The sequence below is a fragment of the Balearica regulorum genome, chromosome 2 (genome assembly GCF_011004875.1).
Source record: "Balearica regulorum gibbericeps isolate bBalReg1 chromosome 2, bBalReg1.pri, whole genome shotgun sequence".
NCBI classification, from domain to species: domain Eukaryota; kingdom Metazoa; phylum Chordata; class Aves; order Gruiformes; family Gruidae; genus Balearica; species Balearica regulorum.
In genome coordinates, this window is record NC_046185.1 from 13,413,239 (window position 1) to 13,557,417 (window position 144,179).

Consider the following 144,179-nt stretch of genomic DNA (forward strand, 5'->3'; position numbering starts at 1 on the left):
ACAGTTTCTTTCTTTCTTCTCTTCATTCATTCAGGTTGCAATTGCAACCCAAATAAAGGTGCCCCCCCCAATCCTCACTCCCAGGCGCTATCTGAACCCCTCATGCGGGAAAGAGCTGCGTAAAACTGGGGAAATAAACATCAGTAGTTCACCCAGTTCACTTTAATCTGGTTAGCGTTTGCCAAGCCGATTACTGCAAAACCAGCTAAAACTCTAATTGCAGCTCTAAAGATGCTGAGCTCTTGCGCACCAAGGAGAGCTGGTGGGGGCCGAGTGTGGGTTTTAAATGGAAATAAATAAATGAGACAAGAAAAAGGTTACCAAAATGTTTAGCCTTTGTTTTATTGAGTTACAACAAATGAGCAACAAGTTAGAAAAGTTGGATTTATTCAAACTCCCAAGCATCGTATTTGTGCAGCATACGGAAAGGTGGATAAGTTTTCCGAACCCAGCTCGCCAGAGGAACGCACTGGACGGCTCTCGCACCCACTCGACTGCGCACCCACACTCCTGCTCTCCCCCCTCCTCCTCCTCACACGTGCAGGGCCAGACACCCCCACAAAAATCCAAATTAGCAGTATTTGAAAAAAGTGCACTCGGGAACCTAAGAATCTAAAAATTTAGTGGCAAGGATTAGTCAGAAATTTCTGTTGTGCGCTACAACATCTAAAGCTGGAAGGCAGACTGTTGGTTACAGTGTCCATCGTTGTACCAGCTGAAGAAACACAAACGAGTTTGGATTATGAAGCATCTTAATTTCCTTGCTCCAACCCCTCTGGGGGTTGTACTGCATGTTTAAACAAAAAGTGCTAAAAAAAAACCAAAAACCAAGCAACAAAAAAAGGCATTCTAGCCAAATCTTCAAATACCCACAGCTGGGGCTGGCTTGTGAAAAGTGAAGTACAAGAGCAGAGAAGACTTGCCTTGTAGGAGCACGGAAAAGCAGAGATTTAAATATTTCAACCGGTAGCAGGTGGCCATAAAACAAAACAAAAAAGTCAAAACAACAAGAAAAAAACCAAACCCCAGCCACTCCAGAACAACCCTCCCCAGCCCCGTAACGCATTTAAGTGGGCTGAAATGTAAACCAAGGTGGGGAGCTGGGCTCAGATGTTGATCTGCAAAAGATTGCAACTGTCTTAAAATGCTCCAGGGAAAAAAAAAAATCTCCTCTTCCTCGCCCACGAAAGACACTGCCCTCCCCCAAATTTTGCAATGGCATTATATGCAAGAATAACTTGCACCTATTAAAAAGTTAACAAAATTTCCACGTTGTACAAATCTGTTCCACTAGAGGAAGAGGCTGGGCAGGTAAGTGGGTGGGAGAGAAGCTAAGGAGAAACCTATGTACAAGGACCCTTCTTTCTTTCTTTCTTTTCTTTTTTAATGCAGTAGTAGGACTTTGGCACTATAAACGATTCCATGATGATGCTCCATGAGAGTATTTCTCACTGTGCCTCCGCAAGCGCGGTTTGAGACTTGGAGTCGCAACACGCTATCTCACCCCAGGCAGGAAAATAGAGTTTTCTTCTATTTTCAGGCAGCATTTCCCCTTCAATGTCAGGACAGTGCAGCTGAGGAGTACCCCTGCAAAAATTATAAAAGCAGCGTATTATTTTTGAAGGTGCTATGAACAACAATTTGTCAACTAACACAGAGTCCAGTTTACAACCCTGCACATGCAGTAATGCTGTATTTTGTATTAAGTGTACCCTGAAGCCTACCCCTATCACAGCCTGATGCTGCACTAGGGTACCACATTTTGTTATATATAACACCCAGCTAATAACCCCCTATAGATTTCTAACAGGGACATACAGCCCAGCCTCGACTCACTACTATACACCTCGGGCAGATCCTCACACCGGCTCAAAGACGATGTGCACATGGGTTGGGGCAGCTACTTTGTGACCACAGGACAGATGGTGCTAAAGGCAAGACTTCAGGTCTGTCTTCCCCTGCAAATCCTCTCATTACTTTTTGGTTTTTTTTGGTGATTTTAGGAAATAATTATACAAACTGCAAGACAATGGAAAAAATTGCATGTGCCTGTGCTCTGCAGAGCAGCTCCTTGGCTCCGCTATGACTCCTCCACCTACGTAAAGGCTGCACCACGGACCAGAGATTAAAAAATAACGCAAAAAAACCCCCAACCTTCAAAAGCTCACCCGCCTACACGTATCCCCAGTTCCCAGCACAGAGCAAGGGCTTTACAACATGGATTATGTTCAGCATGTTTTTCCCCATTCGGTGTAAATGTGCAAGAAGTGCAAGCACCCACTCAGGCTGGAACCGCATGCAGCAGCACGAGGCAGGTTTCCTGCACCATCCTCCTCACCCATCCTGCAGCAGGGCTTACCAAAACCTGAACTTAACCCGTTATTTCATACCCTTTGTGAACATTGCTACCAGGCCTGTTACTTCCCACAAAAGCGATGAGCTCTGTCTGGCATTTGCAACGCAGAAAGCAATGCAGTTGAGCCCAGGCAAAGGACACAGGTTTGCACCAACGCCAAAGGCAAAAGTCCTTCCCGTCCTTGTGACCTTTTCTCAAACAGCTCCCTGCTCCTCCTAACTCATTGGAAAATTTTAATTGCTGCACTGGGTTTTGTCTCCCGCTCTGAAGTCCTTCACTGCATTACAGCTTGGGTCTCTGACACGCCTCACTGCTTTCAGGGGAAATGGCAAGTCCTCTGGCCTTCAGCCTCACTCCCTGAAATGCTTTAGGAGGACCCAAGTTCTGCAAAAACCACACCGACTTCAGGATGGCACCCAACACCAGTAACGGGCACTATAGCTAGCTTTATGGATGAAACCCCAAACCACAAGAAAAATAAGAACTTGAACAGAAAGGGAGGGAAACCTCAGCACTGTACACTTTTACCAGTTTCGGACACGTTCGAGGAATGCACTGAGTCACCAGCAAACAAGTGATCTCAGCTCCCAGAGTGTTGCAAAAGAGGTTGGAGACACCAAGAGGACCCAGACCACCTCTGATGCCCAGTACAATGCATACAGCACAAGCAAGGGGTAATAACTTCCTTCAGACTTTTTTTTTTTTTTTCTCTGATGTGCAACTCCCAGACACGGTTTCCTTTCGGCACATCTCCACAGAGCAGTGGTCACAGCCATCAAGAGCCAGGGCATGCATCTTCCGGGGTGCCCACCTACCTTGATCCCACCGTGAGCCATGGACTTTGGTGCCTACAACTTGCAGGGTTTGGGCTTAAAATGGAGGTCATGAGACAACTCTAAAAAAGAAAGTTTACAGCAGAGTTGGTGGTGGCAGGGAAAAACTGTATGTTTCTGAGAAAAAAATAAAAGCTCTGGGCTGAGGAAATACTGATCTTGGGAAAACCCTGCAGGGAGACAACGCTGTGAAGAAAGCCAGCGGTAGCTGCCAACCACTCTGGCATGCTCTGGTCCCACTCTCATGCCTGAGCTGCAATTTGCTGTATTTAATTTAGGATCAGTTTCCGTTTGTCAGGCTTGCGCAAATGGGGACAACAGACCTAATTTTGCCCCGTGCTGTTGGGAAGCAGGAATATCTCTATTGATGGAAAGGGAGCTAAAGTGCCCTTGATAGAGCAGTTGGGCCTCATTACAAGAGGCTTCATTACGCAGCATCTGGAGCATTTTTAGTGCACCCTACAGCAGCCACTCAACATCTTGAAGGCCCCGGTACCCTACAGGGACAGGTCTCCCAGACTGATTGCTCAGGAAACCTGACTGCTCTGGGGAATAAATCCAATTTTGCCAAAAGCTTCAGATATGGACTTAGTAACAGAGCCTTTTCTTAGTCCGTGAATAATATTTCTGTGAATCCTGCTTTTGCAAAGGCCAGGTGCCCGTGCAACTCCCACTAGCTACAGCGGCAGCAGAATCCGGCAAACACGGATCAGTTTTGAAAACCTCAATTTTCTAAGGCATAAGGTCTGTCTGGGCTGTAACACAAATACTCCCTAATACTTTCAGAAACTCCTAAAGCTGCACACCAGAGCAGAGAGTGACTGAGATGATCTGGAAGAGCTCAGGTTTTATGGAAGCCACACACAAATTCAGCCAACAACATGAGTATGGAAATCGATCACTGAGAAACATTCACTTTAAACTACATACATCGAGCTGAGAAAACAGCAACACCTTGAATATCAAAGGAGCATGTTTCTGCTCAATGTAGGGTTCAGCAGTGGAAGTCAAGAGGAGAAGTCCCTTATCAGCTCTTCAGTCCATCTCTTATGTGCGGCTAGGGCAGTGACACACCCCTGGCTAAGGTACTGAGCAGTATGATGTCAGGAAAAAATCAGACTTTTATATGACAACAGGCAGAAACAAGCTCTCCATCAGGTCTTATGCAGTCTTTGCTTTTCAGTCATACCCTGGATGTCACCTAAGATAACGCCTTGTTAATTTAACACCAAAGATTTAGTTAAAAATTAAGATAGGCTTACACAAAGGTAAAAGTGAAAGCTTATCCTGAAGGAAAAAGGAGTCAGTAGCTGGGATTTTTCCACAGGTCCAATCAGTGTGGGGTAAAGTTTCCAGCTTTAGTGTCACAATGCCTGTGACAATGCCTTCATGCAGGCACTGGAGAGCAGACACTTGTGTTTCTGGGCTGAAACTTACAGAAAGAGAACAAAGGAAAATGAAAGAGAGAAAGACTTCGGGCTTTTGTGAAGTCCCCAGGCCAGCATGCTGAGAAGCAGGCAAACAACAGAGGACAAAATGGTTCTCTGATCTTCCTGCAGCAGAAGCCCTGCTCTAGTGCATCTCTTCTCAGTAGGTGTGTTTTACAGCCAGCCACCGGAAAGCTCCTCATCAAAAGGATAACCCAGCAAAAGTTTAACTGAGATCAAAGTTCTTATTAAAATTCTCCTCTGATAACACTTGAGTACCTCCGCAGCCCTAGAGCTTTACAGCCAGCACCTGGCCCAGGGCACCAAGGCAGGAGGTTCACCCCAACGTACCCTACACTGCTCACGTACAAAAATGCAAGCACCGAGCCTATGCTGCTGGAAGAGGGCTGCTGCAGAACTTGGTTTCATACTACAAGAGGTCTGTAAGAAATAACAGTTCCAGGCAACACCCCCTTCTCCTGCACTCCTCCCCATTCCCTCTCCTAGTCCCTGGTCTGCTCCCTCCCCTCAGTATGAACATTTATAGCTGGAAGGGAGAAATGATCTGGAATAACAACTGCAACACCCGCCCCCCCCCCCCCAAATCCCACAATGCATTTATTCATCACACATTTGATTTTAAAAGGCAGATCAGATCCCGGCTCTGCTTTCTTATGTGGCTGTACAATAGTGGCACCCCAGTGTGCCTCTGGCTGATGTTCCCATGTCCTTCCTCCTTTAGTCTCTGCCTTTTCCACAGAGGTAACACAACCTGCTCCTCACACCCCTAATTACCAACTTCTGCAAGCATACTGCAGGACAGTGCCTTGCATCGCAGTCTGGAGCTTTAAGATACTTTGTCATACAGATGCTGTGGTAACACTTCTGAAAAATAGCTGATACAATTTGTAGTTCAAAATAAAACCACTATAGGGTTTCTCTTTTCAACTCCGAGAAAACGTCCAAGAGACTTTTGGACAAGTGTTGCACAAAGAGAAGGTGGAGGGCTCTAGGCTAACCAGCAGGGCCTGCTAAGGAAAACTGCACCTCTGCACAACACACAGTGGTTCAAGTACTGCCATCTGCAATAGTAAAAGTCTCAGTGCAAGTGTAGAAGGACTTCTATTAGTCCTGGCTTTTGTATTTTATTTTTTAATATTTAAAAAAGAAATGCTGAAACATATTATCCCTGTTAGACACCAGAAAACTACTAACTCTTCCTAAAATAGGTGTTCTCTCACTGCAGTTGTTACTGCAGGGTGCTGAGCTTTCTGTGGGATAAATTATAGCTTAAGGAGACTCCAGTTTGGGAGAGACAGACTCGGTTATACTGAGCATGAAATGTTACAGGCTCCAGTGAACTCAATTCAACATGCAAGTCAAGAAATGCTGATGGTGCTTGCTCCAGATTTATACCTGTGCAACTGCGATCAAAACCAGGCTTCAGGTCTCCAAATAACACGTCCTTTCACATTGTGAAAGATTGTATAAAACCCCCTTAAAGAAAGGCCCTGCAGCTTGCTTTTAAGTTCAAGATCCTGTGAAGAAGAGCTGCTAAAACACCCACACAGCTTAGTCTGGGGCATTTCCTAAGCCTCTAGAGTGAGCAAGCAGAACAAAGCAAGGTTGGAGATAGTTCTCACTTGCAAGAGGAAGAGCACACATTTGCATGAAACACTTGAGTCCCCACAACTTTTTCTTTTTTTTTTTTTTTTTTTTTTTTTGCTTGCTGTTGTAAAAAAGAAGCATCTCTGTCCTGGGCCCTTCCCCCAGTAACCTTTTATTCTGAGCAGGGCAGGATGCTGCGAAGGAAGGTGCAAAAACAGGCACAGCCTCTATTCAGGGGAGATCAATGATCTGTTAGCAAGGGGGATATTAGCAACTAGTGGTGTTTACTATTTCTTTGCTTGGCTCAGCTAGTATGTTTTACATCAAGCATTGCAGAGGTTACACAGGTCGCTTAAAGGCAGAAACAGAAACTTTAAGGTTTAATTCACTTAATGCAAAAAAAAAAAAAGAAATAAAAATTAAAAAAAAAATCACCCTTATCCACGACTTGACCCACCAGGAGACAAGAAACAAGACAAACGGCACTAACCCTCCCCCACCATGCAGTTGCTTTAATTTACAAGCAGGATGGGTCTCCCTTTTGTTCAGACATCCAGCAGGCACAAGGATCCAGCAGGGATGGGCTCCAGGGATTTATACTGAAGATGGACTACAGGATGCTGGAAGCACACCCAGACAGAGGCAGGCTCAGAGAAACAGGGCACCATCAGCATTACCTGTCTATACGTGGGAATTGTCTCCAGATACACTTTCAGAGTCAAAGTCCGCCAGCTCTGCCTGGCCTTCGGGTGCCGTATGGCTCCAACTGTCCGTACAGTCTGATGCAGCGTCATCCTCGCCCACCGTCACCTCCACCCAGTTGACCTCGGCTGGCTCTTCGTTCTCCTCGCTGCCGTGGCCGTCATGGCTGTTGCACTCCAACCTGTCCGTACGCTCCGCTTGATTCCCCAACAAAGAGTCTTTCAGTGGTTCACAGTCTCTTTTTGCTCTCACCACTAGTTTCCCCCCATTTTCTTCATTCAGTTTTTTATGCTCCTGGTAATGCTGCCGAGACACCTCATTACCATTCTTTGGACTCTCAGTGTGTTTTGATCCCTTTTTCTGGCTTTGCTCATTATGACCATCAACAGCGTACTGCTGCTGGTACTGGTCAATCCATTTAAGCGACCCTGTTCTTAGTGAAGACCGGTTTTCTTTGAACCAGCGAACTATTTCAGTTCTTGTGAGCCCAGTCTGAGATGCTAACTGGTCATACTCCTGGGGTGATGGCCACTGGGTCCTTGCAAATGTGCTTTTCAGTAGATGAATCTGCTCTTGTGTTTTCTTAAATGTGGTGGAGGACCCAGATAAAGCACCAGGGAGCTGAGAGCTACTCAGCAGTTCTGCCTGGCTTATTGCACCATTGGGAGTTCCTTGTTCTTTAACTTTTCTGTATGATCCCATTGAGTCCAAGACAGCTTGCTCCATGCTGTCCCTTATCTTTCTCCGCTCAGAGAACCATGAATCTATCTCCCTCCTACTCAGCTTAGTCTCCACTCGAAGCCTGTCCAATTCTCCTTGAGTAGGAAAAGAGCATCTGAGGAAACTTTCTTCAAGGGCCCTAAGCTGCTCTTGGGTTTTCTCTTTGAATCTCTGGGGAGTAAAATCTGCGTATGGGTGAAATGAACGGCCATGTCGACCAGCTGAAGGTGCCATTTGATCTTTCCCTAAAGCATCACCAGGGATGTGCACAACACCCCTTTGACTTCTGTACCTGTGGTCACTGAACCACTTCTTGATCTCGCTCCTAGAGAGACCCGTTGCCTCTATCAGCCGGTAGACTTCTGCATCGTCGGGAAACTGGCTTGCCATGAAACTGGCCTTCAGCTCTGCTATCTGCTCCTTTGTCTTTTTTCGCTCACTGGCTGGCGTCAGTGGTACAGCAGTCATCTTGGCAGGAATCTCAGGCACCTGAACTACATGAGGACGCTTGGCCTCTGGGGCACTTGATAAGTTCTGTACCGTCCTCTTTTGCCCCTGGTTTGGGGCAACAGCAAGCGTAATTGGTGAGCAGGAAACAGTTGAACCATTTGACACAGGAGTCAAAACCAGACCGGTCTGGCCCAGTATCTGACAAGGCAAAGCTGTTTGGATGATGGGCTGTGGCATTTTTGCAGTCGTCAAAGGAGCTGGCAGGACAGTGATGGTCTGGGGAACTGCCTGGATAGTACCATTGAACATCTTCTTTCTTGCCTCCTCTACTTCTTCAGGAGACCAACTTATACCGTGCTTCAAACGTTGCGTAGCAAACCAGATTCGGATTTGTTCTTCTGGATGTTTTGATGCAGCTGTCAACCATGACAACTCTGCTTGCGTTGGGTAAGGAAACTTATTAAAGGAGTTGATCATGGTGGCATTAGTGTCCAGTGCAGAGTTGTATTTGGTACTGTTCAGAGGTACCGGGACTTTGGGGACAAGGTTAATATTTGGTGGCAGCTGTACAGAGGGCATAACATGGGCTAACACATCATGGAGAAGGTCTCCATTTATACAAGCAATAGCTTCAGTGGCTTCAGTTATGATGCGGGGAAGAGCGCCATCCACGTGATTTTCCGTAACTCCCTCTTCTGGCTTTTTGGGACCCTTCTTGGTTTCCCCTTTAGGCTTTCCCAGTTTCATCGCTGGCATTTTACTTGCACTAATTCCCCCATGAAGTGAATCATCACACTCCGCATTTTCTAGCCTACCGCTTGCAACAGTGACATCATTAACAGTGGTTTCAATGGACTGTTCTAGAACAGTCTGATTATTGCGTTTAATTAATTTCAGTTTAAAGTTAGTCTCTCCTGGGTGGTATTTTGTGTTGTGGTCAGATAAAGAATCATATTTTTTGGTTGTGAAGTTGCATTCAGCACAGACGTACAGGGGGTTCAGAATGACGTTTGGATGCTGAGTGTCAACATGCTCTGTAAATTCATTTAAGTTTTGTGTTGAGTAAGGGCAGTATTTACACTCATAACCACCCTGGGGTTTCTTAGACTGATTTTCAGCTGGGGGCTTTGCCTCAACCACTTCACAGTCTTTGACTGAGCTTTCTGAAGGCCAACTTTTTTGAGAGTCCTGCTGTGGTGTGCCAGCCCCCTTCTCTTTAGGGGCCTCTGTGCCCTCGGCGCCTTCCTGCTCCATGACTTCAGAAGTTCGGACCATACAGGGAGTCGTTGACTTTCTTTTGCTAGCCATGGCAGCTGCTGGCAGTGGCCTGTCGTCCCAAATGATGACTTTTTTTGACAGGGTGAGCAGTCAACTCACTAGATCTCACAAACAGCTCTAACCTTTCTTGATTATTTTACTCTGTTTTGTTTAATGAAGAATCTCCACGCTGGCTGTGACCATCAGCTCCACCAGTAGACCTGTCAGCTGCATGACACCTGTGAAAAAGCACACATCGTTAGGCACTGATCTATAAAACACAGATTTAGCAGAAGAGCCACAGCTCAAGATATGTGCATTTACAAGGCCATTTTGGACAACACTGAACTCTTCCTCCCACCATCATCAACCAAGAGTCAAAAATCTCCCCACAAAGAATAAAAGCAGTGGGTAATTCACAATGAAGTGTGCCACAGGAAAAAAATGGCTTTGAAACAAATAAGATGAACAGACAGGGGATTTTAATCTCCACTAGACTCAATGTGTTTAGCTGGAAAAGAAAGAAGATCCTACTATAAATACTGCACCTTTTTATAGAAGCTGCAGTTTCTAATAATTATTATTTTGAAGTCTGCAGATTTGAAATTGAGTGTGATTTATATTAAACTTAATTACTTCCCACTGTCACTTACCTTGTAAATATGTCTACTAAATGATTGTGGTTACTAATGATGGGTAATTTCTAAATAAAGCTATAGGGCCTGCCTTGGTTGTAAAAGTAAAGGCAGAAAGAAGAGTTAATGCAAATCAACACTTTCAAAGTGGGTGGGTTCAAAGAAACTGCAGCAGATCTATGGAGGCCTATAAAGTCTTTTCTGGAACAAAAATTTCCTTAAAACACCACTTTTTACTCAATATTGACAGACGTAGCTAGCAAAGGTCACAGAAGCCCTTTAGATACCTTTTAAACAGGTTCCCTTCCTGTGACCCTGTTCATATTCTCATCAAGCCCTGATTTGTGCACTTCACTCCCTACAGAATTAAAAAAATAAATAAATCCATTTTTAAGCATGATTCTTATGTCAAAGTGATTTTGAAAGCTCCCAAATGCAAGAATTGTGTAAAACATATTTTTAAAAGGATCTGATGTCAACATCAGTCAGAACAACCACAAAGAAAAACTACACCAGCTGCTTTAGTATCTACCTGTGCTCATCAGGAGTGAGTGGAAGGAAGGAGGGGAATTTAGTTGTCAAAACAGTTTCATTAATTGAAAGGAAAAAAAAAAGTCACACTTTCCTATTTGACAAGATGCTTTTTCTCACTAATTCTTGACTCCAATTTGCTATTCTTCCTGATCAGATGGGCTCTGCACTCATAGCACTTCCAGTCCTGACTGAAAACTCATCTTTTATAATCGAGGAGTCCTTGGGATGGGGTGGTGGAGGCACTGGGGTTTGCAAACCAGAGCAGGATGGAAAGTAGAGATTTGCAGAGTGGGTGAGACCTGCATTGATTTTTGTAGAAGTGTATTAAATGGGGAACTTAAAGATGTGCCGGCCCATGCCAGGGGGGATGGACTGGATGATCCCACACATTTGCTCCTATTTGGTGAAGCACTAGAGCATCTGGCTGAATTTCAAGGGTGCCTTTAAGCTCCCAGTGCATCCCTGGGAAATAGAGCATCGCTGCTCAGCTCTGTGAAAGAGGAACAGGGCTGCCCACAGGCTTACGTCTCTGCCTCGGTCAGGATGACACAGTGCCATTTCCCTCTAACCTGTGATCACCAACATTGTCATCACCATTCCGCAAAGCATTACCACCTCAGAGCCAATATTGCCTCTTCTGCTTCTTTTTTTCCTTCTCCCTTTTAATAATAAACAAGCAGATGAGCAGTGGAAGAAATGATGCCTGGTTTTCTACAGATTTGTGCTGACTAGCCTTTAAACTGGATTACACCGAATATTTTCTATTATTTCCACATATTCCTTCAAAATTCCCTTCTACTTCCCCTCAGAATCATCCTCCTGCAGAGTACTTTGGCTATGATTGGTGGCTTGCTACATCCCACTGCAGATAGGATCAGAAGTTAGAGTCAAACACGCCACTGTCCAAATGCCCATCTTCCTAGCCACTCATTTTTAATGATACTTACAGAATTACCTTTGAATCACAGAACCATAGAACGGTAGGGTAGGAAGTGACCTCTACAGATCATCTAGGCCAACACCCCTGCTTTAGCAGGATCAGCTAGAGCAGGTTGCACAGGATCATGTCCAGGTGGGTTTTGGGTATCTCCAGAGGACACTCCACAACCTCTCTGGCAAGCCTATTCCAGCACTCTGTCATCCTCAAAGTGAAGAAGTTGTTCCTCATGTTCAGATGGAAGCCCCTTCCCTTGTACCCAATTTGGCTGAAACAGGTCAAAAGGTGAGAGAAGGGATCAGAATGGGCTCTGTAAGCCTGGCTGCTGCTGGAAACAGGGTGAAGCTGATTGGGTCACCTCACTCTGCCCTGCAGATCCCACTGTGCTCATGACATTGACTTTCATAGACGAGAAAAGGGAGGCAGCAAGGCAGTGCCCTGGGACAGGGTGGTGGAGATGAGGATGGAGCCATGGCTCCTGGGATGCTCCTCCACGGCTTGCTCTCCCTCCCAGGCCACACAGCTGCACTTAACAGTCTGCTCCTTTTCTGATGTATGACCTTCTGCAAAATTCATGCAGCAACATCAGCAAAAGGAAGAAAAATCAAAAGACATCAAAGACAGAGCAAGGCTTATCTATATTTCACTGAATATCCCCCCCCCAAAAAAAGGGAGAAAGAGCTAAGAACAAAAAAAATAAAGGAATAGGATAGAAGAAAAAAGTGGATAACAAGAAACATCTAGGTTACAACTTTGAATCAATCAAAGGTTTCTTAGAAGTCAGACTAAACATTTTGAATTCCTCAGTCTCTGGAAGCTCAGTGAGCTCTCTGCTGCATTGAGTTGCTGCACTGAGCTCCCACCTCTCATGAGGACATGAGGATCAGGCACAACCGAAGATGCTCCAATAGGGAGGACGGGCCAAGGTCCCCCTGCTACAGTTTTACAAGAAAATTGTACAGATTGTTGCTTCTTTTCCATCTTCTATTCCACAGAGTGGTTTTCTGCATGTCTAATTACTGGTTTGCTAACTCTACACTTCAAATAGTTTTTCTGCCACATGAGAATCACTACCCACCACAGAAATCAAGCCCAAGTCAAATGCTTCTTTTTGGAGGTCAGTAACAAAACCAAAGGAGTTGCAATCCAAACTGCAGTTTGGGGGGCTCATGACCAGCCAGGGACCCTCTTTGTCCCTTCAACCTGCATCCTGAAAGAGGGGGATCAAATGAGGCCCAACACCTGCATGAGCAAGGAGAGTTTACTGGGACCTCCAAGCCATGGCCCATCCAGGATCTCATTAAGGATGTCATTTGGGATAAATCAATACACAGCTGCTAAGGAGGATGGATGCCCCCGTGGCACATCTTCAGGAGCTACATCACATGTGTTTGCAGGGCCTGCCATGTCTCATCCGAGGACGTCAGAGAGAGCACCAGGAACATCTCAGAGCTTTCAAACATGAGCTGCTTGCCGGAACAAAGCCCCAGCAGACAGCTTTAAATACATGGTGTTGCTCCTGACAAAGCTGCTAAATGATGCTGCTTCAGCTCCTCCAATTTGGGAGCAAGGTGGCTGTCCTGGGCCATTGCCCTGCTGGAGCTCAGCGGGCAGGGGAAAATGCAAGCCTGACCCCACAAACCTCTGGATTTCACCTGCAGATGGCTGTTCCTCCAGATAGCGACACCTACCAAAATTGGAGGTTCCTAGAATGTGTTGATGATCACTTCCTTTTCCAAGTGGTAGAGGAGCCAACAAGGAGAGGTACCATGCTGGACCTTGTTCTCTCCAACAAGGAGGGGTTGGTAGGGGATGTGAAGCTCAAGGGCAGCCTTGACTGCAGTGACCATGAAATGGTGGAGTTCAAGATCTTGAGGGCAGCGAGGAGGGGGCACAGCAAGCTCACTACCCTGGACTTCAGGAGAGCAGACTTTGGCCTCTTCAGGGACCTGCTAGGTAGAGTACCATGGGACAAAGCCTTGGAGGGAAGATGTGCCCAAGACAGCTGCTTAGTATTCCAGGATCACCTCCTCCAAGCTGAGGAGTGATGCATCCCAACAAAGAGGAAATCAGGCAAAAACGCCAGGAGGCCTGCATGGATGAACAAGGAGATCCTGGGCAAACTCCAACACAAAAAGGGAGCCTACAGATGATGGAAGCAAGGGCAGGTAGCCTGGGAAGAATATAGAGAAACTGTCTGAGCAGCCAGGGAGCAGGTTAGGAAAGCCAAAGCCCTGATAGAATTAAATCTGGCCAGGGATGTCAAGGGCAACAAGAAAAGCTTCTGTAGGTATGTCAGTCATAAAAGGAAGACTAGAGAAAATATGGGCACTTGACACTGTCCCACACGACAACCTTGTTTCTAGATTGGAGAGACATGGATCTGACAGATGGACCACTCGGTGGATAAGGAATTGGCTGGATGGTCACACTCAAAGACTTGCAGTCAATGGCTCAATGTCCAAGTGGAGAACAGTGGTGAGTGGCATTCCTCAGGGGTCAGTATTGGGGCTGGCACTGTTCAATATTTTTGTCAGCAACAGGGACAGCGGGATAGAGTGCACCCTCGGCAAGTTTGCTGACTTGCACCAAGCTGTGGGGTGTGGTTGACACTCTAGAGGGAAGGGATGTCATCCTGAGGGACCTCGACAGGTTTGAGAGGTGGGTCCATGTGAACCTCATGAAGTTCAACAAGGTCCAGTGCAAGGTCCTGCACACGGGTCAGGGCAGAAAATGGATTGAGAGCAGCCCTGAAGAGAAAGACTTGAGGGTGTTGGTTAATGAAAAGCTCAACATGACCCAGCAGTGTGTGCTTGCAGCCCAGAAAGCCAACCATATCCTGGGCTGCATCAAAAGAAGTGTGACCAGCAGGTTGAGGGAGGTGATTCTGCCCCTCTACTCCGCTCTCACGAGACCTCACCTGCAGTACTGCATCCAGCTATGGGGTCCCCAGCACAAGACAGACATGGACCTGTTGGAGCAAGTCCAGAGAAGAGTCATGAAGATTATCAGAAAGATAGGGCACCTCTCCTGTGAACACAGGCTGAGAGAGTTGAGGTTGTTCAGCCTGGAGAAGAGAAGGCTCTGGGGAGACCTTAGAGCAGCCTTCCAGTACCTAAAGGGAGCCTGCAAGAAAGCTGGAGAGGGACTGTTTAAAAGGGCATGGAGTGATAGGACAAGGTGTGATGGCCTTACGCTGTAAGAGAGCAAATTTAGATCAGATATTAGGAAGAAATTCTTTGCTACGATGGTGGTGAGGTGCTGGAACAGGTTTCCCAGAGAAGCTGTGGATGCCCCATCCCTGGCAGTGTTGAAGGCCAGGCTGGATAGGGCTTTGGGCAACATGGTCTAGTGGAGGATGTCCCTACCCATGGCAGGAGGGTTGGAGCTAGATGATCTTTAAGGTCCCTTCCAACCCAAAACATTCTAGGATTCTATGAATTTATGATTAACCAGTGCATCATGATGGAAACCCAAGCAACACTTCATCAACCAAACTATGTCCACAGCACGTACATCTCTTCAAGGAAGAAAATTCACATCCAGTGCCCGATGAACAGGGGTGCACCAGGGACAGGACAACCTCTGTCCCTAAAGCCCACCTGATTCACACTTTGTGTTTCAGTGCAGATGGGACCCCGAATAACTGACCTCCCTATCAGGCTGCTGCCATGGTGAGGTGAGCATAGGAAGCGAGGTGCAGGGCTGCTGCTGGCAGCTGCCTCGTGAGCAGTCCCTGGACACATGGAGGGAAAGCAACCCTCACCCCTTCAGCTCACTTGCTACATTCCCTGCTTGTCTTGCCATGCTGCAGGAGGTAGGAAAAAAAAAAATAATCAAAACCCAAAACCACCTAATGCTTAATATTTTTTTTTTTTAAATGAGCAAACGCAAAGCTGCAAAAGGCAACCAGGTGAAAAACAAAAGCACTTGGCTCTGAGCAGACAGCTGCCATCACAAACAAGGTCCAAACCACAGAGAACTTTTGTGCAGAAACAAGAGTTTTCGATTTGCTTGCTTTGATGGGAACATACAGGTCAGAAGCAACACGTTCTTTTAAACCTGTCTCCCCAAAAGTGCATCACAGCAGCTATGAGTGAGGCCCTTGTCTGGTTTTATTTTCTGAAATTTGTTTAATTAATGAAATAATCCAGCCACAGCCTCTGATCTTTCAAACCCCTGTTAAAATGGTTTCAAAACATCCGATGTGAAAACAAAGTGGGACCTAATTTGGCAGCTCTGTGCATGACTGAGGAAGTGCTACATTTCCTACCTGGTCACCTGGCTCCAGACGGGGGAAACTGCAGGGAAGTGTACAGGGAAAGTAAACCATGCTTTTAGGCCTGGCTGACACTGGAAAACGTTTGCCTGTGTAGCAATGCCACCTTCCAGCAGCAAAAGATAACTGTACAGTTCAAGCAAAGGGCTGGAAAAAATAAAAAAAGCTTTCTCTTGCTGAACATTGAAATCTTTTCACTCTTTCATCTTTCTCTTGTGCACGCAGCTAGTATTATACCCACCCCCCCAAAAAAAGCAGGTATTTGGGTACAGACTGAACTCTTTTTCTGCAGTGCTGTTTCCACACATCTCCTCCAAGGTGGTGGCAGCGTGGGAATTTTCCATAGCAGCTGGGACACAGTCTGATCGCACAAAGCATTGGCCAAAACCCCACAAGCCATGGCTGGGGAAGCAGAAGGGCAGTGGAGAGACAGGGCAAGATGCTGCCTTCTCTTGTACACCAAAACACAAGTGAGTCTGAAATAGGTTGTTCAAATACATCCAAAGACCACCAGATTTGAAGGGATGTCAAATCAAGAAGTAGGGAAAACTCTTAACTCTGTCAGAAAGAGAAAAGCAGGCCAGAATTATCACTACTTGGTGCTGCATCTTGCTTCCAGCCAAGGGCTGGAAGAAAGTAATGCAACAGAGACTGAAACAGATTGAACCCCCCCACCCAATGCAAATGGATCCTTACTTTGTACACATATATCCTGCTTTTTCTTTTTTTTTCTTTTTAAATAAAAACACTTTAGTAACACTTACGTGATTTACCAATAAAATTTTTCTTATTTTTCATCTCCCTGAATCATTTTTTCTGCCCTGTGCCAGCACCTGGCCTCATCTGAACATGCACAGTCGGGAAAACCACCACCACAAGGATACCCATAAATCAGTACAGAAACACAGGGAATTTCATTTGCAAAGGCCAGTTGACTTTTGAAGAGGGTAGAAGCATCTTCTTGCTTTCCTGCTCAGGAGCTCAGTCTCCATGAACAGCATCCTCTCTGCTACACAGGACAAGCAGCAGCAAATTACGCCCTTATAATAAAAAACCCAAAACCAACCCACCCCAAACAAAACCCTCTCCCATGTCTGAAGATGATTAATATCACAAATGTACAAACTCTTCCTCATAGCTTTCCCATGCCCCTTCCCCACCCTGGGGGATGCAGCATGAGTAACAGAGGAGGTGCACAGCACTCACCGGAGCTTGCTAGAAAGGACTTGTCAGCCGCAAGTCTTTCAGTCCCTGGGTTTTGGGAAATACTATGCCACTTCACCACATAGCAAGTGGATCTCAGCAAACTTCAATGCTGATGCCACACTCTGCCCTCAGATGCCAGCCAGGCCCTGCTGCCCACTGTCTTGCAATCACTGCAAGATGCTTTTAAAGCAGACACACCACCTGTACCAAATTTTCCCCGACTTGAATTTGCCACCCCTTCCAGGACATGCTACCAACCACGCCACAATTCTGCATCTCTTCTGCACCTCAGCAGTGATGATCCTCTCCCTCTTGCAACCTTCAAAGTTGGTAGGTCCCTGGCTCCCCCAGGACTCAAAAGCATGTGTTCCTGTGAGCATCTCTGCTTTTAACACTGCATGACTGCCCAGAAGTGATGCCCATAGAGTTTAGAGCAGAGCAGAAGTTATTTACTATTAGTTGGCAGCACCATAACCCCCCTACTCTTCACTCACAAAGGTTGCAGTGACGCAAACACACGCAGCACAGAGCATAGCTATCATCCTGCTCCATAACAGAGAGGCTGAACTCACATTCATCAATGTTGCGGTAATATTCTCCTACAGATCCAAGGATGAGAGGTGAGATAGATACACATTTCATGGTGCAAAAGAGGAACATGCCTAGGGTGATGTTCTTCCTTCCTTACAACTGTTTTTAGCACGCAGCTGCTACAGTAATATCAAAATGCACATCAGCTAGCACAGCAAAAAAACACTGTTGCTCTCCACTGTGAGAAAACACTTAAAAACATTGCATAGTTTTATGCAGGAGAATAAGCAGAAGCAAACCAGGGCAAATAATTCCTGCATGATGGATCAGGACTGTAGTGACTTAAAAAAGAAAACCACAGAAAGAAAGGTAGGTTTTGTGAACTAGAGCAGAGCTGCTAAAACAGCATTTAAGGTCAGAGCAGCCTACAGCTCCGACACTTCTGCAGCTCTTTGTAAGCTGAATAAAACACAATTAATGGGGAGGTATACAGATCGTTACAGTAATAATTTTTGCAGACATGTGAAAAATTAAATTTGAAAGTGCTATACATTTTCAATTCACATACGTCAGCGTAGACATTTCTAATTAGAAAAAACCCCTACACAGACGTTTGTAGCAAGGTGCTGCGGCCATGAATTTTTGTCTACAGAGAAGCAGCAATTGATAATTTTTCTTTCTTTCAAGGACCAGAGGCTCACACCTTTCAAAGGCGATCAACAAACCACGCTGCCTCCAGAACTCCTGACTCCCCCAGCAACGTGTCCTGTGAAACTGGATGTCAACACATCTGTGAATGGGGGCAGAAACAAACCCAGCAGACATCCCACCTCTGCCTTGCACCCTGACAGCACGGTCACTGAGAAACTCTGTAAAAATACATGGATAAAACAAAAGTGAGGGTTGTTGGTGGAGATGGGCTGAGGGTAGGATGAAACAGGGTTTCAAAAGTCACCAACAGTAGTAGAAAACCCTGGAGAACTGCATGTCTAAAAACCAACCCATGTGAAAGCTGCCTCTTTACATTAACAGCTTAGCTGCTATGTGACCACTGTGGGGAGATAAAGAAACTTATTCTGGAAAACACAGGTATTCTGGAAAAAATCCCTCTGTAGGCTTTACCAGAATATGTTGTGTCAGGCAGTACCGTGCAATAGGCATATTTCAGAGCACACTGCTCACAAGCTATTCTTTTGAACTAAAATGTTCTCATTCATGCTACTGCAAAGCCAAAGACATGGGAAAAATGGTGGGGTTTCTGTGCTGCATGTTGTACGAACACAAGTGGCCAACCCCTTCCCAGAAAAGGGGAAGATGAACATAGTGTGCTGTGGATTTTTTATTTTAAGTACTCATCTGCAATTGCTAGGTTGTATTTTTTATTTTTTTCCCCTTTTTTAAAAGCATGCTTTAGTTGCTAAAATCCAGATTAGTCCTGATTTTACCTTTCATTCCTCTCTAGAAAATAATAATCTACCCAGGATGAAAAACATTACCTCATAGACTGGTTCACACCCCGAACTAGTATTTGTATGTAGAACTGGTCACTCGTCCCACCCAAGACAGCAGCCTTAATCTCAGGTCTACCTGGAGATGGTCCCTCTCCAGGAGGGCACGCACCCAAGTGGACAGGGCAAGCAACGAGGAAGACTGAGAGCATCAGTGCAATGAGACAGGAACAAAATCCAGGTTTCCTTGCTTCCCAGACACTGCTTTCTCCTCCAGAAAAAAGGGCTAGCAACCCACAGCTTGCAGGCTAAATAGGGTGCTTGGGCAACCGTGATCAGTATGCAAGGGCTGCAGTTCCCACTGGTTTCTGAAGTTGGCACAGTTTGGGAAAAGCTTTTTTCCGTATAGCGTGGGCTGCTGCCAGAGGCACCTGCTTTGGTGTCCTGCTGAACACATGGCTTAGCTGGTGCCCTCCACTGGAGGCGCAGAAACTTAGGGACAGAAAGGGATCCAAAGTCCCAGTTGCACCAATAACTGCTCACGCCCAAAACCCAAAGGTGTTGGTGGGTGCGATCCTGGAACCTCGCTCTCTCTGGGAAGGAAAAATATAAACTGACCTGTTCCAAGTAAGATGATGTATGAACCACCCATGCAAGATATAGCCAGATACATCAGCAGATGTTCTCAACACCTGTGGAGAGGCTGAACCTCCATCCAACGCCCTCCATCAATGGCTTCCAGGGGCAGCAAGCTCCAAAAAGATCAGTCACGTACCATGTCAAAATTACCTCCTTTAATCAGTGGTGTGTTTACTCCAAGGGTGGGTACTTACATGTTCATAAGAGAGAAATAAAGACCAACAGATTTCTTAAGAGAGAAATAGCAACACTATAAAAACATTCATTCTAATTAGTTTAATTACTTGTCTGTGCAGCTCACTGAATCCTCATCATAGGACTGGATTAAAGTCACTGGATTTAAGTAATTCTTCATATTGAGTTTTTATCCAGTGCCATGTGGTGGGAGGACAAGAGACACTCACAGACACAAACCAAAAATTATCTGTAGACACTATCTTCAGCTACATGGATAAAACCTGGATATATCCACCTTTGATTTTATGCAGGAAAAAATAGTTTATTCTGCTTGAATAAACTATTCAAAATTCAGCTTCATTTCTTTTCAGGTATGCTTTTGAAGAGTGAAGTAATCATTTCCCATTTGTGAAGATTAAACATCTTAACTGCAATGTCTGGTCCCCTTTCTCCTTCATGTCATCACTCCATGATTCTGTCACCTAGACAAGGTACAGCTGTATACATTTTATTTACTACTATGCATTTTATGTATTGTTATATATTCTCTCTCTTCAGATTTATTGTTATTATAGGGACACTATCACAGCTAAATGCCTCCAAAGCAGGAAGAAGATGGGTTATGACAGTATCAAGACATTTCATATCTTTACTCCATGTGCTTAAAAAACTTAAGCAACAGTACAGAAGTTTTCCTGCTTTAGTACTTCTCACACTGCTTGTCTCCCTTGGCAAATTTTTCTGCTCTGGGAACCACAGCACCCTGCCTTTAGATAGCCAAGCGTAAATTTTTTCAAGTAAAATTATCAAGACACTCACAAACACTTTTGCAGGTGAACTGCAAAGGGGAAAACAAAATAAAAATCACATGCACATTCTCAGCATCCCTCTTGCACGGCTGCAGGGTAGAAATAAGCTCTAAATTTCTCAAACCCCCCCCCCCCCGAACTTCTCAAGAAGTAGCCTCTAAAGCCCTGCATCTCTTGGCTCAGGCAGCACACATGACAGCACAAAAGAGAGAGAAAAGTGCCCAGAGGACCTGATAGAGGGGAAGGAGCAAGGGCTGAGATCAGAAGACAATTTGGTGACCCCTTACTTGGAAGGGTTTGGATTCAATGGAAAGGGAAAGGAAGTCCATGTCACCAGGATGTCAGATCTGAACGAGACGGGCAATACACGGAGACTTACGGAATGTCTGTCCAACTCTATTTGCGCAACACAAGTAGCACCCCTTGCATCAGCCTCAGCCAACACAACAGCACTGAAGGAGTCTAAGGAGTTCCCAAAAGGGAGGAAGGAGCTCAATAATTAACACAAAACATCAGTAACCTGCATGTGTCTATAACGGCACACCTCCCCCTTTGACTCATTCACGATGTGTTAGAAAAATGCAGATGGTTTGTGATTTGTAATACTGATGAGTCACTGTACCTCTTTCCTTTCCCCGCCAAGGGCTTCTCTGTGTATCTTCACATTCCTTGATGAGGAGTACAGATGAGAGGATAATAAAACACCACAAGCAGACTAGTATAACATCTCCCTCCCACAGGATGGTTTTCATCGTGCTCCCCAAACACTGCTATTCTTCTCTCCTGCCCCCAGTTCCCTCTCCGCTTGTCTACGCTCCAGTGAACTCAATGGCTATTGCTTCAAGTCATCCCGATTGACACTGCTTATCCAGTCTGAACCTTTGCACCACAGGGAAGAGCTTCAGTACACAATAATTTCCCCTTTTAAAACATTAGGTCTGACTTATAATTATAAAACCTAAAAATATTCACTTCCTGAATGGAAAGTCTTGAGCCACGGTGCCAGACGCTGTTGAAGAAAGCCCAAAAGCAGGGTCTGGGGTACAAAAAAAAGCATCTTGGAGCCCCCTACACTGAATACTTGCAGAGCAATGCAACGGAAACATTCTCTATATTTCCAGAAGCAAGAATTTCAACACACCTCCTTCGAGACCAAACCACCCCTGGATACTGCCAGACCTGAATACCCAGTGTCCTCCAAACTCAGCCAGAGGTTATCAAACAAATCTGATGTCAAAGGCGCTTCAGGACAGCTCCAATTTTAAGCACATGAACAGTCAGCCACTGGCCTAACTCACATGGTTCAATATCCTGATGAACCAAGGAGGCAAACCTCAGGCGTCCCATATCAAAATGCCACGTTTCTGTATGGGGGTGCAAACAGACCCCAATGGACATATTGCTGCCAGCTCAGGGAGCACGATGCAGATCCCCACACTGTCTGTGCCCATGGCCAGGCTGGGTCCCACACTTGCTGGCCAAATTCAGATGGACCCTAAGCTGCTGCCAGATGATGCATGTGTGGTTCCCAATCTGGATCTCTATTTAGGAGACTCCTGTGATACAGATGAACCCTTGTATTGTGGGGAAAATACATCTCCTTCCTCAAGCCTGACACTACTTCTTCCCAACCAGAGGTGGTGCCCACTCTCCCAACCAAGACAGAGACAAAAAACCCCAGGTGTATAAGGTCAGCAGGCCACATTTCTGCTGTCCCAGCACACAGGAAAGGTGGCTGCTGCTGGTTAAGAGGAATAAGATGCTCAGAAGAGTACTGGTCTATGCAACACTTTGCAGTCTGTCCTCCTCAGCTCCCTCTGGCCCTGGTGACAAGCAGATTTGGTTCTGTTGAGGGGCTTTGCAAGTATCTTGGTGTAAGTAACATCCACTCTCATCTTGTCACATTTCACATTAAATTTCATTGTGCTCTACTTGCTTAAAGGAAAGATTGTTTCAAAAGTGGCCTTGTATCAGACCATGAAAAACATAGTTCAACATTTGGAGGCTTTTCGTCTCTAAAAGCAATGACAGGACTTCCACCAACTATGTAAACCAGGTATCTTTTCTGGGTCCTTTCCTCTCATGTAGGAGTCTGCCTTAGATAGTTAATGACCTATGGTGATCAGAGGATCCACTGGCCCAGTATTTGGAGGCTTTACAGCTGTTAAGACACCTATAGTCACAGCAGGCCTGTGAATTAAGGCACTGCTATCATCCCCATTGCTCAGATGGGCAATTAAAGCACAAAGAGTGTTGCTGAGGCTTTCTTAAAAGGCCAAGCCAATTTACAGCTTGCTGCCACCAAAAGGGATGGGGTAGCAACAGTGCAAAAATCATGCCTTACTCAAGGCCTTCAGCAGGGCTGGAAACCGCATCCAGGTTTTCTGTGCTACAGGGTACTGCTCCATTCTCCAGTAAATTCAGGTTATCCTCCCAGCTCGTGAGTTGAAAATATTTAACAGCTTCTGAAAAAGGAGCTGGTACCCTTAGATTAGGTCCCAGCAAACAAGCATCAAAGTCACAAAACCACCACCGCTCTCACTCAACCAGCAGGCTCATGGGAGGAAGCAAAAGTCTGAAGATCAAAGGTCTGAACTACCTGCCTTCCCTCCGAAATCACTCATCAGGCCAGGTGCACGTACACAGCAGAGAAGCCTGTCTGCTTCTGATGATACCAAACATCCCTTGGCCCTTATACAAACTAAAATTTACCCTCCACTGGAGTAAAAACATGTTGCTAGCAAAGCCACACCAATTCCTGGTCCTCCTTTGCTTCGATGCAGTTCAATACAGTTCAAGAACTCTTCCCTTTCCATCTTTTCGGCCTAAATTATAGAAAAAAAAAAAAAAGAATCTAGTATTGTAAGGAGCATTTTCACGTTATGAAGACCTTCTCACAACAACCTCATTTCATCCAAAGGCTGTAGGCACCAGCAATATACTTGTTCTCTTCTTTCTCTCTGGCTCTGAAGGCACTGGAAGAGTTGACCCACACCTCTCAGGTAAGGGCCTGTTTTTTCCTGCTGTTGGTAATACAGCCTGAGTGTTCCTAGCATGCATCCCATTATCCCTTCATCAGTTCCTCAGTCAGCTCTGAGGTCAAATTCTGGAAGAGTGACCCTCTGAAAGATGCTTAGCTACTCTGTTTTCCATCATCCTAATCATATGCTGTGGCTGCTGACATTGTTTTATTACATCTGCTGTACTTCATCTCCTGCAATTCCCACTTAGATCACCTCTTCACATCATTTTCCTCTTACTGGCTTCAAATTTTATCTCAGCACTTTGTTTTCAAAGTGTATTTAATTATCTCTCCTTCTCTTAGTAAGCACCCAGACGTCATACCCATTCAAAACACTTTGCTTTAGTATAATCCTATAAACTGTGTGACAGAGGACCTACTACATGTTCAGCAGAAGAGGCAAAGAGACAATAATAGCAACACCCTTTGAAACATCTGCACGCATCCATCCCCTTTGCTGCAGGTCACAAAACACTTCCCCCAGCTTACTGGGCATTTAAAGCATCTATTACAAGACCAAAACCTACCAACTATTGTCCATCATCAGAAACCAACTGAAGCATTACTGATGTTCCAGATGCCTACACCATCTGAAGCTCAAAAGTTGTAGTTGGTGAAAAACTTCAGCTCCAAACAAGTAACATGTTCCTACTCTGTACCACTGCTCTAATTTCTTCTGTCATCCAACAAACATGCTCCGAATCAAATATTTCTCTTCCTTAGGATAATCACAGATCATATACATATAATTTTTTTTATTTTTTTTTTTTTAAGAAACACACAGAGTTGGGAAGCCTTTCAAAACTGTGCTTGTTTATAGGGAAAAGGTCTGCCTTGCCATCCGGTACGCTGAGATTTTAGGTGGGTGCGCATAGTTTACTAAGTGTCCTACAGGCACCTATTAGGTGGAATGGTAAACAAATGCATTTTGCCCCTGAGGATCCCGGGACCAAATGAGCTTCCTCTTCCTCCCCGCAGCACGTGTCGCTGCTGCCATTTGTCACAGGGCAAAGCCACTACCCTCTGTGCACAGTAACAGTTTTGTTGCTGGGAGAATTTGGCACGGCCACAAAGGACCTTTGTTCGTGCCAGAAGTTGGGCACACAATGCAATCCTTCCCCCTTGTCACACAGAGTTGGATTTCCATAGCCGGGTTAGAAACACTCCTCATCAACTACAACACACAAACCCAAACAACATCTCCCTCCCCAACACAAGATCCTTCTTCTCATACCAAGTACCGAGGGACAGAGGAGACGAAGAGGAGCAGTTGTCGCTTTCTGGGGCATGAACTCCTGCAAACTCTAACCTGACTTGCAGCAAAGATGAGTCTGAGGGATTGCTGGAGCTCTGCCCTCAGTCTCTTTGCAGGACTTTTGCTACCTGGATACTACAAGACCACCTGAATATAAGGTGCTCTGACTTCCAGGTATATTCTTGCCCTTAAGAGGCCAGAAACCTGGCAGATAGATCTAACAAGATGCTATTACTTTGTGCCACATTTCCCCATCTGTGTTTAATCTGTCAGCCTGTGTGTGTGCGTGTGTATATATATATATATACACACGCACACACACACACATATTCCTGTGCAGCAGCTTTGGGGCACTGCTCTGAATGCAGCCTGTCCCACCTTTCCCTCAACTGACCCTTGCAACAAGGGTCCCCAGGCCAGGATACGAGCTGCCAGCACCCAGGAACTCTGGGAAAGGATACAGATATGGGGGGGCAGGGGACAGAGGGTGAGCATACCCTGACACAATGCTGCTGGAAAAGAGTGGGATTTAGTGGGATGCAAATGTCTCTCCATTTTCAATTCACCCAGGAAATAGAAAGAGGAGATGATTACTGGATCATTCACAAAATTATTTAATATCCCAGTTCAAAAGCAGCAGTGCTTCGTTAGGAAATATGCAGTGGAAGAGCGTAAAAAGGATCTTTGACGGTAAATTAATAAATAATCAGGTCTGATGAAACTTAAAAAATAATAATAGACACTCATAAATACAATCAGACTAGCACAAGGCATGCCTTCCCAGACTTTTGCCACAGAGCGTGCCACAAAGGACACATTTTGTTTCTTCCATTTCTCATTTTAAACATCAACGGATGTTTAAACCATCCGGTTAAAGGATGTTTAAACCAGTTCCCACTTCCAGAACTGAGTTTGATCCAGACCATCCAAAGCTTGGATGCTTTGGTGTCTACCTGGAACACCCCTTACGCTCCCAAATCACAAAGGGACCATGTTTCACCCAGACAGATTATTACTATGCTGAAGAACAAGCTGCCAAGGAAAACAAACAAACAAACAAAGAATTGGCAAACCCTCCCATTCATTTATTTCTTACCAGCAGAAGCATTTGCCATTAGAACACCTTAAAGCGTGACAAAGTACACTTGGCAGTTGCCTCCTCCCATCTCCTCCCATGCATTTTAATCCCAGCCTACTCACTATTCCCTGTGCAGGCCAGAGTCACGGCAGGCATTGGCCCCTGTCTCCCTGGTGCCTGGATTCCCCCCAGGCTACTTCATAGCGTGTCCAGATGAACAAACTGCAACAATGATGCTTGAGCAATACTTGAGAAATACAGAAGAGAAGGAGAACTGCTCCTTAAAACAGCTGCTCACTGAAGGGTATTTGTCAAAAAAATTTTTTTTTTTTTTTTAAACTGGGTTTCTTCTCCCATTTCTGGTGAGTAGGAGGGATCTCACTTGAAAAAAGCAAAGGCTGGTTTACACACATGAAAAACACCTCCCTAGGGGAACACGTCTTCACTGCCTCTCATGAGGTCAATCAATTATTTCATCTTGCCTTTTGGTATGTCAGAAATCTATCATTGAGCAATTTTGCTCCATTAAAAAGTATCTGAAGATACTGTTTTTGAAGGATTTCTTACACATAACTGATTCCCCCACAAAAGCAAAAAATGGAATAGCTACTCTCCAAAAAGATTACATCCGAACGAGTAGAACACAACCCCATAAAAGAAGCCATAGGAAGGCAGAAGCACAAAACCAGGAGTCAACTCAGAAGACGGCCACTCTCACTGCTATCTAGGTCAATAGAAGGTAAGCAAGACCCAGCTTAAGTCTGTAACATCCTATAAGCCTCATTAGTCCAGTTTTTCTCTTATTTCATATGATTCATGTTCCCTTACCAATCCACCTCCCCCTCCTCCTTTAACCTCCAGAGCTCTGCTGGTCTCGTGGATGATCTTGTTGCTAAATTATTTCCAAAAAGGCCAAAGGGAAGGTGGAAAGAAAGCGTTAACCTCTTTCTACCCATACCTGCAACCTGTGCAGGCCATGGTCCCGTTCATTTGCCCAGCAAGGTCTGCAGACGGAAGGTGGTACAGAAGTGTTAAGTCTCACTGTTTCCAAAAAAATCCCGTCATTTGGGCAGCCTGCACTGTTTCTCCAGCCAAACTGAGCTGGAAATCCTGCAAAGCCCTGAGCATAACCACCAGAGAGAGCATTCAGGAACAGCTCGTGAAATATTAGTGCCAGGAGAGTCCCAAAATTTGGGATTGATCATGTGGCACGGGCAGAGAAATCACCTCCGCTCAGCCCATGCACAGTAAGAGAACTTTTACAAGAAATTAAAAGGCCCATCTCCTCCAACACAGTACATTAATAACCTGTAACACTCCATGCCAGGGCTGTGATAGGCACAGAAACAGCAGTGACCAGGTCTGCAGCAACGCGCCCAGGGTGTACACCTGCTCCAGCAAACCCTCCTCCTCCCCCCTCTTTCCTCTACCCTGCAAAACAGGCTCCAGCCAACCAGACGTCAAAATCCAGTGTGACACTAATACTCAGTATTTGTTTGCCAGAACACACGTGCACTCCTTACAAGGGAAGGAAAAAAAATAAAATCCACAATGACATAATTTCAAGAGTCACTGATTTTGTGACCGGTTTGCGTTCATTTAGTTTGTCTCCCAGTTTTATAAGGTTCATGAAAATTTCTCTCTCTCAAAAAGAAACAACCACCAAACACCCCACTATGAACTCAGTGCGATGTGGCAGCTCTTTCCATGGCAACCCACCAGCACCGAGCCTGCTTTGCCGCACAGACTTTGCTGCGCAGCGATGGAGGGCAGGGAAAAGAACCTGCTGAAAAGCTCTCGCTGTCGACTCCAGCCTGGCAATCCTGCCACCCCGGGGAACCGAACACAGTGGAGAAAGGCAGGACTTCTACAGCCTCACTGCTGAAACGTGTCTTAGCTCCAACTGTTAACCAGCTGCTCAGTCATTCGCAGGTTGGTTGGTTTGCTTGCTTTGTAAAGCATAGTCAACGTATTTTGTTTTTTAAACAGCATGGAAAATTATCTTTGCAGTCTCAAAATCGTTCTCCGCACCAGAAGGGAGTGGAATTAAGGCAACTGGGCTGTGCTCTCGGATGGTCTCCACATGCAACAGCAGGATGATCACTGGGGGATACCTCTCTTTGGAGGACAGGCAGAAGCTGTGTTGCTCCTTGCGGTGACAGGACAATCACACTGGGCTCACCACTGCCACAGGCAGCTGGGCTGGTGTGGAAGGCAGGCCGGGTGCTCATGAGCTCCCTCGCTGTCTCCAATAGCCATCACTGGATGTTGTGCCTGAAGTTCTGCTACCACCAACCTGCTGTAGCACCAATTAAACATGGGTCATGCTCTCAAGCTTGTCTCTGCAACCACACATTTCCCTCCAAAACACCCCCCCCAGCTCTTTGATGAATATTTTGGAAATGCAGCATCCCCAGGCGTGTGGGAGCTAAGACCTCCAGGCACATCTCGTCTTTGGCTATTCTTCAACCTAGCCGTGCAGCCAAACCCTTTGTGTAACTACTTGGGATCCAAAGCTGACACACAAGCCAGCTCCCAATGATCCCCCCCCTCCCTGCTTCCCAGCAGCATTCCCTCCCTGGCTTATCACCTGCAACACTCTGCCTTAAGCACTATGACTACCCAGATCGAAGCAGTCCAGGGTTATTTCTCCTGAAGCTTTACGTGAAAGTTTAGTTGCACAAAATTTCTGAGGTTTAGGAAAAAAACACGTTTCACAGCAAGAGTTGGTGCTATTATTTGAAGTCACCCAACCCCAAAATCCAAATACGAAGCAGGGAATGGGAGAGACAATAGTCCCATGGATAAGGCTGGGGATGGCAGAGACCTGAAACTACATAGAATCATAGACTCATTTAGGTTGGAAAAGACCCATAAGATCATTGAGTCCAACCATTAACCTAGCACTGCCAAGTCCACCACTAAACCACGTCCTTAAGCACCACCTCCAGGGATGGTGACTCAATCACTTCCCTGGGCAGCCTGTTCCAGTGCTTGACAACCCTTTCAGTGAAGAAGTTTTTCCTAATATCCAATCTAAACCTCCCCTGGCACAACTTCAGGCCATTTCCTCTTGTCCTACATCATCTCAGAGGATTATTCATCTCTCTCAAATCCAGCCTGGGCTTCAGGGCTCTTTCCTGACAAAAGCACTGGCAAAACACACATTTATATGAAGAGCTTCAGTTCCAGCAGATCAGCTGCCTTCCGACAGGGAAATGCTTGCTCATGAACATTTCCTGAAGTAACTCCTGTCTCAAGACTTTTGCAATATTCAGGGAACTAAATCAAGACTTACTGCATGCTCCTCACTTGAAAGAGGAACCCAAGAAGAAAAACTGAATTCCTAAATTACTTGTGTCTTTTCTCCCCAAAGTTCCTCTTCTCTTGGTGATTTGTCTTATAGAAGTGATCTGCTACTCCTCCGATACCTCTGCCTTCTCCATCCCCAGAAAAACGTTGAGGGGGTGAAGGACGCTCAGGCAGAAGAAACCAGACAAACTATTCACATAGCTCCTGATTTGTGTGGCCTTCAGAAATACTCCTGATAGAGGCAGCCTCCGCAGAGGAGGGCTGTTTCTGGCTTGGGGAGGAATTGTGCCCGATATGACCCAATGTACTCAATTCCCCTGGTATCTCTTGTGGCCTCAATAGAGTAAATTAAAGGGTAAAAATCAGAGGGGGGAGAGAGGAACAAACAGGAAACCCTTAAAATCCCTTCCTGCTCACGTAGGCCATGGGCCTCAGCTCCCCTTTTGAAAAAATTCATTTCTAAAGCGAAGTTATCCTGTGTGCGGTACCGCAGGAGAACGAAAGACAGCCGGGGAGCGTGAAAAGGCTGCAGAGCCTGTAATGGAAAATCCTCACTCAGTCACTGAGCAGTCCTCTCGTAACACTTATTAAAATAAAGTGAATATGATGAAACACAGCCCAATTGCATACAACGCTGCTGAGAAATTGGACCCGGCTGCTGAAATCAGCTTCCAAACCCCTCCTCTCCAAATACTGGTGGTTCACATGAGTTAACTGCATCCAAACCACTCCCGGGCAAGAAAGGACGGGTGAGACGAGACAGGAGGGGTCACCCTGTATTCAATTCATCTTCAGAGTGGGGCTGGCGTCTAAATCTTCACTGGTCTCTTTTGTCACTTGCCAAAGTTCAAATACAGCATCTCTAGCTGTTTCCTAATGATGAAAGGTGGCACTGAATAAGAGAGTTCCAGGGCAATGTCCATGGGATTCGGTCTTAGCTGTTGTGTGAGCGAGTGAGAAAAAGAGCCTTAATATTAGGTCTAGGAAAGCAAGTTAAAAAGGCCTCTGTTTTCTCCTCATTGTTTGTTTTTAATTCTAGATCTTATTCTTTCAAAACTGAATTCAGATAAGAATAGACAGATTTTACTCCTTGGAATAAATCAGCCTAACTGCTGAGGTTAACATCTTCAGACCAATGCATAAAAGCAGAAGACCCGGCTGAGGAAATTCAGCACTGGCTAATTCATCCTTTAGAAAGGACAAAAAACAGCCATTCCATCCCAGCACACCAAGTTTGTTCCTTTGAAGGCGAAACAATTTCATGTTGGTATCAGATGGCAGGAACTGGGAAAAAAAAAAAAAACAAAACCCAAACCAAAAACCCAAACCCTTTCCAGACTGCCCTGAGGTATCTTTTCAGGGCTTCAAATGCTGAACAACAGGATAGCCCCCATGGTCCATCAAGCTTGCAGCAAACTGATGTGAAAGGCATCCTTCCCTGTTCACTACTTGGCATGGTGGCTCAGCACCACTGCTCACCCCATGTCTCCTGCCCCAGATGTGCAGAGGGATACTGGGGCAGCAAAGTGGGAAGAGAACTACAAGTTATTTAACCCATCAAAAGGATCCATGCTTCACATTTCAGAGGAACTAAAGCACTGCCTGAGGCTTGCATAAACAAAAATATTATCGCCACCCCCAAAATTCACACAGCGAAACCCCACCAAAAGGCATAGTACGAGAGAAAGAGTGGGGAAAAAAGTGCAATGAGATTTCATTCAGATCTGAAGAAAGAAATCAAGAGGGTGTTAGTGAGGGAAAAAAGTCTTTCCTCCTTGGACAACCACATTTCAACATGCAGGCGCATACACACAAGATGTATATCAAGCCATACAAAACCAGCACATGACATCGCTGTTTCCTTAGGGTGTAAATAGCACCAGGAAAGGAACACCTTTGAACCCAGCCCTCTGTTTGCTTCCAGTCCCAAGTGACTCAAAAGAAGGGCTGTCTGAAGATGCTCAGTAGCAGGTCAATCTTTCCCAGCAGGTAGGAGAGCTATAAATCAATCACTTTAAAATAAAAAAACAACAAAAAACCCTGAGGCTGACTGGGAAGAAGTAAAATTGGGTGGAAAAAAAGGGTAAAGATGAAAAGCACCTGTAATCTCTTTAATGCAGCACTGAAGTTCTTATGAAGAGAAAGCACAGAAGTGATAAGAAAAGGAGAAAAAGGAAAAGAAGAAAGCAGCCCATTGACACCAGCTACAGATATTTTTTTTAATGGGTATTAGGTCAGTAGGGCATTTTCCACCTGCCCTGCTTAAACCAGAGCTTTGATGATGTTACATGTGTGATTTCAATACAGCATTTATCCTGGTTGGGCCGTAAGTTTATTTTGTGCATGTGCATGGATGATAGCACAGGGTTTTCCTGAGGGGAAGAAGGGAAGGAGGGTGATTTGTAGGCAGATGATGAAAACAGCAGGTGATGGGTTGCACCTCAAGTGGTTTTTGGGTTGCTGCAAGGGGAAAGGGGGAGAAAGAATAGGCAGGAGCAAAGGGCTACAAGGACTTGGAGAGAAGGGAAGAGAAGAACAGTAAGAAACAGCTTTGCCCTCAGCCTCCTGAATTCAGGTCAAATGGCCAAAAGGCCAACCTTGCTGCTGCCAAATTCCACCTCACAGGGGCATCTTCCTTCTACCAGCGGAGCTCTGGTCAGGGGCTCCAGGCTTTCCTCTCCCATGCTGAATGCACAGGAGCTGCAACGCCCCCTCACTCCTGCCCAATTTTTAGCACAACCTACAGGCATGCCCATCTCAACTCTGAAGGCTCAGCATGTTGGCCAAGGCAGCAATGATAAAACACATTCTTTGCTATACTTTCGCTAGCAATTTGTATCTACAGATAGATGAAGACACCCCAGGCTTCCTCTGTCAAAAAGACTACAGAATAGGAAAGATCACAAATCCACATTCTGCTTTTCATTTGAATTCCACAGTGCTCTTCCAATCTAATTCAATAAGGACTGTGTAAACAGACTGGAGCCCATAAAAGTTCCCACTGATTTAGCCACTTGACTAACACAGTGGAAGTTAAAGAACTTTAGTTAGAAGCTGAAGTCAACATTTAAAACAAAGGCTAGGGATAGACTGAGCTGATTTGGAAACTGGCTTTCAGAAAACCCTACCCTACAATCTTAACAATCTCTTAAGTTTAATTACCACAGCTTTAGGATAGGTTACCATAGTTAGACTAGACCATACTTTTTCTTAAGCTGCAAAAGATCCCTGGAGAACACCACCTTTTGTGCCAGCACTGATCTGCTATACATTAACTGCATGCAATACACTTAACTGCATGCGATGGCTTTTAGTTGAATATATCCTATAAACCCAAAACAAGCCCAGAGAATCTTTTTCTGTCCATCACAACACACGCAGCAGCATTACCCAAAACGGTCACTGTTTCAGGAGACCCAAAGACTTGAAGAACTGCTAGGAGACATGAAGAACAAAGACATCCATATCTCTACGGACAATCTCCACCACATGCAGCACAGGTGTAGTGATGCTACAGATGGATGGTGCACGGATTCACTTTGCCCTTGGGTAGGTGAAGTTGGGGTAGGAAAAAGGCACTCAAGACCCAACAAGAAGCTTAACATTCACAAGTTGCTGTAAGAACAACCAAGGGGTTAATTTCCAGTGGTTTTACTTTACAAGGGGCAAGATAGAAATGGGGATACATTTTCAAATTTAATTTTACATTCCCCAAGGATTATATTCCAGGAAATTACTCTGTTATGTGCATATTGTTACTGCATGACATTTTGGTCCCATTATCTCAGACTCTTTTTGGCATGTATGTCAGATGTGATTCACCATATGTTTAATGACATGCAACACACTGGTTCAAATATATCCTACTAATGCAACAAGCCATGAGAACCTTTATTTTCTTATGCTTCAAGTTACAACTTAACTCAGAAATGCCTCCGTTAGTCACACAGTCCTCATCCAATTTTAGGATCTCCCATGTAGATTTTATGGAACTTTAAACAACAAAAGAAAACCTCCCGAGACAGATAAAACTGCTTTTCATAAATTTGAAAAAAAGACAGGATACAGTTTAACTGTTAGCACTAGAAATGTCCTAATACCTTCTGCAGCATTTTTGAGCTATTCATGTAAAGTGGTTTCTCTGTATGATTATTAGGCAGGATTTTTATAGCAAGAATGTTTTCCCAGATCAATAGCTTTTTCCCCAGTCGCTTCAGTGCTACAAAACCAAACAAGCCCCAATGCCTGTCCCAAAAAGTTCATACACTATTTCCTTGCTCAAAGGGGAGTTAGAAGGATTATCAGCTGTAAATTGCTTTGAAGGTAAAAAAAACCCAAAACAAAAACCATAAGTGCTAAATATTGCTGTCTCCATGAGTCAACGCATACTCTTCAAAACTCTCTACTAACCATTTATACTATGATAAAAATAGCAATTTTCAGAAATAAGCTAGATGCTCTACAATCGGTGGCTCAGGAACAAGAGGCAACACCAAGCGTTACTGTCTCTGACAATAGCCCCTTGCAGGCAAATGTGTTTTAAGGTTAAACCGAACAAATTTCAACTCATAGAATCAGACAAGTTTTGTTCAATCCCTTTGATCCAACAAAGGCAAAGAGCCGAGCGTGCTTCTACCCTGCAGAGGGCAAAGAGCAAGTGGTGTCCACCAGAATGACATCAACCTTCGCGAAGAGGGGACCACCACCTGGACTCCCTACGAAACACATCTCACCTTGAGTTAACTGCTGCTGTGCTGATGGTGCACAAAGCAATCTGGCACCCAGCCTCTGCCGAAGAGGGTCTCGGATAAGTAGCAGAAGAGGAATACCAGTCACCTCCAGTAACGCACACAGGAAAGGATGCACAGCCAGCAGTGTGCGTGGATCTAGCCATGTTACCAGTCATCCTTTTGACCAAGTAAGAAAAAAATCCACCAAATTCACTCACAGGAATAAAAGCCCCCCCTGCCCCGAGCTTCCAATTGCCTGGAATAAAATCCAGCCTTTGTAAAGCAGCCACAGACTAATTTTCAGATGTGTCCAGTACCCAAATCTCCAAGCAATTTAATGGGACCCTCAGTTGTTCAATGTCCAGGGAAGAGGACAGTCCTTCGCGCGGTTCACATAGGTGTCTGACACAGCACTGGCAGGTAAACCCCAGCAAATATGCCAGCTATGATGTTATCTGGGTCTGTGCTGACATTCCAGCCAAGGCTTCCACTGGCGGGAAGAGCAAAGGGAAACACAAGGACACTCACCAAGGTCTTTACGCAACACCACGGCTACTCTTGCCAAAGGAAAAGGGTTGACTGGCTCCTTCACTCAAATAGGTAAGGTGCTGTCTAAAACAGAGCACAGCTAATTACTTGAAGTTTTTGAATGTCACTGCCTCCTGGGAGGTGACACCAGGGATTGTCCCTCCTTGTGAGGCTCTCAGGACTGAGTGTTGAAGGAAGAGCAGAGTGGCACTGGACAGTGCCAGCAAGACTCATCCTGCTAGAGCCTCCTGAAAAGCAAGAGTGAGACAATTGCTAGTAGCTGATGAGGCTGCACAAAAAAAAAAAAAAAAAAAAAAAAAGAAAAGGGTAGTTTCTCCCCCAGAACAGGCCTGGCACCGAACAGTGGCAGTGATGACACAAAACGTGAGCATGCTGTAATGCTCAATGCGCCCCAGGAGCCTCTGCCTCAGCGGACACTACACCAGGCTCAGAGGCGACCACAGACATGCATTGCAGGGGGCAAGAACTGATGCATTTTGAAATCATCATTTATTGCAACATTTTGCACAAAAGCAGCATGTTTTAAGGGAGGCTTTCGCTAGCCAGTGGGTGGTTGGTGTGGTGTCACCTTGGCACTCAGGGTGTTCGGAAGGGGTCTTGGAAAGGGACTCTGCAATTTTCCAGCAGCTGTTGCGCTATCAATGCCGTACATCGCTCAGAGCTCATTGCGTTGATGTTACCGCCGCTAAATTTACAGGCACATGTTTCAGTCCAGACGAGGACACGACACCTGAGCCCAGTGCTCTGTCCCACTGACACATCCCAGAGCACAGTAAATTGAAACTGTTGCTTCTCATCTTAAAAACCTCAGTCAACACATATCTATGACTGGCCACAGATCTGATGGGGCACAGCAATGTATTTGCTGGGAGACAAGTGACACATTGTAGAAGCCAGGTGTCAGCAGCAGGGACTGTGATTTGCAGGGGTAATTCACCAACTAAACCTACTAGTTTGTTCGGGGTTTTTGGGTTGGCGGTTTGATTTTTTTTTTTTTTTTAGAGTTTGCTAAGCGAGTGGCACTTTTTTTTTTTTTTAATATTGTCCAGTAGCACAGTAAGCCCCCTCCTGCAGACCCAGCACCTCTGAGCGAGGAAAACACGGACAGATAAGCAGAGAGAGGTGCTGGGCAGGTATGGAGCTGAGCCTCCATGAGCCTGAAGCAAACCAACACACTGAAATGATCACACAGCTCCGTTGCCTGTAACTGCTGCGTTACACAGCACTCCTAACCTGGGGATGCTGCTTGGAGCTGCAGCCTAGAAACTGTCCACCCTTATAAATGAGATTTTTTCATGTTTATTCCTTTTGCAACTAGCTTACGAGGCTCTCAAAATACCTTTGAGAGCTATTTGCTATTCAAATGCTCTTTTGGAGTCACCTACTGCTCTACCAAAAACCAAGAGCAGCTAAAACACTATTTACTTCCCCGCTGCCACAACAGCGGCTGTTTGGAGGTCACCATCTCCCTCCTCTCCATTTATCGTGTCCCTGAGCACGCAACCGTGCATGGACCACATACGCCGCAACTGCAGAGCGGTGTTGGGGCCATCTCGGGGGCTGAGCAAAGAATTTTTTTCACCTGGTTGGCCTCAGGCTTAAGGACACATTGGAGCTGTTCTCTGCTGGGAAGGGAGATGTGCATCGTCATCCCCTCGTGCATGCCCATGCCACCACCGTGGGCACACACTACGTGCCAGGGGACGCAAACCCGACCCCCAGCCTGCACTGTCTGCTTCCTATGCTCAAAACCCCTCTCCAGGATCCCCGAAGGTGATGTATGTTGTGGCAGGTGCTGACAGCTTTATACTACTTCTAACATACAGGGCTTACCTCCGATTTCACTGCCACCTCCAGCAGTCAAGGCTAGTGCAATGCTAACGTATGCAGTCAGGAGTCCATCCAAATGACACAACTACTCAGCCAAACTAGATTGGAAAGAGATGCTCAGAGATCCTCGTGACACAGACAAAATGCACCCTTAAGGTTTTCACAGACAGCAAAGTAAGATGCTTGGATCTTCTCTTACAAAAAAAATGGCACAATTTCTATAGTAACAGACCAAAAAAACTTATTGCTGCAACAGGCAGCACTACATATTATGTGACTGCTGCAGAAGTTTCTTTCCTTTCGATAACACACAACAAAAGGAGCATATTTGTAATGAAGCAATCCCTATTAAGGGTGCACTCTCCTCCTCCCTGCAGGCACACACAAAAGGGCTGCTTCTCACCTACTCACAGGTGCTTTCTCCAAGCGCCTTGGGAGTTATTTTTACAGGGGCTGATCCTGGCTCATTGAAGTCCTCCAAAATTTTTCTACCAACTCCAGCAGAAGCAAGATCAAAGAAGAAAGCTGCTCCTTCTCTGCACTCCTCCAGTATCAGAGAGATAGCCTGTCCATGGCCACTCAGTGGGCTCTTTTACCTAAGGGAAAACCATCAGAGAGCAAGGTCACATCAAGATGGGGATCCACTGAATGCTTTACAACAGAGCTAAAAAAACCCCAGCTGCTCCTCTTTGTATTTACATAGTATATAATAATTAATATATAATAGATACAATTATATAAATATTTATTATACATAACATAAAATGTATTTATATATAACTACAATAAATGCAAGACCATTCTTCATCCTGCTGCTCCTCCTGTAGCAGATCCTGAGCACTACACGCTCCCTTCCTACACACACACTCATGGCAGCATCTGAAACCCAGCCGCCCCAAGCCGTTTGATTCATCCATAGCAAGCCTGGCTGAATTTCACAGCGCAGCAAATGCAGTTACAGTCTGGTTTGAGGCGTGCAAGCAGAAGACCGTGCTCGGAGAAGTGCAGACAGGAAACATGCCAGATTGTTTATACCTGAGTCATGACTAACGTTGACAGTGAAAAACGAGACAATTCAGAGACCACTACTGTGCTCAGTGCGGATGTGATGCTCTCCCCTACCTCCACCAACAGCAAAGTTGGGACTAAGCACACTTTACTTGTGCAAATTTCACAGTTGCAGCACATGAAATTATTTGCTATGCAAAGCACGTGATACTCACCCCCCATTGCATTTGCTGGGTTAGGAGACAGGAGCGTGTTTTCCAATACACGAGCAGACTCACAGGTTTAAGTGCTCCTGCTTTTAGGGTATCAAGCTCCCTGATTTCCAACAGACACCCTAGCCAAGTGAGCAGCCAGAGGACAACACTACCAAAAACAACTGGTGGCAGCAGAAGACAAAGGAAAGGTCTGGGGCAGGCAGAGATGGAAAGCTCCAGGAAATTTCATTGTGATTTCTGACATTTCCCATCTCCCTCCTTTCAATTCACCCAACTCACTATTCCATTCCTTGATGTCCTTGCTTACCAGGCAGACATGGATGTAGCAGCACGTGTTTTAAATCAACTGAGACCAGTTAAGAGGAAAGCTAGGAAAGCCTGGGTTAGCTTTAAGCACAAAGGAGTGAGGGTTTGGGCAAGGGGAAGAGACCCCATGCTCTGTTACATGAGGACTTGGAACAGATCACTGACTTGCAATACAAAGTGCGTGCATGGATCCTAAACCACCATAAAAGAAGGGCCCTCGGGCTTAATTTTGGGTAGTTCTTGTTACTGCAATATCTCTGAGCACTCTTCAGGAGAGATGTGCCCTTTGCTCCCACGCAGGGCTTTTTGCCAGCTTGGATCCACCCCTATCCTCAGGGGTGGGAAAGTCAGACCTGCCAGAGTGCATGCTGTGCCTCTCCAGAGGACATGCCAGTCCCAACTTACTGTACACTGAAAGCCTACATAGTGCATTGGATCTCCGTACACCCTTACAAGGAAGCTGAGCTAGGGACCCAGCAATTAAACTCTTTTACACCAGTCTATGTTTGCAGTGGAGCCTTTATTTCCTCTTACAAGTCACATTTCAGCTTTTCCAGTACAACTTTAGTGCACACCGACCCAAACAAGAATATAGGCTCTCATCTCTACTTCTCCCTCCTGAAGAACCTGATTTTTCCCGCTTGGGAGCCATTTTCCAGGGTAAATCCGACAAGCCTGACCTGCCAGCCACCACGGCACTAGGGAGCCACGCACATCAGGGATTCCCCAAATCGCTCACCACCGGGTCTGCCCCACCGCACAGGCTCCTGGCACGGCCATCCCTCTCCAACAGCCCACTGCTCACCTCTGTGCCACCTCCGCTCAGGGATGGCGGTGCTCCTGACCTTCCCTTTTCTCCCATCTGCTCTACTGTCTGTATTTTAGCGATTGGCGATCTCTCTCACCCATAAACCAGGGGCATTTCTCCTACACCCCAGCAGGATCACTATCCTGCAGCATTTTTCTCTGTATCCTTCTCAAAATTTGGGCGCAAAATGAAAATTTCAGGTAGAAACGTTACTTCTCTGCCTTCTCACCACAATTCCCATTTCAGCTACCTCACCCTCCACCCCGTAATAGCCAAAAGCATTGCTCCTCAGACCCCCACTCGTGTAAATCGCCATCACCAAACCCTTTCCACCTCCTTCCAGAGAGCAGCTCCGCACCTCCCCTTGGTCAGGGCGTTCAGTTCAAACCTCTCAGCCCCCCTCACCCCTCTGAGGTGGCCTGATCACATGTGTTAACGTAGCGGCGCTCGCCTCCTCCGCTCCACCGGCAATGCCAGTTTCATCATCTGCTTGTCAGCTTCCCCCACAACAGTGACTGCTGGTCCCTCCACGCTGCCCCTTCGGTACAGCAGGACCTCCTGCCATCCGACTGCAAAACCCATCCTGGCTGCTGCCTTGCAAGCCTCATGGGCACCCATGTTTGCTATGAAACCAGTCAAATTTTGTCAGTACTTTTCCACTCCTAACTGGTAGGAAATAAAAGGATTCTTTCCCAGACCTCTTTGGAACCAGCTGCTGACCTGGTGGCCCCGAGCACACACTGCCCTACTACCTCCTGCGCTTATCACTGTCCCCCCAGAGACCCTGCTCCCATCACAGCTCCCACTGCATCCCAAGATCGCCTTTGGACTCCTTGAGGTTGCCATCAGCTAGCAGAGGGGTTTAAACAGAGCCCAAAACACTTAGCATATCAAGAGGCATGGGATGCAACTCAGAAGGATGCTTTAAAAAACCACCTAACACACCCATACCATCTGCAATACAGCAATATTATTATTGCTGCAGTAATAATTTGGTTGCAACAGCACACCTTCAGCATAAATAGGAAGGAAAGCCTTAGTGCTCTTCCTGGCCTGCTAGAAGAGTTTAGGCAAACCTTTTGCACCTTAGTTTACATGCCTGAAGACTGGGTTTGCATCTCCCCCTGAGCTGTTTAACCCTGGATGCCCATCAGTGAGCAATGCGAGGCAGAAATTAGCTGAGCTGCTTTGGAAGGGGGACCCGACACTGCATGACCAGGGCAGTGTAACGATTGAGGACATCCTCCAGACTGGGACACCATTATGGATCACCTATAGAAATGGATACAGAAGATCTTTGATGCAGGATGGCACTTCTCTTGCCTAATTTTTCCTATCTAACTTATGGCTCAGTGTGACTGGGGAGGGACCAGTAACTAAGGGTTACTGCATCCTGTCTCAAACATCTGTCCTAAAACAGGCTGAAACATCTCTGCAAATGGTGCAGTCTCTCAACTGCTCTGAGAAGTGGCAAGACAGCTACCACAGAATAAAACTGCTTAACTGCTAGGCAGCCAGGGCGACACACATCCTAGTCCATCTCTACTGGTCTACCTTCCTCTGTTTATGAGATGGGATAACATCTCTCCCATGTGGGAGAGCAAGAGACTCAGCGCATCAATCCCAGGGACCTGGCGAGACACCACGGTGACACGTGATGGAGGTTCATACAGTCTCAGACTCCTCTGCGTAAGTCAAAACACTCAACAGCCTTCCCATCCCTTCAGGAAATAAAGGTGTTACCTCCCAAATAAGGTTTCAGTACAATATTAAGGAATGCAATGTGAATAGAGACAAAGTGCAATACTGAAGTGAATCACAGAAAATAGGGGCTGGAAGGGAATCCCATGAGAGCGACACATTTATTTCATTATTATATCACAGATGACATTAAGTATCCACCAAGTCCCTCAAGGCAGAATTTTTGCATAAAAAGCATCCCCATTTACCAAGCATGATAGAACCTGCAACTGTTCTATAAATAAAGGGTATTTACAAAGAGAGCTGTTAAATATTTATTTTTCTCTGGAGACCGAGTTCTCTGTTCATTTGTCTCTGTTGTAGAATCATTCAGTATCAGGGAGCAGAGAAGCTCACCTAAAAAAAGACTAGGAACCAGTCCAGAGCCTGATCTGGACACAGCACCAGCCTCCTCTACAAGCTGGTGAGGAAAAAGCATCCAACCTGACACAGAGGGAACATGAAGCAAACAAAATGGGAATGATCTCATCCGGCAAGCAAAGGTAGAAGAAGGAACGCCAGCGACAAAGCAGCGATTAATAAATGCTATCATACCACTCTGTCCTTATAGAGCTGGCTTGGCGTTATACATTAAAGAAGTGACAACCTTCAATTGTTAAGAGTAACTGCAGATTTATATTACACTTGCTTTGTGTCAAGGGAACAAGTATACATTTTCCTCAACTAAAAAATTAGTGATTTTTTTTTTCCCCCCTTTTTTTTTTGGAAGCTGACAGTTCTGGGAAGGGGGCGGGGGAGAAGGAAAAAGCAACCAGAAAAAACGTGGCTCTGAAATACACTTCACTGCTCACCCTTTGTAGTAGCAATTGTAATAGTTCTTACTCCAGCTTGCCAAAAGCTGAGTTTTAATTAAATATTAAAAAGCTATTTGTTAAAATAATGTTGCCATAGCAACTAGAGAAAGCTAAAATACCCTGGCATTTCTGACTCACAGCATATTAATCAACCACCAGCTATTATATAATGAGCACCCCCCTGCAAGTGCCCGCGGGAGCCGCGGCACCGAATGCCTGAACCCGCAGCCCCCGAGCCGGGCAGCGCTCACTGCTGGATCCTGCCCTCTGCGTGCTCGCTGCCTGCCCCCAGCTCAGCCAGGCCTGGGTAGCTACCCAGACTCAGCCCGGTAATCACGTGCCCAAATATTTTGCAGAAGCCACGCCAGAGCGCTCGGGGTTGGTACGTCCCCATGGGGGCACGAGGATGGCAGCTCCCTGTGTGCTCGCAGCAGTGAAGGGGCTCGGGCGGCTCCTTCCCAGTGAGCCCTGACTGCTCGCCTCCAGCGCTCGTCTCGCAAATGCAGTGCTCGCACCAGACCTGTTTCTGTAATATATTTCTTTTAAAATTATTGGAAATATTTCTTGCAGCAGGTGCCTTCCTACCATCAGGCCAACCATGCAAAACTCTGAAGGAGTGGAAATTAAACCTTGCAAAGGCAAACCAGGTCTGCCACTCACCCAGAATAGCTTATCTTACAGATTTAAAAAGCAAACAAAAAAAAGGCAAAAAGACACTCCCAAAACCCCCAACAAAACTTCCCCCAGCACATCTCATCCGCGACCAAACTGAAAAAACCCTTTGACACTCTCCATCCATGCACTGTGAGGATGGCAACAACCTCAGCCATCCAGCAATCAAACCAGCCTCTTCCATGGCTGACCCATGGCTGCTGCTGGCACCTGCTGCTGGCACTTGCTGCTGGACCTTGGAAGGCTTTTCCCCCGGGGACACAACTTGTGTTAGAGGCGGTGGGACTTCTTCCATCGCCTTTATCCATGCTGTGGCATCATCACGTGGTCTGCAATGATGGGAACAGCTGCAGGAGGGAGCTGAGGTCCAAAGCAATGTTGGCTTGGAGGAAGACAACTGGGAGGGAGAAGTGCAGCTGCATTGCTCAGATGGAGTCGGGGACAACCTTCCTCCCCCTCAACAACTCAAGTTTGTCCTTCTAAACCCTCCCACTCCTCTTTTTTTTCAAATGGAAAATAAATACCTAACCATGCAGTTATTAACCAAAAGGAATGTGATGAATATTACAGCATTTGTATGCCAGCTTTGGTTTCCTGCTGCTTTGTTTGGGTGTCACAGGCTGTGACTATGACAACCACAAGCAGTTATTGGACTGATGTCATTTGTGACATCATGCTTAATGGAAAAGAAAAGGAAGAAGAGACACTACCAAAAATAAGTATGGAACAAAACCTGCTTTGCCTCTTTAAGCACCATCAATTTCTGTCCATGGGGTAAGGTCCCGAAGGACCTGGAGAGCCAGGCAGCAGCAACCCTGTCCTTCCTGAAGTCCAGGCAGTGCCGAGTGCTGGGGAAAACCTGCCCTCTTGCCTAATGTCAACTGCGGAATGAACTGCCAGCTTGCCATCACACTGAGAAAATCTCCTCACCATTTTCCAGCTGGGAACCACCAGCATGATCCAAAGTCTAAGCCTAGCTTCCAGGTCCGAGACAAAGGTGGCAATTGAGACTTTTGGCTAAGCCTCATCTCTCCTGGCTAAGTTTCTCCTGCTCTCCAACCAGCTTCTCCTCCCCATCTCTATTCTTCAGTTATTTTCCCCTTTTTAAAAATAAAATGCAGTCTGCCCAACATTTCCAGACAGTTACCTGACTGAGCACGGGGGAAACCTGCATTGATTTTGTGAGGAGTGCACTGTTTGGAGAGGTGGCTTTTCTGGTGACAAGTACAAGTGATCATTTCAGCCTTTAGGGGCTGCCCCACCTGGAGCCCAATCTCTTGCCCCACATAAGAGCAAGGACGCAGCATCGTTCCTGCATTTCACAAAGCCGTTACCGTACGCAGCGCTAGCACTCAGGACACACTGCTGTCAGAGCCCTTCTTTGCTTTGACAGAAAACATTTGCAAATTCACTGCTTGAGCTCCAAGTAATAAAAAAACCACAAAACCACAACCAAACCCAACACCCAAACCCTGAAGCCCCCAAACCCATCTAAATCATATCTGGTAGAGAACAGTCCACTGCAACAAGTATCTTCTTTATAGTTACACATCCAGAAGCCTTGACATAAACCAGTTATTTTTCCAAGTTACATTTCCTCAAGTTTTTCCAACACATAAAAAGTGCTTCTCAGACCTCCATGCTCTCCTGCCAGACCTGCTGTGCCTCTGCAGCCCAATGCTGCAGCCTGCCCTGGGCACCGCTGAGGCCCCCACTTGATCTGCAGCCAACCCATCCTCACCCCCAGTGTCCTGGGGTGGGAGAACAGCCACACCACCATGCTACAGCTGAAGATGCTTCTCCTCGACTGCATACAACCTGAAGGAAATCCTCATTCTGCATCCTCCCAGGGCTTGGTTCCCCACAAAGAGAGAGCTCTGCCTTGCACTGCCCAAAGAACAAAACTCCATCAGGGGGATCTTGCCCATAGACAAAGAGGGTATTGCTGTTAAACGGCAGAAGAGAGATACTGCCTTGCAAAGGGGAGGTGGATCAAAGCTCAACAGGTGAAGCAACTGCTGCTTGCAGCTCCCTCTTTGCTTGTCAACGTCCACAAGTGCACTGGAAGTGGCAGGAGCTCCCCAAACCAGCATCATCTCTGACCACTCTTAACACAGTGCATCAGCAGTTGGCCTAGTTTCCCTCTGTGTGTGCATCAGCTGGAACCACCCAAATCTCTCTGCACCTCTAGGAGCAGTCACAGGCAAGTTTCACCCTCTGGGTGCTGGGGGGCAAACAGAAAAAGGGTAATGGCAAAGAAGCCTCCTTTCCCCTCTCTCCATCAAATCTCTTCACGCTGAATGCCTGGTCCCGAAACGTTTTACAGGACAATATGGAAGGGGATGCAGAGAACGAACGTATAGGAATTGACCTCTTCCAGCCCTGGTTTCTCCCCGAGCTTCTTAGCAGGATGTAGTTTCTCGTTCAGCATCGCCCTACTGCGGCAATCTCACGCTCCCCAGTTCCTCACTCAGGCTTCTACCACACAGGTATACATACACCACAGCGGTAGGAGACAGATAAATGGGAATATACAGTCTCCTTTCACTGCTGAGCAACAACTGCATCTCACTACAATAATTTCAGAGCCATGCGAGACCATAAACAAGCTACCTGAGTGGCATCCAAGCAGCCTGCTCTTGTTTCTCTCTCACCCTCAACTCAGCTATAATATAACAGGTTTCCCAGAGAAGTTGTGGATGCCACCTCCCTGGAAGTGTCCAAGGCCAGGCTGGATGGGGCTTTGGGCAACCTGGTCTAGTGGAGGATGTCCCTGCCCATGGCAGGGGGGGTGGAACTGGATGGTCTTTGAGGTCCCTTCCAACCAAAACCATTCTATGATCTATCAGAGGCACCCATAGACTGCATGCTGCCCTTAGCATCGCTGCTTTGCTTTGAGTTCAGAACACAACATCTACCTGGGACTAGCAGTCCACCTTCAAAGAGCAGGAGCACATCCCTTTGCTTATTTGCAGTAGCAAAAGTAGCAAAAGTGCAGTAGGATACAGATTCATTAGGACCTCAGTACAGAGGCCAAATGTCAACACTGCCTACTTAACAGAAAAATAAAAAAAACAAGCAAACTTTGCTTTGAGACGAGCAAACAGCATTTCCAGTCTACGGATCTACTTTGAGATACACAGTACGTACAAGTGGCATCACTCTGCTGAATTTATTTGCCTAAACCAGTATGCGCTCTTCCCATCACTCCAGAGCCAACACACTGCATCCTGTGTGATGCTCTGTAAACGATGGACAAAAAATAAACCCCACAGCAAAATTAGCAGGTCTTGGGTGGCAGTTTAAACACCAAGGAGTTAGGAGAAAACATTTCTGATTCAAAGGGAGAATATGAACTATAGACCTTACTGAGGGAGGAACAATACAAAACACCATCATAATTTCACATTCCATTTCTCCCAGTAACCACACTCACTGCCAGTATCCTTCACCAGTTTCTGAAGGTTTGTTAGGTATTTATTAAGGACTTTTTACCACATCTTTACCAAACACTGATGGTCTCAGTTTCCCTCTTGTTAACAAAAACATAACCCTTTCTTTTTCCCAGGCTGAGTTCAATTTGGGGCTCTGTTCTGCTCTAGCCCAAATAGATTTGTGTTGCTGTAACAGAAAACAGGCTGTAAGCCACTGAAATAAAAATGGAAACAAAATTCTACTAACTTCCAAGTAACTACAGATTTCTATCACTACAGAACAGGGTAAAAATGGGATGAAAGTTGGGCTGATTTTAAAAACCTCAGAAACCCCCTCCCTATCCAACCCCTCTGTTAAGAATATTTACTTACAGAAAAGCAGTGAAGCCCAAAGCAACAGCATCCAAACTCCCAATCCAAATTTTAGTGCTGTGATCCCCACTAGCACCAGTACAGAGGAGCTGCCCCAGAAGTCGATACTGTGCCAGCCATGCAGCCAGAAGCTCCAGCCGGAGCTCATGGATGCTGATCTTGTGCAGCCCCAGCTCTTCCACCTGGAGAGCTGCAAACCAGCCACAGCTGCTGGGAAATCACAGCCCAGGTCCTTTACAACACAGGGGAAAAGGCCATAGTGTAGCTGCTCCTTAAGTGTATATATATATGTGTAATATATATTTTATATATTTTGTATATATTATATATGTGTATCATATATATGTATATATATTATATATTTTGTATATATTATATATGTACTTTTATATACATACAAAAAAGCTCCTGGTCAAGCTGCTTTGGAACATGGGAGGGAGCCAAACATACAGGTGTTCCCCCATGGTGTAAAAGATCCTCCAAAGTTATTTTACCAGATGAGGGAAGAGCTAAATATTGGATAGTTTTCTGTTTTGATGATCGGGCTGGGTGCTGTGCACACACAGAAAAAAACCTCATGGCAAATCTGTGCTCTTCTCCCCTTTCAAAAGACACAAGCTTTCTTCGTGAGGAATGCCTTGCCTCAACTCTCCAGCAAGATTTTCAATGGCTGGTGGAGCTTGGAAACAACAAACAAGCTTCAGATGGTGTTAATGGTCTATTCTGTTGACCATATTCTCAGTTAAATGCATTCATGTGGTTCGTATCTGCAGCGAGATAATTATTCAGCCTATGTGGTAATACAATGCTGACTTTATTTTCTGGGTTGCAAAAAGGTGCCAAAGGCATACAACTGGTTTCAAAAGACTGGATTTACTTGCTGTAAACATTTCTTAAAGTATCTTTTTTAAAAAAAAACTAAAAACCTTCCTCCTGTTTGAGTAGGCTTGGGTTTCTCATTTAAAGGAAAATAGAAAAAAAAAAGCTACTCACAGCACTGTACTTCTTACATCCTGGGAATCTCAGTACTTACACCTCTCTGAAGGTGAGCACAACTTCTGATACCTACAAAAGAGGGAAAAGCAATGTAAGTCAGAGAAAAAAAAAAAGGAGAAAATAGCAGCCATCCCTTCCACTCTCTGACTGGCAATTTAGTTTTTTCACCAGCACGCGGGAATGCTGACTGACAGGAATTGCAGCAATTCCCTTTTCCACTGACCGCCACGGACAGAAGCAGAATTTGAAAGATTTGGTGCTCCAGCTCTGTTACAGTAACGTGATGAACCTTGGGGGCCTCTTGGGGAAAAAAAAAAATCTACATTTCTTAGGCCAAGCAGACAGTGGAAAGCACTCACACACTGATGTCCAAAGATATCGCCACTGCGGTTCAGACTGGAAATACCCACAAAACATCTGCTGTAGCAGACACGTAGCAGAACAAGCTTTGTTTGGTTACTGGGAACTTCAACAAAATGCCATCAAAATTGCCTTTCTCCTCCTTAAAGGGACTCACCTGCTGTGTCCCAAAGCTACAGTTGGCTTTCCTCATTTTTGTCTTTTTTTTTTCCTACCAAGAAGGAGAGGAAGATTTAGCTTCAGCAACTATAAGAGCAGAACTGATATAAAAAATTTCCCCGTTTTGCCGCAGCTGTATACACACTTGAAAAACACCACACCTGTAGGTCTGCAAAGAATAGGTAAAGGGAAAATAAACGGCCATGGGACCACCCTGAATAGAAGAAATACATGCAGCAAAACACCCTGCTACTCTCTCAAGAAAAGAGGCAGAAGCTTATCGATTGCTTCAGCAGCACCAAGAGCACAACTTGCATTTTCAGCTCAAGCTGAAGAATTTGAGTTTGAAACTTCATGCTCTTGTTATCTGGCCAGAAGAAGGTCAGCCGGCAAACCCGAAAGAAATCACTCAAGAGTCTTTTGCTCCTTCCCAGCAGGTTAGGAAGATTTTTGTTGGCTCTTTTCAAAGGAAGATACGACTTGATTTCCTGAAAGAGCATCATGACTATGGAGGAGCTGGGAGGCCAGGAGCTGTTACACAAGCAAAACCATTTTTTAAGAGCTTACAACAGAAAAAGCTGGATGTTTATTCACAGATAAAAGGGAAGTTACTTCCCGCTTTGCTGTCTTGGAGTAAGGCAAAAAATGGTTGTCTCACTGAATTGTAAAAGAAAAATAAACACACAGGATACCCGCAGATTTTGTGCTATTTACACCTCCACCTCTTTTTGGACTCAGCAGGCTGCCTTCTGCTGCCCTTCCTCCCTCTTTTGGGTCAAATCCTCCATTCTCCCATCATAGGCTGCAAGCTCAGGGCTGAGCAGTTTCTGTATTTAATGGGCTCAGTCCAGTTATCTTACACCAAATCCACTATCTGAAATCCTGTCTTCTCAGTACTGTGTCTATCATGCAAAAGTGACCCTACATCTTGCCAATAAGGATCAGAACCACCTCTACGAATAAAACACTTTTAAAGAACAACAAAATTGCCTATAGTGCAACACAGCCCTGTCTTTCCCCTTATCTCTAACTTCTGCTTAGAAAGTCAATTAAAATAAATATGTACGTATGGTGCTGTCGATTCTTATGACCGTATAATGAGCCTCACCATTTTTGGTGCTTTTCCTAAAGATCCAGCTGGTGAAATTTCTGTGAGGATCCCCACTTTAGGAAACATAAAGCAGGAAGAAATCTCCAGGGTTATTAAATGCAGTCCCTTGGTGTTGTGCTCGCACTGCACAATCCTCTTCAGAAAGTATGCAAAAAGTTTCTACCCCTTGTGGCTACGAGAATATGATTTGAGTTTAATGTAACAGCTCAGAAACAAGTTGGCTATATATATATACACATGCATATACATACATATTTCAGATCTTTTAAACAATTTCATGGTTCTGGGAGATCTGCTACCGCTTTTGAAAGCCTGGACTTAGGCAATAGTGAAACGAAGGAGTCACAACCACGGTTCATACAGAAACGTCAAATTTTTTGCAACAGGTAGGTAATTACTAATGAAAAGAAAACTCTTGCCTGGGTTTGTTCATCCTGAGCATCCCTGTGTGGGCAGCTCTTGAGTAGCCTCCTGTGGGGGCACGCTTACTCCAAGCCAGCTCAAGGCAGGGGAAGCAGCTCTCCTTGTACGATAGCATCACTTCCCTGAAATGCATCACAACTCCAGGATCAGGCAAATTCAGACCAGACCTCTCCACTCCACAGGAGAGCATTCATGTCCTCACCCACACGAGCCATGCCACGTAAACACCCGCAGAGTCATGGACAGGAACTGGTGAGATCTGTATCAGCTGGGTCCTGTGCAATGTCCTGGTGCGTACACGTACAAAACAGCCGACAGGTGATTTGTGAGTTACCACACACCACCTGGTTTACAGAAATTGCCTCTGTGTGTGTACGTAGCCTGCAGCAGGCAGAGGATAACTCCAGCTACTCCAGCCCTCCTTCATTCTCTGCACACCAAGCAGGAGACTCAGCCACCAGTCTGAGCCCTGCTTTGATATTCTAGACTATTTAAAAAAAAAGTTATGTCCCATGGCAAAACAAACCAAAATAAACAAAAATATTTTTGAAATACTTTTTTAAAGTATGAAACTTGATAAACACCAACACTCCTCCTGGTTTCTGCAACCCAAACACTCCAGCACTAACTGCCTGAAAATGGGATTATTTTGCTTTGTTCACCATGAAATTTCTCCTGAAGTACAGATCGTCAAGATATCTTTAGTGAGCTAAAATGTAAATCTGGAGCTCCTGTTAGGGCGGGGAAGAGAAATAACAGTACTTTTTAGCTGCTTGACAGAAAAGTTCCTTTGAGACTCTCTCAACGTACAGAAATGATCAATTTTGCAAAAGAACATTTTACAGAGAGAAATGGAGTTAGGAGCCCTGAAAGCACTTGTTTTCCCTAGCTGTGCTTGAGACGAAGAAAAATAACCCCCAAACTCCTCCTGACCTCTTTTCACAGAATCACAGAATCACGGAATGATAGGATCGGAAGGAACCTCTGGAGATCATCAAGTCCAACCTCCCTGCTAAAGCAGGATCACCTAGAGCAGGTTGCACAGGATCGTGTCCAGGTGGGTTTTGAATATCTCCAGAGAAGGAGACTCCACAACCTCTCTGGGCAGCCTGTTCCAGTGCTCGGTCACCCTCAGAATGAAGAAGTTTTTCCTCATGTTCAAGTGGAACTTCCTGTGTTTCAGTTTGTGCCCATTGCCCCTTGTCCTGTTGTCAGGCACCACTGAAAAGAGTCCGGTGCCTTCCTCTTGACACCCGCCCTTTAGATATTACAAGTGTAAGAGAGATCCCCTCTCGGTCTTCTCTTCTCCAGGCTAAACAGACCCAGCTCTCTCGGCCTTTCCTCATACGAGAGATGCTCCAGTCCCCACATCATCTTTGTAGCCCTCCGCTGGACTCTCTCGAGTAATTCCCTTTCTTGAACTGGGGAGCCCAGAACTGGACACAGGAGTCCAGATGTGCCCTCACCAGGGCAGAGTAGAGGGGGAGGATAATCTCCCTCTACCTGCTGGCCATGCTCTTCTGAATACACCCCAGGATACCATTGGCTGCCTTGGCCACGAGGGGACATTGCTGGCTCATGGAGAGCTTCCTGTCCACCAGGACTCCCAGGTCCTTCTCTGCAGTGCTGCTTCCCAGCAGGACAACACCTAACCTGTACTGGTGTCTGGGGTTATTTCTCCCAAGGTGCAGGACCTTACACTTGTCTTTGTTGAATTTAATTTGTCTCCTCTCCGCCCAACTCTCCAGCCTGTCCAGATCTCACTGAATGGCAGCGCAGCCTTCTGGTGTATCAGCCACTCCTCCCAGTTTTGTATCGCCAGCAAACTCTGTCCCTTTGTCCAGGCCGTTGATGAATATGTTGAACAAGACCAGACCCAGTACTGACCCCTGGGGCACACCACTAGCTACAGGCCTCCAACTTGACTCTGCACCACTGGTCACAACCCTCTGAGCCCTGACATTCAGCCAGTTCTCAATCCACCTCACCATCCACTCATCCAACCCACACTTCCTAAGCTTACCCATGAGGATGTTATGGGAGATGGTGTCAAAAGCCTTGCTGAAGTCAAGGCAGACAACACTCACTGCCCTCCCCTCATCTACCCAGCCAGTCATGCCATCATTCCCCTTGGTGAATACATGCTGATCACTCCTGATAACCTTCTTTTCCTCCACATGCTTAGAGATGACATCCAGAATGAATGATTCCTGAAAGATGCCCACTTGGTGGCTTAAACCCTGCTGCTGGTCAGCTGAAAGCATCGCCATGGAGCAGGTTGTGCCCCTAGTGCCAACGCTCCACAGCCCCACAAGGCTTTAGTGCTTCCCACCAGCACTGCCGGTGACCCATCCCCATCGCCTGCCTGCCCCAATGCCCAAAATTTGGTGGGACAAGGAATAGGTCAGGCCAAACTTTCTTCATCAAGCTAACAAACCCTGGGATGCTACTTTCCTCCACTGCTGGCTCAGCGAGGCAGGAATATGGCAAGGCTGGGGTGCAGGCTGATGCACTGGCAGCCGCCTGCCATATCCCCCCTCCTCACCCCCCAGCATTTGTATGGTACTAGGCATTTATTAACTTTTCAGTCTAGCTTATACCTAGATTTCCCTAAAAACTACCATGATCAAAATTACCACCTTAGTGATCTGAATTACTTCTAACACTAGACTAGAAATGCCTTCTATTGAATTAAATATGCACAGCTGTGTCGGAAATGGGGGGTTTGCAGCCTGCAGATTGCAGACTGTTATTACAGCATGATTAGCAGATACAAGCATTCCTGAAAGTCGTCTGTATCCACACACTGAAAATCCCAGTTATCCCAGCAGATCACGAGCGCCCCAAAGGCTCCCAGCTGCCGGTCCGATCCTCGTTAAACATTCACCAAACCTGGCTGACTTCAGCGCAAGGGAGTAACATGCTCATGAGCATCCTTCACTTCAACACCTTTTTATAAAGCTAATAAAATTATCCCATCCCTACCCCCATCCCTAAGACAAATGCATAAAACACAAATCCAGAGTTTCCATTTAATACCTAAATATGTGGTGAAAAAGCCAATAAAAAACCCAGAAGTGCTCTGAGGTCTCTGTGTTAGCACACACCCCCCCTGTGTGGATGGTGATGCTCGGAGTGGCCCAGGGATATCCCCTGTACCTCTCCATCCCCAGCAGTCTTACGCGCAGCCCACTCAGTGCCCAGCCACCTTTCTTAACCTTTCGAACAAAGCTGAAACGGAGATGGGTATTTCCACCCCACAGCAGCTGATGATGGCAGCCCCGACGTTCCCCAGGAAAGCCACCAGTGCCAACCTGGAAAACAGAGAGTAGGAGGCTCCTGCCAAGGGTTGTCTTCTGCACCTTAGCAGTGTGACAACCACTTGCATGAGGTCTTAATCCACACTGAATCATTTGCACATATCCATGAGTGGAGGCTGACCTACAGAGTCACACCCGAGGCCACGGCACACTGCAGCTCTGCAGCCTTTACTTCCCCCACAAAAACTTCTATTAACTACAGGAATGAACCAAGCTCCTCTTTGCAACGCCTTCTTAATGCTACCAGTTGCTTTTGGAGATATTCAGAGTCATGAAAATAAGCAAAGACCAAATAAAAGCAAAAAGCTAATAAGCTATCTGGAAAAAAATAAAGGAAGACGTTTCCTAGGTTTAGGCAGATTTTCACTGTTACTGCAGCACTGTAACAGAAACTATTCCCCCTCTCTTAGAGCTTTAGAAGATTTCAGAAAACATGCTCTCTATCAGGATGAAATTAATCTTCTTACATCCCACCAGGCAGAAGCACGAGAGCGATGCTCTTGGGCAGTGGACATCTGAGCCAGGCAGACCGGGCAGCAGCCACTGAGGACACCTTCACCCGACTGCCACTCCCAGAGGACTGCTCCGACCTCTTGTCTGCAGGCTGCTGTGGATGGAGGGGCTGAGATGTGTCCATCCATAGATCTACTTGAAGCAGGTACCCTCCTGTAAGAAGATGTGGTTTGGCTGCTGGCAGCAGCTGCGGTTGGCCTCGGCTGCAAGGCAGGGCAGGAGCTGGCGAGAGTCCTGGCCTGGCTTCCCTGGCACTGGATGGACAGATGGACTGTGACTCTGCTGCTTCTCACCTCAGTGCTTTCTTAAAAAATATGCAACCAAACAACAACATTAACCCCCACGACCCCAGCGCAGGGGGATGTATCTATCTCCCGCATCTCCGCTCAGGTCGTGCAGCCTTTCTGCACCTCACTTTCCGTCGTTAACTCTAGTTCTTTGGGAAACAGAGAACGGAACCAAAATGAAAGAGAATGACAGAGCATTGCTCAAAGCAGATTATAATTACTTTTCAACACATCCCCCAGCTGCAGATGTCAGCACAGGAGAAAGGTATATTACTTTCTTTCCTATCTCCTTAACTGTTCTGAGTTTCCTTCAACAAATCAAAGTGTTTTCTTGAAGGGTGAGAAATCTCAGTCTCATATACTATTGGCAGGAAGGGCTTTAAAGCAAGGAGAAGAATGTTTGATGGCACAAGAAAATTCAACCAGAGAGAGCGCAATGTCCGATAGCATTCTGGCCAACAGAAAGTTCATCATTAATTGATTTGGCTTTTAATAGAGTTAAACTATTTCACATTATTCCTCTTAAACCTTGCATTTCAGACTGTCACCCTCTGGTTAGTTACCTACAAGACAAGGCACCAAAGGTTCGTCCATAGTAATAAACGTGTTGGAAAACAACTGTCAGACCCTTCTCTGCCAGAACCATGATTGATAACTGTTTTCCAACACAGCAGTTGCTACAGTAGCACTGTTGTAGGATGCTTTTGCTGCTCAGCATCTTTACAGCAGTAACTTTTATTTTATTTTTAAACAACTGAGCTGCAGACTGTTCATGCACTAATTAATTTTCAACACCATGGTATGTCCAGTCCCCGTGTTCAGATCCATCTAGGTGTCATTGTACGAGTCTGCTCAAGAGACATGGCGTACATTGCATACAGCGGACTCAGCCAAGAATCACATGCTCCTACCTCTCCCCCTAAATACCCAAGCTCCTAACGACAGCAGTGCTAGAGAGGAAAAGACCAATAGAGAGAGAGAACTGTAGTGAACACAACGCAAAAGCACACTAAGCCATGTCAGTCCCCACAGTCTAAATGCATGTGCCAATTTGGAAAGGATGGGGGTCATCATTCAAGACAACCTACAAGAGGTATCACGCAGGCACGTATAGCAAATGATGCAAGCAGCAGCCCATCAGCATCCCTTCATGTGTGCACAATGCTATTTAACCTAGACTGCAGCCAGAAACATCACTAGCTATTTTCACCGCTTAGATCCGCTGTCAGAGTGACACAATTTAAAGCCTCCCAGTACCGCTGTTAGGTTTGGCCCGGTCTCTCCAGTTTCAGCCTGATTTCCTCACCACATGACACAGCCCAACAGCAGATACTCTCTTCTCCTGCTCTTAATTCATTCCCTCTTTTGTTTCCCTGAACCCCCATGCTGAAAAGAAAAAAAAACATCACAACTCAAAAGGAAAAAAAAAAAAAGACGGATCAAGGCCAGCCAGCGACTACATTTTGCCGTTATAAAAATAAATACAAGAGGAAGGGGTTTCCCTCTTCTGGCTGTTTAGACCATTCCTACTTTTGGCTGTAAGCACCGACGTCTTTGTAAATTCCTGCCAAACACAGCAGCCGTCAGTGCAAAAGTGGTACAAGAAACGAAATGAGCACAGGGTGTAAATATAAAGCAAGAAATCACTTCATTCAAATAATGGTGTTAGTGCTCCATTCACTCTTGCAGACCAGTGCCGTTATATATTATCGAGTCTCTTATTTTCAGTAAGAGTATCCATGTGTCTATATCTGGAAAGTTAGGTGAGATGCACATGGGTCAGCAGCCCCTACATTTGTGCCAGGCGATCTACTTTCAGCTACAAGTAATCAAGAAGCCACAAAGAGACTGCAGGAAAGGTTGCCTGGAGTTCCCTACACATTGCTATATGCTCCTGCTTGGTGCTGAGCTTCATCTGCTCTCCTTACTGCAATTTCCCGGAGCAACCCGGTTGAGGTGAGCATATCCTGGGGCATGTGCCTGCCCACTGCACTTGCTCCCTGGCTGCACAGCCCCAGTGCCTGGCACTTCAGTGCCCCCCACACTCCAGCAAATGCAGCAGAAAGTCTGCATACACCGAGCACTGAAAAACAATGTCTGACCCCGACGAGTGGAAAAGCTTGTGGAAATCCCCATGAAGCAGTTGCTTTGCTGGCCTTTCCTCCCTATCCTGGGGATAGCCAGCACAGCCTGGGCACTGTGTCTGCTTATTCTGTTAAGAATCAGTAACTTTGGGCCCATCCTTCCCCTCTAGCTAGCTTTTAACTTTTTTTTTTTTTTTTCTTTTTTAAGGCAGAGAATACAAACGGATGGAACAGAACTTTCTCCTCACGGCCTGCCAGTCTCACAGTCCAACAAATCTGTCCTATCAATTTGTTACCTTCACTGTGGTGATGCTTGCATTGAACGCCAATTCGTTACGCCTTTGGGTCCACAGCCCTAAACAGCCTGGGATGTTTTTGGAAGCCAAAGCAAAACAGGTTCACACACTAAATGTCTGATTCCTGCAGACCTAAGTGCTGTATTTAAATCAAATTAAGATTTGGATCCTACTTAGACTGGAATACATCTGTAGCAGCAGATGCTTTTTACAGCTTTCTACCTGATTCAGGATCCAGGGCATAATTACATTTCTGAGAGCGAATCCTGCTACTATTTGGATACACCTTTGCCACTCGCTCCAGTAGAAGCAGGTTTGAACCAAGGAAGATAAAGTGCAATTCACATCCTACTGCGAAAAGCTGTTCAGCAGAAATGCACTTTCACCCTTTAAAATCAGACAAAACCAGATTTCATACAAAATTTATCCTATCCTTCCACATAACCAGCAACATGACATTAATTTCTTCCATCTCACGATATATTTAATGAGGGGGAAAAAAAAAGGTACATGTGCACACCCCTTTCTCCAGTGCTCCTTGTTATTCTTCCAGAACAATTCTTCAAAGCTGCTGAGATCACTGTATGTTACCTCCTTTTTGAAGGATCACATACATTGCATCAAAAAGCATGCAGGAAAAGTTCTAGGGCATGAAACCAATTTTTGCACACTTTTATCTGGGTCAGCTTTTCTATTGATTCTGCAAATACCATATCATTTTTCTAAAGCTAAGGTTTTTTTTAGTTTAAAAAGAAGAAAAAGAGAACATCAGAACTTAAGTCAAACATGCATCTGAGCCAAGGATTAGTTTTGTTGGGTGACTCCAAATCAAAAAGGTAGATTTTTTTAATAATAAAGTCTAACTAACAGTGAAATAGCATCTGGATTGATTTCTAAATTCAGTAAATGCCCTCTTCCCACACTGCTTCTGTTTTTATTAAATACTATTTAACTTCTTTGCTGTTAGGTGTACAAAACTTAAGACAGCTGACAACATCTAGGAAAGCTAACGTGAGACAAACACAATAAAAACACTCATACACACATTTTACCATTAATTCATCCCTCCCTTTTTCTGCCCCTCTGCCAAGTTTTCCTCCATGGTTATGAACTATTTGGCACAGCCTCCAGCTTTGCTTTATGTCGTTTCATCAACCTCGATGTGTGTCTTGAGGCCCCCTGAAATAGAAATAATAAATAAGAACTGGCCTCGGGTGACAAAAGGCTGGATCCTGCTCTAGGTGACTTGTTGCAGACATCCTGAAGGTCTCATAGCAACTTATCTGTACACACGTGCGCTTCCGAGTCAGAGCTCAAGAGGGATCTAAGCCGAGCATTTCTTTCCTGGCTCTGGGACGCCCGTCTGGCACGCATGAGATCCAGAGGATCGTCAGGATGGATCTCTCAGCCTTTTTATATTCTGTTTTCCCAGTCTAGAGAGCTGGGATGGAAAGATGAGTTATCATTTCCACCATACCAGCTGTGTAATGCAAAGAAAACCCCCAGCTTAACAATTTCTGATAGGCAAATGATTAAACCTCAACATTTTCTCACCACGATTTTACTCAATTAAGCCCTGTCTTCATTAGGGATACCATGCCAGTCCCACACTAGGCTGCTGGATGCCTCCTCCAGCACTGCACATCTACAACTGAAGAGCCACAGGCAACCGAGCTGCCCTTGCTGCAGCAGGGCCGGAGGTCCCCTCACCCAAGAGGGTGACCCTCCTTCCCGACCAGCCAACCTCCTGCACCCCACCACGCTGTGCTCCATCCACAGCTGAAGCACAGTTCTTAATATACTTCTAATTTCAAGAATTATTGCTATATCACACCCCGACTTCTCTCTTCTGCCATGCTCAGAGCTTTGCAGCCTTTTGAAGAAAACACCCCAAAAAATAAGACTGGAGAGGCTCACGTTTAATAGGGAAATGAAAATGTGTTGCTAGCTACCCTGAAAAACTAGGCCAGGCTTCTCTCGACCAAATCTCCAGGTATCTCTGAGGCAGTAACGGTTGGCATGATTCTTAAAATACGCACAGGCTGATTAAAGGCTGGTTTTTAGTGTTTGGTACACTTAAAGTGTTAGCGGTGAATTTTAAAATCAGACAGACACAATGATTTTTGAAAGAAACCTTCTCCAAATGCAGGGCTGCTCCTGACCCCCATTCCTGGCTTTGCTCTCCCACCTCAAAACACGCCGAGAGGTCACCTTGGGAAAGGCCGAGGTACCGAACATGGTACTAACAGAGGTACCAAACACGTGGTGCTGGTCCAAATCCAAACCCGTGGCTGTTTCGACACTGAAGCGGAGTTGCCAACCCCAACTTTCTGGGGCTTCTTGCCCCCCAGCCGCCCGCCGCTCCTTCCCCGGGGGCTGGGGCTGCGGCACAGATGGCAGAGGGGAAAGGGGGGGCTGAGCAGGGACAAATGGCCGATGGACCCCCCCGACCCTGAGGCAACTACAGAGCAGATTTTAACACAAAGTTAAAAACCTCCCAAACACATATCCCAGCCTAACAGGACACTTTCCCTGGAGGAATTTTTTTTTTCCCTGTGCGCCATACCCCAGACCCTCTCCTTCATCTGCTCCCCTCGCGTTGAAGAACCTTCATTAGTGGAGAGGAGCCGAGCTCTGCCCACCCTCCTTGCTCCAGTCGGTGAGCAGGACCGAGTAACTACCAGGTACCTTCCCCTCCTCTCCCTCACACCAGGGGAAACAAGGGCTGCTCTCCTTCAGCTGCAGACCCCAGCTGCTGGGCAGATGGTGCCCCCAGCAGCATTATTGCCTCTACAACCACCAGCGGCTACCATTTCTGTACGGGGCTGAGGGATGCGGCACTGCAATGCCTATGGGAGCAGGGTGGGCTCCGGCTGCCATCGCCACCAGGTCACCCCAAACCACCCTTCCTGGTCCTAGTCACCCCAAACTCCCTGACACGCATTTCAACCTGCTTACTGCTAGTGTAACGCCTCTGGCTTTAAATTTATAGGACACTTTGCAACAAACGTAGATGCTTTTGTGGTTGTGCTCCTGCATGTGGACTTCAATGAACATGTTTTGGCCACCTGTCCCACGGCAGGTCATAATATGTGGGGCGGTTTATCCTCTTCAACAGAGCTGTCAGGCGAATGAGTTAATGTATGAATATGCTGAACCGAATGGACTCCCTCAAACGGGTTTCAGAAATGACCACAGGCAAATATAGTCAGATATCACTGCAGAAAGTGACTGGTAGTGCTCAGGTTTACATACAACTTCTCAATTGAGGGAAATGGTGGCTTTGAGGTATCTCGTATAGAGCAAGTGTAGTAAACACCTTTAAATAAAGCTCAGCAACCCTCCAAACCCAAGCAGGGTAGTTAAGCTCTCTTGAGCCTGTTCTTTATGTATCTTCAAAGTGCCCTGTGAAATCAGTTGTAACTTTGCCACTCGATTTCTTTCCTTTGCAAGACTTTATGACAACTTCCGAATAACTGGGAAGCAGCAGAGCAACATCAACCAGAGCATCCTCCACTGTCCAATGGCAAGCTGCACAGCTTGGATTTAATTTGTATTTATATGCTTGCATTTTCCAGATTAAATGGGTGGTCTAAGCAAAAAACTCAGCCAGAGTCTCCACTGCCTTCATCCAAACTCACCTATGAGCTCCCACGTGTCCCACTGAAACAACCAGGACCCTACTTGGGCCCAGAAATCCCTTTTATTTAGAGTGCGTTGCCCTACAAGGAGCTCTGTAATGGCTCTGCTCAAAGATGAGCAGTGCTCAGAAATGTTATTCTTGATGGAAGCTGTATTTAAAATGTTTTTCTGCTGTCCTCAGTGGGGTTTCACAGTTTGCATGTGTGACAAAGCAGACATGGTCTGCAAGAAGCTATAAATCCTGACTGCATGGAACTACCCCAAATCTGCAGCATCCATGGACCAAATCTGACCCCTAGAATCTAGATGCTCAAATCTCCTATTTTGCTAAAATAAAGGGAGAACTTGGTCCTGGGACCTGAAGGTTGCTCCTCAGTTTGCAGCAGAGCCTAACTAGGAACCTGTCAAGTCCGCACTTCAAATAGCCTTGTCAAGCCGTACAATCGGCAAGAAGCGGCAAAGGCAGGGTTTTATTGTCAGGGAATGTAAACAAATAGCAGGCAGTGCTGCTCATCTATCTCAGGTTGGTGCATATAATTTTAATTAAAGCATTTATGTAAATACAGATGCAAATTAGGTTCAGTATAGCATCTGGCAAATTACTATCAGAGCCCTGAGGCTACTGGCAAATTATCAGCGTGAGCTTTCATGATGTGAAGGTACCAAATCTACTCTTGGTCCAGACACTGTATATTTTATTTCACTTAAATTAGCAGTAAAACGCCATATTGGTACATACATAGGAAGTTAAATAGTCTTCCATTTGAAAAAGAGCTCTTAGGAGGTAAACCAACATCATTAAAATACATCCTTTAGACAGCCTATGTCTAGCAAGAAAAAAAAAAACCTTTTGCATTTCTGCAACACCTATCAAAGGAACTCAAAGCGCCTCTGAAATGTTAATTAATCCATTCTCTCCCCAAGGGAGATCTATTTTAAAGATGGTTATATGGAGTCTGCATTAATCTCTCATTTGCCAAAGGCTCGCAGGAGGGAAAGCTAGAGAGATTGAATCTGGACCTAGGAGCCTTGGTTCCCTGCTCCTCCATGTCCTCATCACAAGACCTCCCTCCCCAAAAATCACAAGAATTCTCTCACACCAATGAGGTGTGAACCTCTTCAGCCTAGATATCACTGCCTCAAAGTAGTGTTAACTTCAAAACCTTGTTAAAACTGCAAAGGCGATTACATGACAAGAAAAATAAGGGAAAACAAATCACAAAGGGAGAAAAAAAAACCCCTTTTGAAAACTGAAGGAATCTTTAGATCATGCTGAAAGGATCTTATCTTTGGAAAATGAAAAGGTATGACCAAGATAATGTTCACAGCAATATCAGCATCAACTTCTACTGATTATTCCTCCCCTCAAGGTGCAATTCCATCTCTAGGACTTTGCAAGTGGAGATCAGTTCTCCTTCTTTCAGAACCCTCCGTTAAGTCCAAGGCTTGGAAAGAGGCAATAGCTCCTGAGGCTTAAGAGCACACTTTGCTTGATCAACACCAATGATGCTTAAGCACATGCTTAACATTTTCCTTGCAATACCCTTACAAATTTCCCTGGGTATGAATTTCCCACTGGTACTGAATGAAGTGAAATCACATTTCCAATACTCTTTTAGAATGGATGCAGAAGTTGACTGGAAACAATTGTTATTACTGGTGACAACAGAAGAAGGAAATGCAGCAAGGTTTGGAGTCACATGGTTATATTCACAGCGAGACAAAATGTGACAGATACTTGACATATCATTACTATGACAATATTGTTTGGAAGACATGTGTAACCAGCATTTTGTAAGCATATGGTCATATACTGGCCCCTTCCTGTGCTCGAAATTAAAAACAAAACAGAGGGACAGGAGCTAAAAGCATCAAGCCACAGACTGGCCCGTTCGCATTCCTTTGCCCTGATATCAGTTATAATGACTGCACATTCATTTAAATGCTTTGCTTATTGACTTGTTTATTTGTCTTTAGCATTTTGTTTCCAAAAAAAACCCCAATAAACAGGTAAAAATAGCAAGTGTTGGTTTTGAATGTTGGGATGCCAGTATGAATTCCTACAGCGAGTTCCCAGCTGCAGGAAGAGCATGGAAGAGGGGGAACGGGGAATGGAGATGTAACTAAGGACATTACACTGAGGTCCCATCTCCTGGGATCTACTGGAACAGGCTAAGCATGAGAGCTTCATGCCCTGGGACGCTGGGCATCCTTGCTCTCTATGCTATGAAGAGAACTGGCATATATATATATATATATATGAAACTTGCTGGAAAGCAGTAACATTCCAAGCTCAGCTCCTCCACAGCATGTTTGCATCCTGACTGGACCCTGCTCTAGCAAAAACATTTTCTGGGTCCCCTTTCAGGAAGGAAAAATGCCAGGTTTCACTGGAAGGGGCAGAAAAGACTGTTACAAAAGATGAGACACTATCCATTCTTATTTTGGGAGAAAACCAAGCCAAAGTCACAGCCTTTCACGTATTTGTTTCAGGTCAGAACCCACATTCCTCATGGAGGCCCAGTTGGCAATTTTGATGCTTTCTTGCTGATAATTACATCTCAATAGACTTTGATCTGATCTGAGACTTAGTCGGGCAATTCCAATAGACCGAATGATTGCACCAGTTTTGGCAAAGGCAGCAACTTCAAACATACAAGCAAATAGATAAATAACAGACTTGCAGGTCTGACGTTGCCTTCGCCATCCGTGGTGCTCAGCTGGCACATCCTTAGGAACCTGTTCAGAAATCTGTGCATCCTATACTGTACTGAGAAGCTGAGCTATCCAGGTAGCAACTCATAATCCAGGGACACGGGTGCACCTAAGGAAAAGCAGAGTCAAGATGGTATAGTCCCAGCCAGGCTATGGGAGAGGAGGTTTCAATTCTCCACCTGACCTCGTGTAACCCATTTTTATTCCTCAGTGCTTCTACACCTAATTCTTGTAATGAAACTCTTCTGTATCACAAACACTGGGATGGAAAATATGCAAGCAGATATCAGGTGCTTGTATTTTAACAGAGATGGGATTAAGTAAGAACCAATAAACCACTCTCTGCTTCTCCAACAAGGCTGGGAATGACCTTGAAGTGTTTTTCTCGAGCATAGAAATGTGTAACTCTAAAAGGCTGAGGTGGAAGAGAGGAGCAGTATTTCACCAAAGGACCTATAAGTAGCAGTGTTACAACATAAGCTCTTGAAGGGAGCCAGGATTAAAACAATGTGGAAAGACAGAGTAGGTGGTAAAAACCCAATGGAGTTACCTGCCTTTCGAGACTCGGGGCTTAAGCTGGGCTAGGAAGAGGGAAGGGAGCTGCTCTGCCCAAGAGGTGAAGTTGTGCCTTGCTTCCTTCGTCTGCATATTTTTCCACTTTTTATTTTTGGATCTTGCAACATTATCCAGCATTAGATGGCACATAGCTAGAATAACAGCTGCCGTGCCCAGCTCCGGAGTGTGGGGGGAACACCAGAACCACCCCCCAAAGAAGGACAATGAGAGAAGACCTGCAACATTAAAATGCACCTTTCACTTCTCTTTTACTGAGGAGCATCTGAAAACACCCCTTTAAAAATTTACAGGAACGAAGACCCCAGAAGCACTCCAGCAGCAGACGAACACCCACGTAACCTCGTCAAAACCCTATATGGCAGATCAGGCTACCGCAGCGAAGCCCTGGTCTACAAGAGCCCAGCACAAGTCCCTCGCAGGCTGGAGAAAGGGCGGCTTCCCCAGCCGATGCACACCGTGCCTCGGGGCTGTGCCAGCACGGCCACGCCACTCGGGTATTGCACCTCTCCACGCTTTTTGGCCAGTACAGCTTTACTGGCAGAAGTCTGTAGCGTGGGCATGGCTTAACCCCAAGCTATGTTCAGAAGGTGGCGAGATATGAGCTAACTTCCCAGCATACGTTACAACCTGCATTGTAGTATGGAATTCAGGCTTTGTGCCTTTCCATGCAGAGCTGCTCAGTCCACTGGAGGTGGGGACCATCGGATGCTGTCAAGAGTCAAGATGCCAATGCCGTAAAATAAATGGTTTTATAAAAAGCCTGACAGGACAGTTTTCATTGATACGTAAGCTCTAGATGAGCACTGTTTTGGGCCCTGTCACATCACGTTAGTGCAGAAGGACCCACCTATGCAAGCATGGCAGTCGCAAGGTGACGTTGTACTCCTTAAGCCAAGGCAAGCACAATATAAAACCAGCATCCGTAGCAAAAACGAGAAACACAATCTCAAAGGATGATTAAACTCTTCTGAAAAGGACAAGTTTAGCAGGTCTTGCAGGACAGCTTCATCCCAGACTCAACCAGGAACCATATTATTTGGCTGGCTGACCTGTTCCCCCATTTCTACCCATGAACTATAAAACTGGTTTTGTCTTTTTGTCCTCTTAATTTTAGGCTTAGGTAACATTTTCCTGAGTCAGAATTTACAATGAACCAAAGCTGCTGCTGGCTGGAGTACCCACTAATCTAAATGTGCATGAAAATTTAAGCTAACACTTCCAAACCTGGGTACCCCCCAGGGACACCAGGCAAACATGGATATAGATAATGAACAGCTGATTTCTACTGAAAATGCTAGAGACCCACAAGTCCCAGTGAACTACTGCTACCCCACTGATCACTCAGATGCCAAGACATCACTTTAAAGGCTAGGCTTTAGAAACCACTATTCATAAATGTGAGTAATCATTTTTATTTTGACAGACATGACAAGAATACACTGTCAGAAAAGGAAAATGAATAATGAGTTGCAGTCCGCAGTCCAGTCCTCAGTCCAAAAGTGCTGAAATCAGGAATCTGCCCAAGAGTGCAAACAGACATGCTTTTTCCTTGGAAACATAACCCACAGCTGAGCGGCATGCATCTGGAATTTCTCTGGCTGCCGGCAGCTCTTTCAGTTCATGTTACGACACCAAGAACCGAAAGTTGATATTTCTACAGGGAACCCTTCATCTTCCAGTTATTTCATGGATACAGTAAGTTTCTACTTACTGGAAATATTAATCATTGCTGTATTTTCTCACCTCATTGACACGTGGTCACTGGGGCCCTTAGCAGGAACAGGACACAGCCCCCAGCACTGGTCTTCCCTGTGCTGAGGAACAGAGATTTTACAACATCCCTCACCTATGATTCAACCCCAAATTTAGAGAGGGGGAATAAGGTCTGTTTTGGGCAGACTCTTTCTAACTGCCAAGGAAGAAGCAAGGAAAGGGCTCCCAAAACTTAGGTGGAGCTTCATGCCCTTGGTGTGATGAGGGGGCAGATCTTCCACAAGGAAGAGAACAGCTCTGCAGGTGGAGAGGTTAACAGCACCATTGGTAACTAAAAACCCAACGAAGATCTGCTCTGCAGCCTTCACTGCATCTGTCACTGGAAGAGCTGCACCAGCCAAGGGACAAGGACTTGATTCCTGCATCTACTCATTTTCCAGCTTTCGGAGGAGTTGCTTCAATAAAGAGTGACAAGAGTCGCTCAAGATCTGGTTGCTATTCTTGCAGCAGCAGAGTCCCAGAAGTCTTCCCCAGAGACACTTACGCTAGTTTTGAGGGCAAAACCAGATGGCATTCATCACGCTGCCGGGATATTCCTGGAGATCAATCTGACAATGGAGTCCCATCAGGGCCTGCTGCAGTCATACGGGGCACAATATGACTGTGTTCTATCACTACGTTGTGGCTACCACCAGGTTATCTGAGTAGGCTCTTCACTTTGTAACAGTATAAAATTAAGGTGTTAAGATAAACCCTTAAACAGCACTTCAGTGAAGGACAGGGTTTTGAAATTCTACCCTGGATCTGTCATGACTTCGCTCCATCAGCTAAAAGGAACAGCTCCAAGAGAGAAACCAAGTATCCCTTGTAACTTGATATGATATGGGATAAAATATTCACACTCTGTAAGACATAATCATGAGAAAGTTGTACCAGGGAATGCTCCTGATACAGATCTATTCTGTCACCTGGCCCCACCCCGGCACTATCTGCAAGTCCAGAAGCTGAACAACATTAAAGGCTGGTCATTCCTGACACACCCTACATCTTCCCAGCACGCAGGAGCCTTTCTACTCTAAAGGCCAGCTGCACATGGAAAAGATGTTAAACTTTGTACAGACTGGTCCTCACTTCTGAAGTCATACCTGTTCTCTTTAAAGCACATCTCCCAACTTTACCAAAAAAACCCTCCCACATGTATTTACACTAGCATTTGCTCTGCAGATGGCTGTGGGAAAGAAATATAGATTTTAATCTGCCTGGTGCATCACCAGCTGAGCTGCAGTCAGGATTTAGCGGACAGACTCTTTATTGCTGATAGATGTAAGTGATGGGAAGAACACAATTTTATCTCCAAAATCTGGATGGAGGGGAAAAATAGCTAGCCTGCTGCTTCCTGGTACTGGAGGAAGCTCAAACAACTGGCACGTTCCCAGGGAAAGCACTACTCAGTACTCCTCTCTGCAGTCATGTAGGGATGGGATGGGAATGACTTGTAGCAATGGCTTCAGATGAGGCTTGGTGAGCGTCCCCCTCTTTCACACTAACCAGATTTTTATCAAAAGTAGCATTACAGTTTTGGGCAAAACCATTTCCATCCTTTAGTGGCTGTTCCATTGTTCAGCTTCATGCAAATTGTTCAACTTTTGTGCCTCAGTTTCCCCATCTGTTAAACAAGTGTAATAAAACCTCCCCTGCAGGTATCGTTTACACCTTGGTGCTTGTAGAGCACCATGCAAAGGAAAGCACTACAGGAGCTACAGATCAGCAGCCAAGACTCTGCTACGAAGACAGAAGACTGGACTAGGTTAGTCTGGTTATGAATCTGACATGTTACAGGGGGCTGTCTGGAGTAACGGCTCACCAAGGGACCAACTGAGCCGCTGATGCTTCAGGGAACCACCGGTCCATTCGATCCCTACAGCCAGATGCGGAGCACAAGCCTGGAAAGCCAAAAAAAAAAAAAAAAAAAGAGAGAAGAAAGCTGCCAGCTTCTTCATATTCATGAGCTCTTTAATAATGCTCAACAAAACTTGAAGGCATGTTCTCTGCTGTTGCTCTTGCCCTTTTGCACAGCGAACAAGTCATAAATATTTCAGGGGAAGAGTCCAGAAAATTTGCAAGATTGGTCCTAGCCTTTACAGCATTAATGAGCAGGCCATTAATAGTTAATGAAGCAGCTGCTGGTGATCTCAGAGGTAAAGGCAAGATGAGAACAGCAGTGTTTGCCCATTCACTACAGTGTGATAATGCGAAGGAACGGCTTGATCCTTTTATCAAATCCTCCCCATCATGGCAAGACCCAGGAGCTGATCACAGGACCTCTGGCAGAACCGCACCTGCCCCGCCTGCCCTGCTGCTGTCACCCAGCAGGGATGGAGACTGCTGCAAAGGGTCTGAACCCACCATCCTGACGCTTCAGGCACATCTGCGGGAGTGAAAAGGCCTCAGTGCTGCGTCTTACTAAAACACAAGGGCAATGTCCCAAAGACTTACCCAGGTAGGATCACGCAATACATGCGTGCAGGCATGTGTGTGCACACCCTGTAGTCATACGTATGTAAAGTGCAAAGAGTGGGGGTTTGGGCCTTTTAAAGGTCTCACTGCTTGTTCAAAGCTGCACCTTGAAAGCCAAATTCTCAATACAATTAGGCAGCCAACTTCAAACAACAGCTCCTGCGATTTTAGCCTCATGTGCAGCGAGGGCTTGGGTGAAAAGGTATTTTTGCTGTACTTACTCTTTCATACCTCCGAACTGGCACTGCTTTGTCTGTATGTTTGCAGCTGGGAAAGCACGCAGTGTCCCTCGGCCATCACCTTTTGGTAACTCCACTTGCCGGGAGCTTTACCGAGGAAAGGCACCACGCCGCTGCTGCCTGCCAGCCACGCTGCCAGGAGCAACTCCAGCCCTACAGCCCGGGCAGGGGCAAGATGAAAGGTGGGTGGCAAGAACTGGGTAGAAATTTGGACATTGCCAAACTCTTTTTGGCAATTGCCAAACTCTCATTTCCTTCTTTTATCCCTGCCGGTATCACTGATTTTTAAGAGATTTGTGAGGTGGGTTTCTGGCTGCCTCCACGTTTGTATGTGGGTCTATCAATCCCACTGCTACTTTTTTTTTTAACTTGCCGACTAATGTCTGTCACATTTGACAGAGGTGAAAACCTTGAAGACAGTAACTTCCTACCAGTCTCACAAAAACAGGCTGTGGAGGAGAGATCCCCAGCACCAGTGCCACGAAGGGGAGAAGATGCGGAGTTAGTCTGACACCTCTCCTAGTGCACACAGGAATTCAACCTCACCAGTCAAGTGGTCTGTGTTGGTCCCACTGCTCCCAGGATACTCAGTCTCCTGGATATCAGCTCACATCACATCTGGTCTGTCACAGATGAAGCTTTTTCTGCTGGACAACTGATAGAGGTCTGCAGAAAAAGCAAGGATTGGTAGCAGAGAGACTCCCTGAAGACCCCCACGCAGATAGGGACAGCACAGACCCATCTTCAACAGCAAGGCCATGAATGGAGTGGGGTTTGGATGCAACCTGAGTATCTCCCTTAAGTGTACTCAGCGCAGAGTGCAAAAGGTTGCACTTCATCTTTTTGGGCTGTAATGCTCAGAGCTGGCAGTCAAGAGCCTTGAATTCTTTGGGAAGAAGGAAAAGAAAAGCTTCATTTCAAAGTTACAGCCTTAATTCCACCCTCCAAACCAGAGCTGATAAGTAGTGCAGGAGACAAAGGCAACTGCAGCATTGGGTCCTTTGTTAAATAATTAACTAGGACTTGCCTAATCTATCTGCAGGTACTCAATGAAGAGACAAAAAACTTCTTTATCAACATCCTACTCTCATCTAAACAATGGGCTTCCAGCCAAACACCTCCTGGGATGATCCAGCCAAACACCTCCTGGATGATGTCTTCCAGTTTTTAACAAAATTGGTCCTTGGTTTTGCTTGCCTTCAAACAAGACTCTGCCTGCCTACTTTCAATGCAGATCAAAGGTGACCTTAATAGGTCCTCACTGCATTAAGACCTCTAGAAGAAGTTTATTATGTTAAATTTCAAGTAATTATTTTATTCTGTAATTTGATTAAAAGCTATCATTTGCCAAACATGCTTTGAAAAAAAAAAAAATTACTACTTGGACTTAATAATAAAGTACATAATTACCAATGAATGAAAGTACAGTGCTTCTTTTTAAAACCCACAGCATGTAAGATTCCTTCATGCTTTAAGTGGGGAGCATCTAAAAGTCATTATAAACCTTGATTTAAAGACTTTAATACCTTAAACTATTTAAATCACATTAAGGATGAAACTTCAAGTATGAAGAACTTTGCCAAACCTAGATGTGCATTGGGCTGTTCCTCACCCTAATACCATCTATTTTACATAATTTAAGAACGGATATATTAAAACCGCAGACAAGTCAAAAAAAAGAGTTCAATGACCAAAAAAACCTACCCAACTTCAAATGTTTCTTAATCAGCTTCCAATTAGTTTTCTCTTTCATTAAAAAAAAAGTAAAAATAACAAGATCCTTGATATTTTTCCTCCTCTTCTAGCTACATTGTAAAAGTTTCAGTACTAAGTGTGTGTTAAGCTTGCTGTTTCTAACTTTTCGAGTACTTTTTACTGATTTTAAAACACAGCACAGGGACGAGGGCCATTCATGCACTAGCCAAAAATTAATCCAGCTGCAACCCTGACCAAGCCAAGAGGCCACAGCAAAAGGTGAACAGTGTTTCAAGATGAGTATCTCTACGTTGTAAGAGACCAATAATGAAGGGTAGCACATCACAGTTTTTCTCTGCTGCTGTGCAGACCAGCAACCACGAATTTGAGCAGAAGGGTCTCCCAGCCGATCTATGCCACAAGCTCGGCAAAGGAGCTGCTATGGCAGTGCCTACATGCACAAACCAAACCCAACGTGACAGTGACCTTGTGACACATGGCAGCAGCCTCCACCGTGAGATTCAGTAAAAAGGCGAGGACAAGGAGGGGAAGGAACAAATAAACCCCCCATCTGCACAGGCATGAACAAAATAACAAAAGCATGTTAGATGAAAACACGAGCCAGTGTGAATGGTCCTGTGAGAGCTGCACCTACCACAAGGTACTGCTTGTGCCAGCGAGAGGCAAATAGGAAAGGACGCATTAAGTCCAAGGCAGCTAGCAGAAAAATATGATCAAATTCCAACTTTGGCTGCAGAAACTGATATAGAGAGAAGGCTCTGGTATGAATTCAGCAGTTCGCTACACACGGATTTCCTGTGCAAACACACCATTTCCAAAACGCACCAAACTACACGTCAGACTGCTGCACATAAAGTATCCCAAAGAGAAGTTAAAAGCGTGGCAGAGACCGGGTGGCAATCCTCATCTCCACTCACTGCCCGCTACCTTCTGTAAGTAAAGCAGCTTACAAACAGCCACAAATCCTTTGCCTTACAGTACCGCATACTGGCTACCACATCACCACCAATTTTGGGATACAGCAGTTCTAATTTTAAATATCCGATACTCTCCTTGCAACGTACCTTGCACACTTTTCAGGAGGCACTTCACATTTAGCAGCACATTTCAAAGCACTCCATCAAGCACCACAAAGCTCTTTCCCTGCGGATGGAAAGGAGCCTCCCCTGCCCTGCGAGCACCCTGCTGCGCCAGGCTCCCTGCTGGGACATGGACAGAGCCCTCCGAAGCGACGGCAGGGTGGGAACAGACAGGAGGAGGAAGAGGCGAAGGAAGAGGGTACCGTAAAGAAATAAAAAATGCAAAACATGATCTGAACAACGTACTTCCTCCTAAACTGAGGACAAGGTGCGGACAGGGGTTTGAGGCTTTTTTTTTTTTTAAAAAAAAAACCCACCCATATTTAAGTCCCCTGGAAATTTTGTGGGAGAAGTGCAGAGGGCTCAGCAGGGAATCTGAGCCAGCTGGCAAGGGATGTGCCAGTGCCTGGTCATCCCCCGTACCCCAGAGCTGCAGACCCCGAGGCTAAAAGCACCCACTCTCAAGCACTTTGCAGGGAGAACAAGACTGTTCGCTGCTCGCCAAGAAGCAAGAGTAAAGCAAACAAAAAGGAGTTCACATTTCAGGAGATTAACTTTAAATCCACTGACTTGGCGCTCTGAGCTGCTGCTGGAGAAGAGACGGGGCCGGAGCTCAGATCATCCCTACGTACAAACTCTTTTCAGTGTAAGTAATATCTTGTGACACTCCTCTCCTGGCTCTGACACACGCACGGAGGGTAAACATATAAAAATAAGGTAAAACATGATAATAAGGTACTTATAAAGGCTAAGATCCAGGATAACAGGACAAGCAAACAGAATTTAAGGCACTTCAAGTATATTTAGGCTTGAAAGCAAAATACTTTAGAGAGCTAACATTTTTTTTTCCTGTATCTGATTAACTGTGGATTTTGAAACTTGTGTTTGCCTTGAGCAGTATTTCCCAAATCACCTCTATCCCCCCGACATAACACAAGGCCCACAGATGGGATGCTGACAGATATGCCGAGAAGGGGTGTCCTGTAAAAGCTGTTTTAGCAATAGCAAAATTGTGAGGATGCTCTGACTCTAAAGAAAGAGAAGATGCCAAGACAAAAGCAGTTAAGAAAACAGTTCCCTCTAAATGTACCGTTCTTCCTTGTCACTCTAATTGCTTTAAAATACACATGAAGGAGCGTATTCCTTCCTTATGCTGGAGGATCCCAGGCAGATGTAGGGAAGCAAAGGCTCCCTAAGGCAGCAGTTTCCTCCGAAATTCCCTACGGACGACAATTTGCTCATCACCACATTCCCACCTGCAGCTGCTGAGCAAAATCCTGCAGGTCCTCAGCGGCCACCAGCCCCTGCAGCTGGCAGCTTGGCACAGCTGCGCCGGGGACTTTCCCTGGTTCAAAAACCCCATACGAGGCTTTTTCAGCATCTTATCACTGCTGGCTTCTCAAAGAAAACTAAACCTAACCCTCAAAACACAGTGGAGCTGTGGATTCCCGGGCAAGATACTTGTACCTGAGCACAGGTTGGGGAGACGTGTGCCTTAGGTTACAGCCCAGGTAAAAGGGCTTCTGGCTCTCAGAGCCTGAAAAAAAAAACCTGGCTGCCCAGTCCTGAGAGATGAGGAACAGATCCCCAAAATCTGCAACTGCGAGGTCGTGACTCATCCCGGTACCAAGCATTACATGATGGTAATGAAAAGTAGCATCATAAACGTGACAGGCTGCAAGAGATGCCGTGGGGATGCTGGACAGTGACAAGTTAATAAATGAGTGATGAAGGACTCTGTAAGCACCTTTGGCTGAGCAAAAGGAGGGTGTTGGTGCAGCAGTTGTCTCAGCAGGCGTGGAAGCAACAACAGCCACGTGGACACCCAGCCAGGCGACGGAGCGCTCTCCCCAGGAGGGAGCCGAGCATTCAAACAACTTCCTCGCCTTTCAATCACGTGGAAGCAAACAGGTCCGACCCAACACTACTCTTCTCAGAAGACCAGGAAGGGGAACCTCTTTTGAAAAACACAGAATGTTTAGTCAGCTTCAGGGGGATGCCACGATCCTCTGGGATAACCCCACCTTCCACAATTTTCATGGAAACTGTACTGAAGCCCAGAAGGCGGCAAGCACCGAAGTCTGTAACAGCAGTGTGCTCCCAGCGTATCATTTAAATACATCGGTTTCTGGAGAGACAAAAGACAAGGAGAAACTCCCTGCAGTGCCTGACAGTTCAGGCTGAAGATGACGCTGGAAAAAAAAAATACCAACAACAAAACATATTTGCTTTAGAGGTGGGAGGCATGGAGAGAGGAAGAGGGGTGGGAAAGGCTTCTCCTCACAAACGCTTCAGGCCAGAACCATCAGGACTTTCCTTTATTTCGTGCAAGAGTGAATCAGCAGTGCTCTGCCAGCCCAGCAGCAAAGCTCGGAGATGCCGGCGCTGTCTGCTTCGTACCGGCTTCCCCCGGCGTGAGAGGATGCAAAACCTCCCCGCGTCGCTTCCCAGGGCCTCTGTCCCGGCACTCTTTGAAATCCAACAGAACTTACTACCTCCAGCTGTTCACTCTGGGATTTTCTTCTTGCAAGTAAGATTCAAAAAAAAAGAACAAGCATTTTCCCACTTCTGCTATCTGAGTGAAATGTAACATAAAGTAACTGAAACAAATAAGCATGAAATTAGGTTTAGAAATATTTTTTTAAAAAAAAGTCCAAAGCTTGGAGAGTGAGAAAAAGGAACACATGTGTCGGAGACATGGGAAGGGGCACTGCGTTCCTGAGAAATACTGGTATTTTATTAAACGCCTCTGAGGGTGCCTTTAGCAGCAGCTCAGAACCTGCTTTTTTCGGGTGCTATTTAAAAAAAACCCCACAAACAAGACGACTCTGTTAAAAAAGAAAGGAATCACATTTTTCCCTATACAGCCTTGCTCACAGGGCTTCTTCCTCCACTCACCAGACTGGTCAAGCGGTTAAATAACCCTGAACTTGAGGCTTCCTTAGTTATCGTCATTGACTCAAAACAAGTGAGAAAATCTCTTTACATTTGTTGGTTTGGGGGTTTTGTTTTGTTTTAAGCTCCAGCAAGTGAAATATGCAGCTTTAACACTTAGTAGAAAACTACGGGAACAACAGACAACTAACGACAAAAGAGAAGCCAAAATTGACAGGTAATTTGAGGCTGCAAGTTTAAAAAAAATATTTGGTATTTAGAAGGGAAATAAGGTCAGGACAGGAAGAATGGGGAAAAAAAAGGGAAGGAAAACTAAGATTTCAGGCCTGTGATGGGGCACAGAAACCAGTGTGAGAAGTTCCCGTCCCACCCGTCTCTCTGCTCACATGAATTTAATCGTCCCCTCCAGTGGTGCCAACTGGGACCACACCGTAAATCACACCACTGAAATGCTGCAAGTCAAAAAGTAATACTATATACATATATATACCTCCCTTAAGAAAGGATGGAGTGAAGCAGAGATTTGCTTCTCACCAAGATTGTTTCTGTGCAAAGCCACAGCTGAGGGGACAGCGAGTGAAGTAACACAAGGGAAATAACTTCATTTTTCAGCTTTGCCACATTCTTCCAGGATGGAAGATGAATTTCAGGCTGTGGAGGAATCTCCCAAGTGAACTGAACTATGCCATGATCAGATAATACCAGTCTGGAGGAAACTCTGCGATGTGCTGAGCCCCTTGTGTTTGGGCCAGGATGCGCCCGCTCCTGTGGCCCGGAGCCTCCAACGCCTGCGCCTACAGGGAGGACTGGGCTTAACTCAAGCAGTAGAAAGGGTTTCCCAGAGAGAAGCGTTGATGTGCAGACATCAAGAACGGAACGAGCACGTGACAGCAGACATCTTAGCACGGGAGCATCTCATGTCAGGTCTGTACCACTAACGCCTACCATGCGGTTGTATCAGCGCAGGGCAGGACACGTCACTGATGTACCTGTGCTGGCAAAACCCGTGAGCAGAAAGGCCGTTACACCTATTTTTGCTAATGTCGCTTATCAAACTGATCATGCAGGGTTGGGAGGATAAACCCACAACCAACAAATTCACCCAAGGAACAAGTTCTTGGCGTAGTCGTGGGATGCTGACCCCACCAAGCACTCGTGCACTCCTAGGCTCTGGGTACCCTGTGTAATGAGATATTAAATAGTCTGAAATATATCTGTGCTCACTTTTTACCAAGGCCTGTACTGATGGGACATGGGGCAATGGTTTTAAATTGAAAGAGGGTTGGTTTAGATTGGGCATAAGGAAGAAATTTTTTATGATGAGGGTGGTGAGAAACTGGAACAGGTTGCCCAGTGAAGCTGTGGATGCTCCATCGTTGGCAGTCTTCAAGGTCAGGTTAGATGGGGCTTTGGGCAACCTGATCTAGTGCAAGATGTCCCTGCCCATCGCAGGGGATGCTGGGTAAGATGATCTTTAAAGGTCCTTTTCAATTCAAACCCTTCCATGGACCTATGGATGCTGGGGCTGCCCTTCAAACCAGAGCCCCGTGGGGTGGGCAGCAGCAGGCTTCCCCCAGCTGCGAGACAAAGGGCAGCACGAGATGGAGACCTACATCACTTCAGAGCTTGTGAATGGTGCAGACAGCAAGTGATCCCAAGGGTGAGCCTGGACCACAGCCCTGCTTAACCTGTAGCCTATGGGGGTGGGATTCTGCAAATTCCTCCCAAAACATCTGCAAAACTTAATTTGAGAGGCAAGCAAGTAGTTAGCAGGTTTCGCTTTGCTGACAAGTCTGCCCGGGGGCCACAACCTGGAGAAGACATAAAGTGTAGATGTAGCTGGGGAGGCTCGTTGCCAGAGTGCCATTGAATTCCTCGCACGTGCCCCGCTTTCACCACACAGCACGTACCCTGCGCACTGGGCCAACACGCAAAAGGTTGTCAAAACCTGCTGAAATCCTCCCCCCTCCTCTCCCGACGTGCGATTTCTAACCACGCAGGCGTTACAGATCACCTTCTTCGACATTTGCTTCCCGACCCTTCCTCCCTTTTTCGTCAGCCCTCCAGATGGCAAACGCTCCCCTCTGCCAAGCGCCGACACGAGCCTTCCCATCGCCAGCCCCGCTCAGGGCATCGCCTGCCGCAGGCAGCTCGGGCACGTGCAGTCGCATCTGCAAATTCAAGGGGATGTTGCACCATAACCTATGTGCTCAGCTACCACAATAAAACCCCCCAGGAGGACTTTTTTAAAGTCCCCTCCTGGTTACCAATGCCAAAACCTGCTCTGCTTGCCTGTGTCGCTCTCCTGCTGCTCGCTAACAAAAAACAGCCAACAAAAAACAGCCATCTGAGGCTTCTTCAGTGCTAAATACACAAAATCACTTCACACGTCTCCCTCAGTTTGACCGGATCTCCCAGTTTCACCAGCAGACTTACAATACTGGCCATTTTACGTAAACCCAGCTTATGGAAAATTCAGTTTTCACTTTAGAAACAGGTTTTGGGTCTCTACGGTTACAGGGAAAAGTTTGCCAAGTGCACTGTCTTAAATTCAAACTCACGGCTTTTTTTTCTTTTTTTTCCAAAAACCCAAAGTGCATCTTTTTAAAAAACAGAACAATCAATCAAACAACACTTTTGACTGGCAAAGGCATGGTGGTTTTGGGGAGGAAGGGGTTTTTCATCTCTGAACTGCCTCCGGATGGCAAGGCTGGAACTGACCTCTCTTCCCTTCATCTTCCAAGGTTCTGATTCACTTCATTCCCATTTTGCCACAACTGTGGAAACCAAACTCTGAAATATTACCCTCTGTGAAAACTATTTCTAACATTCTGGAAATATACGGCTCTTTTAGCTTTTATAGAAAAACCCCCAAACTTATTGCTACCCTGGAAATGAACCGTACCATGACGTCCAGTAAAGTTCAGACCTATTTTTGAAGGGTTGATAAAATAAACCAACACAACAAATGTTAGTTCCAGCTGAGGTGACACATGCAAACACACCTTGACAGAAGACCGGCGATTACTTCAATGGCTTTAAGTTAAAGCCTTTATAGATAATTTTAATACCTACTTTTGTTTATTACTTACTTTCTATATGAACAGATACCATCACGCAGATGTGCCTGTTACGACCTTCAGTTTGCAACAACTTTTAGGGAACGAACACACTTGCTGAATTATCCTCACACTTGAAAGAAAGTCAAAACTGCAATTACGCCCTCTCCACACAAAAAGCAAACGCAGCTTTCCTGCAACCTGACAACCATGCTAAAATCTCAGGGAATTCAGTTGTGACGCTGTCCCTTTCTAAACAAAGTCTAATCAAAATACTATTTTGATTTATTTTCAGTGGATGTTTTCATTCCTTAAGTGGACACACAGGAAAATAATTTAGACATGTGTCAAAACATCCCAACCAGAAGAGACTCCAAATAATATCGCTGAGGATCATCCAAGTTAGAGCAAAGCTAAAAGGAATAAAACCCAAAGATGTCGCACATGCAAATACAGTGATGTCATGCCTGGCATTAAAATCTTCATCTTGTATAAGGATGAGCAAAACCTGCTGCGTTCTCACTCCAGCCTGCAGCAGTTTGAAACTGGTTTGAAAATGTAAAAAGCAGCAAGTAACTTTGCTATATTTAATGTTAGGGGTTTTTTTTGACTTTTAATAAAAACACAATAAAACTCCCCCCCCAAACAAACAAACAAAAAAGAAACAAAATGTGATGCTGCCAACTCGGGCTGTCTCATAGAGCTGATTATTGATTTTACAGACACTATCTAGAAACTGTAGATTGTAACTAGGGTAAAAGGGAAAAAAAAAAGCGGTACTTTGAGATAAAGCGGTTGGAAGGAGCATGCTCCTTTCGAACACTGACAGCAGAGATGTCCTGTGCGACAAAACTCTTGACAAGAGAACTTTTGGGGTGGGCAGGCAGGAAAAATGTCATTTTATGATGGTGAGAGATGACATGGGCTTTGGGTTGATAACTGAGCTATGCACATCTATAGGCGCTTTCCGGCACTGAGTTCATCACAGGTACAAGAAGAGAGGACGAACACGGGAGAGCTCTTGGCCATTCATTTCTGCAGAAGCCTGGAAGGGGATAAACACGCACACGACTGCCGAAGTAAAATAAAGACCGGCTAACAACTTTAAAAATGCACACGCTTTTTAGCATTTATATTCTCTCTGATTGCTGGCCAGTACCTTGCTTTCCCTCACCCGGAGATCAATTTGCAATTCTGTGTTTCAAAGAGCTGCTAAGTTCATACAACAGACTGAAACCACATCTACATTAGAAAGGCTTCACCAGGACAGGAATGTCTTACACTGGCAAAGCACTTCTATCACAGATACCTCTTAAACAACAAAATTACTCTACGGCAGCACACAACCGTGTTACTTCACGTGCAATTTCCCAGTAAGGCTCCATGCAAGAGGTTTCTGCTAGAGACACCAGATCCCCGCTAGTCACACCTGCGCCTGCACAACTATCCCAGCCCCAGCCAGGAGAGACAAAACCTGCACAAAGTTTAATCTGTAGCTGTTTTTTACAAAAAGACAACTTATTGACCAACTACATGTGGATTATTTGTAGGTGAGCTGGATGACGAAGCAGAGAACGGTAATGATTTACCATCACTCGCTGTAAAAGAATTACGTTGAGGCATTTGACGTTTCAGTTCTCAGCTCCAATTTGGAAAGGTGTAAGTTTTTTTGGGATGACCATCATTGCTCCACTAAAGGATGTGCTAAAATCCCTTCCTGAACTGGGATCTTGACACCTGTGCATCTGAATCAAAGTGGGACAAAAAAAAATCAAGACAGGTCAGTTTTGCCTAGCTGACAGCCTTACGCTGCGAGCCCGGCCTTGCTGAGGGAGACCCTGGTGCTGCCAGAGGTGCAGCCCCACCAGGCACTGCACGCTCCGCCAGCCCTGCCTGCTTGCTCCCAGCACTACCGCCTCGGACCCAGCTGGCAGGAGGTGCTGACACCCAGCAATCCCGAATGCCAAGACACTTCCCCCCCCCCCCCCCAGCAAGAGTCCTTCTCTTCCCTCCCTTTCCTACTTCTTTGGATGCTCTTCCCACTTCTGCTCTCCACCTTCTGACCCAAAACTTTTGCTGAGCTCCCCTGCACGGCAGAGCCCTCACAACCTCCTGAGGTTTAAGATCAGCACCTGCCTTGAGAGGATGGGGACCCTCCATCAGAGAGGTGCCCAGGGAGCCCAAAGGGAGAGGACATCAGAGCCGTGTGTCCCCACCGCCCCCCCCCGGCTCTCTCCCTACGGAGAGATTCACAGGCGCAAGGCAAACAAAAGGGCTCAGGAAAGAGCCGGGCAGAGGGATCCCCCAAAGCCAGGCGGGCACATCCCAACTCCGAGTTTTACTCCTAGCAAAGACGGGAGAAAAATCTGTGTCTTTTGCTGTCTCTCTCATTCCAGAATGAAGAGAGAGAAGGGGAAAAAAAAAAAGGAGACAGTTGGGTGATGGCTTCGGAAACCAGCTAAAACAAAAGGGAAAGTCACCCCTCCTGAAATAAAAAAAAGTAGATGCAACGTGCCAAGGGCCGAATTTCCCCAAATCTCCCCATCCCGGGGAAAATAAAACGCCACAGGAAGGCACAGACTTTCGCGGAGGCTGAAGGAGGGATGGAGCGGGGCGCCCGGCTCTGCCCCGCCGCGGAGCCGCCCGCCCGCTCCGCCACTCTCCGCTGTTACCGGCAGCGGCGGGGCAGGAGGCAGCGACCCCCCGCGCCACGGCGTCACGGGGGAGCAGACAAGGAGGGGAGGCGGGGGGGGCGGAAATTAATAAAAAATTAAACCAGGAGAAACCGCTGCCAAGTCCGGCCGCGGGCGCGGAGCCACGCGTGGCGGCGGCGGCGCCCCGGCCCCTCCTGTGCCTGCAGCACCCCCGGGCGGCTTTTCCCCCCCCTCCCCTCCCTGGAAGCCAGCGGCTCCTTTTTAAAGACCGCACTGACAAAATCACCCTGCTCGCCTCTACGTAACGCCCTGTCGAAAGCGGACGCCATATTTTGTGTTGCTGATGTCGACATAGACAAACGTAGACATGTTTTTTCCTCCCCCCCCCTTCCTCCTCCCCTCCTGCTTTCCTCCCTTCACCCAAACTTGCGATCGGGAGGCGACGGAAAGCGGCGAGGAGGACTGGGGGAAAGGAGACTGCATGGCGAAAAATTAAAAATATATCTAAATAAATTAAAAGCCCACCCCTAACAACCCTCCCGGCTCCCTCTCCCCGGCGCTCTCCCCTGCCCTCCCCCTCTGCTCCCGGCCCCCGCCGGAGTCCCGGGATCCCAACAGTTTTTTTTGCGGGAGGAAAAGTTGGGTGCGAGCGGCCGGGGCGGCAGCGCCGGCGAGTGCATGTGTGCAGGGAGGGGGGCGGCCGGGGAGCGCCGCGCCGCCGGGGGTCGGGGGGGGGGGGGGGGCCCCGCCTGGGAAGTTTCCTACCTGCGCCCAAGGCGGCGGCACCGACTGTCCCGGGCGGAGCGGCACGGGGCTCCGCGCACGGCTCCGCGCCGCTCCCCGCGCCGCCGCGGCAGCCCGCGGCCGCGGGACCCCGCGCCCCCCGCCCCCGCCGCGCCGGCCCGCGGGGAAACACGCGCGCACCGCCACGCGCGTACGCACGCACAGGCCGCCCCGACCCCGCCGCGGAAAAAAAAAGGGGGAGAGGAAAAAAAAAGAAAAAAAAAAAGAAAAAAAAAAGGAAAAAAAAAAAAGAGCCCTCGATCGGTGGGGATCTACGCCAAAACCCACATGATCTCTGACGTCAGCGTGCGTATTTGCATACGATACCACCGCCGGCGCGGCCGCCGGGGTCCCTCGGCGCGGCGGAAAGTTGCGAGCGGGGCTGTGCCACCTCCATCCCCCCGCCCGGCTCCGGCCGCTCCTCCTCCCGCTCAGCCCCACGAATTTTCCACGCACCCCCCCACCCCCCCCTCCGCCCCGAGCGGTGCGCGCGTGGGCTCCGCCGGGCGCTCCGCAGCCCGTGTGGTGACACCGCCGGCCTCTGCCCGGCCCGGCCGGTGGCATCGCCGGGCGCTCCGCCGGTCCCCGCCGCGCCCCCCGTGCCGCTCCACGGGCGGAACCACACGGACCCCCCCCTGCTCCTCCGGGAGGAGCCGGGGCTCGCAGCGGGGGCGCCTCCCCCCCACCCCCCCACCCCGGCGGTGCAAGCGGTGCCGGCGCCGGGGGAGGGGGGAGTATGTACCCTTGGTATAGGGGCTGGGGGTGAGGACCCTCGGTCCGGGATCGTGTGGGCTGCACCTCCCCGTGTGGGGATGGCAGAGGCCGGACCCTCGTTATAGGACGTGGGGACGGGACCCCCATCTTTGCATCGCGGGGGTGGACCCCCTGCTGTAGGGACGGCGGGGTTAGGTCCCCGTTACAAGGACGGCGGGGGCTGGACCCCCGCTATAGGGACGGCGATGGGATGCTGAGGGGCTGGATGAGGCTGTGCCGCTTCCCCGAGGCTGCCCCTCCGAAGCGGGGCAGGTTACCTGGAGAGGCGGGAGGCATTTCTTCATCCTCGGCTTGTGATGGAGGTTTTCCAAGCCACCCGAATTTGGGTGGGCTTCAGGCGATGGTTGTTTATTGCTTTGCGGAAGGTGGTGTGTATTTCCAAGGGATGCTGCAATCTCTGCTCCTCTGCTGCATCGCAGGAATCCTTCCCCCCATTTAAAACTGCCGTTGAACTCTCGTGCCTCTTCGCCTTTCTTCCAAAGAGCTGTAGACAGATAGGACCCAGGCTATTTTCTGCTTACTTCAATTAATTGATTGAAAGAAATAATTTACCAATTGTATCTTGCTACTAGATAACACATCTTCCAGCAAGTCCAGGCTAATAGGACTTACGAGTAGCATAATCTCACTGTAACATCGGGTGTATGCTATCTACGATGGGGTATCTTTGATTAGATAGCATTAAATTAACATTTTAATGATATACTTAAAGCTCCAAAGGTTTTGCATCTCCACTCGCCTCGACTCTCGCCCTGCCCCGTACCACCCGCGTTGAGGCAGAGCCCGAGCCCGGCTGCAGTCCCTAACTCCGCGGAGTAACTTCCTTGGGCAACATTTTGTTTCCCTTCCCCGCGTAGGGCTGGGGACTGGCTTGTGTTAGAGTGTCAGAAGAGGAGCTCTAAGTTACTGCAACTGAATAATCGCGGAAGAACGTAAATATGTCAAAGCAGTGTCAAGAGATTTCTTTGCAGGGATACCCTTATCTGAGTAGGCGTGTTTTTGACTGCCTGATGGAGTACAGTCTCTGCAAGTATTTGATAACAGAATGGATTCCTTCCTCTGCCACCAGCTCCGAGATTTCTCCTAACTTTTCCTCTTCTTTCCAGATCGAAGCTGTTAGGAAGGGACAAGCATGGGCATCCTCTCCGCACTTGCTGGGGGCACGGAAAATGGCCGTTAGAACTTGCTGATACTCATTGAACTTTGGTTTTCCTCCCTACAGGTTGTTGTTTTTGGTGGTTTTTTTTTTTTTAAATGGAAATTCCTCTTTCTTATAAATACTACTGAATATATTTTGTGTAACTCTTAAGTAGCTGTTCAGCCCTGGAAATGTTTCTGAATTTTGAATGCCTGGGGAAAAGAACCCCACAACCTATTTTAGGTGGCAAAAATACTTTCGCCCAGGATACACTTTTTCTCTACTATCTCAAATTCCTTTTCTATGATTTGGGGGGGAAAAAAAAAAAAGAAAAGACAAAGTGTTTTAATAAGACTACTATGCTTATGAATATAAAACACTCTGGAAAGGGCAAATCAATGGAAAAGCAGGTGAAAAATCGTCTGCTTGCTCTTGTCCTAATTAACACTTACTTTAAGGCCTCTTTAACTTTGCTTTTTTTTTTTTTTTTTTTTTTTTTTTTGCATTGCCAAATGCAGAAGGCTCTTTGATTGATTGGGTGATACGGCGGGTAATGCTGCCTTTCAAGTGCAATAAAGAGCCGTCGACGGGAGCCGGGTCCGGGGTTTCAGGCTTTAAGCCCGGCTTGTAACAAAGACGGTTCTACCCGGAGGTCAAAGCGATCCCCGCGTCAAGGCCCCCAGTGAGGCTCAGCTGCCTTTCCCCAAAACGCTGGATGGTGTCACACAAATTAGGAGCTGAAAGGTCATTAAAAACGGAGGGTAATTAAAGTGATGGGTTTAAAAGTATAGCGGTCGCTATTGTCGTCCCAAATGAACGAACTAAGGGCAACCGTGTGAGCACTGTGTATTCAATGTTACTACTAGAGAAGCTGCTCAGAAGGTGTAGGTAAGTCTAAGGGTACCTGCTCGTGTGTGACTTTGCATTTTTCCCCATCAAAGTGCAAAAATAGTGCACGGAGATCTGTTCTGCGAATGTTTTTTCAATTTGGCCATCAAATTCCTCCTCTGAATCTTGAGGGACCAACAGGCTGTGTGGCATCTCTACCACGATGCTGTCTTTTAGGAAACTTGTGGTTAGTCAGTTAGCTCTGACTCTGTCAAATTTAATTAAAGTTAACTGAAAGGATCAAAAGTTTACTGAGGGATGGGAGAGCAGTGTTCATTATTAGAGTTTATAATTACAAAAGCCTCGATTCCTTGGGAAATCATGCCCCCTCCCCAAAAAAGTATCAGTGGTGAATGCAATGTGAATGCTCTTGCTAACCCTAGGTGTGTAAGTCATTTATAGAAACCTAACATTAAAATGACGCAGGATAACATAACAACACGGAAATTGCTTTTACGGAAGATGCAAAAGGAAATTTGCAATTTTAAATTTCTTTTGCATAAGACCTCTCTTTTCAATTAATAACACAATGGAAGCCACACTGATTACAAAGCACAGTGAACATGCATGCACAATTTCCCAGGAAAGTGAGGGCAGAGCACTTGCTTGCCTTAAATCTAGTGCCCTCTCCGTTTCCTCTGTGCACTTTCTCCGGATTTAAAGTGACATCTGCTCCATAAAGCCCTCAGATGAAGTTGCAAGCTTGCCTGTGAAATGATACCTTGGTCAGAGATAATGAACCGTGTACTGATATGTGTATATATATTTTTTTTATGGTGAGAAGATGAGTGTCTGACATATGTATTGTCACATACATTTCAGTCTTTTTCAGCTTAATGGTTTCTCTCTGACTATTTAATCCTGTGAAATTGCAAGCTGAGTCAGCATTACAGATCTAATTCCCTCTCTTGGAGGTGCAGTTCCAAATTTCGTCCTGAAGAGACTGCGTAAATATCCTCGAAGGGAATGTGCATCCTTTAAGAGCCAAAAGAGAGGCATGTAAATAAAAGAACTGGAGAGTCATTTTCTGTTGAATGTGTGGGTACGTGTCGCTCATTTTGATGCTGGCCTAACGCCGTAAGATCAAGTAGAGTTTTGCCTAGAGGATGCAGCAGCAAATGGGTGGGCTGTGAGCTTCAGGATGTGTTCGCTTCTCCTGGGCAAGGTGAACCAGCCCTAGGCTGGTGGGCCAAGCTGCTGCCTTAGAACTGGTTTTGGGAAGAACCAGGCACAGCTTCAATTGCTAATTTCACACCTTGCTCCTAACTCCTCTTCCACCCTGTTCTTCCTGCGCTGCACAGGTACGGTGATTCCCTTCTCCCACCTGGTGTTTTTAATGACAGCTCAATAGTGGACTTAGGCTTTCTATCCAGTCAGCAGTAGAAATTAAGGTAAAAACAATTCAGAAAGAAGTCATCAGACAAATGCTGTTACTTTTGTTTTGCTTTCTTGGGGAGATTGTGATCTCTGTGCTGAGGGCAGGAAGCGATGCTTGGCTGGTGGTCAGCACATGTTGTGCAGACCAGTGGCTGAGAAAGAAAACTCCTTAGCCTCGTGTATTTGCCACTCACTCCCCAACCTGCGTGGTTTGGGTTTTTTCCCACCCCAGCGAAACAACTCCTCAGATCAAACTTTCTCTTTTGTTAAAACGCTTTGTCAATCCTATCAGTGTTCTCAGTCACTGGGGTACACGAATGCAAGCTGAGGTAGTGAGCACCGATCAGATGTGCTGTCTGCAAAATGAGATGTTAATATAAATGCACAGAAGAGCAAAGCAATATTGAGGTCTGATCCAATTATGAGGGCTGACCTTATGATTTGTAGTGCCCTTAAGCTGGGGGAAGCTGTCAGAAGGCAAGATGCCTCCCCTTCAGGACGCAGGGCTGATGGGGAAGATTAGTTGCTAAGCCTGGATGGAGAGAATCCCCTGAACACAACCTCCCTAAGCATTTGCACTCATCGCCTGAGCTTAAGATGGGTCCTGGCAAGAGGCACGCAGGCATCTGTCTTTTTCTGTTTCAAAAACTCCAGGAGAGCTGATCACTTATCACGGGAACCATCTGGCTTATTCTTGGAGAGATCAACAGTTAGTCACTGAATGAACGAGGAACATGCTGCATTGAAGTCTGCTCTCCCCACTAAATATGAGGACTCAGCCCAAGGACCCTGAAACACCGCGTGCGTTGCCTGCTGCGGGCGGAGAGGAGAGAGATTTAATTCTGCCTTGAGGTTGCTGAGCTGCTGTGATGTGGAAGAGAGCTGCTGTGGCAAGCTGGGGGATGCCAGTGGCTCTGCAACGAGCTGTGGTGGCTGCGGGGACGGGGACCTGAGGCTTTGCTTCCTCAAGGTCACCTCTGCTGGGGACAGAGAAGCCCAAGGGGGGAGCAGGGCTGCACCATGGCTATCTGGAAAGCTTGACGCCGCCACCTTTGCCTTCTTGTTTGCTGTTGATTTCAATTCCCAAGCACAGGGGCAATAGGTGGGACTGGGTTATCGCTCTGCAAGAGATGCTGAGGATGCAGGGCAAGGCCAGCGCAGGCTGCTGTGTGGGGCAGTGCTGCTGGGCTGAGAGAGTTAGGGGGCCAAGGGGTTGCACTCTCATCTTGGAGGCGTAACGCAAACACATCAGTGTGATCCTGCTCTCCTCACGTGCTGTATTAAAAAGGGCCGTAGAAGTACCTAAGCTAGCTCCTTGCTAAAAAATCCTGAAGCCAGAGCATTACACCTCCCTTTCCATTGGACAGTCCATGTTTTAAGAAAGCCTGCGGCACCCTCTGCCTGCCCTTGGCCATTCCTAGCAGGCCCTTGCGAAGGGCGGCTGGCAGAGCGCCGGCATGCTTTGAAATGCACTGATGCACGGGGGGGGGGGGGGGGGGGCTTCGCTCCCCACCGCTGCTCTGGGCCTCCTGCAGCCGGGCAGGCTCCAGACTTTTTTGGACCCATCAGAGACCCCAGGAGCCAGGTGAACTCGGAGCAGCAGCTTGGCCATCCTCTGCTGCGGACGGCCTGCAGATCCCACGTGAATCCCGTAACCTTTGCTGAGAGTGGTGGTTTGGGGATTTTTCTTTTCTTTTTAATGTCTTTTTCTATTGCTCTTGCTAATTACTAAAGCAATTTTTAAAATTTAAATGAGGGCTTCCTCCCTCACAGCCCATCTGCTGTGAAATCATAGCGCACATCCTTTGTGACAGTTCAAGCATTGCCATGGCAACGTGCTGTGATGTGATCAACCCTGAGTTATGACCTCACTGCGGGACCGGGCAGACCAGGCTGCTTTGGCAGGAGGAATAAAAAGCAGCTTCTGTATTAACAAAAGTGGGATCTCTGCTACAAGCCGACAAGATTTGTACTGGAGCAGATGGGCTAAAGCCCTTCCCAGAGCTTTTTACAGGACTTCAGTGCTAGGGCTGGGGGGCATACACTTGAGAAATCATATATTTCCCTCCTTAGATAAAGTTGTTTTCTTTAAGAAGTCTTTTCTACCAGTTTATGGTACCACTTCAATAGAAATCCTTAGAATTTTTAAGACTTTTTTTCCTTTTCTCACCCACTGTGTATCCATAGATTGAAAGTGCTGGAGACTAAACTCTCTTTTTCCTGTTTGGAGGCAGGTATTGCATGGCCGGTGGCAATGCATACTTCACCTATGCTCCCCCATGGCTTTGCTCCGACCCCATCCAGAAGATAACAGGGCTGGGGTGAGCGGTTTGGCTTTCTGAGGCATTCATCTCCCACCTCCCTGCTGAGCCTGCCGTGAAGGGTGACAACTGTCGCAAGCCTTTGTGGACAACTGGAGTGGATTAGTGACCAAAGACCGCACAGCGGGTGTCATACCCGGTGTTATCCATTTCCAATTAACCAAAGACCTGGTTCAGAGCCCTTGGTTCAAAGTAGGGGATTTTTTTTAGTTTCTTTTTTTTGTGATTCCTGTGGATTTTGGATCAAATTTTAACCGTCAAACTGAGCCTTCTCTTCCAGGAAGATATTTGCACATGTAACTAATTCACCGAGACAGCTTGTATATTTATCTGTACTTTAGTATGTATTTCAGAATGTGTCTTTATCTGTCCCTTAGATTAGAATACAGCATCTTTAGACTGGTCGTGCAAATAGTATCGATGGGGATATTTGGCAATTCTAGAGAGACTGGTGGTACAATCTTCCACCTCTCTGGGGAGCTGGGAAGTTAACAGGCAGCCTAGTCTGGCTATTTTATTAGTTGCTGAATAGACATGGTGCTGTTTATGAGGACTTCAACGATATGTGCCTATTAAATGATATGCGTTAACAAAGCTGAGAGGTGTTTTGGGAAGGGAAGGAGAGAATCTGGGGAAAACAATGCAGTTCCTCAAGCGGCACACTGTGCAGAGGAGAAGTATCAGACTTTCATAGTATTAGACTTTGAAGTATTAGGACTGTGTGGCAACCTCTATAGGATGGTAAGGTCTAGGGGACCATAGTGGGTCTGCTGTGCCAAGGTCTGTATGGTGATAGAAGAGTACACAGCCCTTAGCTGCTATAGGTTCCTCTGTCCCTTATGGTGGAGCTGGTGTGTAAGGCTTACACACGCCCTCACGCATCTGTTCCTCCCCTGTCCCTTTCTGAACATATATAATCAATATAGCCCCAGGGTATTACTAATCAGGCCACTTCATTTTACACTGACGACTCTGCCTTACCTGTCAAGTGAGAAAGCTGGCAAATGGCTGCTGCAGCTTTGTCTTTAAGCCATTTTTGAGACAACCTTGAAGACCTCCATAATTTTTTCGGCTCACAACCAAAAGAGGAGGGGGGAAGGAATCAAGTATAATGATTTTCTCCCTCCAAAACTGGCTTTAAAAATACTCCCTGGCTCAGCCTCTTTATGCCATTTACAGCCTCCAGCAAGTTTTTACAGCTGAGCTGCTTTCCAACCCCAGAAAATGCTGCACAGCCCCCGAACTATTGAAGTGCAAATGACTTGACCGTAATCTAGGAAGATTCAAGAGAAACAGGTCAAATGTTACACTAAACACTTATGGCAACATATTTTAACAGCAGGAGGATAGAAGCATGTTTACCCTGGGCAGGTTTAATGTGAGAAGATCAAAATCTTCTCTTTTCTGAAGGTGAATGTAATCAGTTTACTGGTCTTTGGCTGTGCATGCTCAAAAATAACCATACTTCTGTAGGTCTGTCCATACCAGGTTCTCAAGGTGCTTAGAAGATTACCTTCATAAGCTTTACAGCGCTCTCATATTATCGGCCCCTATGGTTATCCCAATTTATCAGTGGGAAACTGGAGCTTGGAGAAACTGGAGATCAAGTTCTCCAGTAGCTTTGGCTGCAGCCAAGCATTCATAAAAATCAGTACCAGCACTGAGGATCTTGGGACTTTTGCTGACTCCACGCAAGGAACCTGTGGCACAGCCAGATCCCCTGAGTCTAAACCTGTTGGCTTAGCTACGTGCCCCGACGTTCATCCCCATCGCTGACACCGGCAGGAATGCTCAGTTCGGCTCGCTACGTGTTGTGGTAAATATTTATAAGGCTGGCTTGGATCTCAGCAGTGGCAGTAGGAATTTTCCTGCTTTCACAGAAAAGTGTACCCGTACCTCTATTGGAAATATAAAAGCAGTTTCACAGTGCTCACAGAAACAAATTGGAGTCTTTATCCTACCAGGGCTCAGCCAAGAGTTCGTATCATCTTCTTAGTAAGAGATCTGCCCTTAGGTCCTCAGCGCATAGATTTTCCCTGCATGCTGGGGTAGCTCTGGGATTTTGTTTTGCTGCAAGGCCATGCTAGTAATAACTCCTGTAATTTTTGGAAAGCTGGATTTGCAAAGCTTCCTGCTGGAGAACATGCTAAATTACAGGTTAGTCTATGTGTGTTTACTACAACTAAAGGGATTTTTTTTTTTTTCCCCCAATCTTGAAAAACCCAGAAAGGCAGCTCTCTCAGTCGCAGTAGCCACCTTAAATGTCACCCTGGTTCAGCAGACAAATTTATGGTGACATTTTTCCACAGACATGGTTAAACTTGACTCAAGTGCTGCCTGTAAAATACTGATTTTCCCACACTCTGAGAGTGTCTGGAAAAAAATGATACTGTATGTAAAATTTGATTTATAAAAAACCCCGTGCCTGTTGCTTCAACCTCTGGGTGCATTTACATTACAAGACACAAATTAAATTTAACATCATGCTGCCAACAACTGCGTTTCATCCAGGCCTGAGCTGGCAGGATGGGAGCTAGAAGTTGCAGTACGTGCATGGCAATACAGGAGGAAGCTTGGAAAAGGCATGGAGGGGGCAAAGAGGGTATAAAGGCATATACCTTTATAAAGGAATCGACATGCATTTTGCTGGCTATGAACTGTACAGAGCCACCTGGTTTCAGAACTACTCTTTTCGATATTAAAATATATGAAGATAAGGGATCCCCCTTCCCCTAACCCCTTGAATTTATTTGCAACTGGTTTTGGAAATCAGTAATAGATTGGAAAATAAGTGTAGAATTTATTAATTATTTCCTTAATGCCATAATATCAGTGCAATCTTTCAGAGAAGTGCCGGGATCTGCTGTCTGGGAGGGAGATGGTGGAAGGGTTGCTCCATGTCCAGGTCCTGTTCACCTCTTTTACTTACGTCTTAACACTTTAATGAAATACATTTAAAAACAAATGCTATGCTAAGGATGGTGTGATGGATACAGAATTTGATGGATAGTCACACAAATGCAGATTAATATTAATCATATCTATATAATTTAATGAAGGATATAATGCCACCTGCTGTGTGATAAAAACAAATTACTGCTTCTTTGGTTGTTTTTGACTAGTTCTGGAAAGAAAATGAATTTGGACTAAACTAATTTCCCTTTAATGTCTTACATGTCTAATTAAAGATTCACATGTTGCAACTAAGCATAAATACTGTGTAAAATCACACACAGGAGAGGCCTACAGTGTTAACCCACCACTTCCCAGAGGGCACCCAGCATCTCCTAGTTGAGTTCAGCAGTCGTTTCCTTTTCTTCACCAGGGAGCTGGAAGACACCCTCGTACACTTCCCTGCTTTGTTACAGGTACAAAAGAAATCCCCTCGGAGGCAATAACGACCTTTTATTCATAGAGCAGTGCCAGAGAGACATATATTCATGTGCTTAGTGTGGGCAGGGCACTTGACCGGCCCAGATTCAGGGCCACGCTGTGTTGGTACATCTCTTTGGTGGTTGCTACACCAGTGGCTCTCAAGCCGGGGATGCCATACGAATCCAAAGCGGGAGTGATGATCCCTTGGATCAGGTGTCTCTGCTGGGTGCAGACCACAAGCGGCACCTACAGAAGGCATTCAAACCCAGGCAGTGGCTCCGACCTGTTCCCACTGTGGACCTTTCTGAGGACTTGGTTGGGTTTTTGGCCAATGGGTTATGTTGCAGCTCAGGATGCCCAGTCTAACCAGAGCTCCTGCGCTGGAGCGTGCTGTGTCTCCTCGCCATCTTTAAAGGTTGAACGGCCTAGCTGCTGGATGGCGTATTTTATACGGCAGAATGGCAAACGGTGGTAACAAAATAACTTTGTCCCCCAACAAAGTTAATTGAATGAGATTTAACGTTGCTAAGAGATTTGGACTGCATCCCTCAAACTTCAGGAGATTAGACTGCCGAGCAGGAGGCACTGCAGAGGGGTTGGCGACGTGCCAGCGAACAAAGCTTTATCGGGATGATATGTTAATATTTGTGTGTACTGTAAAATGAAAAAAAAGGGGGGGGGGCAGGGTGGTGGACTGCCTCATCTGCGTCTCTGGCATAATGATTCCCATTGAAGCTGATAGTAAAACATTAATGCTTCAGCAATAAAGACAAGTGATTTCAAAACAGCTTGATTGCAATGGAAAACAGATGCCTAATGCAGCCAGTCCACCTTCATCTGTGGTCTCAGCAGATCTTACATGGAGAAATGTTTGTCTTATGAGAAGGTCCAGAAGCCCCAGCTGAAATCAGAGCTGAGTTTGGCAAGGGGCCTCTTCGGGATGCAACGATGCTGACTCAGCAGGTTGCGGGTGGATACAAGCTCTCCCTGCCTGGGCACCAAGCTGGCCGCACATGGGTTCACCATCATTCAAAAACTGTGTAACCACATTAGTGTGAGACTGCACTTGAGATAACCAACCATGATGAAAAACTCAGACTACAGAAAAAACCCCAAACCCAGTGAACCAGTTGGTAAGAAATGCAAGCGATGGTGAGACTCTTGGTGTCCTTCATCCGACACAATACAGACGGGGAGAATGCTGAGAGTCCAACAGTGGATCTTGCAGGCTGAGAAGGTGCTCCTGAATTTCACCTAAGCTTTGGGCAATTAAAACATTGAAGCTGATGTCAAAGAGGATTTTTGTGAATCAATTGCTGGAGAAAAGTTAACTGGAGAAGATGATGGAGTAGATGCTGAAGACAAGAAACGACAGGATGGTTAGGAGGGGAATTTCCTGTTGGTTTAGTGATGTGTGCCAGGGTTAGCACTTTGCCTGAAATCCTGGTCCCAGTGAAGCAAAATTGCAAATATCTCATTGGTTCCAGTGGGACAGGAGCTAAATCTCAGATAGATTGACACACCAGCCTTTTGCACTGGCTATACTCTGAACTTACACACCCAGAAGTCACATAAGAACAACACAGAGGTCATGGGAAATCCACGTTGTCTGTGTAAAGCACGGGAGTACAATTTGTAGGCTGATGCAGCTTGTCTTCAGATAACTAGGGGGATGGACAAGGCTGGGGACCCTTGTGTAGCTCGGCCCAGATACAGGTTCAAGTCCAGCCTGACTAAATGTTGTCTGTTGTCCCCCCAATGTGGTTCGGTTGTGTCTGCCTGGATTTTAGTAGACAAGTTTTACACCTACAAGATGTTTTCTCTTTGCCAAAGCATCCCCTGGCATCGGGGTGAGGTACAAGTGTGACATTTGTACTGTTTCTATAGCTGGACTACAAGCCTGCCAGTTGCTATTAACATTTCCTAAAAACCCAGACGCCAGGAGAGGGGGACGAGGAATGCATCAAGTGTTTATTGGCTTTGCTGCTGATAACTAGGTGAAGATAAATATTTGTGCAACGGTATGTCCTGTTATCTGGCTCTGGGAATAAAGTGATGATTCAGTCCAAGTGCTTCATCGCAGCTACACATCAGAGGAGAATGCTATAGAAAGCTTATCTCAGGACTGGTTTGGCTTTTTCGGATCTGAATAATTGTGTGAATCTGATTAGTTATACATTTTATATTCTTTTAATGAGACTTTTCCATCTGAATAGTCAGTTGTTCGCACAGAAAGACTCTTCCCACTTCACATTATTTTTTATTGCCCTGGGCTGCATGTGTCTAATTCATTTTTGCATCCCAGAAGTGGTCTCTCTAGTTCTATTTTGGGGGATTCAGCTTGAGTTAGGACCTGCCTTCCTGAGTACTGAAGAAAGGTACAGGTTTGCAGAGAGCACTCTGGGCTGCAACACACCAACAGAAACTATGAAGACTAAAGATAAACTCAAATTCATCTTGATGGAAACTTTATTATTGTGAATGAACCATATCACTGAAGAAAAAGCTGGGTTTACCTCTGAACACCACATCTCCCAACTCCATAGGAGTTCAGATGAGCTAATCCTAGCAACTTTAAGTGATGTAAGATGACTTTCTCTCCAAAAGCCTTTTCTCCTGTTGATTTTCTCCATTCGGGTGTCTTTCCATGCTCAACTGGCAGCATCAGCAGAGAGGGAGGAAAATAATAGCAGCAGTCGCTGCCAGAGCAAAACAGAAAGTGTGCAATCTTTTTTTTCTATTGTCCAGAGGGGGAAAGACTATGAGCAGAGAAGCTTATGTGCTGAGTTTAATCTTAATGTTCCTTCTAATAAGCCCTGATGTTTTTTAAAAAAGGAATCTCTAAATTGGTGAAAACAGGCCTTACATTAAAACTATTGTCTCTGGTTTAAAAAACACCAGTGGAAAATCCTTTTGTCCGTATTTCTCTCTCCCTCTGGGCTGCAAGGATTGATTTGCCTGTTCAAGCATGGTGCTGGTAGCTGAGACCATCAGAAGGGCTGGCCCCTCAAAACCAAAGCTCTTCATTCCTCCCCGTGTACTTGGCTGGGAAGGAGCTCGCTGGCCCCGCGGGGAGCTTGCTCCATCACTAACAGCCTCCTTCTGCTGGGGCTTCAGGAGCTGGGGCAACGTGGGGGAGTGGGGAACCCAAACCCTCTTTTCCTCTGTCTGGTTCTAATGTCAGAGGCAGTATCGGAAGTTCTCAGGTTCACAGTTTGATCTTATTTCCCATTCGGCAGCTTGGTACAGATGTGGATTTTCCGAGCCATCTGATCTGTTTGGATAATAAAAGCCCGTTAGGTCTTTTGGGGAAAAGCTGATATACAGTTGCCAACATTTTTGTAGATGTTTTCCAAGCACAATTTTCCAGCTGAACCCCAGAGGGTGGGCAGGCTGGGAGCCGCTGGAGGGCTGTGTTCTCATTTTCATCCATTTTTAATGTGCTTAAAAAAAGAAAGAAAGAAAACAATGCCCTTTCCTAGTGACCAGCTTCTCTAAAATGATACTGTTTCAGGGTTTTTGTATTGAAGAATTTCTTTTCTAATAAAGTCTTGATTTATATCTTTTAATCTAGATTTCTGTTTTTCTGCCAAAACATTAAGAGAGCAGCAATCTCTTGCCCATGCATGTAATGATGAGAGATCCTCACATGGTCTGAATCAGGAAAAGTATATTAAAATCCTATATTGTGTTTTTTAGAAAGCATTTAGAGATGTCAGTTCCCCTTGAAATCTGGTGGTGGTGGTAAATGTGTAGCATTTCTAGAAATAAGGTCGTGGATGTCCCCAACACCACGTGCCTCTCCTGTGTTTTATGGGCTTTCCCCAGTGAACCAAGCTGGTAGTATTGCATCCACCACCTTGATGAGCAGAGCTGGAGCATGTTACATTCATCTTGTGGGACCTGAAGTGGTGAGAGGCTCTGACCTCATTTCTGCCATGCCTGGATGTCGTTACAAGATAGAAAAGAGTGAGTGTTGAGAATAAGTGTGTTGACTCTGGAGTCCCTACTGCTGGGATGCTCCTGGATCTCGTTCTCAGGAGCCCTAGCCGGTACCTGTGGGGAACACCCAGGACATGCCCTGCAGTGCACCTTGTGCCACCTTGCAGACCTGTTGTGGGATGGGCTTTTGGCTGAGGAGATGTACCCAGGTCCTCTGCGCTGCATGTCCGCTCCTCAGTCCCTTCTGCTGCTCTGAATTACTCTAGTCTTTCTCTGAGAAATATCCTCGCCTTCTGAAATTTATATTTTTCCTTTCAATTTTCTTCTCTTCCTCTGTTTTCTGTAGTTCTACATCATAAAATAGAGGAACGTGAATTCCTCCCTCGTCTTCTCTCCTTTCTTTCTTATGATACCTTCTGCTGAAAATGCAAGTGCAGTCTGCTGCCAGGTCTTCATAACTGCTGTTCATAAGCTGGAGAACTTGCATGCAAGGCTTTGCACATGGATCTAGAAATCAGTGTGACAAAGTGAATCCAGGACTCAGCAATATAGACCTTTCAAAACTAAGACTGAGGACACCATTGCTTTGTAAAGCTGCATGTGTTAAGACTCATCAGAGAGCTCTCATTGACCTCAGAAAGCAAATGCAAGCCTCATCTCAGTAGAGAAAATGGCATAAAAGCAGGTTTCTGTTTTCCAAACCTGCTTTGTTTTGCTCTTATGTGTGAGCTGGAGGGCCTCCTGTGTGTTACTGAAGAAGGAAGAATATTTTTTTTTAAAATTATAATATAATCATAAGATTTTTCTCTTTGAACTGAAAAATAGCAAAGAAACTTTAAACAGCAGGCAAGAAGACTGTTACAGGTGACCCAGCCATAATTTACAGAGAGACTTTAATCAGCACAATAACATTGAGGATCACGATGCTCTGGCCCTTTTTTCTTCCCTGAGCTGTTCAGGTAACGGTTGGTGTAAGTGGCAGCTGCCAAGCTTGTGCTGAATGTACTGAGGATTTTTGCAATACTGCTCTGTCCGCTTGAAGGCAAGCGATACAGTTTGAGTTTCAGAAAAATGTCAGTTAGAAAGTAATTTCCATGCGTACACAGCTTACTCAAAGTGTTGTAATTTCACCTGATGCTTGCTGCTTGCTCTTTCAGAACTGATCTATATATCTGCTTTATTGTAAACATCCAGAGAACAGACTGCCTCTTTATTGTATGTGTGCGAAGTGCCTGCTGCAGTCTGGCTCTCCTCCTTGCTGGGACTCCAAGGTGCTGATACAATTAATATGAGGATGGAAAGTTTGAATAAGCTCCTTGTAGCTGCTCTGAGTGATGAATGTGTGTGAGGAAGTCTCCTAGCATTTTTTTCCTATAATAAAGTATTAGTTTTCACATTAACAATTCCAAAATAGCTGAACTTTGACTGGGACGTTTCAGTGCATGTTTCCCAGACTATGGTTCGCTAAGCTGTTTTGCTGCTGCGGGTGAAATTTTGGCCCCTGCAAGCCATGCACAGTCCCAGGGAGTAGTGACCAACCCCTGCAGCAGTTATCTTTTGCTGCTAGATTTTGAGGAATGGATCTAACATCTTTTTTTGCTTGCACCTCTATAAACATTCAGATCACACTATGGCTTGAGCACATCCCTCCAGGAAGCATTTAAAAATATTTCATTTACAAGATGCATCTCACAAATAGGTATTTTTAATTAGGTAAGGAAAAAATTATTATTACAGGACAAATACTCTCTTTACAGATATGTCACAGTGGTGGTGGTCATGTAGGGGTAGAGCTGGTTGAGGTTAGTGGCTTTTTAGCTTCCTTTGCAGTTTAACAGTGAAGTTAAGGCATTGGGATAGGACCTTGGAGAACCGGGCTCAGAAAATAACCTACCTCATATTTTTTTAGGGAAAATCACTCATAGTCTCTTGCTACCTGAATTTGTTGTCTGTAAAGTGGGCACTGCAGAAGAAGGGGCTGCCATCCTCTGAAAGGGCTGTGCCAACCTGCCCTGGAGCCGGGAGTTACCCAGGTCCTACCAGTCTGAAGGAGGGAGAGGGGCTGTGAACATTTACCAGGCAGTTTCTAAGGCAGAGCTTGATAGCTGGTGGACCGAGCTGGACAGCTAGGTGGTATGTCTGGTGAGGTCTCTGCTAGCTCTCTGCTTAGTTTGCAACTTGTTTTACATGGACAGTGAAGCAGCTGATTTCAGCAGGTTTTGATGCTTCATTAAAACATTATCAATGCAGTCTCTTAATGTGATACGTTGGGTGTCTCTTACAACTATTATCTTCCCAGAGCTTCCTTCTGAAAGTCTTCAACAGGGACAGGAGAGCACAGTGGAAATGTGGGGACATTTGAGAGCCGTGGTTGTCCATACAATTTGTTCTCAGCACCCATTTAATGTTCCTGAACTGTACCTGGATCCTTTTGTAAGACCTTTGGAAGGGGTCCAGCTAATCTGCAGAACCACATCACTTTTAGCCATTTCCCATTGAAAGGCTGAGAAAAACTGAGATGAGAAACCCCACGGCAGTGCAAGCAGTGGGTGGGGTTGAGTGAAGCAACTTGAATGTCAAGTAGTACAGAAAGTTTGGAAAACCTTGGATTAGGCTGTCACTAGGGTATGGCCTAAACCACCAGATGTGAGGAAAAACAAGTGATATGTAATGAGGGCTTCCTTTGTGTTTGACTTACTTACCCTACAGGACTCTCAAAGCTGTGGATGATCATGCCAATCATACGTGATGCAGAGAGGACAAATCTGAGTTAGTGGAGAGAGGGATTTGCTGTTCCTGGGTGCTGGGGTCAGGGCTCTTCACCCAGATTAGCACAGAAAGCTTTTTTTCTTGGTATAGAAAAAAGATTATACCATAAAAACCCAACAGATGCTTAACTGACATGTTATGAATGGCATCACTGTAATTAAATGCCTCAGCTTGTTGCCTTAAACAAGTAGTTTACTTGAGAATTCACCACTGAAAAAAAAATAATTAATGCTGTATTTTGGAGAGGGCAGAGGAGGAGGCTTTACTTTCCTTCCTTCTAATTTTGATTCAGCACCTAAAACTCCCCCATTCCCTAGGCAGGATCTGCTACCTCATATGTGGGGATGATGCAGGCAGCTTTCCCTGACCCATTTCCAAGCCCCATGTTCTCTCAGGAGCTTTATGGAGAGGAGTGAATACTGTAGTCTCCATTTACAGATGGATGCATCAAGACAGAAATCTTCAGGTTCAACATCACGACTCAAATGCTGCGTCACTGTGTACCTGTGAGCCTTGTTTTTAGGTGACCTGCTGTCTTGTGAACTCACACCTCCCATTTTGGGAATTCATGGTGGGTGTGGGAGCCCGAGGCTGGGATTCACAGACGTCTGCCCAGGTGGTGGGAAATGCCAAGGTGTCAAGTTGTGCTCTTGTGGGAAACCTCTTTCTTCTAGTAGCTCCCAGCTGTGAGTGGGAAAGGGCTCAGCCCTTTCTCCTGACATGCAAAGGGTGGTCCTCTGATGAGTTCAGCACACACCAAGAATCATAGAATCATAGAATGGTTTGGGTTGGAAGGGACCTTAAAGGTCATCTAGTTCCAACACCTCTGCCATGGGCAGGAACACCTTCCACTAGACCACGTTGCCCAAAGAACCATCCAGCCTGGCCTTGAACACTTCCAGGGATGAGGCATCCACAGCTTCTCTGGGCAACCTGCTCCAGTGCCTCACCACTCTAACAGTAAAGAATTTCTTTCTAACATCTAATCTAAATCAACGCTTCTTCAGCTTAAACCCATTACTCCTTGTCCTGTCACTACGCTCCTTCATAAACAGTCCCTCACCATCTTTTCTGTAGGCCCCTTCAGGTACTGGTAAGCCGCAATTAGATCTCCCTGGAGCCTTCTTTTCTCCAGGCTGAACAATCCCAACTCTCTCAACCTGTCCTCAGAGGAGAGGTGCTCCAGCCCTCTGATCAGCTTCGTGGCCTCCTCTGGACTTGCTCAAACAGCTCCGTGTCTCTCTTGTACTGGGGCCCCCAGAGCTGGATGCAGTACTCCAGGTGGGGTCTCACAAGAGCGGAGTAGAGGGGCAGGATCACCTCCCTCGACCTGCTGCCCATCCAAGGGCTTACGTGGCCCAGACAAGGCAAACACACCTGTGTGGTTGCCTTTCTGTGCTTGTCTGCAGGTAGCCAGGCAGATGTGATGCAAGGTGAATATAAAGTTAAATCAAAGTTCTGGATAATGGGGAATTTCATCCTCATTTGGTCTAAATTGCAGTTTGGGGAAAATTCTCTCTTTTCAAACTTCATTATTCCTAACGCATGGGCTTTAGTTGGATCTTTTATTCTCAAACCTGTCAGCTGAAACCAAAGGGCCTCAGGCCAAGGATCTCAGCTTGAGACCCTCAAAGTCATTTAGACTCCCTATGCCTGAGATGAAGGATGGCTCCCTATCAGTGATGTTGTGGTTGGGAAGAAAGGGCTTTGGCACATGAGACAGTTAAAACTTTGGGTGAAGGGTATTTTAAGCACTTTGCCAGGATCTTTGGGGATCATGTGGGAACCTGCATTTTGGGGAAGGGTCCCTCATGTGCAAGTCCCAGAGCTGCTCAGCCAAATTTCCAGCCTCTCCAGGTTCCTCTGAACAGCAGCCTGCTCTCCAGTGTATCCCACTCCCTGGTTTGGTGTCTTCAGCCTTGCAGAGACTGCACTCTGTCCCATCACGTAGGCCATTAGTGGAGACAAGAAGCTGTACTGGTCACAGGGCTGATCTGAAGGACACCACCAGTTCCTGGCTGCCAGCTGGACTTTGCACTGCTGGTCATACTTCCTTCAGCCTGGTGGCACAGCTGACTCCACAACAAAGGAATTCCAGCCACTCCAGACAGTCAGTCAGCTTCATTGGGGCCCAGCTGAAATGTCTCTATGCAAACACACGTAGTGCGTTTATGGGCAATAAACAAGAGGAGTTAGAGACCTGCACACACCTGCAGGGCTATGATCTCATTGGCATCACGGAGATGTGGTGGGATGGGTCCTATGACTGGAGTGCTGGGATGGAAGGATACAGACTCTTTAGGAAGGACAGGCAGGGCAGACAAGGGGGGGTGTCACCCTATTGTCCCCAGTACAAGACAGACATGGACCTGTTGGACTGAGTCCAGAGGAGGCCATGAAGCTGATCAGAGGGCTGGAGCACCTCTCCTATGAAGACAGGCTGAGAGAGTTGGGATTGTTCAGCCTGGAGAAGAGAAGGCTCTGGGGAGACCCTATAGCAGCCTTCCAGTACCTGAAAGGGGCCTACAGGAAAGATGGTGAGGGACTGTTTATCAGGGAGTGTAGTGACAGGACAAGGGGTAATGCCCTTAAGCTGAAGGAGAGTAGATTTAGATTAGATATTAGGAAGAAATTCTTCCCTTTGAGGGTGGTGAGACACTGGAACAAGTTTCCCAGAGAAGCTGTGGATGCCTCATCCCTGGAAGTGTTCAAGGCCAGGCTGGATGGTTCTTTGGGCAACGTGGTCCAGTGGAGGGTGTCCCTGCCCATGGCAGGGGGGTTGGAGGTAGATGACCTTTAAGGTCCCTTCCAACCCAAACCATTCTATGATATTCTATAATTCTGTGATTTTCCACCCACTTTATTGTCCTCTTATCCAGTCCATATTACACCAATCTGATGATAAGGACACTATGGGAGACTGCGTCAAAATCTTGCAAAAGTTAAGGGGTACAACGTCCACTGCCCTCTCCTTGTCCAGAGTGCCAGTCACCCCGTCACAGAAAGCAGATTTTTACTAGCTTAGGCATGGTTTAACTTAGATGTAAGTTCAGTCAGTTTTGCACTGCACTCCCACCACCCTCCAGGATGTGGTGTTAGTGGGGATCAAATTTGATCGGTCTCCCTGCATCCCCTGCAGTTGACGTAACTTCAACATACACGCATGCTGCTTTGTAAAAGCAGTTGAATTCGGTACTGAGCGATCGAGTCCCAAATATTCCCTCCAATTATCCAAGCCATTTGTATTCTGGGAGAAAGTACAGATGATGACATTCAGGATGGAATAATTATGTAGTGGAGTCTTGCAGTATTTATGTGAAGGGTTATTACACCAGAGCTCCAAATATGAGCAAAATCACCCCGAGTAAACAGCATGCAGGGTTTGCATGTCCATCTCCACTCTCATAATCCTCGCTCATGTTTATGGGGAGACTTATATGGGCTTTCATTGCTAACGTCTTTCTCATTAATAGCTCGCTTGAGTTTTATGGTATATCTTTTTGGCACAAAATCAATTGAGGGTTTGAAATTACATTTCCGGATAGAAGATGCTGTTTACATCATGTTGCTCTGTAAATCTTAGACAAAGAGATCTATGTGGGAGCATCAGGCACGGTGCTGGGCCAAAGACCAGAGGGTTATTTGCAGGACGTTTATGGCCAAGAGGACATAGTCTGCTGCCAGAGTTACAGTGTCTTCCCTCAACTGGATGCAACAGCACAACCAGAGCTGCAAAAGGGACGGGAACTTCAAACAGGGTTTGCCCTGAGGCACTGCGGGCTGGGAAATGCACAAGCTCTGTGGGATTTCCGTATTTAGCTGAAGAAGGGCAGGAGCATTTCGGGCAGTGATGTTAGTCCTGCCTGCCCTTGCAGAGGTGGGACCTGCCTTAGTGCAGAGCTCTTCCCGCACACTTGTGAGGCCTCGTATGGGCACACTTTGTGCAATGTTAGGCAACATGCCACATGAATCACTTTGCAGAGGATGGAAAAATGTAGCAACATATGGAGCTGAGTTTGGGGAAAGAATTGAAAACAAACCTCATAACTTGAACGGTTTCCTCCCATGGCAGCTGTTCACTGTGCTCTTGATGCTTGATATGGGCCTCCCTGCTCACTGGCGAGATACCTGGAAGTCATCAGTGGAGTGCTTGTTCTCCAGAAGTCTTTCACCACCTCTGTTTGCAGCTGCTTGGGATGAGGAGTGAGTTCTGCACTGAGCTGGAGAAAATGCAGTATCTGCTTCCCTGCATGGGCTTTGTGAACTTCTTGAACAGCACCTCCACAGCCTCTGAGCTATATTAAATCTGAACCCAGCAGCTATTAAAGGGTGTTCAGCATGGCTTGACAAAGAACCTTATAACCAGGCTGGGAGTTTCTAGAAACAGCATAGCCATGTCCACATCTGATTAAAGCTCCATAACTCCAACGCAGCCCAAGCTGGCATCACAGCTCCCATCAGGGAGATTCAGCTCTTTCACCAACAACCACAAAACCTTGCAAGCCAGGTAAAAACCGAGTTGGTGACAGTCCTTGCTCTAGTTAGGATGTTGTGGGGATAAAGCTCAGAAGGAATGGGTCATGTCTGCTGCAGATTTCATGTGTGACACTGGCTAGCTGGTCTCTTTGGACCTCAACTCTCCAGCCACATGAGAAGAGAGGAATAGTGCTCTCTGCCTTAGCTATTTGCATTTTGACTTTTGCAATGAGCATGTTACCATACCCAAGGAGATTTAAGTCTTACTTTGGGGACAGGAGCTGCAAATGAGTTAAACCAGCTTAGAATAAAACAATTTCAGTAGAGAAAGATAAACACAAGAGTTAGAATAGAATAAATTCACCCGAAAGCAGGAACTCTGCAAGAGTTTGATGGACTAAAACCACAGCATTGCCAATGTTAAAGATATATCTGTTCAGGCCTGTCAAGCAATTCCTGTTGGGGCATCTCCTCTGGTCAAGCTGCCACCCAAGCTGTGGCTATGCATGCCTGGCTCACTTGTCTGCAGCCTGGAGCCCTGGCAACCACAGAGACAATCCTTGTGCCATAGGAAAACCATGGCTAAACTTTTCTTTTCTTGGCTGGTTTTTGCATCCTCTTTCAGGGCATTGGCATTGCACTGGGCGCTGCACCCTCAGTAACGAAAGGGGCTGGTGGGTGGTTTGTCGCCATCTCTCAGGGGCTGGTTTGGGGTGCAGGGTCCTCGGGAGAAGGTCACTAATTTCACCATTACTGACTCAGCACCCTCAGGATGTCCTTACTCTATCATCTCCTCCATGGCAAGTTATTTACCCATGACCAGCCCAGCAGCTCGTCAGGATGTGGACATCGAAATGCAGAGCTGTGACACATGGTGACATCACTTACCGTTTCTCTGTCAGATGGGACTGGGGGAGGCTGTTTCTGGGACTGCCACAGGGCTGAGGGCTGGGGGAAGGAGTCAGGGAGAGGGGGTCTCCATCTCAGTGCTGGGTGGGCAGTACAAGGGGGCAGAGGTGTCTCCCAGGCTCCGCTGTTGTCTCTTGTGGAGCGTTTGCCTTGCACATCTAGGGATGGGATTAGCTCCCATTTGGGACAGGGCTCGCTGGCTTCTCTTGAGCTTCACACTGGCTTTTATTGAGTGAAAGGGATTTTTGCTCCCCAGAAAGCGGTGTGCCAGCCCCAGTTTTGCTGGGCCAGGCCAGGGTTCTCTATTGACCCCCACAGCTGTGTTAGGTCTCAGCTCTTCCGTAAGCGCCTGGGGGGGATGGACAGTCCCTGCCTTCTGCGGTTAGTTGGAAGGTTTCATCCCGTAAAGACAATGTGTCTACCCTGATCTGGCTCCTATACAGACAATTGACTACTACTCAACAGAGTGTAGAATGAATCTCTCAGCCAGACCTCTAGAGACATCAGATGAAGAATGGTTAAAGAGCATGTTATTTCTCTCCATTTTCTATAAAGGAAATTGAAGATGATGATCAGATGTCAACACCTGTATCCACCATTAGGATACACCTTTGTGCCTGAGAGCTTGGTGAGATCTGAACAAACTCTACCCCTGGTCCCACTCTAGACAACAGTCCTTCATCTGAGGGGCCCTGCTGCAAGGAATTAGGTATTGATTTCATTGGCTACTGCCAATAATCCATGATTATTCTTAATCACTGGGGCCCTGCTTCAGCAAAACTTGAGTGTTTGTTTAATGCCTAAAGGGGGGGATAATTATGTACTTAAAGTTATTTAGTAAATGCTCTGATGGAGCGCAGGGTGCACAAGAATTAGCTGCAAAGTTGGTTGTGGTAAATAGAAGCCAAGGTGGAATCTGGCCAGGGATTCTCTCACTCATTTCCTTATCCCAGAGCACTTCACTGAGTTTAATGAACAAAATATGGCCAAGACTATTCTTTCCATAGTCTAAGTTTTCAACTAAAAATATCTGTACTCCAAGTACTTTTCCCTGTAATGCATGTAGGTTGTGCCTTCTGCCATCTGGGACATGTACAGACCTGGTAACTCTGATCATGGTTTTTATTTATTTTCCTTTGTTTGTGTCCATATAAATCTCTGATTTTTTTCCCCAGTCACCTTCCATGTCTGAAATGTGAATTTGTGCAGGAAGATGTTTCAACATGGCTTTTTGGGATAGAGCAGAGCTGGCCCTTCTGGTGCCCAGCTTATTTTCAAACAGTTGGAAAGACTCTCTCCACTTTTTGCAGGGACGACTCAGCCATCCACGCAGCAGCAGCTGAACTGCCATGAATTATAGCCTGATGTACTAAAGATTCCTGAAATTGAAGTCATTTTACTGTAATACCCTGTGTTGCCAATGGTGGTAATTCATTCTCAACAGCTTGTGAAGCAGCTGCTGGAGCTTCATGTTAGGATTGTGGTTTGCCACCAGGAGAGGCATTCCTGCTTCTTCCCCACCTCTCCAATGCAGCTGCCTGTTTTGCATGGCATGTGCCATAGCTGCAGGAGGGGAAAAGCCTACTGACCCAGCAGAGATCTGACCCACCAAAACTGCAGGGACTTTTTTTCTGATGCATGGACAAACATTTCATATACAACAAGAGGAGCCTGTCTGATAAACAGTGGGATCTGGTTTAATTCTTGTGAAAGCAAACTCGATTTTCACAGAACTGCCTCTGCTCCTTGCAGGGCCGCGTTGGCTGCAGGTGTCAATGCTCTGTTTGTGTAAAATGAACAGTTATTGCACCAGAGGCCTTCAATCTGCAAGTGCAAATGTGACATAAATGGGTCTAATGTGCATGGGGCTTGTAACGGGTGACAGCTTAAGAGCTGCACTTTGAAAATATAGTCCTCTGTGCCCCATTTTCTTTACTTGGCTTTTGTTTACTTTCTCATGCACGTGGGGCAGATTAAGAACAGAGCCCTTACTACTCTCCAGCAATTGTGCATTGCTGATCCTTTCTCTTTCTATGCTAAAAAGAAAGCAGGGACTATGACAGAGCTCCACCATGGATTACCTGATATGCTGCAGGAATGGCAAGAAGGTTCCTGGTATTCTGCAATGCTGCAAGTTGGATCGAATGATTTTTATCAGCACCTGAAGTCTGAAATCTGTGCACCTACAAAATAACCAGGGTGGACTGTGAACAGTTATGAATGCTGCTCTGCATATACTATGTGACTCCATTTCTATTGGCTTTTGAGCAGTAATCAAGGGAACACTGATACTGAAATGTAAGGCTTTCTGAACACTGGAAACTGTCTTTGCTCTCTGCTCCGAATCCTGCAGCAGGCACGTGAGAACACTGTGCTTTCATACGCATCTGGAGACATTTCATATGAGGAAAGGGAAAGGGTGAAGTGTATTTCTGTGAGCACTTTGCAGGTGTGAATGAGGCAAGAACAGTGTTTAATTGTTCGTGTCCTCATGTCACATACTTAAAGTTACTTTTCACTTTCGAAGGCATAATTTCAAGCTGTCACTAGGTACACTTTCCTAGGAAGGCCAATTTGCTGAAAAGACTGAAGGTGTATGGTTCCTTCCCACTGATGCCAGAACAGCTGTTTCTCTCATTGCCAGTCCTTCCCCTTTTTCTTCCTGAAAAAAACAAACACAAATATTACAAGCTCATATTACTTGCAACCAGTGAGACAAACAACTTAAGAAGGGAGGTATTGTTTATCGTTCTGTGTATGCTAGTTTAGGGAAGCTGCTAATGCAAAGAGAATCTTACCATCTTTCCCAGTACAGAGGGAAACCTGATCTATCCAGGGAGGTGTTTCTTTCAGAGGTACTACTGCCCCTGCTCCTGTCTGGTTTTGTGGGGCCAAAAACCAGATCCAGCAATCCAATACCAAGTAGAGGAGGATAATGACTTTCCTTAATTTGGAGCCTTGCTGCTCCAAATATAACTCAAAAGGCAGTTTGTCCTTTTTCCCTGTGAGAATACGTTGCTGTTTCAGAGTCAGATGGTGTCCACCGTAACCCTTGTGCCCTTTTCAGCAGGGTCCCATCACTGCCCAGTTCATGATGAAATTGGTCACAAGATGGAAATCGCCACTCTTAGCTAAACCATGGCAACTGGTTGTGCATGTGCTGCTGGGACTCTGTGGGAGACCTTCATGGCAGGAGGACTGGACGAGATGATCTTTAAAGGTCCCTTCCAACCCAAACCTTTCTATGGTTCTATAGTTCTATAAAACGTGCTGCAGTGGTTTAAGATGTCTCCGTCTAAGCTGCTCTAGATTTTTAACAGAAATGAAAGGTAAAGTAGTTGTATTTAATGGATTTGGGGTTTTTATTGCAGAAAGGATGAAGCCCGTATGAAAGTAAAAAAATCAACCAGACACTGTGAACTTTCTAAATTCCTGTGATGGGATGTCTGCTCTCTCTCACGATCTAGGAAGGACAAAATTCATTCCTCTTTTTCTATAGGAACATAGAATCATATAATAGAACCATGTAATTGTTTTGGTTGGAAAAGACCCTTAAGATCATTGAGTCCAACCATTCACCTAACACTGCCAAGTCCACCACTAAATCATGTCCCGAAGCACCACATCTACATGTCTTTTAAATACCTCCTGGGATGGTGGCTCAACACTTCCCTGGGCAGCCTGTTCCAAGGCTTGACAACCCTTTCGGTGAAGAAATTTTTCCTAATACCCAATCTAAACCTCCCCTGGTGCAACCTGAAGCCATTTCCTCTTGTCCTATCGCTTGTTACTTGGGAGAAGAGACCAACAGCCACCTGGCTACAGCCTCCTTTCAGGTAGTTGTAGAGAGTGATCAGGTCTCCCCTCAGCCTCCTTTTGTCCAGGCTAAACAACCCCAGTTCCCTCAGACGCTCATCATAAGACCTGTTCTCTAGACCCTTCACCAGCTCCGTTGCCCTTCTTTGGACGCGCTCCAGCACCTCCATATCTTTCTTGTAGTGAGGGGCCCAAAACTGAACATGGTACTTGAGGTGCGGCCTCACCAGTGCCGAGTACAGGGGGATGATCACTTCCCTCGTCCTGCTGGCCACACTAGTGCTGATACAAGCCAGGATGCTATCGGCCAAATAGCCATGGCTAAAAGCATTAAGTTTCTATGTATTGAGAAATATTTTGCTACTCCCATATGTTATATGGGAGCCAAATTTGTGGACTATGATATGAAATGAAAACTGGAAGAAAAAGTGTTATTTGATTCCAAATGTTTAGAGAATTGTGTTTGCCTTGCTTTGGTGTGACAAGTCTGCATGTTCCTTGTTTCGAAAAAAAATATCCTTTATATATTTTTTGTTGTTCTTCTCCGTAAAATTAATATTATTCATTACATTTAAACAATGGTTAACTTGCCATTCTCCTCAGTAATTATTTATCATCCCTTAGGAGTACATAAACATATGACATTTGTAGTATATAAAGGCTCAGGCCAAACTTATGTAAGTAAATCAAGGAAAGCATAGTGTGAACTGCTTTTGTGATACTCTTAATGACCAAAGGACTGTTCCTCTTAAAACACCTCCCCCTCACAAAAACATCAAAAGTAGGTCTTGCAACAAGCGTTAGGTACTTAAGTTGAATTCATTTCCTGGAATATAGAATTTGTTAAAGTATCTTAAATTATTTATTTACAGATTTCAGTTCAACATTGAAATGCTCATTTTGATGACCTAGTGATGAGATGTCATTACTGCCAACCTTCCATTCAATAATTAGCCACCCCACTCATAACTTTTTACCTTGATCCTATCAAGCGTGTATTCACTTTGATTGGATAGAATATTCATTGGCAGAGGCTGCGAGAAGGCACATAATTCTATTTATGTTCATCCCTTAATCTATTTCTGCAGTTTAAGGGATCTAATAATTCCAACTCTCTTTCACCCTTGATTGTAACTTAATTTAGTAAATTCTCATGCTATATTTTGTGAAAAATTTGAAGACTTTTGCTCCTGAAATGGGCTGCTCTGTTCTTTACTGATAAGAAAGCATTCTGCTGAATGAAAGGTATTCACAACTTTTTTATGAATAAGAATATTAAAGTTTAAACCAACCATGCAAATATTATCTTTTTTTTTTTTGTTTGTTTGTTTTATAAAGGAAGAATAAAATCATCCAGGAAAAACCCTGTAAAATGATGAAGTATGTTCCTTGGAGCATTTCTCATCTGATCAGATGAAGATGTCTACAACACTAATGTCTGTATCTATATCTGAGCTCATCATCTAGAACCTCTTTACACTCAATAAATAGCAATAGACATGTCTATGATGTGATTCATGTCTTCAGAAATAAGCTGTCTAAAGTACTTAGTGTGAACTGCTATTTTCTCTCCAGTGACTATAAAGGGATATCATATGTCCATACGTATACATCGAGTGCCATTTGAGATGCTGTAGTGTGTTTGATACACCTGCATGGGGCTAGTAGATACGGTGTAGGACCTAAAGGAGACCTCTCCCCTTCTGAAACTATAGCTGGAGACAAGCATCTCAGGTGGCACTAGGTGCCTGTGTGAGGTGACTGAATCAGGACAGCCTGCATAAACACTGTCCAAGATGTTCTGGGATATCAGCTTAGGAGATCATGCTCGACCTCTGACGCTGCTCAGGGAGGAACTGGACATCTCGTGGGTCCAGTGCCATGTCATCTAGCTATGTGTAGGTGTCCTGGATCCCCTGGAGCATATCGGACAACATTAGGCAGTTATATTTGTTCAACAAAATCAAATCCTGTAGCTGACTGCAATGTAAATTTACACTACTAGTGTACATAGAATCATAGAATCATTTTGGTTGGAAAAGACCCTTAAGATCATTGAGTCCAACCATTCACCTAACACTGCCAAGTCCACCACTAAATCATGTCCCGAAGCACCACATCTACATGTCTTTTAAATACCTCCTGGGATGGTGGCTCAACACTTCCCTGGGCAGCCTGTTCCAAGGCTTGACAACCCTTTCGGTGAAGAAATTTTTCCTAATACCCAATCTAAACCTCCCCTGGTGCAACCTGAAGCCATTTCCTCTTGTCCTATCGCTTGTTACTTGGGAGAAGAGACCAACAGCCACCTGGCTACAGCCTCCTTTCAGGTAGTTGTAGAGAGTGATCAGGTCTCCCCTCAGCCTCCTTTTGTCCAGGCTAAACAACCCCAGTTCCCTCAGACACTCATCATAAGATTTGTTCTCTAGACCCTTCACCAGCTTCATTGCCTCAACATGTGGACAGCTAAGTTCCTGCTTATGAATCCGGAGATAAATTCCACCCCAAAATTTAGGTAACTCTAGTTTCCAATCTTTGTCATAGATGGTTAATATTCAGGGACAGGTACAAATGAGATCTCATTGATCTTGCTTCAGGAAGTGTCTGTTTGGTAGTAGAGCTCAGTACAATGTAGCGTTGGTGACATATCCTTTCCACAGGAGAGATGCCTGCAGTGATTCGGAGGCAACTCACTGAAAACCTCTGAATTGCCACAGTTGAGATTATTTGTCTGTTCTAATGTGAAGTTTTGGAATTAAACAGCTTGCAGTAAGAACAGATATCTTCCGTTAGGGTCTGCTGGAGGCTCTCACATACAGATGTATACGTGAGTAGTTAACTTCATCCCTTGGAAATGGTCTCAGTGAAGAGAGCAGGACTATACTTGAGGTAGCCCTGCTTGAGCAGGAAGGTGGGACAGATGGCCCCCAGAGGTCCCTTCCAAACTCAGCTGTCCTGTGATTCCGGGATCCTATGATTATACTGAGTTGGACTCTGTCTGACTGCCACAGGGTCAGTACAGCTGGGGCTTAAATTAGGAACTGCATGAACCTTTTCCGAATCAGGATTCAACCAAGCCTGGCTGAAGTGGAACACAAGGCTGCCATGAACTGGTATAGAAGGAGCAAGGCTGTGCCTGGCTTCCTTTTGGGTGCTGAGATCCTGATGATTTCACGGAGATTTCTGTATCTACAGAGCAGTTAGTAATGCAAATGCTTCTTTGGATCTGGATCTGAGATCAGAAAGGATGACAGCTGGAGCCTACCTATCTCCCGCTAATACTGTCTTTACCCATTGCTACTAAATTAGTTTCTACACGAAAGCTATTTTTACATTTTTTTTCTCTCCGAGATTTTAGCAGTTTATTACTAAATCTTGCTCTTTTGGGATAATCCAGTCTTTAAAAATTAGATTTAACACTGAGATTTAATGCAGAGCTTAGTTCAATCCGTATCTGACTATTGTGTGATATTTTAAAATCTTTCTTCTGAAGTACTTGGGACTTGCTGTGTTAAAAAAACAGGATAGTGAGCTAGATAGATCCCTGCTCTGACCCAGGACAGCAGTCCTAGGACAATTTTTGACCAGTCCGCTGAACTCCCTTCAGTTGTATATCACAACTGTAGCTTACTATAAAAATGTGACTTATACGTGGCTCTGTTTTTTGTCACTTTGGCACAGGGCAGACCAAAAGGACGAATATCATCTGTATTTGATTCACAGCACTTTGCATGGGATCAAACACTGGTCTGGATGACTCCTCGAAGTAAGGTGTGGGTTGAGGGAGAGACACCAAGGTGACTCCAATGAAGTGGTCACCTGAGAGATGGAAGTAAAAGAACAAGTTAGTAAATTAACTCTTACTCTCCATTAAAGACAAACCTTCTAAATTAACAGATACTGGCATTAATACGCTAATAAACAATGACTTCTTAAATAAAAAGGAGTGGAGAATGAATCTAATGTAATCAGTATACTTACTCAGTTTCACCTGATAATTTTTTCATGCTGACTTTTATAACATTAAAAATAAAGCCTCGTACACCAGCCAAAATGCACGTTTACCAGTCATGACACACTGCAGCTGATGCGGGATGCTGCAAAACCTGCGGTGGCAATTGGTTTGGATGGGACACCCCTGTAAGGACAGTGAAACAGGCTGCCCGGGGAGCTTGTGACGGCAGCTTCCTTCCTTCTTTGGGGAATTTTCACAAGCAGGTCAGAGAAAGATGAGCTGGGAGGCTTCTTAGGCAGGATTGCTTCTGCTTCAGTGATGTGTCTCCTGGGTTCCCAAGGCCTCTCTGGGAGAGTGACTCTGTGCAGTCTGCAAAAGAATTTTTGAACTGTGATATTTCTTTGAATTGGGGTGTTCTGTGGCAGTGGAGCCCCCAGACTGATAACCCAGTGAAGGCCAACAGAGTTGGTTTCTAAGTTTTATCACAGTCTTAATGTTCAACGAATAATAATTGAGTTAAACATTAAATTTTCTTTCATTTTACTGCCATTGCACTAGAAGTTTTACAGTAGCATGCTGGTTTCTTATTTTTTTTCAATAACCGCTTGTATTAACACTTCAGTACACTCCTCAAATTCCCCCCTTCTTACACCACTTTCTCCTTCATGTTACACTTCTGTAATCATAACCCCACACTGATGATCTTTTTTATTGCTTTTAAAATAAGACGCGAACGTGCAACATCCTGGGGAGCTGTGAATAAGAGTACAAACGTGAGCAGACCCATTGATTTCAGCGGGACCGTTTAGCATTAAGCAGCCTGGAAGCTGGCAGGAATCACATGGTGAGTCTGCAAACACTTTGACCTCATGGTCTGAGCTTTGCCTGCACATTCTTCTGCCTCTGGGCGCACACTGACTTCACAGGGACCTGCCTGGACATGGGGATCTCCAGACATGTGCTGGGTGACCGTGGTGGGGTCTTGTAAAGAGGAGAAATTGAGAAAGAAATGTAGTCCCCTTCTCAGGCAGCGGTGCTTACTTTTAAACAACATACAAAATCCATTTTTTCTGAACTTCGAAAGACTTGGGTGACAAGAAGCAGTGACTTTTCTCTGCAAGCCGCGTGCCCTTTCCCTGGCACTTCCGCTTTCTCTTTTACCTTGTCATGCTGGTGATGTTTTTTTCAAGTGGTATCCTTTGCATTTCTGTTTCCTTTGATCTCCCTGTTTGTCTGCTTAAAATATGCATGTTCACAGAAGAATAGCAAGTAAAACCCTTTTGCACGTGCTTTTCTTTTGGGTGACGGTGTGTGCCATGTTTAGGCTGGAGGTGGCTATTATTTCAGCTATCTGTTCACATAAAAGAGCCTCGCTTTTTTCTTAGAACTCCTAGAAAATCAGAGAATTGTTTTAAGAGACTTTTAAATCTAACATATAATACCAAGGCTAAAAGAATCAATATTGGCTCTTATATTGAAATATAAAACAATATAAAAAATTTACTAAGGTTTTTCCTTTTGTAAACTCTTTACTGGATTACAGCTACTATGGAAGTTAATATACCTAGTCCAGTGTATAAATTTTAAAGCTTATTTAAGTAGTATAATAAAATATCATAATACTGAGAGTACCTTGGGATTTGCAACAAAAATCCTCCAACACATTCAATTTAAGAAGTGGTCACAAGTCTTAGATTTATTGTAGGTGTTTATAGCTCTTTGTGAATTTCTGTGGAGGGTAGGATGGTTATTCCTGCTTTGCTGACACTACAAAATGTAAAACTTCCTCAGGGTTTTGTAGAAGTTCCACTTTAGTTTTTAAATCATTCCTAAATTGTAACACTGAACATTTTGTTTTATTTCATTATTCCTTGGGACTCTCAGTTTGCTCTGATTGACATTGCTGGAATTTCCAAAGGTGAAATTACTGACTAGAGAGAAATATGCACAGTGCTGAAGGGATGATGGATTTTGCTCTGACTCATTTATAACAATTTTCTTTGTTCTAAAATTTTAGAGTGATTAAAAATGGTGATCTAGCTAATTCTCCTCAGGAACTGAAATCAGTGAGTTGCCCTGATTTACGCCTGTGAAAGAGTTTCCTTGAGCACTTGCAAAGTGCAAGAGGAAGGTCCCATCATCCAGGATCAGTTCAAAAGCAGACTCTAGCAGTGAGGGAATTTGTTGTCATGTAGCTCCAGAGACCTTCTGGAAGTCTCCCTGAGTACATGAATTTTAATTTACTAAAATTCTGGGACAGGTAAAATATTCTTGAAATTATCCAGAGGTAAAACCACTGTCACTCCAGTCTAATCAGTGAAATCGCTGACTGCAGAAGAAGAATCCAACAGTCAGTGATAGTGATAAGCTTTTGACTATGTCAGGACTGGTTCTTCCTCTGTTAATATTGAACCTTTGACAGTCATTGTCACCTTCAGCCAGGGCACCCTGCCTCACTTTGTCGTCTTTAACCCCAGCCTCAGTTCAAGAATGAGTTTGCCCTTCTAGTTCATTTATTTAGGAAACACAGTGAGTAACAAACCATTCTGTCAATAAAACTTGCTATATAGCAGTCTGACTTCAATGGCACCAGTTCTGGTTTGCCTCTTGTACATGTGATGGTTACGTTTTCACTATCATCTTGTTGGTCACCTGTATTTTTTTTTATGGGTCCATCACAATTTCTTTAATTGCTTTAGCTTCTTATATGTCTGCTTTTCATACCTTTCCCAGTTATGTGTTGTGTATGTCACCCAAAATGGGCCAATATATGCCCTACCGACATGTGTGCCCCACAGTTGTCAGAAGACAGCTGGAGCATAGTTTCCTGTCTTTGTATTTAATTAATAGCTACATCCACAGTCTTACATTTATCTCTATGGCTGCTACATAAGTGGGTCACTTTAGGCAGGAAAGAGTTTATACTGCCATTTTAGTCAATGCAGAAATACTTGTTGGCTTCCGATGTGTAAGATCATTGTATAAGTGGGGGATTGACCCTCAGTGTGGTTTGGTGGACATCCGTTTGATATTTTTGTTCCTAGTGAGATCGTAGAATCATAGAAATGTAGAATCATAGAATCATTTTGGTTGGAAAAGGCCTTTAAGATCATCAAGTCCAACCATCAACCTAACACTGCCAAGTCCAACCACTAAACCATGTCTTTAAGCACCACATCCATACCCTTAGGGATGGTGACTCAACCACTTCCCTGGGCAGTCTGTTCCAGTGATTGATAAGCCTTTCAGTGAAGAATTTTTTTTCTAGTAGCCAAGGGGTCAATATCGTCTCCCTGCTCAGGATAGCATGACTGATTTTCTTGCTCTTGACTTATCATGTGGTGGTTTCTGCCTCTTGCTGCCTCCTGTTTCCATGACCTGGAGAGAAGGAACAAGCTGGAGGCTGCTGCTTCTGGTCCTTTCTTTCTGAATGCCAATTTCCCCAGTACAGTGAGAAACTGGAAGAGACCTGTGACTGATATGGCAGTTTTCTGCTGCTTGAGAGTCCGTCTGCTGCTGGAAAAGATTAATGAAGGCAAAGCAAACTTGAGCTGTGTACAGCACTGTCTGTGGGCCGTGCATGCGGATGCTTAGGTCAGCTCAGCTGGGGCACGGCAACATGCTATCTGTCATTAAATGGTCCATATTCTGGAGTCTTGGGAAGGTGAAGGTCTGTCCCCAGGGGACCCCAGGAGGCTGTGTCTGTACCATGGCATGGAGGTGGGACAGCAGGCCCTGGCTTAGTGCTAGTCTGGCTGGTCCATACCCCTGTATCAGTGACATGCTGCAACGTGAGCTGCTGGGACGGGGTCTCAGGGTCCTGCCTCTGTGGGATTTGCACCCCGGCTCCATTTCACCCACCAGGGAGCTGAATGATGTCAGGTGATTTGTGTGAGCTAAAAAATGGGTGTCAGCTTACTGCATGGCCAGTGGTTAAGTTTTCACATGTCCCTGCAGGGAAAGAGCTATTAAATAGATGAAAGGGGACTCTCATGGGACAGCTGTGCATCCATCCACAATGCTTCTTTCGGTTTCATCGGCAAACTGTTTTCTCTCCAGCACTGGTTCTACTTCTACATTTGTAATTTTGTGCTTGACCACCATGGATATATATTGGTCTGTCAGAACGAATGCTACCTGTTTGTTCCTCATTTTTCTTTCAAAATGCAGCTGGAGGCCTGAGGGACTGACATCGTGTGCTTGTGAAGCTCTGGAGGAGGAAAAATCCAGAGGGAGGGACATGGCTGCAGCAGAGAGCCCAGGGAGCCCACGCCAGGGTAGGAGCTGCTCCATCTACTGGAACTACCAAGGGAAAACTACTGCACTCCTGCTTAAATCAGGAGCTGACAAACTTTAGTATTTCTGTGTACATCATGTGACGAGCGGTCCTGTTTGGTCTGATTTTTAATTGCTGTATTGGAATGCAGAGAAATAATCTTTTCGCTGGATTTGGAGAATCCACGTCAGGACAGAAGCCCCAATCTCCCAGGCAAAGTACCAGCTGATGGCCTTTCCCCATCGAGCTGCTCTGCTGAGGTCTGGAGCAGGAAAACATTTACACACCTGCTTAGCACGAGTCGGCAAAAAGCTCATTTTATTCAGGCTGCTATTTAGTTTTGTTAGCCCCAGACTTGGCCCCATAACAACTGGTACATGTAGTGATGCATCCTGACGCATTATCGATCTTACCCATACCTGCAATTAGAATTTATTATTGCAACTCTTACCTTGCTGACTTGTCCATTTCTAGTGTCACACATGATGAGGATTTTGAAAGACAGCAACAGGCTAGCTGGAATGACATGAGAGCTGCATTTGCAGCAGTACAGCTGACATAGCAGTAGCGACACAGCCAAAATTAAATCACCGCTCCAGGAATACTTGGCAGCACAAGCCCAGATTGGAAGTACCCAACAGGCCTGGTGACATCACAGGTACTTTTTTCTTGTCCTAAAACACTCCTGAAAAATGCAGGAATCTTATTCCATAAAATGTGGCACTCTTCAGTGTTCTCCCATGATTCATTTGTTTTGGGTGTGGTAACCATCCCTCTCAGTTCCCTGTGTACTTACACACTCATTATTCTTCTGCCAGTGGAGAATTCCCATCTTCCTTGTGATTATTTATCCATGGAAAAAAAAAAGTTCCTGATATACATCATCTAATAGGACAATCCCTCACTGATTGAGGAAAGGGAAGATTGAGATCGCAGAGTTTTGGCACTGTATGCTCTGAAGTCTGTCGCTGTTGGTGAGTTCATTGACTTATTTGTGCAATGGACACAACCTTCTATCCTATCTGGTTTTAGAAGTGATATCTCTAGTAAATATTCTTTCAGGATTCTAGTAAAAGTGAAATTCGGAAGCGTGTCCTTCTTGAGACAAGTCAGAGTTTCATCATGTGAAAGGAGAACTGGATGAGTGTCTCCTGATCTGGGAGACATTCTTTATGGTTCTGGTTCAAACCTTCATTAAAGATCACCAATAAAAACTATTTGCAAAAGTTAATATCTCCTTCTGCCACTGTTGGATGTGATCAATCTTTTGGTGCCTAACTCTGAAAGCTGGGTTAATTTCTGACATGTTCGTCAATCTGGGGGTCTTCTAATGGAGCAAGGCACTGGGGAAGACCTACCATTTGGGTCCATATGCTCCACTATGGGACTTAGCCTGATCACAATGACCACAAGACTATTCCTTCTGTGTAACATGGAGGAAGCTTTGAGCAATTTTGATATTGTTTTGATTACTTGAAAATCCTTTCCTGGCATTTATAAGAACATTTGATGGAAAATAGTATGGGTGGAGACTAGATCTTCTGTTTCAAGGAAACTATGATTTTCCATTCCCAACTGGAAAGGAAAAACTACCCTTTCCAAGTAAGGGAAATTCCAGGAAAGCAGATAAATGAGACAAAATGTTTGGTTTTAATTTCAATCTTTTGTAACTTTTGTAACGGAATTTTGTTTTGAAAGTCCATTTCAGGAGAAAGAAAATCAGAATTGCCATTCTAGAAGGACAAAATAAGATACATGAACTTCACAATGTATTGTTCAATTTCTTTCTAGGGCAAATGCTATCAGCATGAACAGATTTTTGAAAATGCATAAATTACGACAAAATCAGGTTTTTTTTTGGCCCCAAAGTACTTTAATGAAATCTTGCCAACCAGCTGCTACTGTAAGTGTACCCTTGGGGTGAACATCCAGGCAGATCTTCTGGGACAGGCTCACCAAATGCACCTGGAGAGTCTAACCCTGAAGTCAAAGCAAGCAAACAGTAGCAGAGTTACATCAGACCAGGATACTTTGGAAAAACCCCCACTGTTTTAAAGGGGGTTCAGCTGCCGTGGAGGCTGGATCCTCCTTTTCAATTTTTGCTTTTGGGAATTGTCATCCTCCAATTCCCTCTTTTAACTTCCTGAGCCAACTTATATGGCTGCAGTGGAGTAGGGATTCTGTAGAAACTTCATTTATATTGAAGAATGGAGATAGAAAAATTAAGTAAGAAAATGAATAATTCAGTTTCTACTAGGGTGTGCTGCGTCTATTATTGCAATGTTGCATGTGATATATGATGCTCTGTCTGTATAATTTCTTGCACAGATTTTAGTACCAGGTACCTCAAACCGCATGTCAAAAGCTGGCATGAGCCTGGGAGATGGGAAAATGGGGATTTAAGTCACCTGGATGAACACAGTCAGGATTCTGTTGGATATGGTGTTTTGGGTAGGCTGAAATTGTGAGATGGAAGCATGCAACTTGACTGCTGCTTTTTCTGAAATAGAATGAATCTCTACTGCTTCAAGCATTAACATAGACTTAGGAGTATATAAAATCCAAGACTACAGGTCCTTACATCCCTTGAGTTTCTTGTTTTAGTGCCAGACTTTTCCTAATTTTCTTTATGTCTGTGCACGTGTGTGTATGTGACTGTGAACTACATGTAGAATGACAGCAGCAGCAAGCCCAGATTTTAGCTTGGTGATCAATTTAGAAAATGATTATTTATTTGATAGCACCTGAAAATAAATGAGGTTCTTGAAAGGAAATTGTACGGAAAAGGAGATTACAGTGCAACGAAGGATTTGACAGTTCAGTGAGGAGAAAGTGTGGGGAAGAAAATGGGTTATGGAAATTGGAATATGTGGTTACTGAAACTAGTGTGGGTGGCTAGAAATAATTTTGCATGTGAAGCATATCTACATCCCTTTTCTGAAAAGCATGTGAAAGAAGTGAATTTTATTTTAAGGATAAAGGCTTCTCTTAGAAATGTTATTTGAGATCTGTAGATGAAGAAAACTCAGAATTATTATTTACTGAGGAACAGATTTTTGGAAATAGCCAAGTAAAATGCACTCCTCATGATCGCTCATCCTTGTATGACTCTGCAGCTTTTGTCTCTTGCACTGACATTTTCCCTTTCTTTATTGGACAAAAATGTGAGCAGCTAAAGCCAGTTGGAATATTCCTTTGGAAATACTGCTTGAAAAGAAATCACTGCATTGTCAAAATAAAAACTGATGTGGAAAATTCCTGGTTTTATTGAAACAAACAAACAAACAAAACAATGTAAAAGCCAAATAATTATTTCTTTTTGGTTCATGATAACTAAAGGCCCAAACGTTTTTGTCTGTGAATTGGGTTGATGGCCAAAGGTTTCCCTTTTTTTCAGTGGATGAAACCCAAATCTTTTTGTGCAAAACAAAATAATCTTTTATCAAACTGTTTGTGAGAATGCAAACATTTGGCTGTCCTAATAATGCAAATTCTTATGCATCCTCTACAGAAATGAGTGGACATGGCCATGCAAACAGATAATCTAGCAACAACTGTGAGTTCAGAGTTTGCCTGACACAAATAGTTGCTAATCAGACAAATTCCTTTACTAAAAGATTTTCTTTGGATGCCACGAAGACCATAAAACATAGTGCAAAAATGCCCAGCTGTGTCTTTTACATTTTGGACATGTTGAGATGGCTTTTGAATTTCAGAGGGCTGTAGGAAAGGAGAGCTTTACGTGCAGAGCTCTCAGATATGCAGCACAGGTCTGCCTAGGCCAGCTAATATTAATTGCATGTGAGGAAATTGAGATTCTTTGCCCATTTAGAGATCATCCATCATTTTCAGAATTAACTATCCGAGTGGTTCTCACATGAAAGTTAAGGAAGGTAAGGAGAGTCAGCATAATAGTATGTGATTGCGAGGTAATGAAAGGTGCTGGGGCTCATTACTTAATTACAAGAGGTCTATCCGCCTGCCTGGTAGGGAGAGGACTTTGGAATCCAAAGTGCTGAGACAGATTGCCCAGCCCAGGGAGCACAATGCCATTCCCCCTCCATCATTCATGAAGAGGTCAGGTGCCTTGTGGTTAACCGGACCAGAGACATGGGGCTGACAGAGCTTATTAATGGTGAGAGCACGGCTGCGTGAGCGTGGGGATGGTGTCTGCAGATTTGAGCCAGTCTGGGAAGAAGGTTAGCTGTGCGTGCCCCATGCAGAGCCGGAGCTGATGGGCCCTGAAGGAGCTGCTGTGGGTCTCTGCATGCATTCCAATGCGTTTGGGTGAGGCAGGACCAGACTCAGGCACCTCAGCACCACATGAATTCGGAAGGCAGAGCTGGAGGGGCTGAGGTGCAGGGACAGCTGGGCTGCTTTGGCTTGGGAAGGTGCACGTAACTTATTGGGTGCCAGGTGAGTCTCTGCTCCGGCTGAGGGCTATGTCCAAGGTGGAGATCAGCCCCACATACCTGAGGCAGTGTCTGTGACTAGCTGCCCTAGAAGACTAAAAATTTTATTTCTACGACTATGGACTGATTGTATCTCAGCACACACATAGCTGCAAGGTTGCAGCTTCTGTTTCAGATTTTTATACCTCACTTGACTAATTATATATCTTAGTAATGACTGATTAAGCAGAACAGCCATTTAATGCATCTGGCAAGACTGAGACAGTTGCAGAAGATGTAGCTCTTAGCCTTGTCCCCACTGCAGCTGCTCCATGTGTGAAGTTGCAAGGGCCACCTTTCCCCTTAGGAGATTTCCATCATTTTGGGACTGTCCTTCACCTGTGCTGCTCTGGGAGAGCAGAGCAGCTGACCCACTCTGGGCGTGGAGGTGGAGAGCAAAGTGCCTTTCCAGGGTCCATTGCTGTGAACTCTCCTGCTTGGCAGCATGAGCTCTGCGTTGCCCCTTACAACCAGGCTAATGCCCAATAAATGTTGATAGCACACAATATCTTTGCTATCACTTAATAAATATTGTTTCAAGGATAATTGCAGGGAATTGCAATTATCTTGCTGCCTTCAAGAACCAGTGTGCTATGTGTTGCACTTTGGGAAAGGGCAATGCTGAGATGAGACCAAATCAAAGACTTTTCCTCATCTCTGTTATCCACAGTGAAGAGCTTTTTGTTACTTCTTGACGCATGTTTTCCTGACTCTGTTTTAACAGATGTGGTCAAACTTCATTTGCCTGAGTTTGAAAAATGCACATCAGTGCTGCAGGTAATGGGGTATAAATGTATAGACTGTGATGGCCTATGTGTTACAGAACTGAGGCAGGCTCTGTAAAGAATTAGTGACCCATTCGCTAGCTTTTTAATCTCTATCAATCAGTACTAGCTGGCTGTTAGGGGAAAAGATCTTGAATTCAGGAAAAAAACATGTTACACTTCATCATATCTGGACATGAAGGATCTCGTACAGTGCTTAAATCTCCTAATAACTGTAAAAGGCAGTATTGCTCCCCACTTTGTATAGAACTGAGGTATCTGAACAAATAAAATAATAATGAACAGAGGTTATTAAAAGTAAGGAGAATCAGGGCCACTGTCCTTCAAGAGCTGTATGATTCTCGAGAGTTGTTACAGCCCCTCAACGCCTTCTCATCTGGAGGTTCACAGTCCACATCAGGATGAGTCCTCCTAGCCCCTTGCAATGGGCAAAACATGGATTTCTGCAATCAGCTGCTGGAAGGACCTGACAAGTGCACCCACACTTGGGCCAGGTACGGCCTCTCTGCAGGAACCTGGAAACTCTTGCAAGATCTCAAGGACTTGTCTGGTCATGGCTGCCTAAATTAGACAGTGCAACCAACTGTTAAAGAAGTGGTCCCACTTTAAAAAACCCCTACCTCCAGCAGATGTATTGCAAAGGGGTGGCTTGTCTGGCTGTTGCGTACTCCTGACCCTAAGGTTCCCACCCCTCCTTTTGGGAGGCGGAAGAGTATTGCCAGATCCCTCCCTTTCCTGAGCACTGCCTGCTATTCCTTTGACAGCACACCCCTGTCCTTCAGCTGATTGGGGGCAAGGCTCCTCGCAGCAGGGAGAGACCCAGAGTGTCCAACAAGAGATGGGGAGAGCTAAGAGGCTGGATGTGGAAACCCTGCTTCCCAGGGCCGTGCTTTAATTATCAGATGACACCAACTCAAAACAAAAGCTGGGGAGAGTTAGGGATGCCCAACTGTTAGCGCTTTCCTCCTTGCACATAGAAGATGAAATGATGGTGGATCCAAATGACACCTGAATCATGAGTACCAGTGAGGGAGGTTTTACACAAAATTATCTCCTGGGAGCCACACCATGGTGTTGTGTTTTGCACTTTTGATGAATATTTTTGCCTGTATAGCAGCTGTGTGACTATTTCACACTGTCCTATGGAGCTGAGGTGGGAACCTGTACTAGGGCCTGTGAACCATTAATAAACTCTACCAGAGGCACTGAAATGTGTGTTACTTGAACAGTGGGATGCTTGAGTACATGGATGACAACTCCATTTCACTGTCACATCAATACTTCTAAATATACTGTTGAGTTCTGTCTGCAAAAGGATGAGAGCATCTTAATGCTCAGTCTGTAATATATCTGGGTGCAGACAGTGGCTGTGATGAGTGGCCATCCTGTTTGTAGGTAACAGTATGACACAGCTGTCACAAATGATGACTTTGCCATGTCAATAGTTACCAAATAAACAATTTGGAGTCACAAATGGTATCCTAAATTACACTAAGGTGTTGTGCTCACTGTTGTTCCAAAGGTGTCAAAAAGGACTTTTATTTTGTGCTTTATGTTTTCTCAACTTTGGGCATATTTGAAAGCCATTGCTCTTGCTCCATGATAAAAAGAAGAAAGGATGTTTTGGGGGGAAGCAAGGAGTCAGAGTGAGTCAGGAATTATTAAACTGCCAAATTCCCAGTGACTCTCCAAAGTCTAGATTCATCCCATCTGACTGCAGACTTGTGGATTGCATCAAGGAGTGGGAAAGCCGTGTAACCCAGAGAGAGAGACAGGAGGTGGTAAGTCCTGAGCTTTCTGGATGTGCCTTGCTCTGCTTCCTACACGGAGCGTGCCAACCCATTGCCCGGTGGACAAGTACCCCACTCTCTTACAGGCCCCATGGATCCCAGCACTCCTAAGGGAGGTTTCCTTCTGTAGGGCTTTCCTGCCCTTTTCCTTTCAAACTAAAGACCTTTGCACTGTTCTCCTATTTGTCACGTAGCAAGTGATTAGGAATTCTTACGTTCTTGCAGAGGACAGCAATTTCTGCTGGCCCATGCAAGGGAAAAGCAGGCTCTGATACAGGCTGTCCTGCCTGCTCTGCAGAGCACTACTTAATAACCAGGGGTGGTACATGACGTTGGTTTGTAAAATATTAAAGAAATCCGTATCTTCTGCTGCTCTTGTTGGATAGAGTGTTAATATGAGCAGCATAACAACTGTTGCACTTCATCCCCGAGGTGGCTTCATTTTAGCGGCCTTGTAAACCCAGGGTGCATGATGCAGAATTTTGATTTGTTACTGTAGAGGCATTACACAAGTTTAAATATTTTTTGCTATTTAGCAAAACATGCTATTTATCTCACATATGAAGTGAAGGCTTTGGAAAAACCTACTCATGTAACAATAACCTGGTCATTCTGTTCTTTCTTTTCCTGTTCGGTTTCCCATGCTGCTTCCTGGTAGTGCTCAAAGTGGACCGATTTTGAGCATCACGAGTGTGCTGTTCCTGTTCTTGCTAAAACTCTGGAGAATTATACCAGTCCTTGATCCTTTTTCCCTTTCCACTATCCCTCCAATAGATTTAATCCCATAATTTTTTTCTTTTCTTCCTGACTGATGCTATAATCATGAGGATATCCGATCTGTTAAAACACTGTGACCTATACACAGGAATACATAAGCATTTTCATTTTACAGGCATAGACAGGTGAAATGACTTCCATGGACAATGCAGCAGTAGCAGGGGCAGGTAAGAAGTCCTGAGTTCTCAATTTTTTACATTGTGCTTAATCCTTCAAATCACAAACCCATACTTTTTAATCCAAACAAGAACACATTTTATAAGCAGGTGGCCATGAACCTCATCCCTGGGTTGGAACAAGCTGTGTCTATTCATTGTGAGCTACAGTTTTAGTATCGACTTGGGACTGATATTACTGGCATTCGACATAACCGCATAGCAATACTGGGTGCCAGGTCCTCTTTTGATTTGCTTTTGCTGACAGGTATTCTAACTTCACTCTGGTTAGCTCAGACCCAGTTTGTGGCAGCTTCCAGCTCTGTAGTCCTGTCAAGGTATTATAATATCACTGCAACAAACAGCTTTTCGCTGGCACTTAGCAGTGGAGCACATGCCAGAGATTCATGTGAATCATAAGGAAATGGTTCCCACTACTGAGTACATTAAGTTAAAGGAGAAAGCTATTTCCATAGTAACCACATATGGTAGGTCAGATGGTGACTTTCCAGATTTACCACCAGTGGTTTTGATCCTGAATTATTTATACAGTGAATTTAGCTTCTCCGGTCTTCTTGGCATGTTGCCTGTGAATCTCCATGTTAACATGTGGGAGAAAAGGGAAGTTTCATATGTAGTGCCAGAAAGGCTTAGATCTGATGTTTTTATTCATAGATGAAACATCGCTATTCTCATGGCAAGTATCAACATCAATAATAGTGGAAACACTGATCTACTTTTTACTAGAGACTCTGCAGTATACTCTAATTCGAACATGTTATAGGTGGAGCTGGTAGCAATTGCTAGGCATGTATTGCCATGCATTTTTCCACTATAAGTAAGTCCTGCTTTTCTCACTTGAAATTCCTTTAAGCTTAAAATGCTTCAGCTGAAATTCATCAGTTCTTTTTCTGTGATTTTTGGAAGAAAATTTCAGCCAATTGCAGGCTGAATTTGAGGACGAAGTATTGCTTTGTTCATGTCAAAGTTTTCTTAAAATTGTGTTCCTGAGAAACTTGGCTATTTCTAGTACTGGGAGCAAGTATCTAAAATTGCACAGTAAGGTCATATTAACATCAAGATTTGTCTTCATTCGTTCCCAAAAATTATAGCCAAATGTGGTGAAAGTATAATTTTTTTTAAAAATTAATTTCATTATCTGCTGTTTTTCCAACCCTCTGAGCTCGTTAGGGCTCTGCAGAGCCCAACCTTTCAGCTTTTACTAATAGCCCCTGGAGGAATGAAGGACATGATATTTTATAACCTTGTGGACACCCTTTGTAGATCCTGGTGTAAAATAGTCCTGAAACCTCTCTATTGTTGGTGATTATTTCCGAAACCCAGTGGCAGAGTAAGAGACAGCTCTGCATGGAAGAGAAGAGCTCCCTGCTAACGGGTGGATATGGTTGAAGTCCCTGACCCAGCCTAGCTAAGGCATCTCTGCAGCTCCCCACTCTGGCATTTTGGTTTTTGCTGGCTGGGAGGTGGTGTTTTGGTCGGTAAGGGTTAGCTGTGAGCAGCTCCCTTGCAGGGCAAGCAACAGGGTGTTTAGCATGGTCTCAGACCTCTGGGCTGAGAGCCCCTTTGGCAGAATTTGGCACTGTTAAACACAGGTTTCCTTTAGACTTTGTCCTATCAGACATCACCTGTGGGCCATAAAGACTTGTGGCAGAGCTCCATCATGCCAGTCGGCTCCTTTGCCCAGGAGGTTTTTGCCAGGGCCACTCCTAGTCAGACTGGCTGCTCTCTCATACATAGGGAAGAGAGGAGAAGTCATCCCCTGCAAGGAGCAGAGGCTGCTGAGCCTTACTGGATCACTCACCATCGTGGGCAAAAGCAGTGCAGCCACCATGGAGATCCCACAGAGAGAGACAATATTAGAGGTTGAGGGATGGACCAGTTTTTGCCAGACAGCAAAGCCTTGAGCTGGGAAAGTTCTGCCAGGGAAGATACCCTGCAGTGAGGATGGAAAGTTGATCTGATCAGCTAGGGGTCTATGGTGTGACCCTCATGTATGTTAATTGTGGGCAGGAGGTAAGCAAGAAGATGGCCGCTGTGGAATAGGTGTGTTGGAACTCAGCTGTGGAGAGCTACCACATGGACATACAGCTACCAAGAAATCAGAGAGACGAACATCACACAATTATGCCTCCTTCTTTAACTCAGGCTCATAATAGTGTTTGAAACCAGTATCACGTGTGGTTACCAGCAAGGTCCATGTGCTGCCTGCTACTCCTTGCCGTGCAGCTGAAGGGATCAAGGCCCTATGGCAAGCTTTTAGCCAGCAGAATTAGCTTAAAATCCAAATTCTTTGGATGGGGAAACTGTGCTCAAGGCACACCAGCTTCTCTATCCAGTACAGTGATTGGCAACAGATTTGCTTATGCAAAGATCTGGCATCCATTCCCCTAACGCTTGGCTTCTGTGTTTTGTTCTCATCCTTTCTCTGATTTCTCCTGTCTTCATGATCTCCTGTTGCTTTGTCACACTCTGAGTCAGGGCAGAGAGAGGTGGAAAAGGTCCTCTGAGGCTGCTGTGTATTACTGGACTTAGGGGCTCAAACCCAACTGCGTGCTCAGCCGTGCCTTTGTGCTCTCTCAGTGCAAGACACCTTCCCTTCTCCCTTGGGTCCCATGTGCAGGAAAGCCTGGCTGGATAAGGTCATTACTGGGTTGGTGAAGGAAGCTGTCTCCTCTCTTCTAACCAGCAATGGACTCTCCCCAGGTCATGGTATGCATTTGTAATATCAAAGGCACTTAATTACATAGGTAAGGAATCCCTTGGAACTGAGGTTCCTCTAAGCATTTTTATTCCTAGGTCTTCACTTTTCACACTGTTTTGAACTCTCAGGGAGCTGGTTGTCAGATCAGTGCAATGTTTTGGGTAATTGTATATGATTCTAAGGACTGAATTTCATCTGCTAGGGTCTGGTGTGTTAAATGCACTGGAAGCAGTACTCAGCTGCTCAGCAACGTCAGATGGGTCTTTTCCAGTCCCCAAAACAGAAGAAGAGGGGTTAATTTGATTCATGTTGACATTTTTTATTCCATGGCAGAAAATTTCTCTTTCAAGGTCATGTTGCCAGCTCATGTCGCTGCTTCAGGATGACCTGGGTAGGGAGCTGCTGTCCCATCACCTCCCTTATTCTCTGCCCAATTTCTGGTCTGTGTTTTTTTTCACAGAGGGAGATGTAACATTTTTCTCTTTCTGCCTGGATCTGGGCGGATTCTTGTCTCAAAGCACAATCCCGGAGTTTTCTTGTTTCAGTGTGAGACTCAACTGGTATTTGAACAACTTGAAACAAGAAGGAGTGCTCCTAGTGCCATATGCTTTCCTGTTGATGGCCCAATACTTGTTCCACAGCCCTGCAAAGACAGTGCTAACACTGACCAGAAAAGTAAGGAGTAGCTCATAATGATGTATGCAGTAATGTCATCAATTACTTCCTTCTCCTCGCAGCTCAGTTAGGTTTTAACCCTTGGAGTCACAACTTTTCACTGGGACCTCCTGCTCCAGGTTGAGTATTTTTTGAAATGTTTGGCAGAGACTGCTCAGTTGTACATGAGATGAGGGAATGGCCCCTTGCTCAGCCCTTTGCCTAAGAGAGGAAATACTCGCAGAGCCGTCTGTTGAGGACAGTCAGCACCTTGCCCTGGAGAAAGGTTGGCCGTGCTCTCTGCCAGGCTGTGTGCTGGGCTGACCACTGTGGAAGGATCATAAAAATCTTGGTTTGGCAGTAGAGAAAGCAGTGAGTTTTCTGTTTATTTCAGCAGGAGCAAAACCAGGCTGTAATTCTTAACAACATCGTGTAGTCATAAAATACATAAGAATGAAAAAAAAAAACCCTAGAAGAATAATAAACACAGAAACCACCCTTGTGTCAGGTGGGTTTGCCAGCACTTTTTTTCCAAATGAATATAAACATTTTGCCACTCTGGCTGCAATGCAAAAAGCATTAATTCCCTCCCTCTGCCCCACCCCAAATCCTATTATTTCATCTCTAAACAGCAGCGTGCCTTGATTTGAAGTACATAAGAATTGTTCTCTGGAGCTGCTGAATTGCTGATGAGAATGTGTCACTGAATTCTTTTGCATTTTAGCAACTTTCTTCAGTGATGGAGAGGTAGAGGGTGATTCAGAATGGGTGGGAACCAGGTGGCCATAGTCCTAACGCAGGTACCTGAGGTTAGGTGGGACAAATGCGGACTGACAGTTGCCTTTCAGATCCACAATCTCAGATGTTGGATTGGTCTTTTTGGCTGATTCCTCATATAACTACTGCTCCTTTTCAAAATTGTCTTCACTAAAGCCAAGGCCCAGATGAGTTATTCAGTGAGTGAGAGATGCAAACCAGAATAATTTGGATTGGGAGAAACCTCCAAACTTCACCTGGCCCAACTTCCTGCTCAAAGCGCAGTTGACTTCAAAATCAGAGCATGTTGTTCAGGGCCTTGTCCGATCAAGTCTTGAATATCTCCAATGCTGGAGATACCTTACTCTCTCTGGGTACTTTCTCCACTGCTGAACCATGCTCACAGTGAAATATTTTTTCCTTGTGTCTTTTTATAATTTCTCTTGTTCCAGCTTGTGCCTGTTGCCTTGTGTCTCTTCCCTGTCCGCCCCTGAGAAGAGACGGACTTCACCTTCTTTGTGGCCTCCCATTAGATGTAGAGAGCAGTAAGGTCTCCTCTGATCCATTGCTTCTTGAGGCTGCACAAGGCTAGCTCACTCAGCTTCTCCTACATCACGTGCTCTAGCCCCCCATCACCTTGGTGGCACTCTGTGGGACTTAATCTGGTCTGTCAATGTCTGCATTTTGTTTGGAAGCCCATAGTTGGCCATAGTTTCCCATCTGTGGCTTGCCAGTGCTGAATAGAGGGGAAGAATCTTTCCCTTGACCTGCTGGCTTCAGTCTTGCTACAGCTCAGTATGAAGTTGGGAAGGGTGCATTACTGACTCAGGTTCACTTGATGTCCACCAGGATGTCAGGTTCTTTCCTGAAAAGCTGCACCCAAGCGAGCTGTCTCACAATCTGTGCAGCTGCATGGGGCTGCTCCATCCCAGTACACCTGAATGAGGGAAAAGGTGTGGAATATCCTGGTATGTAGGTGACCAGGAGTAATGTTCCTCAGAGTGTGGGGGAGATGATATTTGGCTTCTATCACCACAGCAGCTTAATCTGTATCAAGCTGCAGCGTGACCTGGTGTTAAATGGTGAAACAAAGGCACAGAAACACTGTTGGTTGCAAATTGTGCGGTTCTGTAATGAAGCACGTCATTGCATGCAAGTTTTGCAGCGGTCTTCGGGCTTTTTCTTTTTTCCACTAGAGGGACCCAAATGCAAATAAAAGCTCTAATTTATCAGCTGGGGAAAAGTGTGTGTGGGGTCAAGTATATTAGCATTTAATGAAAGGCAGAAGGCAGTGTTTTCTCCCTCTTAGTGTTTGTATTAAGGACTTGATTCATTGAGTTTGAGGTGGAAATACTTGGAGACTTCAAGCTAAGACCTGGGAACCCTATTTCAGAACCGGTTTCCAAGGCTTGAATATTTCAGCTAAATGTGAATAGCTAAAATAACTGCAAGCCAAAGACAAGACCATTAGCCAGTGTGTCCTTTTGTGGGCAGCATGTATTTCAGTTTCCATGTCCATTTTACTGGTGACCTCTCTGCTGTGGCTCCCTGACACTGCTCTTTTTTGCCAGATGACGGCAGAATGCAGTTTCTGTTTTAGCTGTCTGAGGGGAGGGACGGAAAAAAATCATTGCTCATCATGGAGTGTTTGAAACCTATTAGAAACAAAAGTGCAGAGGGAAAGGGATCTGGATCTTCTATTCCAGCTCTTTGGAAAGAAAGGCAAAGGGAAAAAAAGCTGAAGGGAAAAAGACAGTAGCTGATGTTTCTTGGGTTTCATAGTGGAAAAAAGCATAGGATTAACCCTTCTTCCCCCCCCATCTAAACTTATCCACAACAAGATTCAATTACAAAGGCTGCTTTAACTTCAAAACACTGCTGATTAGCTCCAAGTCAGCTGAATAAATGTCCTGCCTGGAAAACCAGATCTGAACTATATATTGGGGGAGGATGAGACAAAACCTTCATTAAAAAGCTGAGTTTCCCCTTTTTCTCTCACTTGGGAAAAGAAATAGCTAAACACATGAGTGTGGCTTAACCTTATGCACCCACTGGCTCTACCAAAACCCACCCTTCAATGTCTTCTAACTACAGAATTTTTTAATAAAGGAACAAAGATTTACCACTGCCTGGGCTGCACAACCAGCATGGCTGCAGAAAGCTGTGACTGTCTGTTCTGGTCCAGCAGGACTGCTCAGGGTTTTCCCTTAGCACACGATCCTGCTCAGAAACAGACTTAGTTTTACTGGAGAAAGCCAGGACCAAAACACTCTGGGATGGATGGGCCTAATGACCAGGCACCCGAGCAGTCAGGATGGGAGGGGAGCAGGCAGCTGGACTTTTAAGCACAGACTGTTGGCACTGGTGGTTTGTTGCGTCCCTCTTGATTTGCTTTTCTGAATTGCCAGATTCATATCTGTCCCTTTCTCACTCTTCTGTCTCTGGCAGGTTTCCTCCTGTGCTCCTCCAGCCAGAGCATTGCAACCCAGGCACTCCTCTTCCACTCACCCCTTATCAAGGTTAAAAGGGGAAAGTGTCAAAGGCTGCCAGAAATAGGTCCTCTGGGCTCCATTCTTCCTGTCTGCCATGTTATTAAAACCAGTCCCCCTTTCTGTCCATCTTGGCAGGACAGAGAAGTTAACTCAGAAGGGAACTACAATTGAAGAGGAGGAGGGTGCTGGTCCTGGGATCAATGATTCAGAGTCTGGAAAGGGGGAGAGGGAGGGGGGCTCAAGCACATCTACCCTATGGGCAGGTATGGGTTCATCATGCCCATTTTCACCAGTCATGCTGTCCTCACCCATGGACAAACTCAGACTGGAAGTGCTGGAGCCCTCTGAGGGAAGGAGGACGGGCAGTGCCTTCACACAGCCCTTGCTCTTCTGTGCTGACACCCAGACCCCATCCCTGCATCAGGGAAGGACTGGTGGGCTGATTTAGTAAACCTTGGATTTAGAGGCAAACTCAATAAACAAAACAGGTATTTAGGGTTTGTGCAGTTTTTCTAAATTTCTGAAGAAAAGAAAGGTCTAATATTTTTATGCTGGCAAGAATGCTAGGGCTTTTGCCAACAGAGAAATGCTTTAAAAATAGAACCACCAGTTGAAGTGATTAAGCTGGCAAACATGTCAACTGGTGACCCAGCCTCTGTACCCAGACCCACTGCTCCTTCTTTTGTTTCCCTGCAGGTCTTTCTATTTCTCTCCTGCCTTATCGTTACCTGTCCTGCACACTTCTCTCATAATCTGCTGCTGACAGTTTTCTGTTAGGCATAGTTTCCTGACCATCTTGTGTGTAACTTAGACATGCTGTAAATTTGGAGACTTATATGGAGTGGTATGAACTGTGCTCTTGAGACACTTGAAAGAAAAACATTGAAAAGAACAATCTTGGCAGGAAAAGTACAATTGGAGAGCTATAAGGCCAATCCATAAGAGGTAGTTAAAACTAGTCAGTGTGAGTTGATTAAGATGAAACAGGCCCTCAGCTTTGTCACTGCTTGGGACTGAGCCATCAGTGACTGTAAGTGATATGATGTGGACTTGGGTGGATGCTCGGCAAGAAAACCCCCGGATTTGCAGCATATTCCTGCTTGAAGCTCACCAGTATCTGGAAGCCAGGTGGACTTGGAGAATCCTGAGCAGCCAGGGCTTTGCAACAACCTGGCAGAGCTGAAACATCTTTGAGTGACAAGAGTGAACTCTGCTTTTGAAGCATACCTGCCTTAAAACTGGCTCCTGTCTCTGTTCGTTTTTCATTTCTGAAAGTACGTTGGTTTGCAGAAGAAACTAAACTCAGCAGTCATTGATGTACAGGCAGACTGATTCTTTAAAAACAAGCAAGTGATTAGTGGTTTTTGAATCAGGCTCATAATACTAATGACCCGCCTCCTCCAGATCTGGAGAGCTGCTTGGAGTCAGTCTGGTACAGATTGGTGCTGGCACCATCCTAGCTAGTGTGCTAGGAGTGGTCTTTCCTGCTCTTACAGCAAAACACTTCCCTTGCAGCTCCTGTCCTCAGCTGGAAGGTCCCTGCTACCAGCTTTGCTAAGCCAGGCCTGAGAGAGAGCAGAGGAACTGATGGTGCTGGCAACTGTCTTTGTCTGTATAATCTCTTTAGATACCGTGCAAAGGAGAGCAGTCTCCCAAAGAGAAGAGGAAAAACCCCTCCATTTTAAAGAGGAAAAAAAATATTAAAAAGAGAGTTCTTCTCAAGAACCATGACCATGCAGAAGCCTTCATTGCACACAGCCAGCCTGGTGTCTGTGCCCTTGCTGGGCCACCATAAACCCAGGTGGGAGTATGAAAAGAATCTGCACCTAATCCGTTGATCAGCCATCACTGATCTTTGCTAAAACACAGCTGACAGACATGCAAGAAAGACAGTCTGAGGAACTCACTTGGTGCAACCTATGGGTCAGTTCTTATGCATGAAGATGTAGAGGCTGACAAGGGTACTGGACGTACAGGGTGAAAGCTGAGATTGTGGCCTCCTATGCAATGTAGTGTAATTCCACAAGGCAGGGCGCTCTCTGTGCTGGTGCCTGCCCTCCACCCTGAACATAATATCTGAGATAATATATTTCTAGCCTTCTGTAGCATCTCAGAAACAAAGATGAAAATACCTATTGTTAATCCACTCAAATGTTTCTGCTGAAAGCAGAGTCTATTGAGATGTTTAAAGGCTTGGAAGGCTTGAGGTGAGTATTCCTACTTAGGTCCATGTTATGAGTTAAGTCTTTGGAGTAATTTTCATGCCTGTGGTGAAATAGTCAAGCTGCTTTTTCATTTGTGGGCTGCAATGGGAAGTTTTCTAAGATTTGTAAGATATTTTACCTTTGTCCCAAAACTCTGTATAATATATCTTTAAAGGTTTGGTATGCTAACTTCAACATACCTGTGATCAGTTTGACATTATGGAGCATTTTTGTCATGGACAGGAGTTTGGCTGTTTTCTCAAAAAAAGATCTAGACTGCATCAGACATCTCTGTACAGCAGGGAAGCTTCAAAACAATCGGACCATGGAAAGAGCAGCAACTGAAGACACACTCAGGACAAAGACTTCAACATTAAAGTAGCCAGTTTGTAACACAAGCTCCATTCTCAAATGGCCCATCTTTTGGAAAATGTAAAGGGCACTTCTTGGGGGAGGTATACAAACCCAGAAGAAGCAAGCAAGCAGGAATCACTATGTTTAGATTTTCTAATATTCATCAAAGTGAACTATTTTGTCTTTATAATGTTGTCGATTGCCAAGTACTTACATTGGTTTTTATTTAATGTGGTTACTAGTATTCTCTCTTTTCCAAGGGTCAGCAAATGTAACGGGAATCTTTAATTTCTCTTTTGTTGAAACCAATTTTGAACTTGCTCTTGATCTCACTGAGAGTAGGGTGGATCCACTACAATATTAATTCCATGTGATAAATAAGTAAGAGAAGAGTGCTATGAAAATGTTTTTTCTGAGCTGGCATAGTTTTGGAGTGCTGACAGAAAATAGTCACTGGTGACTGATGCGCTGAGGTCGGGATCATTGTATATGCTATTCATTATATTCCTTATTGCCAACTGAAAGCACAATGGTATTCCTGTTCTTGAGATCCTTTGTACCTACTGCTATTTGTAGACAAGGAAAAATTATTACAGCTTCTTGTAACCGAATGCCAGGAGAGATATCAGAATTTTTCATTTTGTTGCTGCTTTAGATTACAGAACAAAATGAGTTGCATATGTAATAAGGCTACTGATGCCATGAGAAAATGATTTGTGACTCATGAGAAAACTTCTTAGCCAAAAATACACAAAGCTAATTGGGAAATGATTTTTTTCCCCTATGTGGCAAGACATGTCAGCCATATATTTCTCACCACATAATTGGCAGGAAAACAAAGCAATTTTATAGTCTTGTATTGTGCTACAATATGTTGGTTATTGTAAACCTTTGCAATCACCTAATTACAAGGTACCAAAGAGAAATGAGATTCAACAATAGTTCAGGATGCTACTCAGCTGATAAGTACCTCCAAAGCCCTGAAAGTATCCCAGTTTTCACATCCACACATCTATTACTTTTCCCTTCTGACAATGGTCAGGCCGAAAGCAGTAGGTTCAACCCAAATGTGTTAGGTTTAATTCTGCATGCTTAGACTGACTCAGCATCACATGTCAGCTGCCTGTTTATCCAGAATTTTCCATAGATTAAACTGTGGTCATTAAATAACTTTAAAAGTACCAATTCTCCAACCCAGACATCGGCAGATGCATTTTCCATATTTCAGTAGAGTAAGAACAGTTTAATCTACCTCTTTGCAACAGCTGACCTCTTAAATCTTGAGGAAGTACCAGCTCAGTGCTAGTGCTGCCAGTTTGGTTGATGCAAGAGGCACTCTCTTTACCCCAACCTAGGAATTATGTTTGGGTTGTTATTTTTCCTGGCATTGCAATGCTTTCCTACCCCAAATGGTGGCATGTTCTTTCATCAGGAGGATATTCTGATGATTAGCACCATAGAAATTTGAATAACAAGTAAATAAGATCTGTATGATGCATGTGTCACAGTTAAAGCTCAGAAATTAATGAGATTTTCATAATTTAAATTTACAATAAAACTAGTCAGTTTGACTGTTATGGCCAACTGCAGTGACATAGCAGGCTTGAAGTCTTCAGGTTCATCTGTTAGAAAATTCAAACCATGTTTTCCTTTATTAGGATAGACATACATAATTATTTAAACTCACAGTAATAAAGCTATAGTTCTCTGGGCTGATTGACAAAGGACCTATAATAAGGGAGAACTAATCCATCTTGGCATAGAGATAGCTAGCAGAAAAAGATTATACCCTATCACATATTATTGCTTTCACAGGATCCTTGCTACATGCAGTGTGTAGGGTGAAAAATGTTAATTGGGATGGTGTGGGATTAAGGATATTGTCTTTAGGGTCCCAGCCTTGTTAGCTGCAGAATTTGGAAAGTGTGGAGAGAGCAAATAAAGGGATTTCAGAAAGAGAAAGTGTGGCCTAATGTTTAATGCAGTCGAATACCACCCTGAAGAGCTGGATTCTTGCCTAGCCCCTGAGCTCCTGTGTGATGCTGAACCGAGCTTTCCACGGCAGGGGGAGGTGGCCCTGCTGTTGGTGTAGAGTTGGCTGGTTGTTCACCAGGAGGTGGGATCCCAGGGCTTGGGTCTTCCTGCTGCTTGAGAAAACTGAAAACTGCACTTCCCTGGTCCCAGGGTGATGGGCTACAGAAGGGGAGAAGGGAGCACTGGGGCCACTTTCTGGTGGTGTCCACAGTGTCAGGGCAGTAAGCCTGCTGGGGTCAGTGCCATGGGTCCAGAGAGTGTCCATGTTGCTGAACCTGCATCAGGCAATGACTAAAACATCAGGGGCAGTGTTTAGATGGGTGTGTTGGTTTTGCGTGGCAAGGTTTTGGTAGCCTTGGGGTGGCTTCTGTGAGAAGCTGCTAGAAGCTTCCCCTGTGTCTGACAGAGCCAATGCCAGCCGGCTCCAAGACGGACCCGCCACTGGCCAAGGCCAAGCCAATCAGCACGTCTGTGATAACATATTTAAGAAAGAGAAAAACAGTTAGAGAGAGCTTTTGCAGCCAGAGAGAGGAGTGAGAAGATGTAAGAACATCTGCAGACACCAAGGTCGGTGCAGAAGGAGGGGGAGGAGGTGCTCCAGGTGCCGGAGCAGAGATTCCCCTGCAGCCTGTGGAGAAGACCATGGTGAAGCAGGCTGTCCCCCTGCAGCCCATGGAGGAAGGATGAGGGTGTGTAGAGATTCCACCTGCAGCCCATGGAGGACCTCACGCCGAAGCAGGTGGAGGCACCTGAAGGAGGTTGTGACCCCGTGGGAAGCCCACGCTGGAGCAAGCTCCTGGCAGGACCTGTGGATCCGTGGAGAGAGGAGCCCATGCCAGAGCAGGTTGCTGACAGGACTTGTGACCCCATGGGAGACCCACGCTGGAGCAGTTTGCTCCTGAAGGTCTGCACCCCATGGAAGAGACCCACGCTGGAGCAGTTTGTGAAGGACTGTCTCCTGTGAGAGGGACTCCATGCTGGAGCAGGGGAACGTTGAGAGGAGTCCTCCCCCTGAGGATGAAGAAGTGGCAGAAACAACGTGTGATGAACTGACCGTAACCCCCACTCCCCGTCCCCCTGTGCCGCTGAGGGGGGAGGAGGTTGAAGCCAGGAGTGAAGTTGAGCCCGGGAAGATGGGAGGGGTGGGGGGAGGTGTTTTAGGAGTTGATGTTATTTCTCATTCCTCTACTCTGTTTTGCTTAGTAATAAATAAGATGAATTCCCTCTCTAAGTTCGGTCTCTTTTGCTCGTGATGATAATTAGAGAATGATCTCTCCCTGTCCTTATCTCGACCCGTAAGTTTTTTTTTCGTTGTACTTTTCTCCCCTGTCTAGTGAAGGATGGACAGTGATAGAGCAGCTCTGGTGGGCACCTGGCCCTCAGCCAGGGTCAACCCACCACAATGGGGCTGACATTTCCTGATGCCAAATCCGGGCAGATTCTTTCTTGGAGTACAGCCTTTCTGCACTGCTTTTTTGGAATGACTTTCTCCAAAGTTTGGGTTCCAGCTCTGGTGATCTGAGTCATCCAGCTGGGGACAGCCTTCTAATCCTTAGGTGTTGTGATACACAGAGTCACCAAGAGCTGTTCTGACTCTGGGCCAAAGAAAATATTTGACTTCTACCTCTGTTCATGCCAGTAGTCTCCCTTGACTACCCCTGCCTCCAAGCTGGTGCCACACTGGAATCCCCATAACTTGAATCCCCAATACTCTTCTTTTGTTAGAACATTTAAATGAAATAAGTAGAAAGACTGACACAGAGCATTGTAGCTTATGGACATGTGTAGGTGAAGAGAAGGTGAGTTGAGGTGCTAGAAAATGGAGGAAATGTAGCTCAATCCCCACCATGGTGCAGCAGAACTGGGATTTGAGGCCAGATTCCCACATTTTCCCTTGCCTGTCCTCGGAAAATGAATCCTCCCTTTCAAAAAATGGTCCATGCTCTGTGCCTATGCAGCACTTTGCAATGAACTCAGAAATGCTGGTGCTTCACCCCCCTCACTACTGACACATGAGCCATCTCTCACCTGAGACAGCAGGATCTGTGCACTTGAAGGTCAATCATTAGATACATTCAAAAAGCCCTCTTTGCTCTGAATTCTGCTTTATTTATCTGAATAAGTGGATAGCGAACTCCTCAGATCAAATATTAATTAGGCCAAATAAATGCAAACCAGAAGGGAAACAACAACAAAAAAAAGAACTGCTAGTAAGGTTCATCCACCAGTCTGTGGTTGGATAATATGTTTGGAGAACATTGCTCTCTTAAAAGAGTTAATGAAAGACACCAAGACACCAATCATGACTGTGGCTGTGTACTGAGAAGTCAGCAAGCCCCTGCTATGATTTACTCAGGAAAATCCATGGGAATGGTGGAGAGAGGGAAGAAGAAAAAGCAGCCTAAACTTCTGGTGCCAGAGCTTTTATGCCTTCATATTAGCTCCAGAAATTTTTTGGCTGCCACTTGTAAAATTCTTTGGATATCCTGATGTTTCTTCCCCCTCAGCCCAGCATCACAGGCCTTGCACATACCCATTTTACCACGTCCTACTTCTGCCTTATCTTCCCATTGTCTCTCTTCTGACCTCTACCCACCTCCATGATAGACCAGACCTCCTTAAACAGAATGGACATGTATTGTTTTCTTTTGATTAACACCTTTTCCTGTGACCCTGCTTCTCCAGCTGAGCTCAGGTGTCACCTCATTCTGGCTTCTGTTGGAATCATATTGGCTTTTCTCCAAAAGCCAATATGCTCCATGAAAACTGGCTCAGTTTACCTTATATTAGGCACTCACTGTCTGGTAAACTGAATTGCTCAACCAAGCATGTTGTCAGGAGCTCCCTCCAGGGGCCCATACACAGCTCCTGAGAGGAACCTGATACTTCAGGGAATTGCTCCTGGTCTCCATCTGTCTGTCTACTGTTGGTCCTATATCACATCTGCTAGCACTTTGCAGATATCTCACACGTTCCATGGCAACTCCCTTGTCACAAGATCCCTATGTGTAGGCAGCTGAATTGAGGTCTAGATATTGGCTGATCCTACAGCAATGCTGTAGGATGCTGGTCTCCAGCTCTGTCACAACGCTTCCCTGCCCAGCCATGGGCCACACGGAGCCCATTCCCATCCCACCAGCTCTGCCCAGCCGTTCCAGAGATGTGTCTGACCCTGGTTTGCTGACCTGGTCCTGACCCTAACCTGTGGCCTGATATCCCAATGTGGCCTTGGCCCCGTGACAGTGCCTAATGCCTGGGGCTGTAGCCTGATCCCAACTTTTGTCCACAACCTACCCTGCTTCTGCAGTTAAAGCCTTTTCTAATGAGTTCTTGCATGCCCTCTGTCTGGATGGTTTAACCCAGTGTTGTGGTCCATGTGGCAATGGAAATAATCTATACTATAAATGGCCACATTAGAATCATAGAATACCAGGTTAGAAGGGACCTCAAGGATCATCTGGACCAACCTTTCTTGGCAAAAGCTCTGTCTAGACAAAAGCACCCTGTCCAACTGAATCTTAAAAATGTCCTATGTTGGGGAATCCATCACTTCCCTGGGGAGATTATTCCAATGGCTGATTGTTCTCATTGTAAAAAATTGTCCTCTTATGTCCAATCAGAATCTCTCCAGGAGTAATTTGCACCTATTACCCCTCATCTTTTCCATGTGACTCCTTGTAAAAAGGGACTCTCCATCTTCTTTGTAGCCACCCTTTGTAAGTACTGGAACATGGTGATGAGGTCTTCCCTCAGCCTTCTTTTCTCAAGGCTGAACAAACCCAATTCTCTCAGGCTGTCCTCATATGGCAGGCTTTGATCATCTTCATGGCCCTTCTTTGGACCCTCTCCAGCCTGTCCACATCTTTTTTGTGTAGCAGGGACCAAAACTGAACACAGTATACCAGGTGTGGCCTGACAAGTGCTGAGTAGAGTGTGATAATGGCTTCTTTATCTCTGCTGGTGATGCCTTTGTTGATGCAACCCATCATCCTGTTGGCTTTCTTTGCTGCTGCAACACACTGTTCATTCATATCGAGCTTGTTGTCCATCAGGACCCCTAGGTCTCTTTCCACAGAGCTGGTCTCCAGCCAGGTGGATCCCAGCCTGTGCTGCACTCCTGGATTATGTTTTCCCAGGTGCAAGACCTTACTCTTGTCCTTGTTGAACTTCATAAGGTTCTTGTTAGCCCACTCCTCCAGCCTATCCAGGTTTTCCTGTGGGGTGGCTCTCCCTTCCAAAGTGTCTATTTCCCTACTCAGTTTGGTATCATCCACAAACTTCATCAGGGTGCACTTGATCACATCATCCAAATCACTTATGAAGATATTAAACAGCATTGGGTCCAATCTTGATCCCTGGGGGACCCCACTTGTGACTAGAGGCATTGACCTCAAGTACCACAAGCAGCTTTGACCACAAATCACACTCAATGAGGCTGCACAGCAGCCAAAATGGAGATAAACTGAGCAACTTTTGAAAAAAACCCCGAACAAACCCAAAACCATTTCAAATACAGCAGCTGATTTATTATTACTAATTTTCCATACACTTAAATGAACAGATTTTTCTGTTTATGAATTCTGTTTCAAATATTTTTCTAATACTGGGAAATAGGCCTGACCCAATCCTTATATTCCAACATTCCCACTATTTTAGCAGTATTATGAATCTACACCTAACTTCTAGTCTTCCAAAAGACCCCATCTTTTCAGGAGAGGGAGGCAGTATCCCAAATCCATACAGCCCTTAATCTTGATGTGTTCCAAATTCCAAGCCAGCTCTGAATGTGACTACCTTACAGCATAAGCCTTTCCCCCCCTCCCTTTTTGCATGTGTGTGTGTGTGTGTGTATGAATACAGACGTGGAATTCCTTTGCTGCAAGGAAAACGGACATGCCAGGTGCAGGCTGGATTCATTCTCCAGCTGAAAAGGTCTGGTCCTCTACCTCTCTGGATGGGATTAAGTCAAGGTGAAGGGCAGGGCTCAGTTTCATGACATGTGAGATACTCTCTTGAGTACTCAAGATGTCTGGATGGATCTGCAAAACATGGTCCTAGATGAGACTCGTCCTGTTCTGGAGTGGTGCCTGAAGGTCATATGGGATCTCCTAGGGCATTTCTAATGGCACCGAACTGAGCCCTAGATCATTACTGACTGAAACTCAGATATCTAGTGCATGTGTAGTCATATGGGGACATTTATCTTTAGGTGTTTCAGTCTGGAGCTGAACGTTCCCATTTGTGCTAGATGAAGTGGATTAGCAGGGCACAGACTGGCCCGACTTGGTGTGATGCTGCACAGAAGACATCCAAGGAAGCAGCCCAGCTGTGGAGGGGAGCCTGGGCGAGTCCCATACTCGGCACAAGAGACTTGACAGGCCTGTAATTCATTGTCCTCTGGTACGAGATGCTATTTGAATATGGGCTGTTGCAAGTACTTAGGGAAACCGTAATGTGAGTGCAGGCCAAGCAGAAAAATCCAGTGATGTTTAGATGAAATTGATAAGCCATTGAATTGTCTCTTCCTGCATCTTGAATGAATGGAGCTTAACAAATATTTTTTTAATGGGAAACATATCCATGCATTGCACACAGTTCTGAAAATTGTCAGGCTGGAGGCCAAGCAAAATAAGTTTTAGGATTTTCTCAGCTTCATAATTGTGTTATTACATTGTATGATAGAAATTGGGCTGTGGCATTAATTCTGCTCTCCAACATTAAAAAGAAGAGGAAGTATTTCTTCTTTAATTGACAGCTAAAATTACATTCATGGGGTATTAGTAGAATTAGCTTTTTTCCTACTGAACTCTCTTCTGTGTTTCTGATAATATGATTTGACTTTGGCACTAAGGAACTCTTTTATTTGTGAAACACTAATTTGTATCAAGCAGAGAGGAGGAAAAAATCACTTATAGGAGACAGGGAAGAACTGTGATGTCTTTAAACTGAAGGGACGAATCTGCTTTTTAAATGCTCTGACTGATGTATCTCCATCCTACTTGAAAATCTCTGACCCCTGCAATGAATATTTGGAATCTCCCCCAAATGCCCTTATAAAGGCATTGTATGCTTTCCTTGCCACTGGATTCACCTGTTTGCAGGTTGTTTTCAGGATCAGGAGTCTGGGATGTGGTGGGATGGGGAGCTAAACCTGTTCAGGACCTCTCTGAAATCAGTGTCTGGAGGTCACTGCTGGACGGGTGCGTAAGTCTTATCAGCAAGAAACACTTTGCCTTGTGTGCTTAATTTAGTGTCTCCATTTAGTATTATTATAATTACTGTCTTCATCTAGACAGAAAAACCTATGTTTGCAGTTTTGCTTTGACCAATGAGGAAAAAACCCCCAAATGGCTGAGGAATTTTCTCTTTCTTGCTATTTACAAGAATAAGCTGGGGTCTCTGACAGATGTCGTGTGGATCTTTGTCCTTTAAGAATTTGAAGAATTCACAAAGATGTTTGTGAACATTTCACACCATTTCAGTGGTGGCAGAGGGTAAAAGCACCTTGAAGAAGCATGGGTTGATCTCATCTCCTACGCACAAGATTTGTGGTAGAACCTGAAGTTTCGTCCACTCTGTTGCCTTAATCGATGGCCCAACTCCTTCTGTGTTGGGAAATAGATGGAGATTCCCTCTCATAGTCGATGCCGTGTTGTTGATGGGTTTGGTGGGAAACGTGTTCATTCCTGAAAGATATTGGCAACATGCTGAAGCTATTGTCTTATTTTGTGAGTGCTGCAAATTGCTCTGAAGACAGAAAACCCAATTGTCTCTTCCACCCTTGGAGAGGAATTAACCTGAAACGTGAAAGCAAAATCATTGTAGCCTCTTGGCTAATCATGTCACCAGACTGGTTCCCTGTGTTAATTATGAAAGCTGCTGTCAATTGTTTCTATTTCTCGCTCTTCCTCATTGTGATAAATTGTCCCTTAAAAGAAAAAAACCCTGAATACCCAAATGCGTTACACTGACTTCCTCTTCCAGCACACTGGCTAGTGATAGTAGAAAAGGGTACTGACAAGTTGTAAAGCATCTGTTCTTGTTTACAGAGTGCTCAATCGCAGCTGAGTAACTTGCCAGAAAATGTGAACTGGAAATCCATGGAACTGAACAATCCTAGAAAAAAAATGCATCATCTTTGTTGCTGTTACTCATCCAAATATACTGTGGAGGTGAACTGGAGTTTGAGGTTTGCTTACCATTCGGTGTCCTTATTTTCCTTTAGCAGAGGTGCAGACTCATAATGTAGCAAGCACTGGAAAGTAGCATTTAAAAGGCAAGCATCTGAACATGCAGTGCAGAGGAGCAAAGAACAATCCTTGCTTCTGATGGGTCATTACCAGATTAAAATGTCTTAGCTCTGACCCTGTTTAGGGGGTGTGAATGCTTTTAAGATGGCACAAGGCTGTGTTCTTCATTGTTCTTGAACAATGAAGATATCCTGAGGCATATTGCAAGGGACATCAGTTCAGACCCCAATTCAAGAAGCATGTCATGTCTCACTGCATTTTGCTTTGTTGTGTAGCCCCTGTTTAGTTTCGTGAAGCAATGTGCCATGGTGTGCAGGACTGAAAATGGAAAAAGAAATTAGTGAACTACAGGAGCTTTGTATGAGGTCTCAAAATCCAGATTTCATTAACTAAAAGCAATTTTTCTGCTTCTCGATCAGACTGAGAAAGCAAGAGTTTCGAGTAACATCACTAGGAGTTGCTGACCTTTGCTATTTAGGTGTATTGAAGTGAATTAAGAATTTCTTTTCAGAAAACCTTTTCTGAGAGAAATGCTGACGACAGCTCTTCCCAGTGAAACATCACCACAGAAGGACAAGCCAAATTCCTGCAGTACTTCCCATGTCTTATCCTGAACTATTTTTTTCCTTACTTTCTGTTTGTGGTTAAACAGCTGCCAGGCTTTACCAAAGAAGCAACCACCAGTTAATGCAGGGTTATGTGATATATGTTTAAGTGCTTGGGGGGTCTTTTTTACTGTAAAGGACATTGAAATGCAAGAGAGTATATCTGATTATAGAATAGCTCTGAATGTATATTAGTTGATCCCCAAGATAATAAACAAGCAACAGCTGGTGTAGTTTTAAAATGGGCGTACAAATTTATCTACCCCTTAAGTTTTGAGGGCAAAGCTGAGTGAAAAACCCTGCATTGTTACGTAATATTAATTCTTTCAAATAATACTACCAAATAATATCAATACCATATTTATTTTGATTAAATGCACACTGAAATTGAAACAGTGGGGTTCTGATTTGAATAAAGGAAAAATATTTTCAGCATGAAGACAGTCTGGCATGGGAGCAGGTTGCCCAGAGAGGTTGTGCCACCCACATTCTAGGAGGCTTTTTAAAGACCCAACTGGATAAAGCACTGAGCAACCTGGTCTGGTCTTATGAGTGTCCTTGCTTTGAGGAGGAGGTTGGGCTAGAGACCTCTTAGGGTCCCTTCCAACATGAATTCTCCTGGAAGCTTATGGTCCTATGTACTTTGATGGTGTATTAAGATTTCAGTGAAGCCATTCTATTTGTGCTGGTGCTGTCAAATGCCATCCACAGAGGCTTTTCAGTCTAAAAAGATTAATTGTAATAGCTGGATCAAGCAGGTTATCTGGCCTGGGAACTGGGACACAAATTGGTAGGTAAGTCTAACAGGATGCACAAAACTCTTACTCCTTTAATATCAGTTTTTTTCCACAGCTCTCTGCATACCTGCTCACCAGGTTAAAGGCTGCTGTGTGCATGCTGGAGGGATGGTTGGGGGTTGCATTGCACATTTTGATTGGAAACTTTCCCTGCTTGTTGATGGCAGGGTGGAAGAGTATGCAAGATATAAAGTTTATGGCCCAAGTGGCCACAAAGTTCTTTTTACTGCCTTTGCATAGAAATGGGACCATTAGGGCTAGTGGTTCTGAACATCTAAGTATCCTGGCACACTAAAAGGCTTCCTGGAGAAAAGGGTGATGGGACTGTTGCCATTGGCAAAGCCTGGGTTTTAGGTGACCTTGCAGTAATGTTTAGGTTGATAGGACAGGACAATGTTTTGGAGGACTTTCAAAGCAAGGAGAGAAAACTTGTGTTTGATGAGGAAACAGGGGAGGAATATTGCTGAAGAGTTGTAATAGAACAATAGGATGAAGAAGGGAAATGCTCTTATCAGCTGTGTTTTGAATGGACTCCCAGAAGTAATCAAGTGTAGCTGAATATAACAGAAAAAATGCTGCCGGCCTCCTTTAATTTATGCAGTTTGTGGTTTTGGTGCTAGTCTTAGGAAGAGGATCCCAGTGTTATCTGAGGATAAATATCAGGCCTCAATAAAATCCTTGAGTGATGCCAACACGTCCTGTCAGAGATAAGCCACCAAATCAACAGGTGGAGATACCTCTGGTTCTATTGGCTGAATGGGGTTTTTTTGTTCATTTGTTTTTTCCGAAGCATCTTTTTAGCAGATTAGAGAACAAATTATCACCCTCAGATGTTTCCTTTTTTCTTACAGTTTCCCCATACTCCTGTCAGTTCCTAAGACACAATTTTCTTTAGTATTTGCAGCTCTCTTTGCTGAGTGAAGGAGAGCTGATGCAGGGAAGATGCTACCATGAGGCCACTGCAGAGAACATAGTTGCTGTGATTCCCTGTCCTGTGTAGCCCCCTTTTCCTGGAGAGATCACAAACCCTTCCTGTTCACTTTCTGGCTGCACAATTCCACTCATTGTCATCTAACTCTTGAAAGGTTGGCAGAGTTGGCAAAATTTTTTCTTTTTCCTGCAGACCAGATGGATTGTCACTTTTATGGACTATCTAGACAATAAATTATTTCCTATCACTAGAGATAATCTTGAATAGTATTCCAATGTCAGATTTCAGCATGTGGTATTAAGAACCTTGTTGGTTATAAGTAAAAAATAGGTAAAAATATTAATTTTTACAGAATCTGGTTTTTTTTTTCCCTGGCTTTTAAAAGTAGGAGGTCCTCTTATGCAGCTGGTCAAAAAATACTTGAGGGAGGTACATATCTCTTTTCTTGACTAGATTACTTGGCAGGGAGTACAATGAGGCATGGAGTCCCCTCAGAGACCAGGAGTAAGGTCCAGCTCTCTTAAACCTGAGCCCTAACCAAAAGTGTCACTGATGCAGTCCCTGAGCCTCCTGTGCAGTTCTTCTGTAAAGTCAGTGAGTCCACCTGCATAGATCTCACCAGATAAAATAAGAAAGCACATTCAAAGAAAAATTCTTACTTTTCAAATATTTCAGATCGCTCTCCAATAACAATTTTCATACCCTACAATTTTTTTTTTACCCTACTCTTAATGTCCATTTGTTTTAGCAGTTGCCACCACTTGCTAGTGCATGTTTCCCATGGAGCAGGAAACTTCAGAAGCCACTGGAAGGGTGCTGAGGTCTGATTTGTGTTTCCACAGTCTACAGCCAGGAGGATGTGTCAGTCAGCATCTTTACAGGGTGGATTCAGGGGAAGAGCTCTTTGCGTGGAGATGCTGCCAGAATCACTGTCCATTGGGAGAGCTTGAGACCAGGTCAACGCCAAAGGACCATGCCTACACCTTCACATAGCACTTGCGGCTTTGGCCATGTGAGTCCCCATGCAGAGGCGCAGGGTGTGAGGACTGAGGAGTGCAGCTGCCTGCCCATGGCCCTGCCATCACCTGCTTGGGAGGGTTCCCCTCTGATGTGCTTGTGCTGCTTCTAGATCTACGCTTGTCCTGGTCAGGAGCATTTCCACAGGCTCACATGGTCCTGGAGTATCTGCACTGTGGTGGAAACACAAACCCAGTAAGGGAATGTTGCTACAGGAGACTTTTTGTGTGTGTGTGTGTGTGTGTGTGTGTGTGATTTAGTGGGTGATCTGATGCCCAAAGTGTCTCAGTAGAATTGGTTCGGCAGTTGCACAGTTTGTGAGCAGTCAATGCTGCTCCTAAGTGCCTGCTGACAATAAATACCAAATTGATTTTTTTTTTATTTGCTTCTGCAGGATACACTTAGCCTTAAAAATACATTCCATTATGAGGCTATCCCTTTTTTCCAGCTACCCTGCTTTGAATTCACTACTGATCTTGAACACAAATAATGCATACAGTTCTTAGATTTCATTCCAGATTCTGGTCATTTACCTTGACAGACTTCAGAAGAAGTTCCTGTTAAAAATGAAGGTCACCAAATCAAAACCATGTCTGTGTACATTAAAATCCCTCAAGCACAGTGTCGACTGCCAGGATGGCTAGGAGAACAGCACTGGTCCTTCCAGTTAGCTGGACAGTTTCTTCCTTACTGATGCTTTTCCAAAAGGGTATTAGCACAATGGAACATGTGTTGCTGAAACGCATAAACACTGAGCACCAGATGCAATGAGGTTACTTGATTTTTCTCTCCCCCAATGTGCCCTGATGAGTTCGAAGTGGGATCCAGTAATTTAATTTGTGATATCTTTAAGATCACTGCAACAACTCAGAAGCTGTGGACAGAGGCAAGTAACATTTTGTAATATATTTATTGAATGGTAATGCAAACCAGAGAAATCTATAAAGAAGGGAGGAAATCATATTCCCTGTCTGGGAAGGTACTGAACTGAATTTTAAACTGGAGAACCAGACATGGTTGAGACAGACTGAGAAGGGAAAGGGGAGAGTTCACCCAGTTTTCCCCCAAAGAAATAAATTACTGGTGAGACCACACAATATTTTTCCAGTATTCTGTCCTTCTGATCTCCCCTTACAAGTAGACATGCTCACATTTTGATGGTCTCCCCCATTTCTGAAAGTATTGCCCTTGATAAACGTTTACATAAGATTCTTTTAGTTTTCTCCCCAGAGGACAAGTTGTTCTTGCAGCTGAAATCCCTGCCAGAAAGTCCTACCCTCTGATTGCTTCTAGTATGTGGAGAGTAATAGGACACTGAGACAGTGAAGCTGTTTTCACTCTGTGTTAGGCAGCAGTTTCCCTTCATATACCACCATCGCTGCTGAATAGCATGGAATGAGAAAAGGCTCAGTCTCTGCAAAGAAGTCAATAGCTCCTCATCTGAAGAATAAGAGGGATTTCAGCCAAGAGAGCAGAATGGCTTGCTGTCTCTTAATTTCTCATTTTAGTTTCTACATTGTGTTCCTCAACACGTACATTACCCCTTTTTGCAGTCACT

General features: G+C 45.4%; 1 protein-coding gene across 7 annotated transcripts; it reads right to left on the reverse strand.

Moving 5' to 3' along the window:
* Positions 1–317: 317 nt before the first annotated feature.
* On the reverse strand, positions 318–80,519 carry ZHX2 (zinc fingers and homeoboxes 2). Of its 7 annotated transcripts, XM_075743403.1 has the most exons (5): positions 78,814–79,095; positions 46,688–46,759; positions 10,276–10,346; positions 6,902–9,592; positions 318–1,587 (listed from the first exon to the last, which is right to left on the reverse strand). In XM_075743403.1, the coding sequence occupies exon 4, from the start codon at positions 9,402–9,404 to the stop codon at positions 6,906–6,908; it is 2,499 nt and encodes an 832-aa protein (XP_075599518.1). In that variant the 5' UTR covers positions 9,405–9,592; positions 10,276–10,346; positions 46,688–46,759; positions 78,814–79,095; the 3' UTR covers positions 318–1,587; positions 6,902–6,905. The 7 variants fall into 7 exon arrangements, with proteins under 7 accessions (XP_075599518.1, XP_075599523.1, XP_075599522.1 ...); XM_075743408.1 differs by lacking the exons at positions 10,276–10,346; positions 78,814–79,095 and adding an exon at positions 79,863–80,519; XM_075743407.1 differs by lacking the exons at positions 10,276–10,346; positions 78,814–79,095 and adding an exon at positions 79,120–79,369.
* Positions 80,520–144,179: the final 63,660 nt, after the last annotated feature.

What these genes read in the sequence shown, in the direction of transcription:
- ZHX2 (XM_075743408.1), bottom strand. Translation starts at nt 9,404, where the DNA reads ATGGCTAGCAAAAGAAAGTCAACGACTCCCTGTATGGTCCGAACTTCT.